This window comes from Notolepis coatsorum (assembly GCF_963971535.1).
Source record: "Notolepis coatsorum genome assembly, chromosome: 6".
Classification (NCBI taxonomy): Eukaryota; Metazoa; Chordata; class Actinopteri; order Aulopiformes; family Paralepididae; genus Notolepis; species Notolepis coatsorum.
This window is the reverse complement of record NC_140170.1, coordinates 135721209-135864856: the sequence shown is the minus strand read 5'-3', so window position 1 is coordinate 135864856 and position 143648 is coordinate 135721209. Positions and strand designations below refer to the sequence as shown.

General features: G+C 43.9%; 2 protein-coding genes across 2 annotated transcripts; both read right to left on the bottom strand.

Moving 5' to 3' along the window:
• Window positions 1-11666: 11666 nt before the first annotated feature.
• LOC311230569 (prostacyclin synthase-like) lies at window positions 11667-35260 on the bottom strand. The gene is made up of 10 exons (XM_084316886.1): window positions 35155-35260; window positions 34083-34206; window positions 33513-33688; window positions 26052-26195; window positions 21158-21285; window positions 19041-19222; window positions 15794-15935; window positions 12796-12977; window positions 12184-12335; window positions 11667-11981 (listed from the first exon to the last, which is right to left on the bottom strand). The coding sequence occupies exons 1-10, from the start codon at window positions 35220-35222 to the stop codon at window positions 11816-11818; spliced, it is 1464 nt and encodes a 487-aa protein (XP_084173012.1). The 5' UTR covers window positions 35223-35260; the 3' UTR covers window positions 11667-11815.
• A 7999-nt stretch (window positions 35261-43259) lies between these two features.
• Window positions 43260-103034, bottom strand: thumpd3 (THUMP domain containing 3). Its single transcript, XM_084317793.1, has 10 exons — window positions 102794-103034; window positions 101161-101472; window positions 97540-97617; window positions 96943-97377; window positions 79407-79537; window positions 78691-78760; window positions 78183-78298; window positions 53847-53951; window positions 48980-49103; window positions 43260-43909 (listed from the first exon to the last, which is right to left on the bottom strand). Exons 2-10 carry the CDS (start codon window positions 101407-101409, stop codon window positions 43727-43729), a joined length of 1491 nt encoding a protein of 496 aa, XP_084173919.1. The 5' UTR covers window positions 101410-101472; window positions 102794-103034; the 3' UTR covers window positions 43260-43726.
• Window positions 103035-143648: the final 40614 nt, after the last annotated feature.

The window sequence follows — 143648 nt, the reverse complement described above, 5'->3', positions numbered from 1 at the left end:
GAGAGAGAGAGAACCATCCATCCTACAGTACCACTTGGAGGTGAGAATGATATCAGCATTGAGCCTGTGAAGCGACACCTCCCCCGGCCCTGCTGTGCTCGATGTGAGGCTACAGCAGAGGTGTCTGTGGGCAGCGGCCCTGGGGGACACACCCCTCCCACTCTAATGGACTATCTAGGGTGTGGACCAGCCTGCCTTACATATTAATGTCTTCATGATCAATTTCCTACCAGTCCTAAAACAACGCAGCTGTGAGCCCATACTGGCTGTATCTGGATATGGAGTTTGCATGTTCTCCCCGTGCTTGCAAGGGTTTCCCCTCCCGATAAGATAAACCCAATGGAAAAACATGCACAACAGTTCTCTAATGCTGTCGCGTTCCTTGACGAAGATGGACAGAAGCACTTGGATTGGTCCCCGGGGCGTGGCCCCACACCGCAGCCCCTATCTGCTCCTAGCTGCCCTTGGGGGGGAAGGACGATGGGATGGGTCAAGTGCAGAGACTCGATTACATTGGCGACCCAAAAAAAGATTTGCATGTGTGTGTTCCTGTGTGTGCCATCCGCACTTCAGCCATCCAGACTTTACACAGAGCAACGAGAAGTGCTTACAGTTATGGCATATCTGAATTGTAAAAATATTTTTTTTATAATAATAAAAAGATCTATTAAAATAATTAATTACAGCTCACTGAGAGAAGAGGTTGCCATAGTGTGGCCCAACCCTGTCAAGGCAAGAGAACTAAGCATCAGTTTTCCATAGCAACAACTCCAACAGAGGCCTTGCAGGAATGTGTGCAGTTCTCTTTCTTCCAACATGGCTGCCTGTAACCACCGGTAACCACTTTCAAAAGACATTTCTGACAGCGTGTCCTTGTTTCATTTTCAGCCTCCAGCTCATCTTAAGAGTACTGGCTCAGAGAGTTCAATCACACTGCAGCATAATGTGATACACACAGCTTTGTATTACAGTATGTGTTTCAGTGTAATGGGATGTTTCTTCAGCGTGTCCGACATGCTAGTGGTGGTGAGCTCTGATACTCTACGTTTGGTCTCCTTAGAAAAAGTCTCAATGCCTATTGCCTTCACATAATTATGTTTCGTCATTACATTTTCCCTTTTAATTTTAAATCAACTCAAAACGTTCTCTTCATGAGGAAAAATAATTCAAGTTGTATACTTGCTATTTCCTCATCTATTCTGGTCATGCATTATGATAACTTGTGGGCACAGTGATGCCAGTTCTCATTCCAGCTCATAATGAGGCTGACAAATAGGCTGTCTGTGATCCCTTTGAGAGTGATCTGTGTGCAAAGACATGGGGCTGGGACATGCTGGGACAGGCAGTAGTTCACAGCAGGGTTTCCTTCTCCCTTCACAACAGGTATTCTACAAACTACATACATCCATTTTGTAATGCTAGCAAGAGGTCATATTCTATGGATGATTTGATAATCTTGCATGTTTTCCTTGTGTTTCCAGGAGTATGTGTTGTTATTAGTACTGCCCCCTCTTAGTTGAACAGTCAATTAATCTGTCAGTTTGCTCTTAGTCGACCAATAATTTCTTGGCCCCTTTTTATGATATTTTTTTCATACTGAATGAGTTATTTCCTGAAAACTGATAAGCATATCTCTCGTAGTTACTTAAAGAGGTCTTTCTGGATGAATGCATGTGGGAAACACAATTCTTACAGATTTATGATTAAAGCAACTAATCAATTAGTAAAATAAATCCTATCCTATTGGTCAACCAAGAATGGCTTTAGTCATGGACAGCCCTAATTGATTAATGGGGCAGACTCAATTGGGTATACAACTGCTAGCCAGCACATCATAAATACAACATTCCCATGCATGGAAGACCCCACTGTCAAGAGCTGGACGCACAGTGTCTTTCACTTTGCTGCTTTGAGTATGAGAAATGGCTTGTCTCTGAGCCCTGGTGCCTGTGTGTGTATTTCGGGGAGGTCATAACTCCTAAGGGTCCAGTGCAACGTGAAATCTGGCGCTATAGATATTCTGGATTGCACCTTCCCTTTCCGGCACAAAGTCAATGTGCAATTAAAAATGCACATTAGCTCTGAAAAATAAATAAGGTGGAATCTGTGTTTGGGAACAGCCCCAGTTCAATTAAGTTTCAGAAAACAAGGCTGTGTTTAGTTGTTGCCATTAAACCTCACTGTGAGATTTTGTAGCACTCTCTCTCTCTCCATTAAACCAGGGAAACAGTATGGGACAAGGTCATTATTTGTAAAAAAAAAATTAATTATAAAAATAAAAAAGAATTAAATTAAATTAATTAATAAAACAACATATGGCCCAATCTGCTCTTCCACCAGCCAGCCTCCATTCAGAAGATTCTGAGCCTCTTAAAAGATGTCCTCAGATAACACTAATTCAACAAGATCCACAGCACAAGGCTTTTAAATGAATGTACACTAGACAGAGGGAAGAAGAGTCATTAAGAGGGCACACATTATGACACTGCACAACATTATATCCTAGAGAGCCTAATACTACAGTATGACATAACACACACACACACACACACACACACACACACACACACACACACACACACACACACACACACACACACACACACACACACACACACACACACACACACACACACACACACACACACACACACACACACACACACACACACACACACACACACACACACACACACACACACACACACACACACACACACACACACACACACACACACACACACACACACACACACACACACGTCATTGGACCTGATGTTACTACATTGTGTATCACACCAAAGCCACAAGGCATACTGTTACACACTATTAAAAGTAATGTCTTGAAACCCAAACTGTGGCAGTAATTGAGCTGGCTACAGTACTTAAAGCAGAAGAGTTGAAACTCCTACTGTACATTGTACAGCATAGTCCTATACGTGTTTACAGACAGCATAATATACTATGACACTCTAACTTAGTGTAGCTAACTCTTTCTTAATGACCCATTTGGAATCCTCTTTATCACAAACAAAACATTCATGCGTTATCTCAGAGGATTGTAATAATAATAATAATAATAATAATAATAAACATTATTTGTATAGCACCTTTCATACAGAAACTGCAGCTCAAAGTGCTTCACAACAGAAAAAAGACAGGCATAAAATGAGCACATAAAGTGCAGACATATAAAATCACAGTTTTTCACATTAGGATCTAACATCCCAACAGGCCACCTTGTTTATGGTTTGATTCAGTTTTAAATAGACAATAATAAAAAGAGTAAGATAAAATAGACAGAGTAAAATAGTGCAATAGTGCAGTGAAATACAATTGTAGAATAGAATAGAAAATATATATTTTACAGTGCAATAAAATTGTTCTGGATTACTGTTCAACAGTTCAAAGTCGTCTTTACCTTCTCTGTTTGGTATCCACAGTTTAAAAATTGACAGTCTTCCCTCCTGTTTTATACCCACTTTGACCCTTTGAACCTCCCACCCAGGGCAAACCTCCCTCTCAGGGCGCAGTTCCCTCTCTCATGGTGCAGTTCTAGGCCTGGGTCCTACACAGTTTTAAAGCCTGACAGTCTCTTGTTTGATACCCACACGATTTAATACCTGACAGTTTTGAACCTGTAATAAAAAGCAATAGACAGAGTCAAATAATACAGTGCAATAAAATAGTAGAATAGAATAGATAGTAAAATGATGCAATAGAATTGACAGAGTAAAATAGTGCGACTGTATAATCAACAGCGGAGTGTATTAGAAGACTATGGTGAAGAGGTACGTTTTTAGCTTATTTTTTTAAGAGATCTAGCTTCCCTAATGTCCATAGGTAGTGTGTTCCATAACTTTGGTGCATAGTTTGCAAAGGCTGCATCCCCGATTTTCCTTAGACTGTGGCTTGGAACCTTCAATAGACCAGTAGTAGATGATCGCAATGTTCTAGGAGGCACATAGTTGACTAGAGAATTTGCAATGTAGCTTGGTCCCGTTTCATTTAGTGCTTTGTATATAAGGAGGAGGACCTTGAAATAAATTCTAAGTGTTACCGGAAGCCAGTGTAGGTTAGCTCATACTGGACTGATGTGGTCTCTCCTATTGGTTCTAGTTAGTAGCCTAGCTGCCGAGTTTTGAATGAGTTGGAGTCGTTCTGTGTTTTTTTTGGGAGGCCAGTGAGGAGTGCATTACAGTAGTCAAGTCGGCTTGAGATAAAGGCATGGATCAGTTTTTCAGCATCTTTTTGATTTATAAACGGCCGTACCTTAGCTATGTTTCTAAGGTGGAAAAATGATGTTTTTGTCACCTTGTTGATGTGTGATTTAAAGCTTAGGTCTGAGTCTATTATAACACCAAGACTTGTAACTTCGGGTTTGATCCAAGGAGTAAGTTGCCCCATATTTCTCTGTAACATTTCTCTTTTTGTTATAGGACCGACTATAGTAGGATTTCAGTTTTGCCCTCATTTAATTTTAGGAAGTTGTTCGTCATCCATTTGTTTATTGCTAAGAGACAGGCGGTTTGTATGGGTTAGCTAATGACTTATGGAACAAATCGAATCTAAAAGAGTTGATACTAAAGTAAAATTATTTAAATGAATAACTACACATTTGACTTTAGTGAGCACTACTAAGCAAACATCATTTTTATATTTCATTGTCCTTTAGCTGAACCAAGAATATTTTTTATAATAATTTTCCAAACCAAGTTCAAGTTTAATAGGCTTTTCTGTTGACAGATAAGAGGACTTAAATGGTTACTAATAGAGGACTTAAATGAGTACTTTCAAGTCACATTCCCTGCATCAACACATAAACTGTAACTGTGTTAACTTGTTTAAAATGTTTTTTCTTACAGTGGATTCGATACCCTCTTCTAATAAGAGTTCGTATACATCATACTATATTACTGTAGTAGTACATAAATACTGACACAAAGGAAAGCCCTGTCCGTGTTTGTCCATGTGATCTCTCTTCCCAGTCCTGTAACTAAGCTCTGTAAATGTCACCTGAGCCCACTGTTGCAAGTTCAATATATCCGCCTGCATGTCATGTGGCAGGGAGGTCCTCCTCTCTAATATACTAATATACTAATATACCAATATACTAATATACTTTTGTGCATGATGTCTTCATGCATCCTAAACTGTCGTGTGTCAATGACAACAAGTCCAATGTAAGACATGATATTGGACTCTCCCCAATTTCCTTAGCAAGTGGAGTGTGACTTTGTGACAGGAGGCCAATATCTCTTCCTGCTAAAAGAGTTGTTGTATTAGCAACATGGCACACGGTAGTTATTAATCATGTACATTTTATATTGACCTATAGGCAAACACTTGTGAAAACACTGCATGCTGTTAACACGACCGTGCCCATTGATCCGGCCCAGGAAAGTGCCCCTGCTGCAGGAGGAGCCTGACCCAATAAATGAGAGGGGTGATGAAATACATCAGTGGATATGAGGAAAGAGGAAGAGAGAGAAAGACAGAGAGACAATGAGAGAGAGAGAGAGAGAGAGAGAGAGAGAGAGAGAGAGAGAGAGAGAGAGAGAGAGAGAGAGAGAGAGAGAGAGAGAAAGAAAGAGAGAGAGAAAGAGAGAGAGAAAGAGAAAGAGAGGGAAGCAGGGAGAGAGGGAAGCAGAGAGAGAGTGAATGAGAGCGAGGTAGAGAGGGTGGGGTTAATGAAGTGTGGGTGATCTGTGTGGTAATCTAAGAAATAAACAAATCATGATAAATTTAAGGAACCAAACAATGAGAAGAATTGGCAAGACGGGAAAAAAGATGTAAGCATGACAGTTTCTTTCTGCAGTTCTTTTGAGTCGACCACAACCCTCTCCCTCCCTCTCTCTACTTATGCCCACGAACAACAAACCTTAAACATATTTTATTTTATTTATATTGATCACCCCTAGAGAAACCTGCATACCATGTTCATGTAACTGAGGTCTGGGGGACTACCAGAGGGAGATAATGAGGGTTGTTCTTGCTCTCCTCTAAAAAAGGTGCCAACTACAAACTGGCTTTAATGTACTTCCCAGCAGGCGAGCATGCAACACGATTTTTCACGAAATTGCCAAAGTCGTTAATATAAATAATTAAAATGGAATAACACAATCGGTTTTCAAACTAATACCTTTAATTTTGCATTAACTAGCAGTATTATGCAAAGGCTCTGTAAAATAAATAATGGATGGGCTTTGATGTTGGCTTCTGAGTGAAACCCAGTCATGCCCCCCGTCTCTGTCTCCATAGCTCTTTATGTCCAGCTGCTAAGAGTGACAGATTATAAAAGCACTGCCTCGGGTTAAAACAAAGTCCAGCATCAGATCAATGTGGTGTCAGAGAAAGATAACAAATTATAATTACACCTGGGTAAAATAGAGTCCATTCTCTTCGGATCAAATAACAAACTCAGCAAGACCAACGGCTTCTCTGTTACAGTGGGTGACAATATTGTCACAAGGAAAGATGAAATTACCTACCTGGGTTCCATCCTAGAGGCAAATCTTTCCTGTGACAAGATGGCATCCAATGAAATAAAAAATAGTCAACCAACGAACAAGATTCTTGTACAGGATCTCCTCTCTGGTAAACAAAAATACCCTGAAGACTCTAACAGGAGCACTCATTCAAGGGTACTATGCTTGCATCTCATGGTACCAAAGCACCTCAAAGGCACTAAAACAAGATTACAAACATCACAAAACAAACTGGTCAGACTACTGCTTGACCTTACTCCTAGAACCCACCTCAACCCTGCCCATTTTGACAACCTAGGATGGCTTAGAGTAGATGACAGAGTACAGCAACTTGCAATGGGCCTGGTCTACAAGATACACTACTCCACAGGTACATGTCGAAATACTTCCCAAAGGTCAGTGAATACCACGACCACAACACCCGAGGGAGTTCCACAAATCATGTCCAACCCAGATTCGGCTCAAACAAGGGACTAAACACGTTCCGTAATTATGCCACATCAATGTGCCGTATACCCACAGCCGTAAAAAAATGTGAATCACTACCCACCTTCAAAACCGCTCTCAAAGAGCACCTACGGGAGGCTGTAATTTTGAAACTGGCCCCCGTAAATGTCTGAACCCCCCTCCCACCCCCTCCTAATGTGTTCCCTCCCTCTCGTATGTATATATTTACTGTTAGGATTAGTTAGGATCTGTTTAACAGTATATGTTCATATCTTGTATGTCACAAATGTAACAGTACTGTATATCTGTATGTCATGTATGTCATAAATGTCATGATTAGATTAGATTAGATGATTAGATTATTATATCTGTATATCTGTATGTTGTGTATGTCATAAATGTCATTATGAATTGAAAATGTATGTAAACCCTGATGTAAACAAGACGAAAGTATTTCTCTGGTCTGCATCCCCTTAACAATTGTGTGTATTGACCTGTACTGTACTGTACCCATTCTGCAATATGTTAATTCAAGTTTTCAATCAATCAATCAATCAGACATAACTGTTGGGAAGGAACATGTTAAAAACAGGCCTGGATACAATTCTCTAATTCTCTAGGGCCTTTTGGTAAAGGATGTCTGACTGGGTATCTGTACTCTAAACAGCATTGCTATGGGGCCCCTTTCGATTAAAATTATGCTTACAGGCACATGTTCTAATTTAACTTGAGGTAATGTAATTAAACAAAAAACACACAAAACATGTGGCTCTCGTGGTTGGTAATCCAGGTGAGTGTAATCTACTACTGAAGATGGGTATTTATGTATACTCCCCATGCCCTCTTGGCTATACCACTGTCCCCATCACAACAGAGTTCTAATTTACATAACTTTCAACTTGTTCAAAGTTATCATCGAAGTAGACCTAGTATTGTAGTATGACTTGAGGCCATTGCTCCTCTTGTTTAGGTTACCTGCTACTGTACTTTCACTCCACTATTAAAAATCCTGTATAATAATTACCTTGGCAGCGAATGAAGAACCTGGCTTCTCCAAGAGATCCCAAAGTTTCTTTCTCTTTTCGGAACAACATGTGACGTCAAAATCCTCGCCTTCCACGCCTCTCAATGACTCGGCCTCTCTTTTGAGTTCTTCGTTCATCTGTTCCTTTTTCTGGTGATACCTTGCCTGGCAGCACGATTCGAGGTAGATCTCGTCGATCCCCCAGAAGTCCAGCTCTTGACTAAATGATAGGGCGCACATCTCCTCCATCATGTGTAGCTTCCCTGTGCGATAGAAGTTCAGAATGGACGTGAACGCGCCAGGGTGTCTGTCAAAAAAATATTCATTCTCATCCATGCTGTAATCATCGCATATCTCCATGATATCGTCGTGAGTGTTACAGTCTCTCAGTTTTCCCAGTCTCGTGCGGGGTAACCTGTCGAGCGTTCTCCATAGAACTTCGTGGAGAAGGCCCCCAACATTGAGTTTCACCCTACGGGAGTGCGACTTGCTCCGAATGATTTCCACCGGTTCCGGAGGAAGCGACTGCGAGCCCCCGTTATCCATCTTCACTCAAGATGTCTCGCCACTTGAGAAGACCGATAGATCGGAGTCTGTTAGGTCAAGAAGACATTGTCCAGTAGGTGACCGCATCAGGACCCTTCCTCCTTCCCTGTTGAGACAATATTAAGCGTTATCTTTGGCTATAAAACGGACAGTGCATGCGTCCTACAACACAGGCAATGGTGAACGGTCCACTTGCAGTGTCAGGTGGTTTATCCACTCATCAAAGAACGAAATAGATATTTTAATCAGTGTCAAGACGCACAGCCGCTTTCCTCGCTGACAATGGTGGGGGGAAGCCAACGCAATGATAAACTCGACACCACTTGCGAACGCTGTCCATGGTGCTGAAACGCCTATCTGTCAGTCAACGATTAGGCTACATTTCGTCGCTGTCCATCTCATTTGGTGCTGAAATATTTCAACTTCAGCTGGACCACGACCAGCCGCAATTTCAAGAGAGCAACTAAACAGCGCGGCTTTGAATCTGGCATTTGAATGTGTTTTTGGACTGTTCTCCTTGAAGAGATAATATTATAGTCCTATTAACACCCAGGTTGGATTCAGAGCTCATATGGAGTGACCACAAACCCCAACAGTATAGGCTACGATTAGCTAATGCTGATAGTGCTATAGGACTATATGACTTACACAAACAGAATAGTATACCATTTAGCCTATATATGACTAGACTATCAATAGTTTCAATATGCAGATATTCAGACCAGTCAATTCCAGCGTCTAAATTACTTCAGGAATTGTCTGAAAAGATGTCCACTCAACAAAACTGCAATTTATGTGGGAAAATCTGAAAATGCCAACTATTTTGATAGACTGGGTTATACAACCACTTTGAATATGACATGGTATTTGACAGGAAACAGGAATAAGAAATATAACAGCTTATACTCAGACCAAGTATGGCCCTAGATGTCAACTACAGCAAACCTAAAGACGGATATGATTAAGAGGTGATACTTACTTAATATGTCCCCAGCGTATCCAGATTCAATATAGGAACAATATCCCCCAACATTTTAAGGGAAAATGCGCCGAAATTGACCACTGTCCTGTTCCCCGCGGTTGTATTGGAGGCTTTTCTTTGAGACATCATCATAACCCGAGCAGGGGCATGTTTAATGACCGACAGCTAATATGACGTCCAATCAGCCCTGTTCTCCCTTACCGAAGCGAATCAACAAGTAGTCTTTGAGTAGCCGTTGGATGCTCTCGATTCCTCTCTCGTCTACCTGGTCATAGTCTCCGCTGGGCTGGGCGACGCTCCAGCGGGATTCTGCAGGGGCTGGTTTCGCTGAGACTCCTTCAGCGGCAGCCGACAAGTTTAACCCTTGCCAGGCGGAAAAGGGATCCCGCAGACAACACAGATAGCATATCTGCAGCAGTCCAGCATATAGTCCACGTAAAAGCTAGCTTGTACTGTGTACATAATGTCACTCTGATATAAGTGAGGGGTGTGCGCGGGTATTAAAGCCTACAGAATTCAAAGGATGGCTGCTTTCCTCATTCTTTGTGGCATGATAAAAGGAGAACTATACGCCCAATTTCAGAATTCATGTTATCCCTGTGGTCTAAGACAATCTGAAAATGTTAGTGGACATGAACAACTCTCCCAAATCCAAAAACTAGAGTGCTAAAACGGATAAAACTCAAATGTGTGATATAATCAGGTATAAAGTCTGAAGCTGCCCAGCCCCATAGACAGTGAATTTGGAAATATAATATGTGTGCATGTTTCAGAACTGAGAATAAAGCTAATGTAGTTATACAGTATGTTACAAATAAAATAAATAATAATAATAATTCATTTTATTTGTATAGCGCTTCTCAATAACCCGAAGTCGCTGACAGTAGGCAGAGAAACAAAGAAACAAAAAGGAACATAAGACCACGGGGGAAACAGCATGAGATACACAGAAACATAAAGCCACAGTAACAAACAAATAAAAACATTAGAGCCCACAAAACCGGTCTCCCATTCATCGTCAATGAGCAGCTTCAGACTTTATACCTCGTGGCTCACCCTCATACCATATGAACTCTGAACCCCATTGTCTACTATAATCAATGTATACCTGCCTACTGCCTTCACTGTCTACAACTGCATTGCATAGTAATCATAACTACCTACCTCAAACTATAGTCTACCCATATAACTCTGTATGATAGCATCATGCTGTACTGTATATACCATGTATATATATGTATCCACATCTGTCTGAATATACCTGCATATATACATACCTGTATATACTATATGTACATATCCCTTGCTTACTCTTATACCACTGGCCAGTATAACTCACTATCAGTGTCTTTATACCTGTATCACTGTACATAATACTATAACACTGTACATACATCTGATTAGCATTATTACTCAGTAGTACTCATTTATGTACTCAAAAGCAGCCATATATCCAGTTGAACCACCTATACATTGTATATGGCACTTTACTGTTACATATGCACTCTGGTTAGAAGCCAAACTTATTTTTGTTGTACTGTACTTGTGCTGCTGTATGATGCAAATACATTTGAATGGAATCTAATCTAATCTAATGCCACTACAAGATTGAGTCTTACTTCTCTGGTTTATGGCTTTGGAAACCCGAGCCATATTTATTTTTATGTTCACAAATATTGATTGAACTTTCATAGGCCATGGAAATAACATTAATTTGGGTGGCGTTTCCTTTTAGGTAGTCTACACAACCGTATTTACACATCTTATTAGTAAGATATTTTACAATAACAAAGAAAGTCCTTCCCCAATGAACACGTTTGCTGCCAGTGGTGGGGGTGGAACATATGCTGGAAAAGTACATAACCATGTGCTAGTAAGTGATCAGCTGTCCACAACAACTTGTAAATTGGAACTTTCCACTCAACTTCATCCTGCACCTGGCAGTCATGTGTCGTCCGTGAGACAGTTGTGTGCTTGGCTCTGTTTACAGCACAGCCAGGTCCCAAAGTCTGCTTCACTGTGGCTCACATTTCTACTATATCAGTATTTTGTTAGACTCATAGAAATGTTGTGGGTATGACGTGAACTTAGATGTACAGGGTCAAAATAACATTTACACCAAACACCCCAAGAAAAACTGACAACCAAAGTTTAAATACAATACATAATTTATATTTTAAGTTAAATAACAAAATAATACTCGACTGTACAGTACATTTATGGAATACAAAAATATAAAGGTCATATTAACGGTTCATATAAACATTTTGAAATGTGCATAAAATGTGTGTGTCTGTGTTTGTGAGTGTGTGTTTGTTTGTTTTGATTTCAAAGTCCCCTGTTCTGGTGTGAGTAATTAGGCTTATATCGGATGAATACTTCTCCTTCGGGCTGCATCATTCCAAATCCATAGCGACTGGTGTTCATCTCAGGCAACTGAGCATTTGGGTCACAAAGCTCAATATCGTAATGAGAAAGCACCAAGTAGACAAACCTGAACACACACACACACCACACACACACAAACACACAAAGGAGAAAATAGGAGTCATACTGTATGTGATGCAAACAAACAAAACAAATCTGTAATCCATTGAATGAGCAGAGTCTGAAACTATGAGTACAACATGACAGTTTAACCTAACAGTTCAACACTACACCAGGCTCTAAACCTGGGAGACACTGCAGACACTCACTGTTGGATGGTGTTGATGGCGAACTGCTTGCCCACACAGCCGTTGGTCCCTGCACCCCATGGCATGGTGTAATATTTTAGCCGCCTCCCTCTTTTAAAAAAATCCCTTTTCTTTGATCCATCGTCATTCAGGAAGCGATCATACTTGTATTTCTGGGAGTGGAAACAGAGAATACTCTATTATCCCGATAGTTGCTTTACACATTTTTTACATTTTACACACAATATGACAACAATGTGGTGAAGAAAAACAGCCAACTGAAATTCAAAATCTCAACGTGGTGGTGTGTGTGAACTTAATTGCTGTTGGGAGGACAGAATGGTAATGCACCACGCCTATTAGCGGTGTTCCTGTTCCCATGCTGAGGGATAATCTCATAGTAGTCCACTGTAGTGGCGTCAGCCTCTCCTTGGCTAATCCAGGGTCAGTTTATACTGCATTGGTGTGAATTCCTCCTTACACAAACAACCGTGCACACGCTAATTCTCGGCACACTTAAACTCTGCCTCCGCTTTGTGTTACCAAAACTATCAGTGCTGTTACTGGCAACAGCGTGGTGGCGTAGGGGCGGTGCCGGGTAAAGTAATGAGTCATAGAGACAGGACAGCTAACCTGTGGCTCCTGGTGAATCTCAGGGTCCATTTGTGGGCTGTTGAAGGGAAACAAACACACTCTGTCCCCTCTCCTTAGTAAGTATTCCTGGCCATCAGCCATACGTAGGGTTTTTTCCTGCACTACCTCTCTGGTGATGAAGGGGGCAGCAGTGAGTCTCAGTGTCTCTTCTAGGGCACTGTCTGGGAGGGAGCGGGAGGAAGAACAACACAATGAATACGTCATGAATAACCATAAAATGACCAGCATGAATGACCACAAAATTAATGTCATGAATGACCACAAAATGACCAGCATGAATGACCACAGAAGAGCTCCCAGGAAACAATAACATCCTATTTTTTTTTTTCATCTAATTTTAAAGTACCTGAAGAAATGGCATTGAAAACAGGTTTCAAGTCTGTGATTTGAAGGGGACATGTTATGGAAAATGGGGTTTTGCCCAGTCTTGATTTGGCAGCTTGAAATGTTATTTCGATGCTAGGGAAATTACATATACTTCTTGCTGTTTGGCCAGGGTTTGACGATGAACAAATCTACACAAGCTGTTCAAGAATAGCCTTCTCTTCGATGATGTCACAACAGGATGAATTCACTTTGATTAATCAATTACCTGTGCTTTTTAGAGCCTGGAACACTGCTTATCTAATGTACTGCCCTGTTTGTAAATTTGTTTTATCTTGGGGGTGGGGTAGCCAGACATGGAAGGAAATAACACATTTAAAATCCGGTGTGTGCCACACCCAGGCTAAATAAACTGTGTTCAATACAAGGTACGTTGAAAATAAATAATTTAAATTAGAGACTAGTTTCTTTGAAAAAAATAACTTTCAAGTGTGTGCACTTATGGCGGCTGGGTGGCGCAGCGGACATTGCGCTCGTCACCAACACAAGAGACACCAGGTTCGAATCCGGCTGTCGGCGTTGCCTCCGGCTTGGGCCGGCCGTCATACTAACTCAATTGGCAGAGTTAGCGGGTGGGAAGTCGAAGGGTGGTAGTCTGGTCGTTGTGAACAGCGACTCCTACAGGTCGGTTGGGGCGCCTGCACAGCAAAGTCAGGAAAATGGCGGGGGCAGTGTGAGCCTCCTACGTTACTCCTCGCCAAATGAGAGTCCGCGCTGGCAGGTGAAAAGATGTGACAGGCTGCCTCCACATGTATCAGAGGGGACATGTGATGCAAGGCTTCTATCCTCCCTACAACCGGCCAGTGGGGGGCATATGCGAGCAACGATCAGGACAGGGGAGGGAGAATTGGCACGAGAGGTAAATTGGGATGGGGAGAAAAATCACAGAAAAAAGGAGAAAAAAAAGTAGATCCAAAAAAATTAAAAAAGATGTGACAGGCTGCCTCCACATGTATCGGAGGGGACATGTGATGCAAGGCTTCTATCCTCCTTACAACCGGCCAGTGGGGGGCATATGCGAGCAACGATCAGGACAGGGGAGGGAGAATTCGCACGAGAGGTAAATTGGGATGGGGAGAAAAATCACAGAAAAAAGGAGGAGAAAAAGTAGATCCAAAAAAATAAAAAAGATGTGACAGGCTGCCTCCACATGTATCGGAGGGGACATGTGATGGAAGGCTTCTATCCTCCTTACAACCGGCCAGTGGGGGGCATATGCAAGCAACGATCAGGACAGAGGAGGGAGAATTGGCACGAGAGGTAAATTGGGATGGGGAGAAAAATCACAGAAAAAGCAAGAGAAAAAAGTAGATCAAAAAATGAAGTGTGTGCTATTAAATCACTCCTCAATCATTGTCTTATATGATGGAACAGAATTGTTTTAAAATCAATGATCAAAATGTATTGAATGGAATTTTTTATTTTGGTAACTTTGGCATGTGTTGGTACATAGCTGTATAAAACATCCAGGAACATCCAAAGAAAATGTTCACTTCATGGGCACACAACAATGTGCCACAATACAATATCTAAGATTACATATTAGATTAGATTTAGATTATTGGATTATTAGATTATATATTGTAACTATTTATTGTAGGGCAAATATAACTGAGAGGGCATACATACCCTCATCTCGCATCTTGTTGCCCATATGCACATGTCCAGAGTTAATTATATTGATTTGTTATATTGTTTACACTGCTTTTTTACTACCTGTACCTCCCCTCCCCCCTCCCCCATGCTGCTATGATGCCTGAATTTCCCCAAGGGGATCAATAAAGGAATATCATATCTTAAAAGTAATTGCCTCCACTACTGCAAATCCAAACTGGTGGCAATATATCCTGATGTGGAAGATAGATGTGACCGATGCGCTCTTTCTCCAGCCAATCTTACGCATATGTTCTGGTCGTGTCCTAAACTGCATATTTTTTGGGGGTGCTGGAGACATGATCCAATAGACTTTTATATGCGTGAGTCTCCTGAACACGGAGAGACCAATCTCAAGTTGGTTGGCACTTTCTCGGCCAAGCTATAGTCACTTTTTTGCACCTACTCCCCAACTCCGCATGCGCAGATTGATGAACCTAGATCTCTGGACAATCCAGAGACTCCCTGAGCAATCTGTGCATGGGGAGTTGGGGAGTTGGGGAGTAGGTGCGAAAAAGTGACTATAGCTTGGCCGGAAAAGTGCCGATCGACTTGGGATTGGTCTCTCCGTGTTCAGGAGACTCAGGCGTATACAAGTATATTGGATCATGTCTCCAGCTCCCCCACAGCCGTAGCTACAACCACTCAATGTCAAGGGTCTCATCCACATTCATAAATGTTCTCCCCCCGCTCTCTCTCCCATGATTTCAGAATACCGGAAGTGTTGCGGAATGCTTATGCTGGAAGTGTTGCGGAATTCTTATGTTCCAAGCATACTGGCAGACATGTTTAGGGGGGACGGGAGGGTGGGAGGGAGAACATTAAAAATTGTATAAACTATATTGTATTTGCAACTTGTATATTTGAATAAAAACATTAAACATCTAAAAACAAATTAAAATAAGTTATTGCCTTCATTTAAACAGGTTAAAGCACTCACCGAACACAGGGGTATGCACTAGCCCCTCCGGTAAAGGACTGTGTGTGGTGTATGTGTTGTATTCACTTCTCACAGCCCTCATGGCCTCAGGGTTCTTCAACAAGTAAACCAAGAGCCAAAACGCAGCTGGTCCAACATTACCCTGGCAACAAATGAAGAATGGCATTAAGTCAATGATATGATATATTTTTTCTCTCTCTCTCTCTCTCTCTCTCTCTCTCTCTCGCAATAGGCCCTTCTCACAGCAGACATTTTGACTTGTTATAGATGGGTAAACACAGGTGTAACCATTAGATAGTTCATTATTCTATATCCATGGTTACACCCATGTTCACCCATCAAATGTCCAGTCAAAATGTCTGCTGTGAAAAGGGCCTATTATGGAACAGGAGACGGGACCATGTGATGATATTGATTGATTGATTGATTGATTGATTGAAAACTTTATTAACAGATTGCAGAATGGGTACAATACAGTACAGCTCAATACAAACAATTGCTAAGAGGATGAAGACCAGAAAAATACTTTCGTCTTGTTTACATAAGGGTCCTCCATTTTCAATTCATCAAGACATTTATGACATACAAGACATACAAATATACGGTACTGTGTAAGAAAGAGAGAACATCATAAAAATAAATTATCCAAAGGGGAAGAAACTGTACATTAAAGAGGGTTGGGTGGGGTGGGGGGGGATTTTTACATTTACAGGGGCCAGTTTCGAATTGCAGCCACCTGTAGGCCAACCGTAGCGGTTTTGAAGGAGGGTAGGGATTCACATTACTTTACGGCTGTGGGTAGGGCGTTCCACATTATTGTGGTATAATTGCGAAACGTGTTTAGTTTAGTTTAGGTACATGGGTATCTTTGTGGTGTAGTGTATCTTGTAGACCAGGCCCATTGCAAGTTGCTGTACTCTGTCGTCTACTCCAAGCCATCCTAGATTGTCAAAATGGGCAGGTCATACCCAATCATATCCAGATTCTGTTATACTTCAGACAAATGGCAATTTTCCCCTCACGTTCAGTTAAATCACAAAGCCTGATGAATTATTCAGACTACAGCCCTGAAAAGGTACAAACAGAATGTATCTGTGATGAAGAGTCATGCTCTGGATGTTCTCAGTGACTGAGTGTGGTGCTGTAATGGTTTATTTAAAAAGGAAAGCCACAGGAAACCTAAGTAGGACTCTGTGTGGAAACGCAGCATATACTGAGTTGTCCCCTGTCTGTATGTGTCTGAAGCAGGCGGAGGACGCTGACATTAGGATCACTTGGAACAATGTGGAACTCTGAAATAATGAAGAACTTAATATCAAACTTTCAACAATTGAACCATTGCACTGAAGAACCATATAAATCCATTTTGAAATTGTTTGGACAGCCCATGTATTTGCAATTGTAAAATCAATGTGATACATCACCAGAAAGTACTCAGCCACTACTGTCTTGAACTATGAATGAACAGAATACTCTAACTTAACGGTACTATTTTTTGAATGTTGAAAACAACATTTTAAAACATTGTTCCTCTGAAAACGTCAAACAGATTTATATGGTCTAGATTAGAACAATGGCCCCTTATAGTAATCTGGGAAGATGTTCATATTATAACCCACCCCAAAACATGCATCATACAGCTATAATGACATTACTGTATCCATTTGTTGTATTGTATGTCATTATTTAGGAGTCCTTGCACAGACACTACATAGGATTAAGAGTTTATTTTAAGTTTGTGTAAATACTAAATAGAATACATTATTCAGTGACATTTAGTTAAACAGTCTACCTCTAATGATACTTGGTATACTTAAGTACATTATGTTAAAATACCTTCAAATCCTTTCCTCACCAAGGCAGCCACACATTTTAAATGTAAACAGATCCTTGTGAAAAGTGTAAATAAGGTTGTAAGCAGTCCTCATGCAGGGGGACGCCATACGTTAATGTAATTGTATGAACAGAAAAGACATTGGATGGAGTGTACCTTTAAAAGTCCAACATATTTACGTTTCAGAATCCTGTTCATATGTTAGCTGCAGGATGGACACTAAAAGGGGAGCAGCAGCGCACCCATGTGGTGAAAAAGGAGAGCCGCACTTCTCTCTTCCTAATCAGAATCAAGCTCCCATGCAGTTAGGGTTGAGGTTTTGGACGTGTTTGATCGAATCTGAATTGTGTATCTAATCTGCTTATTGAATTGAAATCCTTTTAAATCCTTTATTGAATCTTGTTTTAGTTTTTTTGTTATTTGGAGAAACATGAAAATGTTCTTAAGTAAATAATGTCTATTGCTTGCATTGCATTCAGTGCAATAACAAAACATTTAGTAAAGTAATACAACAAAATCATAAATAGCTTATATCGAAAGATTTGATAAAGAGGCTCAGAGATTACTCAGAGCGTAACGAATCAGGACATTTTACTACCTTGGAACCAGTTCCAGAACGGGACCCAACCCAACCCCGACACGCAGCGAACGGGTCAGACACAGTACAACCATTAGGAACACAAAGTGCTCGGGACAGCAGACCCGCTGTGGTTTGGAGTCCCACTAGGACTCTAAAAAAAGCCCATCTATGGGACACGGTGGCATACTTGTCCAAATGCCAGCTAAATGATATTCTGTGGGTTTATCCTTCATGTCAGAAGTTAAAAGGGGCTTATTCTACTGAGAATAGTGTGGCACAATTAGGTGTTTTTTAAGTACAGTGTTTAGTGACCTGCATATCAAATTGCCTATCTCAAAAGTTGGTTGATTGGAGGATCAAGAAAAGAGGGCAAGGTTTGAGATAGGCCAATTGGTGTAATCTGACCCAGTCTGGTGTCAGTCTGTCCTTTTGTCCCTGGTGTGTTTCACGTTTTAGACACTCACTATCCAAACATCTTATGTGAGAAACACAAGCTGCCCCCTGACAAAACCCCAAAGATGAAGACAGCAGTATTTCTATGGGTATTACAGCTACGAGGTGCTTTCTTAAAATCTCTAATCTCTAGATCTGGTTGATTGATTGATTGGAAACTTTATTAACAGATTGCAGAATGGGTACAATACAGTACAGCTCAATACTAACAACTGCTAAGAGGATGAAGACCAGAAAAAGACTTTCGTCTTGTTTACATAAGGGTCCTCCATTTTCAATTAATCAAGATGGCAAGAAGGTGGCAACCGGATAATAGATAATAATAGAAAGCTGTCCCCTGCTTTGTAACCGGGCCCTTGCGTATCCGGGGGTTGACTCACCTGCGTGGCCCAGAGCTGCAACAGCACGGCCTTCCGCTGTGTCTCCTCATCAGTCCCCTCCTCCCGCAGGAGGCGTCTGTAGCTGCGAAGCCAGGGGCTGGACCCCGAGTCCTCGGTCCGTCCGGCAGGAGCCAACAGCGCCCACAGTCTCGACCGTGCATCGTGGGCTGTCCTCTTCTCCTCTGGTGCACACGCAAAACACACACACACACACACACACACACACACACACACAGACAGACAGACAGACAGACAGACAGACAGACAGACAGACAGACAGACAGACAGACACACACACACAGAGACGGAGAAGATCCAATATAAATAGATGAGGTCAATGATAGATAGTTCCAGGCCATCAGGGAAAACCCCTCCCACCCACTATACACAGACTTGGCTGACAGGAGGAGCATGTTCAGTGCTAGGCTGAGGCTCACACTACCTAAATGCAGCACTGAACGGCACAGGAAGTCCTTCATTCCAACAGCCATCAGACTATACAATGCATCACTGTGCCTTACTGTATCACTGAGCACAGAGTGACAGTTACCATCTTCCTGGACTCTTACTTTTGAAACAGCACTGTGCAATATTACACCTACTGTAGACCTCAGTATATTTTTATATTTTATTCCATTTTTATTCTACTCTTATCTTAGGCAATTTGATTTGTTTTGTTATTCTTATTCGTGACCTGTTCTGTCTAAATGTTTAATGTTGAGCGATTTGCAGTGTCAAATTTCACTCTGGATAATAAAAGTATTTATAATTATTCTATTCTAGTCGTCATGCTGTAGATAAATCAGAGATACACGCCTGCATGTGTTGTGCCAGGAATTAAAACATAAACAGAGACAGGCAGGGCTGAAGAGGCGTCTAAAAACACACAAGGTGACTCTCTAGAATGGGCTGCGATCAAAGGGAGATACAAGGTCCGTGTGTAATCTAAGTACAGGGGGATGGGTGGTAATGGGTGAAGCATGACAGGCAGGCACACCGAGAAGAATAGAGGAGACAGATACCAGATTCCATAGATGTGAGAAATGACATCGGAGACTCTGTGACCCTGCGATGACATGGTGACAATAAACATTGCACAAGTCTTCCTTGGCCAGGCCTTGAGACACTATATAGTAAGTACATAAAACTCACCATGGCAACCGTTGAAAGAAATAAACCCAAAAGCTCTTCCGCAAATGACGTCAGACCAGATTAGTGTATACAATGACATGGCAACTGGGAAACAAGACCTGAAGGTACACGGTCACTAATGGTGTCATACCAGACAGGCCAATACGATGACAAACATCATTACACAAAGATGACTGGTGACAAGTGATTCTCAATGTTTAATCATGATGATTTATGATGCAGGGGCCTCATTACAGAAAGATTTCCTAACTGCTTGTCGTGTCTTAACTATCCTAAACCCTATCTTCCTATTACAAAAGAAATTCCTAAACTCTTGGCTGTGTCCTATCCTATCTCAGACCTTGTATCTTATCTTAACTTTACTAACTCGTGGCTGTGTCCTATTCTATCTCAGACCTAGGGTCTTATCTTAACTTTACTAACTCATGGCTGTGTCCTATCCTATCTCAGACCTTGTATCTTATCTTAACTTTACTAACTCATGGCTATGTCCTATTCTATCTCAGACCTTGTATCTTATCTTAACTTTACTAACTCATGGCTATGTCCTATCCTATCTCAGACCTAGGGTCTATGCCATTCTAACTTAGGATTCCTAACTTAAGAAATTCTTCAGTTAGGACAGTTCCTTATAGCTAAACTCCTATCCTAAGATTTTAGGATGTTCCTTAAATACAGTTAGGAAACAGGCTTTTGTAATACCAAAATCCTAAATGTCATCCTAAACAGAGATAATATAATAATTTCAGACATAGAACGTTTCTGTAATGAGGCCCCTGAACTGTATCTTCATTTGAGTCGTACAGTGCTTGTAGACACTTGTCTTTCTATTTTTCTATTTTCTATCATGGAGTCTGATGTGAGTCTCTCATAAGAAACAACAGGGTATACTGTACACTAGACTACAGTACATCGGTAAGAATAAGGGTTTTTTCCACATTAGAGACCTCTGTGTGCTGTGTTACCTGGTTTTAATGTGCCTCTCGCCAGTTTGGTCAAGAGGCCATCAAACTTCCGGTACTCCTCATAGACACGTGTGGGGTCTGAGCTGTTGTTGTTCTGTTCTCCTCCGAAGAGAGTGAGGTATCCTGCCCTGAGAGGAGAGAACAGATGGAGAGAGTGAGGTATCCTGCCCTGAGAGGAGAGAACACATGGAGAGAGTGAGGTATCCTGCCCTGAGAGGAGAGAACAGATGGAGAGAGTGAGGTATCCTGCCGTGAGAGGAGAGAACACATGGAGAGAGTGAGGTATCCTGCCCTGAGAGGAGAGAACAGATGGAGAGAGTGAGGTATCCTGCCATGAGAGGAGAGAACACATGAAGAGAGTGAGGTATCCTGCCCTGAGAGGAGAGAACACATGGAGAGAGTGAGGTATAATGCCATGAGAGGAGAGAACACATGAAGAGAGTGAGGTATCCTGCCCTGAGAGGAGAGAACACATGGAGAGAGTGAGGTATCCTGCCCTGAGAGGAGAGAACACATGGAGAGAGTGAGGTATCCTGCCCTGAGAGGAGAGAACACATGAAGACAGTGAGGTATCCTGCCCTGAGAGGAGAGAACACATGAAGACAGTGAGGTATCCTGCCCTGAGAGGAGAGAACACATGAAGAGAGTGAGGTATCCTGCCCTGAGAGGAGAGAACACATGGAGAGAGTGAGGTATAATGCCATGAGAGGAGAGAACACATGAAGAGAGTGAGGTATCCTGCCCTGAGAGGAGAGAACACATGGAGAGAGTGAGGTATCCTGCCCTGAGAGGAGAGAACACATGAAGACAGTGAGGTATCCTGCCCTGAGAGAACACATGGAGAGAGTGAGGTATCCTGCCCTGAGAGGAGAGAACAGATGAAGAGAGTGAGGTATCCTGCCCTGAGAGGAGAGAACAGATGAAGAGAGTGAGGTATCCTGCCGTGAGAGGAGAGAACACATGAAGACAGTGAGGTATCCTGCCCTGAGAGGAGAGAACACATGAAGACAGTGAGGTATCCTGCCGTGAGAGGAGAGAACACATGGAGAGAGTGAGGTATCCTGCCGTGAGAGGAGAGAACAGATAAAGAGAGTGAGGTATCCTGCCCTGAGAGGAGAGAACACATGAAGAGAGTGAGGTATCCTGCCCTGAGAGGAGAGAACACATGAAGACAGTGAGGTATCCTGCCCTGAGAGGAGAGAACAGATGAAGAGAGTGAGGTATCCTGCCGTGAGAGGAGAGAACACATGAAGAGAGTGAGGTATCCTGCCCTGAGAGGAGAGAACACATGAAGAGAGTGAGGTATCCTGCCGTGAGAGGAGAGAACACATGGAGAGTGAGGTATCCTGCCGTGAGAGGAGAGAACACATGAAGAGAGTGAGGTATCCTGCCCTGAGAGGAGAGAACACATGGAGAGAGTGAGGTATCCTGCCGTGAGAGGAGAGAACACATGAAGAGAGTGAGGTATCCTGCCCTGAGAGGAGAGAACACATGAAGAGAGTGAGGTATCCTGCCGTGAGAGGAGAGAACAGATGAAGAGAGTGAGCAGTGAGGTATCCTGCCGTGAGAGGAGAGAACACATGAAGACAGTGAGGTATCCTGCCCTGAGAGGAGAGAACACATGAAGACAGTGAGGTATCCTGCCGTGAGAGGAGAGAACACATGGAGAGAGTGAGGTATCCTGCCGTGAGAGGAGAGAACAGATAAAGAGAGTGAGGTATCCTGCCCTGAGAGGAGAGAACACATGAAGAGAGTGAGGTATCCTGCCCTGAGAGGAGAGAACACATGAAGACAGTGAGGTATCCTGCCCTGAGAGGAGAGAACAGATGAAGAGAGTGAGGTATCCTGCCGTGAGAGGAGAGAACACATGAAGAGAGTGAGGTATCCTGCCCTGAGAGGAGAGAACACATGAAGAGTGAGGTATCCTGCCGTGAGAGGAGAGAACACATGAAGAGAGTGAGGTATCCTGCCGTGAGAGGAGAGAACACATGAAGAGAGTGAGGTATCCTGCCCTGAGAGGAGAGAACACATGGAGAGAGTGAGGTATCCTGCCGTGAGAGGAGAGAACACATGAAGAGAGTGAGGTATCCTGCCCTGAGAGGAGAGAACACATGGAGAGAGTGAGGTATCCTGCCCTGAGAGGAGAGAACAGATGAAGAGAGTGAGGTATCCTGCCCTGAGAGGAGAGAACACATGGAGAGAGTGAGGTATCCTGCCCTGAGAGGAGAGAACACATGGAGAGAGTGAGGTATCCTGCCCTGAGAGGAGAGAACAGATGAAGAGAGTGAGGTATCCTGCCCTGAGAGGAGAGAACAGATGAAGAGAGTGAGGTATCCTGCCCTGAGAGGAGAGAACAGATGAAGAGAGTGAGGTATCCTGCCCTGAGAGGAGAGAACACATGGAGAGAGTGAGGTATCCTGCCGTGAGAGGAGAGAACACATGGAGAGAGTGAGGTATCCTGCCCTGAGAGGAGAGAACACATGGAGAGAGTGAGGTATAATGCCCTGAGGCACTCAGCTTAAATCAACTGGTCATTCATCTCTGGCCCACCCAACTTGCGGCATCCCCTAATGGTAAATGTCACAAAGTTAAAACTATAAATATTACTATAATTTTTTTTTTTATATCTACTTTTTCTCCCCATTTTCTATTTTTTCTCCCATCCCAATTTTGTATTATCCAATTCTACCCTCCCCTGTCTCGAACGTTGTTAGACCATGCCTCCCACTGGTCGGCTGCAATGTGGACCAAGCCTTGCATCACGTGTCCCCTCCGGTACACTAGGAGGCAGCTGTCGCATCTTTTCACCTGTACAGCGCGATCTCTCAGCGGCGAGGCGTAACGTGTGGGAGGCTCACGCTGCCCCTGTTGCTTCCTGATTCTGCTGTACAGGCGCACCAACCGACCTGTAGGAGTCGCTGTCCACAACGTCCGATCCCCACCCACCGGCTTTCCGACCCCCTAACACTGCCAATTGTATTAGTATGAACGACCAGCCAAGCCGGAAGCAACGCCGAGAGCTGGGCGCGAACCCAGCATATCCTGCGTTAGTGGCGAGCGCCTTGCCCACTGCGCCACTTAGCCGCCCCATATTACTATAATTTTCGACTTAACATTTCCCAATCTATGTACTAACGACAAATGATGACTCACATTATAATAAAAAAAAAAAGAGTAATAAAACCAGACAAATCCTTTGCTTTGCATCAGACCCATAAAACTACGATGGGACTTGTAAACAGGAAGGCTGAACTTTAATAGTTGTCTGAAGCTGAAGTGGGGGGGGGGGGGGGGGGGGGGGCTTTTAAGACACTCATTACACTTTGACGTGTCCCTGCTGTATTTACAAACACAGGAACATGGAAAGAGCTGGTGCGTAAACTGTTTAGCTGGGGCTTTTGGCATGAAACTGCCAGCTCAAGACAGCAGAGGGGAGGGAGTGTTTCCATACCTAAAGAGTAGGCTGTCAGAGGTCAAGACGGCAGAGGGGGGGGGGGGTTCCATACCTACAGTAAAGAGTAGGCTGTAAGAGGTCAAGACGGCAGAGGGGGGGGGGGGGGGGGGGGGTTCCATACCTACAGTAAAGAGTAGGCTGTAAGAGGTCAAGACGGCAGAGGGGGGGGGGGGGTTCCATACCTACAGTAAAGAGTAGGCTGTAAGAGGTCAAGACGGCAGAGGGGGGGGGGGGGGGGGGGTTCCATACCTACAGTAAAGAGTAGGCTGTCAGAGGTCAAGACGGCAGAGGGGGGGGGGGGTTCCATACCTACAGTAAAGAGTAGGCTGTAAGAGGTGAAGACAGCAGAGGGGGGGGGGGGGGGGGGGTTCCATACCTACAGTAAAGAGTAGGCTGTAAGAGGTGAAGACAGCAGAGGGGGGGGGGGGGGGGGGGTTCCATACCTACAGTAAAGAGTAGGCTGTAAGAGGTGAAGACAGCAGAGGGGGGGGGGGGGGGGGGGGTTCCATACCTACAGTAAAGAGTAGGCTGTCAGAGGTCAAGACGGCAGAGGGGGGGGGGGGGTTCCATACCTACAGTAAAGAGTAGGCTGTCAGAGGTCAAGACGGCAGAGGGGGGGGGGGGGTTCCATACCTACAGTAAAGAGTAGGCTGTCAGAGGTCAAGACGGCAGAGGGGGGGGGGGGTTCCATACCTACAGTAAAGAGTAGGCTGTAAGAGGTGAAGACAGCAGAGGGGGGGGGGGGGGGGGGGTTCCATACCTACAGTAAAGAGTAGGCTGTAAGAGGTGAAGACAGCAGAGGGGGGGGGGGGGGGGGGGTTCCATACCTACAGTAAAGAGTAGGCTGTAAGAGGCCAAGACAGCAGAGGGGGGGGGGGGGGGGTTCCATACCTACAGTAAAGAGTAGGCTGTAAGAGGTCAAGACAGCAGAGGGGGGGGGGGGGGGGGGGGTTCTATACCTACAGTAAAGAGTAGGCTGTAAGAGGCCAAGACAGCAGAGGGGGGGGGGGGGGTTCCATACCTACAGTAAAGAGTAGGCTGTAAGAGGCCAAGACAGCAGAGGGGGGGGGGGGTTCCATACCTACAGTAAAGAGTAGGCTGTAAGAGGTCAAGACAGCAGAGGGGGGGGGGGGTTCCATACCTACAGTAAAGAGTAGGCTGTAAGAGGTCAAGACAGCAGAGGGGGGGGGGGGGTTCCATACCTACAGTAAAGAGTAGGCTGTAAGAGGTGAAGACAGCAGAGGGGGGGGGGGGGGGTTCCATACCTACAGTAAAGAGTAGGCTGTAAGAGGCCAAGACAGCAGAGGGGGGGGGGGGGTTCCATACCTACAGTAAAGAGTAGGCTGTAAGAGGCCAAGACAGCAGAGGGGGGGGGGGGGGGGGGGGGTTCTATACCTACAGTAAAGAGTAGGCTGTAAGAGGTGAAGACAGTTTCCATACCTAAAGAGTAGGCTGTAAGAGAAGCCAAACAGCTCCTCCTCTTTCCAGTCCGTCTGGTTCTGAGGCGTCTCGGCTTTCATCAAGGCTTCCAGGTGCCGGTGTGTGGTGCTGCTGAGGAAGGCTAAATTAGCCCCCTGGAAGTGCCTGGTTAACACAAAGGTTAAAAGACCATGAAGGATGGAAGGTTTGACAGCTGGATAATAAGAGGAAATCCAGTGGTTCACGCCACAGTGACTGATGGTCTTAGGAGAATGAACTGTGACATTAACACATTGGACGCCAAAAACGAGTATACTCGTTATTGCCCGCCATGCGTTGTGCGCCAGAAACGAGTTAACTCGTTTTTGGGATCAATATTTAATTTTTTCGCCTTGGCATTCATAATTCATCCAGCCTCCCTCCGGGACTGCAGCTGGACCCTTTCTGATATTGCAACGCCTCAATACCGCCACCTGGTGGATGTCGGGCGAGTTACACTCCAAGCCAAACCGGAAGTGGCGCTCGGTGCATCGAGGAAATTCCTCCGGCAGTAATATCTTGTAGCGTGGATCTAGATACACACTCGAGTGCATTGGGATCGCTTTCGAAGCGCAATAATCAATATGATTTCGGCGTTTATTGCGTCATACAAACGGGGAATGGATCGACGTCAAATAATTGGAATATTTTTCCTCCAGTCTCATCGGCGAACGGTAAAAGGAAACTAACGTTATTTTCAGCCCGATTGTTTATTCATTTCACGGCAATCCATCTGATCAACGTATCAACCCATAGTAAAAAAAAGACGCTACTGACGATCAAGGAATTATAACCTCCCCCCTTTCCTTCACGCATGATGAAGCATAATGTATACCGATCATATACATTCGAATTTTTTAATATAGCGTGTATAGGAAAGAAATGCCAATCGATAATCTATCATATGCGTCAGGGCCTATAACTCGCGTTTTAGGAATTACTGCAGAAAACCTTAAAAACATACTTATATTCACGACGGTATTAACACGACAATGTATGAATGAAAAAAATATAACGTTCCCACATCCGGAACGATAGATACCCGATGTTGAATGGGCCATAGTAATGTCGATATAGCTATAATATTTAAAAAGTTATAGCCCTGCAAAGAAGGTAAACATCTCCATAGGGTTACAGCACTGGCAGACTGGGCCCAAGGATGGGTACAATGCATGGCGGACAATGTGTTAACAAGGCTTTACCCGTTGACTCACATCAGAAACAACGTCTCCCTCATAATATAACACATTCATAAGATAACTTGACATATCAATATTCAGTTATTTTTGCTGTAACAAAAAGCCTAAAATCTGTAGATAACAACTGCTCCACAAAGTACTCAAGTATCAAGTATACTCAAGTATCAACTAACAACATATTGCCCTATACAGAGTCACAGCGAGGAGTAATCTGAGCATAATCCCTTTGCAGAGAGATGAAATGTCAGTCTCATCAGGCAAACAAAACTGTCATGAGAAATGGACGGATTTCCACGGAATGTATGCTCTTCCAAATTCAAACAAGATGACATTGGTGATTGAAGAGTAAACAATCTAATTAAACATTGGTTTCAGAATGTTTGCCTTGTTTAAATCTCTTAAATTAACTTGTTTATCCATAGCATTTCGTATTTGCATCAATTGAAATATGCGCACAGTTCCAGTGCACACAGTGTTACAATTCAGCAATAACATAGGAAAGGGAGCACTGGTGTGCTGCTGTCACACGGATGAGGCCATAGGATGAGTTCCATAGATCAACACACTGGTGCCAAGTATCACAATATAGTACAACCTCAAATATGTAATTGCTTTTATACAACACTTCTATAAAAGTGTTACATTAAAAAGAGACAGAGGCTTTGAGGTTTCATCATAATACATACAAAAAAAAACATCAATCTCGTGTTGCTGTTAGAAAAAAAACTTAAGTAACTTTATTTTCAGTTGTTACAGTAATAAGCATACTCCTGACAAAAAAGGCATAAAAGGCCGATCAAATACTTGGTTTTCATCTGAACCCTTTTCAAGGAAAGACTCCAAACTCCAAAGCCTCATTATGAATAAAAAATGGGGGACCCTGATGTAAACAAGACGCAAGTCTTTCTCTGGTCTGCATCCCCTTAACAATTGTGTGTATTGAGCTGTATTGTACTGTACCCATTCTGCGATCTGTTCATTAAAGTTTCCAAAGGGAGGGGGGAATTGGCATAACGAAAAAAAATTGGGATGGGAGAAAAATACAGAAAAATAGGAGGAGAAAAAGTGGATAAAAAAAATTTGAATTATGATGTGAGGATGCTAACAGTAGTGTAGGAGTGCCCCCTGCACGTCGTATAAAGATAATTAGTACCGGTACGTTTTAACGCGGCTGCGATGGACAGTGCAGCCAACCGTGGTAAGATTGTACCGGCACGATGCGGTACAGATGTTTAGTATGTTTTAATTAACGGGGCTGATGACGAGACAGCCAGCGCCCATGGTTTGACCATTAACAAGGACAGTAGTGGTCTGTTTAGTACGTTTAAGTAAGAGGAATGCTGGTAACCAAAGAGACTGAATTTTTTCCAGTGTATGGTTGGGGGGAAATCATACGTTAACAGACAGTTTAGCGATTGAGTGATACATCTCAATCAAGGGTCTGTTATAGTTAGGTGTTCATACAGGAAGGTGGGGGTGTGAAGTTTTTGACTGAGGAAGGGACGCCTTCTTCGGTGCATTGAAGTCAGAACTTCCTTTTTTTTTATCTACTTTATCTCCCCATTTTCTATTTTTCTCCCATCCCAATTTCGTATTATCCAATTCTCCCCTCCCCTGTCTCGAACGTTGTTAGACCATGTCTCCCACTGGCCGGCTGCAATGTGGATGAAGCCTTGCATCACGTGTCCCCTCCAGTACACGAGGAGGCAGCTGTCGCATCTTTTCACCTGCACAGCGCGATCTCTCAGCGGCGAGGGTCTGCGTGGGAGGCTCACGCTGCCCCCCGATACTTCCTGATTCTGCTGTACAGGCGCACCAACCGACCTGTAGGAGTCGCTGTCCACAACGTCCGATCCCCACCCACCGGCTTTCCGACCCCCTAACACTGCCAATTGTATTAGTATGAACGACCAGCCAAGCCGGAAGCAACGCCGAGAGCTGGGCTCGAACCCAGCATCTCCTGCGTTAGTGGCGAGTGCCTTGCCCACTGCGCCACTGAGCCGCCCTTGAAGTCAGAACTTCCATGTTTAAATTCCATCTACAGGGAATGAGTCTCTGGCGGCACCGAGAGGTGGTATAAGGCAGGGGTTCCCAAAGTTTTCAGGCCGTGACCCCCGAAATAACAGTGTCAGAGAGCCGCGACCCCCACTATTATAGGAGGTATACAAAAAAAATTAAATATTTTTTTTTTATTATAAATTTTTTTGTATTTTTATAAATGGAAATGTATGGTTGAAACATGCAAACGTTCAAACGCACACACACTAATAAGCATTGGAGGCTTTTAACCAGGGCCAGACTGGGGAAATCATTCAGGCCAGGAAATATAGTGCGAAATATAGCCCCAGTCGGGCCACTTTTTAAGCGGGAGGTCCCCCACCAGTAAATTTTGTGTTACAAAGACTTAATTTCCTGCATTCTGGTGCAGGAATTGTTTTATTTGTACCCTTTAAATGCCAGTGTTTGTGATGACGTGACTGCATAAAAAAATGTAATAAATAAAATAAAAAATATTGGAATTTTATTCAATTTCTTTTTAATCATCTGGCGACCCCCCCGCGTGTATGCTTTTACCAACGCATTCGTGTTTCCGGGTTCCCGTTTTGCGCTCTGATTGGCCGCTGACCTACACTAGCACGCCCCCCTCGCTACGCCCGCAGCAGCGGACGCTAAATCGAACAGCTGTTTCCACGCGTACGCCCCCCTCGCTATGAGTGACGCACGAACAGCTGTTTCCGCGTGCTACACGCGTACAGTACGCGTACAGTACAGCTCAATACATACAATTGTTAAGGGGATGCAGACCAGAGAAAGACTTTCGTCTTGTTTACATCAGGGTCCCCCATTTTCAATTCATCATAATAAGCGTGACTCGCTATGAGTGACGCACGAACAGCTGTTTCCGCGTGCTACACGCGTACAGTACAGTACGCGTCGCGTACAGTACAGCTCAATACATACAATTGTTAAGGGGATGCAGACCAGAGAAAGACTTTCGTCTTGTTTACATCAGGGTCCCCCATTTTCAATTCATCATAATAAGCGTGACTTTATATGTGCGCTAAAGTTCGCGTTTAAAGTGCTTAGAAATGCCGGTAAATGCCGGTTCATTCATGCTTTGAGGCACGCTTCCTGACAGGATTTTATAATATTGTATTTTATAATATTGTAGCTTGACAACGCTCTCAGCTGAGAGTCAAGAAACGACGCTCTCAGCAGTCCCCTTATGCAGCATCACTTTTCACATCAAAACAAAAGTAGAACTGTAATGTGGAGTGGACTTAAACATATTTACAATTAGCATTTTATAAAGTAGAACTGTAATGTTTACTTTCTCAGTCAGTGCTAAGTGCAGCATCCCTTTTCACATCAAAACAAAAGTAGAACTGGAATGTGGACTCTCATATTATGTCACAGTGTGTGTAAATGTGCCCTGTGGATTATACGCCCCCCATGTAAAATATTTAAACAACCATTAAGCAGTGTTGGGCAAGTTACTCAGGAAGTATAGGAGTTGCGGAAAGCAGGATGAGAGAGCGTAGATTTCAGTGTATATCATTTAATCATTTATCATTTAACATTTGAAAGACATACACACATTGGGGGATATCTTCGATGACTATGGTCTCCGCAGTCTTCGAGATATAGCACGCGGAAACAGCTGTTCGTGCGTCACTCATAGCGAGGGGGGCGTACGCGTGGAAACAGCTGTTCGAATTAGCGTCCGCTGCTGCGGGTGTAGCGAGGGGGGCGTGCTAGCGTAGGTCAGCGGCCAATCAGAGCGCAAAACGGGAACCCGGAAACACGAATGCGTTGGTAAAAGCATACACGCGAACCCCCCCCCACAGTGGCTCGCAACCCCCCACTTTGGGAACCCCTGAAGGAATAGTAAGGATAGGTTAAATATTTGGCTCCTTCTGGTGGTGAGGAGAGGAAATGGCCAGGAATATTAATTACAGGTCTCTGGCACACTCCAGTGGCAAACTGTGGTAGTGCAGGGGGATACAGAAGATATCATTTAACAGGTAACTAAATACATTTTAATTCTAGCACTGTACAAAACAGTGGCTGTTCCAACAACAGTGTCAATATTCTGGCATCATTTGAATTATTCATGAGAAATAAGTTGTAGGTGAGTTCAGATGAAGTATCTTCTCAGATGTCATTGGACATTTAGGTTCTGATGAAGAGGGATGGAGCAAGGGGCTTCTGATGAAGAGGGATGGAGCAAGGGGCTTCTGATGAAGAGGGATGGAGCAAGGGGCTTGTTCTGATGACACCTCAATATGTAGGGCTTGGTTAGTGAAAACACACCAGGCAGAAGAACTGGCACGCGTGCACTGGGGGCTGCAATCAGTTTCGCGGATGAAATTAATCAATGACACCTAGAGGGAGTTAAAGGTGTTGGAGAGGGGGAGCGGGAGAGCGATAGAGCAGTGCAGGGAGTGCACGTAGACGATAAAACGGCGTTGACACAGCGTTGACGACATGGGAATAAGGAAATACTTGCAGAAAAAAAAACTACGAGAAAACGCTGGAGAAGCTAGTATGATGAGACGTAACTGTAAGGCATGCCCTAGTGAGACAATGAATGCTAATAAAAATTAACAGAGATAGAAAAATGCTAAAGGACAAGAACTAGGGTCTAGACCACTGAAACGAAGTTGCTTGGACAGAGACTCCCGGTTTCGTGAATTGTTTTCTCAGAACAGCTGGAGGAAAGACGACTTCCAGATGGACCAACCGGAAGCTGGAAGGGGCGGAGTCAAGTGAACCAGGAGCTGAAAGGGGCGGAGTCAAACCAACCAGGAGCTGGAAGGGGCGGAGTCAATCAAACCAGGAGCTGGAAGGGGCGGAGTCAAGCGAACCAGGAGCAGTGCCGCTCAGAAGAAGGACGGAGACGGAAGGAGGCGGTGCTTTTGCCTAGAATACATACCTAAGTAAATGGAAGATTGCTCCACTTCTGCAAGGTCCATTTGCATGTTATTGGTATCTAGGGACATCTATGGCTCTCAGGGAATGAATTCCCAGTGTCATAAATATTGTGTCTGTTACTATGCTTGAGTAAATTGTAATGAACCAAAGGAGAATATACATTTTCTTAATTTTTTATCTTTGACGGTGAATAACACCATGCTAACATTGACCAGATATGAAAAATGTAAGCAAATGAATAAAGGGCAGATGATTTACAGGGTTTTTTGTAGATACAGTACATGCAATTTGAAATAAGAATATAGAATATAGAATATCAGGCATATAAATTACCTATGGATCTGGCCAAATCTTCTCTTTTCAATGGCAGAGTTCAATCTGGATTTAGTACCACCAGGCGCCCCTGACAGGGCAGCAAAGACTGTGAATGAAATCTAAGTAAGTAGTTACTTTTTTGTAATCATCTTTTGTTTCATCAGATTGAGATTTTTTCCTAGACGTTCACAGAAAGGTAAAGAAACAAACTCTGTTCTATTTTATGGCAATAACGTTCAGGTTTGTTCGACCCGTGAGATATGATCCCAAAAATAACGTAAAAAATAAAATAATTCACGCTGGAAGATGATTGACAGGGGCTGGCGTGAGCTAGGAAGTGTAGTTTTATGAAATTCGAAAGCCCTGGGTCTCCTCATAGGAGGACTACAAACAAAATGGTGGCATAATTTCCTTGCGTCTAATTCATCTCATTCATCATTTCTGTCGGGATGTGCCGAAATATTTATACACTCATATTTCGCTAATAACACTTAAAACATTAAAACAACTTATAACAAAAATATACACTTTGACTGCTGTTTTGATAGGGTTATGGTCTTTACTCTTGGCTACATTTGATAAAGAAACGCAACATTAATTAATAAGTTCTGTATTGATCGATTTATGGTGTGATATGAATCTCGGCCCTGTACCAGGCCCATCGGGCTTAATAAAGATAGGGTTTCAGCCAGTAAGCATGTGGGAGGGAGAATTCCACGAACGATTGCCTCCAAAATATAAAAACAATACATAATGCAGAGATGGCCGGGAGAGGAAATGGAGGCTGATAACGATCAACGACCAGGCTGAAACACCGTAATCTTTCACGGTGCATGAGATACCAAGATTTGAGTTAGTCCTGCTGAGTGATACCAGATACCAATGAAGTTGTAAGGTACCAAATCCTATATTACGGTTATAAGCACTCATGGAATGCCTCTTGTCCAATCACAACACATGGCCAGAAATAAACGTTGTATATATAGAGACATACTGTTTCAGCATGGCTTTAGCTTTGGCTGGCTTGTGATGGGGAAGCTGCAAGTTGAAGATCCTTTCCATGAGAACCTGTGCATAGCGTGTGAAGTCCAGGGACACAGGGTCCTCGATGACTGCGTCATATGAACTGGGGTCCAGCAGAACGGTCACGTAACGCCCAGCAACACGTACCTGTAGGGCACACGTTCACAAAGATGAAAATGCCTGATAGAGAAATAGAGTAAAGATTGTGTGTGCGCTGCACCATGCACTAAGTAATATGTACGAATCAGGTATAAAGTGGAGCTGCTTAATTGGAGACTGATTTTGCAGACCTGCAGGATGTTTGAGTTTTTATAAGCCAAATTAGCTTTATTCTACAATAGTGTTCTCAGTTCTGAAACTGAAAAATATATCCATATGTTCCTCTGGGTGCTCTCTGTGATCGTGTATACGTAGATGGTTTCAACTTGACAACAGAAACGTTCTAAATGGAATGCTAATACAATAGTTGACATGAAATAAACTAGGGTCCAAACTGTACCCAGAATTCCAGTGAAACCATCTATATTTTCCTTGTTCTTACCGTGAAAATGTCACCATGTTTCCTCTTCATTCGATTTAAGAACTTGGCAGCATCCTTTCCAAATTCAAGAGCATGACCCAACCATGGAATGAATCCTTTGTCTAAAGGTGGCTCACTCTTGGCCCTATTGATAGAAAAAAAAGAAGAAATAAAGTGTTTTGATTTAAAAGAAACTGATCAGCATCTGGGATTAAAACACTCAACATTACCCTGCCATGGCAATATGAAACATGTGGGCCCATGTCAACTGTTGTCTGCAAATTATTAAAATAATACATGTATGCTATAGCTATGGTTCATGTGGGAAAACTGTGATTTTGCACATTCCCGTCAGGTTAGTAAATGTGATATTTGTTAGGCCAATGGTCTGTTAGTAATGCTCTCCATGATGGTTTATATCCAAATCTGATTCAATTCTCCAGATCTTTGTGCACATTTGATTTGATAGTAAACCCATATAAATCTCACTGGAGATGTCACGCCCCAACATAAAACAGATCACTAATCGGTAGCGTTAGCCTACAAATTTACATTTGAGGTATAGTCATTCAAAAGGAAAAACTCTTAATTAGGGTTTAAGCTTCACATTTTCAAAACAGGTAGTTCAACCACATTCCCAACACAGCGTTGAGTGGGAGGTTAAATTGCTCACTAAAGTGACTAAACGAACAATAACCTATACAATTTGCCTGGGTGGGGTGAAGTACAAGCAAGCCCCACGTTATTGTCAGAATGAACCTAAACACCATCATAAGAACTAGCATATTTCGGACATGTTAAGTTAATATTATTTGTTAATACTATTTTGGTTTGCTTTTAATGTTTTCACGTGTTCGAAATATAGTTCATTCAGCTATGCAAGGTACAGTGTCGACCAATGCGATCAAGACAACACAACTAAAGATTTTTTTTAAAGGAAACTAAATTCCCAACGAAGTTAATTACTAGTGAGCTTAATTGTGATGCTACGTGTTCTCCTACATTGCATTAGGTAAGCATTGTATTTGAAATTATATTAACATAAACAAGTTAAATGCAAATAAAGGTAGAAACGGTAGTATCGAATACTCACCTCGAACGTTTGGAGATAATAAAGTAGAGAAGTACAGCTTGAACAAGGAGAAAGAGTGTCCAAATCATACTCAGCGTGTTGATGTGTGGCGTCTAGTCTCCCGGAGGCAGCAGCAGCAGGGATGTAAACTCTAACCATGCTGTTGGTTATAATGTGTCGTGGGGCTATTGCTTCATACTGGAGCTACAAATTACGTCATGCTTAGACGGTGTCAACTTAACATAAACATTTTAAATGGACGCAAGTTTACTTCCTGTTGCAGTGTTTACTAATATTTATGATCCTTATACTCAACAAATAAAAATGTTGACAGTTATTGACATTAGCAAAGAGGCTCTATAAGCCAATAAGATATTGGAGGACAATTAGGCATCAATACTTTTGAAAAATTGACCCGTTATTTGATAATTTTCTGTTATGTATTTCATAAAAACAGGTATTAAACCATCAAATAATTGGATTCGTCTAGCTCAGGCATCAAAGGTACACTTTTTATGATATGTTTTATTTGTTGTGTGCTATGTTTGCCACAACCCTGTTACAAATACTCAGGAAGCTGAAAAAAAATCAATAAAACGTTTACAATTAAGAAGTAAAGAAAGTCACATGCTTACTGAATACTGATTTAATTTCATATAAGACTTCACTTATATTAATTTAAGCAACTTGGAAATCGATATTGCCCAACTTTTCAAGTCACATCTTTCTTTTTACTAATTTAAGTATTTAATTTCAAATATTTGTTCAAATACATTATGCATTTAATCATGCAAACTATTAAATTTACAATAGGTTAAACCACTGTGAGCTGAGAAAATCATGTACGATTATTTGAATAAAAATGATATGGTAACAGCCTTCAAATTAGAGTAACAGGGTTGCGCTAAGTAACAGCTAGTTGAAGGGATACATTACTTTTGATTGTAGATCATGAAGTGACAAATACATACTCAGGACCACAGGAATGTTGTTTAATATTATTTTATATTGGGACTCAACAGGATGAGTAGGAATGATACAAAAGAAACATGTCAACAAAACCACAAACTGGATCAGAACAGGCACACAACCTGGCATTCTTGCTGCATTCCTCACCTGAATGAGCATATCAAAAATAGTAATGAACTGATCAATCTTTTAGAAAGCTGATTTTATGTTCAGATTTCATTTTTCGTGACTGGCCAAAGTATCCCATACCTCTCTTGCTATAGCCATGTGGCGCGAGGTAACGTTCTCTGGGGGAGGAATGAGGGTCAGCCTATCCTCTGAGGGATACCAGTGGAGATCATCCCTCAATGACCAGAAAAAAAACGGTTTGCCCCCACTCTATGCATACATTTCACCTGGCAGTGGGTCTCATTCACGTCCTGGATGATCCCAGGGTACATGGTGTGGTCGTACAGCAGGGCACACCATTTCCCCACAACGCCTGGACTGAGCCACTGCACTTCTTCACATACACGTGTGCTGTGTATGGGGTCTTCTGTGTGGTCATCTGTGGGATTAAAGCTGAAGCTCTTGGTTTTTTGGCAATCACACTCCAGATTCCCTGTTGCAGAACATATGCAGCTGACATCGCGGTAGAGCATTTTCCCAGGTGAAAGAGTGACCACCTGGTGGAGCCTCATAGTGGACGGTACGGCTGGAAGGTCAGCTGGCATTTCTTTCACTGCATTATCCACAGCTTGCTCCTGAATGTAAAACAATTTCACTTTTGATTGTTCCTTACTCAGAGCTTGGTACAGGGACAGTGCCGTGGGGATATCAACTCCTTGGGCGACAAGCCTGTCGGCCCTCCTCTTCAATGTGCCACCCACACCATCTGGGGCACATTTTCCATGGCTGGCTTCAAAGTAGTTCCATGATCCTCTTATAAACCCCCTTTTGAAGATTTCAGTACAAAACAGGTAAAAATTACCACGCTGCTTGTACTGTGTGCAGGGTCCGTCGCTAAGAAAATGGATGGTTTTCACATCTGGGAGTTTCTCTCTGATTTCCCTCAGGATGGGCTGCAGGTGTTGCCATATGGCAGGTGGTCCCTTCAGTCTGGATGCTGATACAGTGCAGAAGGAGGTAGGGGCAGATGCCTCCCCCACATAGTAAACCCCAGTGTGCAAAGTGGCCTGTTGGTGTGATGCACCAAAATGGACAGCCTGTACTTCAGTGCTGTACTTGCAGCTGTAGTTCTCAGAGAAGTCGATATGGACTGCACATTCATTTGCAGGGAGGTTCAGCTTCAGGGCCCGTGAGAAAGCATATTGCATATTGCTTGAGAAAGCATGTTGTAGAGATGGCGCCTGAACTTCTGGAGCAAAATCTGAAAAGTTTCCACCAGCTCTTCTTGGGAGCATTCAAATAATTTTTTCAAAGTGACCTTTGAGGCTGCTCCAGGATAATTTTTGTGCTCTTTATCCACAGTGGCCCACTGAAGGTAGGAGACACGATTGGTGGCTCTGTAGTGGCTTGTGAGTGTAATAGGTATTGTTGCTGCAGTTCTCACATTCCCCATACTTTTTTCCAGTTGTGATCCTGCTGACATCGTCACGTGAAAAGAACAATCTCACTGTTGACCTGTAGCAGCTTTACCCTTGTGTTTCTTCCTCTGGTACTTGCAGACATTTGCCAGTTTTGTCCACCTCCTCCTTGAAAAACCATAAACCTCCTGTGCCAATCTCTGCAGCCTGTACTTCTTCAGGACTTTGTTGGTGACTATTCCTGCAATGACCTGTTTGTCACTCTCTCTCCTTGAATGTACATACTTGTCACGTACTTCCTCAGCTATAGCTGTGTGAAACAACAGGGTTCTCCTTAGGGTTGTGCCCGAGATGTGCCAAATCAACTTGTTGACTTTGGATCTTGAAGATGGATTGTTCTTTCTCAAACGTTTGAGTCGCTTTCTGTATTTTGCTGCCCTCTGATATTTCATGGGTGGGACTGAAAATGTCCTCCAATTCTGGAATGTCCCTTATTCATTAACCTCTCTCTCTCTCTAGTTCGTTTCTAACCACACAGGAATGAAGATAAGAGTCAGCAAGGTATCGCTTGATCTAACGACCTTCCTGTCCCAGAACTTCTCGGCCCGAGGTCATAGATACAGTAGGTCACTAGATCTCTGGAGCACGAGCATAACCGCCATAATATCATATGTGTATCATCTAGCTGACACAAATGTGGACAGCTCATATCTCACATATCAGTATGTGAGATATGAGCAGAAACGCATAATAAGATATGAGCAGAAACACATATCATTGATATCAGAAACAGGAACTGCTTATCAGTATGTGAGATATGAGCAGAGACAGGAACTGCTCTCAGGTCGTAGGGTCACAAAGAGCCTATGACAGGCGGCTAGGTGGTGTAGTGGGCAAGGCGCTCGCCACCAATGCAGGAGACGCTGGGTTCGAGCCCAGCTCTCCACATTGCTATCAGCTTGGCTGGTCGTTCATACTAACACAATTGGCAGTGTTAGGGGTGGGAAAGCTGATGGGTGGGTCCTGGTCGTTGTAAACAGCGACTCCTACAGTTCGGTCGGGGCGCCTGCTCAGCGAGGATAGGATCTAAGGGGGGTAGTGTGATCCTTCCACACGTTACACCCTCTCAGTGAGAGTCCGCGCTGCCAGGTGAAAAGAAGCGGTTGATTGGCTACACGTGTGTCGGAGGAAGGACGTGATAGCCTCTACTCTAGGTAGGTGCGCAGCGACCAGGAAGGGGATTGGGAATTGGCATAACGACTAACATTGGGATGGGAGAAAAACGGAGGAAAAAGGAGGGGGAAAAAGATTAAAAAAAAAAAAAAAAAAAAAAAAGAGCCTATGACATGGGCCTCGGCTGACAGATAAGCGAGCTAGCAACTCACATGTTCCATACGTTGATGACCGCACCCCAACAGAACATGCCTGCTATCAATCATCACCCATCATCTCTGATACGTAATTACCCAAAAAGTATAAAGCCTTTGTAAATGCGGGCGGCTACGTGGCGTAGTGGGCAAGGTGCTCGCCACGAATGACGGAGACGCTGGGCTTGCCTGTTCGAGCCCAGCGCTCCACATTGCTTTCAGTTTAGCTGGCCGTCCATACTAATACACATTGGCCGTATTAGGGGGTGGGAAACTGATGGGTGGGGATCGGGCGATGTGGACAGCGACTCCTACAGGTCGGTTGGTGCGCCTGCGCAGTAGAATCAGGAAGTGTCGGGGGCAGCGTGAGCCTCCCACGCGTTACTCCTCGCCACTGAGAGATCGAGCTGCGCAGGTGAAAAGATGCGACTGCTGTTACCTCAAGTACCGGAGGGGACTTGTGCTATGTATGACTTAGTCCACATTGCAGCCGGCTTGTGGGAGGCAAGAAACAGCGTTCGTGACAGGGGAGGGTTGAATTGGATGATACGAAATTGGGATGGGAGAAAATATAGAAAATGGGAGAAAAAGTGGATAAAAAAAAAAGCCTTTGTAAATGCCATTTGTCTGGTACTCACTCTGCAATGGGGGCGCTCCTGTGCGAGGCTCCATGCGGGCTGGGTCCAGATCGATCTGTATTACTTTTGCGTGTGGTTCAGAAGTAAACATCCTTTTTATTTACCAACTGAATTCCAAACCCGACTCCGACTCAACATCTCTGTTCAGCTGTCATTTGCAGCCATAACTTATATCTTACACCGAGCTAACCTAGCTTGACTGCTAGCACTACGCCAACTAACTATTGTTCCAGGAGGACTGATAATGACTGTACTTTCTGGAACTCCCTGTTTAACTTTGCTTTGGTAGCCCTCAATTATCTTCTCCCAGCATCACGTTGCTTAAAAGAAAGATATAAACATAAATACATTGTCACATAATCATTTCACTTGCATGGACTTTTTCCCAATTGTAGTTTTGCACCAAACAAAGTAATTACCAGGATTAGATGGGCCTAATAATTACTGAGTACATATATCAAGTAAATAAAATTGTAAATGGTGCATTTACTGTATAGCACTTTTATCCAAAGCACTTTACAATGTTTTGTAAAAAATGTAATGACAATTTCTTTCACTATGTCACTGTTCATTCTACAGATAAAGTTAATTCACCTTTCTTTACTTAAATATATATCCTCAATGACCTAAACTTATGTCCTGACCTTGACGTCCCAATTTGAGAGCTGACTGGGGATTCTGGCCTGACTGGAACGTCTGGACTGACTGGGGCATCAGGGCTGACTGGAGGGGTGTTCAATCCTTCAAGTACACTTTTCCTGGCATCACTCCTCTTATGAGCCTCCTTCCATTTTTCATGCTGGGCACGCTGCTCTCTCATACTGCATTCTTTTTGCCTTTTCTTCTTCCCCGTTTCTACATATTTTCTCCACTTCTTTCTCTTTTTCTAAGTACTGCTGTCTCCTCTGTTCATCAGCATCACGCCTGGCATGGTAGCGCCTCTGCTTTTCAGCAGTGCTCAATGGTGTGGAAGAACTCTGTAGAAATCAATTACATTTAGAACAAAATGTCTATTAACCTTTGATAAAATAATGATTTGGGTAACACCTTACATTAACTCTGCATTCACTACTATAAGGCACCAATAACATAGTTGTTACTAGTACACGTAAGTACAGTTAGTTACAGATGGAACAAGACATCTAATAATTACACATGTTCATGTTCTACTTGTGTAAAGACATACTGCTGAACTGAAGGAGATGCAACCCTGTTACTGTAGTCCAACCCTGTTACTCTAATTATAGTAACAGGGTTGCAAATCAATGCTAATGTTAGCTTTTACCTCAAGAAAATATGCTAGCTGAGGAATGTAAGTTACCGTCAATGTCAAGGTTAAACATAGTTATATGAATAACTGATAATATGAGTAACAGGGTTGCGTTGGCTAGAGTGACAGTCAATCAAGGCTGAAAATATTAGAAATATATAAAAAGTAGAAGAGAGGACTTACCTTTGGTCTAGCCATTTTGTTAGCAGATGGCTTGATGCTGTCATTTCCTTGTGTCATGTGACTCACTGTTTTTTCCTCTATCAGGTGAAATAGGTTTCGGTAACAGGGTTGCACACATGTTGTGGGACACAACTTCAGTTCATAATTACTATTATTTAAAATATGTTGATGAATAAACAAATTGTATTTATAATTACAAAAGACATATCAACAATCTAATACCAAAAAAGTAGATTTAAAGCATATATTTAAATGTTATATTGGACATGCAAGTTGGTCATCAAGAAGGTGGGACAAGAGAAAAGTGCCATTTAGGGGGTGTTCAAGAGCTATTTGGTATTTTAAATAATATTTTGGAACCACTTTTTCTACAACCATATTTACATTTGGTCTCAGGACAAGTACAATTTTCATAACAAGTGCATGTTTTAGTATTTTGTGCATGGATTGTTTGGAATTTCATGGGTGGGACTGAAAATGGCCACCAATTCTGGAATGTCCCTTGTATATCTTGTATGTCATAAATGTCAGGATGAAGCAGTACTGGAATTTCATGGGTGGGACTGAAAATGGCCTCCAATTCTGGAATGTCCCTTGTATATCTTGTATGTCATAAATGTCAGGATGAAGCAGTACTGTATCTGTACGTCATAAATGTCTTGATGAATTGAAAATTGGGGACCCTGATGTAAACAAGACGAAAGTCTTTTCTGGTCTGCATCCCCTTAACAATTGTTTGTATTGAGCCGTACTGTATTGTACCCATTCTGCAATCTGGTAATAAAGTTTTCAATCAATCAATCAGCTCTTTGCTAATATCAATAACTGACGGGAGAAAACTTGGGTCCAAGCGGTTCCCTATACTGTAGCAACACATTACATGTAGGCTACTTCCACACCTCTATTCATGGTAAGAATATGTAATTAGGCCATTATATATTAATATATTTTCTTGTGTGGGTACTTTGTTGAGAGCCGAGATTGATAAAAAATAAATGGTTTTAATAGCACTGCAATGCTATTAAAGCCTATTCAGACACACCATGGTATTCAGACACACCATGCTCTTAACACAATGGCGCCCGACCACGGAGCTCTCCGTGTTTCGATTCCACCAGTTGTGGACAGAAGCACGGATATAGCCGTGGCAAGTTGTTGTTGCTTTTATTCCATTTTAATAACCTATTCAAGGTCGCCAAGCGGCACTGCAGATGTACCCTACTCTTTGAATTCGAGAAAGTGCAATACCGGCCAGATCCTCTTAGGGGCGCTATCGCGATAATGCAGTGTGCCCTGTGGCTGAACGGAGCATTATTTTTTTTGACTTTCAATGGAGTTTTCAGTTAGCTGGATTCTGGATGTGCAGCATGTAGCTTGGATTACGGATTTCACTATGCAATAAGGGGATTTATCATCAGCCAATGGACATATCGATCTACCAGATGGCGACCGATAACGGGGAAATCCCACTGGCCCACGGTAAGATATTTTTCACGTAAAGTACATCACGATCGGGCCTTGTTTTGATAGCCATCCATCCGATCAATGAATGAGGCTAACGCAGTTATTGGTAATCAATAATCAGAAACGACGTCCGCCGCCCCCCCCCCCCCTTTCATGCATACATGCTTGAGGATCGTGCCGATCATATGAAGTTTGAGTTATTTCTGTATCATATGTATAACGGAAATGCCATTGGATATAACAGTAGTAGCCATTAGCCCTTTATCTCGCCTTCCAGGAAATATCCTAGCCGAAATCCCGTATAACGCTTATATTCACGGCGCTATAAAATGAGAACATATTGATGCATTTTTTTTCTTTAAGCCATTTTGAAGGGACGGTTTATGGTCTCAATTGACAATGAGAATGGACAGATAGCAATACTATAAGGTATAGATTTAGCTCTACAAACAGCCCCACGTCTGTTTACATTTGCCGGTCCTCTAGAGATTTATTAGACGCATCCCAATGGCCCCCGAATGTGTTAGGATTGAAAAATTATTTTTATGAAATAAACCATTAAACAATTCCCTCTTCACATAGACAAAGTTGAATTGATTTCCGGCATATTGTATAGGTAATGACAATATTTAATATACAATAGGTTAAGGATATGTGAACTGTGTATATTTGTGATAAACTGTGTGTTGCAATATCAACATCAACAACAACATTTTGGAAATGTTTATTCGTCATAATACAGAGTAACTGTACACTTCCTGTTTAAACAAAACAAAACTAAACCTGCAATGGCTCCGACAGGTCTGGTTGAACAGCAAGAGATTCCTGAATAACAATAGGACTATTAAATGAAAAGCCTTACTCAAACCAAAGGTGTATGTCAATTATGAATTGTTAACTACTATTATTGATAGTATTCTGATGTCCTAATCCTCAAGTTCCATAAAACAATGGTTACAAAATAAAACATTACAGAATTGTTGAAGACTGGGGTTTCAGGGGATCAACCAGAACGATTTGGCACAATACCCTTCAAACCTAACTTAAGTGAGGTTTCAGTTTGGAAAAAACAAACCTGTAAAGTAGGTATGTCAAAATAAATAATGTTAATCCTATAACAACCACTTATCTCCCAGCTTCAATAACCCTTGCATTGATTGGTGAAGATTAAGAAAGCTACTTGTCCTCTTTCTCATTCTTCACTGGCTTCCCAGTCCCCTGGGATTCATAGACATCCTCAGGCGTTTGGCCGAACTCCCCCTCAGTCCGTTTGAGGAGGTACACCCCAGCGTGGAGCCCTCCCACGTTGACCCAGACGGTGTGGGTCTTCCTCCACAGGCCTCCCATCCTCGATATGGCCTGTACACAAACACATCTCGTCAGAACACTGCAGCAAGTGAGACCGACATTTGTTTAGTGTAAAACAAGAGCTTTGTTTGGAGCAAGGCCACTTGGTTAAAGGCTCTCCAGTGTTGCAACAGCAGGACTGATTCAGTCATTATGACTTCAACGTCAGAGGTAATCATTTTGAATGTGTGTACAGTACAAGCATACTGTATAAGCAGAAGAGCCCGGCTTGGGAAATTCCATAGATGACTACAACAATATCACAATCATTTCAACTTAAAATATATATATATTATTTTTACAATTGCTTTAGAAATTTATTAATCAATTGATTCTTCTTACAGGCTTCTTTTTTTTAATCCACTTTTTCTCCTCTTTTTTCCCCCTCCCATCCCAATTCCACTGTGCTTGAACGTTGCTTGCATATGCCCCCCACTGGCCGGTTGTAGGGAGGATAGAAGCCTTGCATCACGTGTCCCCTCCGATACACAAGGAGGCAGCCTGTCACATCTTTTCACCTGCCAGCGCGGACTCTCATTGGCGAGGTGTAACGTGTGGGAGGCTCACACTACCCCCGCCATTTCCTGTCTCTGCTGTGCAGGCATCCCCAACCGACCTGTAGGAGTAGCTGTCCACAACGTCCAGATTACCACCCATCGACTTCCACCCGCTAACTCTGCCAATTGAGTTAGTATGACGACCGGCACAAGCCGGAGGCAACGCCGACAGCCGGAGTCAAACCCGGTGTCTCTTGCGTTGGTGACGAGCGCAATGTCCGCTGCGCCTCCCAGCCGGCTTTCTTCCAGGCTTCTTGAAGTTAAAGTAAGTTGTCCCTTCCTTTTTTTTTTTTTATCTTTTTCCCCCTCCATTTTCCTCCGATTTTCTCCCATCCCAATGTTAGTCGTATGCCAATTCCCAATCCCCTTCCTGGTCGCTGCGCACTTACCCCCCACAGTCAGATCATCTGGGAGAGTGGAGGCTATCACGTCCTTCCTCCGACACACGTCCAGCCAATCAACCGCTTCTTTTCACCTGGCAGCGCGGATCCTCCCTGAGAGGGCGTAGCGTGTGGAAGGATCACACTATCCCACTCAGGTCCTATCCGCGCTTAGCAGGCGCCCCGACCGAACTGTAGGAGTCGCTGTTTACAACGACCCGGACCCACCCCGCCAGCTTCTCCCACCCTCTAATACAGCCAATTGTATGAGTGTGAACGGCCAGCCAAGCTGGTGACAACCCCGGAGCTGTGAGCTGGATTCGAATCCAGCTCACAGCTCCGGGGTTGGTGACGAACGCAATCTCCGCTACGCCACCTAACCGCCCTATAAGTTGTCCCTTCCCAAGTACAGGATGAGCCTCTTCAAAATCTGAATCTGCAAGCAATTGATTTGATAGTTATAAGGGTTGCATTAATGATTCCAGTGGCTCAGGAGCTAGAGTGGTCGTCTGGCAATCAGAAGGTTCCCGGTCCGATTCTGGCTCCCCCTGGGCAGTGTGTCGAAGTGTCCTTGAGCAAGTGTCGGTGTGTGAATGTGTGAGTGAATGTGAGGCATAAGTTGTAAAGTGCTTTGGATAAAAGTGCTATATAAATGTAACCCATATAACTATCAAAGCAACACTATCACACATTTAGCCACTTTACTGGTAGGTAGGTCATAAGAGCAGGCTGTGTACTACCAGTAAGCTCTCAGAGTAAGCAAAAAGTTGACATACGCTGTCCTTTTACGCACAACACTTGCTTACTAAGTACGGGTATTATAAACTTAAAGTCCTTGTAGCAGAGTTCTTGAGAGTGAATCAGTGTGTGGGTGGGGGAGTGCACATCCATGCTCTGATTGGAAGAAGGCGAGTGAGAGGGAGAGAGAAAGAAAGTGTGTGCGAGAGAGAGCCTGTCCAGTGATGGAGATGGCCTTGCACACGCAACGTTATTATATTTATTGCGTTTGATATCTTAGAATGGCTAATTATCTTGTAACTGAGTACATGTATATTTTGGCATGGTCAATGTATACATTGGTACAATTAAAATATTTGGGGGACAATGGTGAAAAGTTAGTTTGGAGGCTTGGTACCACCGGGCCTGAAGATAATTCTAGTGGAAACACTACACATCAAATGCCAAAAACAAACACATTTTTTACTCAGAATTATCAGCTTTATTGAAATCTTCACAGCAGTAGTATGTTTATACTTCAGAAGTATGATATTTAGACTAGGTGTCCAAAATGTGGAAGTGAATGAGGAGCCTGACACCTGGGAGGAATGGTGGTGTTGACAGCATCCGGCAGGGACAGCAGTGGTCGCTAGTTTACTTAGTAGATAAAGTACTTAAATAGATAACTTTAGATAGAGGTAAGACTGCTGATTTTTTAAGTTCTACTGAAGTGAAATATCCCTTTAACACATTGGACGCCAGACCCGAGATAAGTCGGGTTAACTCGCCATCGCTTGAGCGTCAAACCCGAGAAAAGTCTGGTTTTGGTTGTTATTTCTTTTATTTGCTATTTCCATTCATAATCCATGGAGGGAGCCTGATGTTATCATTGGGAATGGGTCTGAGATCGCAAACGTCCAATACCGCCGCCTAACGCCTTGCGGCCGGTATTGCACATCCTTGGAATCTCTCTGGCTCAGCCTGTACGTCGATCTAAAAAGTCCGGTCCGAGTTTTCCTAGTAGTAACGTTAGTAACACATGGATTTGGGAGAATCAAGCACCGCCGATTCATGTTGTTTGGTGGATTATGTTGCAATACTTGGAATGGCCATCAGATAATTGGAATATTCTTTTTGCAGTACATCCTAGTCAAGGTAAGGGTTATATGGTATCAATCTTTGATCCGAGCGTTGATCCAATAATTCCTTCCCCGCGATCAGAGCGTGTGTAATGTACTGTGGACCGTATTCCGTTGGTGACGATCGAAGCATAGAACCCCCCCCCCCCCATACATGCATGATGAAGCATAATACCGATAATATAGCGTTGATTTCAGATTGATTGTTGATCCAGACGAGGAATGGCACAGTTTCTAGTGAATGCACTAAACGCTGCTTAGCGGCGTTTCCTGGGATTACACAGAATTACTCTAAAACTATACTCATATTCACCACGGTATAAAACGGGAATGTATGGATGAATTTTTTTTTCTTTTTCACAAATTGAACAATAGATACTCGATGTCCATAAATGTGCACATATTTAATAGGGAAGTGCCTCATTTGCATATATAAACATAAAATTAAGAAAACTTGCAATATTTTTTTCTTAGTTTATATGTCCATAACAAACTGGGAAAGTTTCATAGTGATATCTATTCAAATATTTGTTTGCCTATTAGGGGGTACTACACTACTACACTGTTACTACACTGTTTGTAGCCTGTGTGTAGTTCTGTTCAGTTCAATAACATCATTATTATTATTCAGTTATCAGGCATGTGTTTAGGTTGTCTATTACTAATGGTTTGATTAGGCATTGTGTTTGTAAATAGCTGTTTCAAAGAAAATTTTATGGAATTTTACCATACAAATCTTTAAAGGCCGTTTTCTCAAAATGAGTTTTTCCTCATACTCTGAGCCAGAAATCTCCACTTCAGTAGCACTCACATACACCAAACCTTCCAGTTCTATTCATATCTATGTTATGAAGGTATTTACAGAAGGGTTTGTTGATATCGCATTCATACCCTGATTTATATCACATTTTATTCCTAAAAACATGGCGAAATATGGAATTTTACCATACAAATGGACTGTTGACAGTATTTTCTGATTTATGGAGTGATAAAAAGAGATATCCAAAATCGCCTCTGTAATAACCTTTGGCTCTAATATGTCAACAAAATGAAACTATAATTTTGAAAATGGCTTTATCCAATGTTCAGATTTCTGTCCTGGAATTATATGCAAATTAGTGCATATTTAAGTAGATCATGCTCCATTTGCATATTTAAACATAGAATTTCAGAAAACTTGTAATACAAAAAAGTCTTGTCTTAATATAAGTAATCAACTGGGGAAGTTTCATTGTGATATCTATTAGTTAAATTTCTTACCCTATTCACCTGGGGTGCATGGTTTTCATGGTGCACTGCAGTCCAAAGTTTGGAGCTGTTGGCAGCAGTTCATTCGAAAATGACAGATATTATTGGTCATGTTACATTTGAGTTTTCAAGGGACTATATTTTCATAATAAGGGATGCCATGGTTAGTATGGCCTGCATTCAATTAAAGCCCTAGGTGTAATGACCAACAGGGACCGATAGGGAGCGCAGTGATTGCTGGACGCACCAGGCATGTCACAAAAGCAGTAGAAGAAGAAGCCATTTTGCCAAGGCTCGCTCTGTGAGTACCACTCGTTTTATAAAAATGATTTAAAATGTGTATTAGCAACTACGAGCTTTCAGACCCTGCCGCGGGTGTGTGTGAACCCCTAATTGAACGCTGGGTACCTTTGAAATTTATATCCGATATATTTCGGACCCACCCCGAGCTTTTAAGCAGTGCTTGGTGGTCCAAATTAGCCTGGCTGCTATGGAGCTGCGAGTGACTGCGGATTCAAAAGCCCCTGGCTTGCACATCGCAGTCACGGAAGGGGCTAACCTTACCTTAGCCAGAAGGTACTCCAAAAAGAATAATTCCAATGATCCCATCGGCGATCGCAATTACTAGTTAATATGTAATTACTCGTGTTTACGGAAAACTATAGGTTGAGGCGAGCAGATCTCCTAGCGATTGCTCTGCAAGAGCTCCTCCCCCTCAGAGCGAGTCTTAACAGTCCAGTTCAGACAGTCTCTACTGATCCCTTTCTATCAGAGTTTAAAAGGTAGGCGATACTGCCACCTGGTGAGATTCGATCGGCATTGCAATTCCAACGTAGGCAAACGAGCCAGGGACACCTAGAGTGATCCGGATCAACGTTTAGAAAGGGGATCAAAGGAAAAATATCAAAGGATCTAAAAACGTGTTTGGCCGTCAAAGAGTTAAGAGGTTAACTCCTCATTAGCCAATCTGCCTCTAGTGGCGGCTCACAGGAAATGCACTTCGTATTTGGGTGTTGTTGTTCATATGGGATCTCTTGTTACCTTGGAAAAGCATTTCTTGTCCTGAGTCAACAGTACAGCCTTGCCTGAGCCTGGTCTGACCACACGAGCCATCTCTCTCAGACAGGAGGGGTAGAGGTCCCAGTTCTTCTTCCTTGAGCCCATTCTTCAAGAATCCACAAAGACAGATGCATTTATCTTTAGGTGTCATCTCTATTAGTATGTTTTTAAAACATTTTTATCATGCCATTATCTCATTCGGGGCCAGCCACATAATATTACTTTTTTCCCCCGATATTAATATCCTATTCACTGTCACAGAGCTGTTTTTTGGCTGGAAAAGGCATATTGGGACTCCAAAAGTGCAGTACCAGCCAGATCCTGGTAGTGGCGCTGTCTCGAGAATGCAGTAACCCCTGTTGCAGACCTGGTGTCACACTGTTTACGCTCCGGGCGGACTTTTTTGTTAGTCTGAAGCGAGGGCTTCACCAGATCGCATGGAATACTTCTTGGGATGCCGAATTCATTATGCAGTAAAGGATTATGGCATGGGCCAATGGACATATGATCTACCAGATGGCGATCAAATAATTGGAAAATTCTTTTTGGAATCCAACCGGCCAAAGGTAAGAGCAATTTGACGTCAATTTCAGCTTGATCGTGCAAGGATTTAATAGCCATCCCCCAGATCAGCCTATGTTGTGGTAGTAAGGAATGCCGTTATTGGCAATCAATTAATCCGAAACGACTTCCCCCGCCCCCCCCTTTCATGCATTCATGATGGAACATAATACCGATCATATGCATTTGGATTTTTAACCGTGTCATGTGTAGGGAAGAAACGCCAATGGATTTAACGTTATTAGCTTAGCGTCTTATAAAAAGCCTTGGAGGAATTATCCCAGATCATTCCGATATAACACTCATATTCACCACGGTATAAAACGGGAACGTATTGATGAATAAAATATTTCTTTTATGCATCTTGAATGGAAGGTTCTTACTGTCAATTGACAATGCTATTGGATACATAGCTATAATATGAAATATAGATTTAGCTCTACAAACAACGTGACGCACAGTGAAAAGTTGTAATGGAAAGCTGGCCTAACTACAGCATGGCCCAGTCTAATAGATGGCACTGATTGAGTTATTGATGAATGTAGATTCCAAGAGGTGTCTTCGAACACCCTGTAAATGCTTAATGCATAATGTATTAATATCACTGCAAACTGCATGCAGAGTACTATGCATGGCAGCTCACATGTAAATGGAGCAGACCTTATTGAGGAAAAAGATCATGTAGTATTGAGGCGTTATCCGCATGATGAAAAAGCGACTGGAATAACTATAGACCACTGCACTTCCGCGTTACATTGAGCTCATGGAGAGAGCGGGGGGAGAAAATGAATGAATATGGCTGAGAGCCTCGACATTAAGTGGTTGTTGCTATGGCTGTGCTGGAGACATGATCCAATAGATTTGTATACACCAGAGTCTCCTGAACACGGCGCGACCAATCCCAAGTCGATCGGCACTTTCTCGGCTGAGCTAGTCGCCTTTTCGCACCTATTCCCGAACTACGCAATTACGCGGGCGCAGATTGATAGACCTAGACTCCGCGGGCAATCTGCGCATGCGTAGTTCCGGAGTAGGTGCGAAAAAGCGACTATAGCGCAGTCGAGAAAGTGGCAATCGACTTGGGATTGGTCGCGCCATGTTCAGGAGACTCTGGCGTATAAAAATCTATTGGATCATGTCTCCAGCTCCCCCCACAGCCATAGCAACAACCACTTAATGTCGAGGCTCTCATCCACATTCATTCATTTTCTCCCCCCGCTCGCTCTCCCATGATTTCAGAATCCCGGAAGTGTTTTTGTTTTTTTGTTTGTTTATTAACACAGTTAAACAGAAGTAAAAACAATACATAATAAGTTATAACGATTGTGAAGGAGAAGTTAGAAGCCTAGAGGCTTATCAAGAACTTCCCCTGTTTTATAAAATCAAACATACAAAAATACAAAAATATGCATACCGTAATTCCTCTAATAGTAACCGGGTCTCAAATACAAGCCGGGTCTCTATTAATGGCCGGGTGTGCTCTTGAGCTAAGCAATTATAAGCCGGCCTCCTAATACAAGCCGGGTTACTAATATACTGAGCTGCATACTGAGCTAGTTACCGGTACTTGATTTCACTTTGAAAACGTTGAAATGACCAGTGACCACCTGTAATTGCACGGTTTACTATTTCATACAGTACTTGGTTTCAATAAATGAACCCAGTACATTTTACTGGGTTCAAACTGACACAAAATGTTGATTTATTCATTATGATCCGTTTGAAAATTTGAAATATAGGCCTCCCTCTTATACAGGCCTCCTCCTAATACAAGCCTGGTACCCGCTACAGTTGAAACAAATACAAGCCGGGGTTACTATTAGAGGAATTACGGTATTATAAAATACCAGAATACATTAAAAGGATTTGTGTTAATACAACCATACATACACACAGTACATACATGCATATACTGTGTACATAATAATATATAACAACCCACCCACATAACCAAATGCATACCTACATGTATGACCTATTATCTATCTACTACTTTTGGATGAGATTTTTTTTTGTAGTTTGCTTTAAAAATAAGCAGAGATGGAGATTTCCTCAGCATAGGTTCAGCTGCATTCCAAAGATTGGACCCTCTATACCTCACTGAGAACTGCCTAAGTGAAGTACCACAATAAGGTATATGCAGGTCCCTGGACTGACGTGTAGCATATGAATGAACATCTGAATTAAAAGAAAAAAAACTATTAAAACCATTTGGTAGATTGTGATCATGAATGCATTTGTACACAAATATACATATCTGTAAAGAATTAACCTCAGACAGTCAGAATGTTTAGTTTCTTGAAAAGAGGAGCAGATGGTTCAAATCGATCTGAGGGTTGCCAGTCTAACAAATCTTTTTTGAAGTAAAATAATTTTTTGAAGATGAGATGAATGAGTGCTAGCCCATATTATGTTACAATAAGATATGTAAGGAAAGATAAGACTATAATACAGGATTAAAAAACAACTTCTATTTATCAATGAACACACCTTCCTAATTATACCTACTGACTTCATTGCTTTTTTACAAACATGATCAATGTGTTTTTTCCAATTGAGTTTATCATCAACTAGGATCCCTAAAAACTGTTGAAGTTACTTGTTTGATTTCGGTGTTACTGATTAATAGCTTTGCCTCCTTTTTCAAATAACTTTGACCTTTATTACAAAATACAATAAAATTCAATTTTTCTACATTTAACGATAGCTTATTAGTCTGGAACCAATCTGAGACACAAGATAAACCATCATTTGCTTCCCTAATTAATACTGCAAAATTCTCATGCGACATTATAATGTTGGTGTCATCAGCAAACAAGATCGAGAATACTCTAGGAGATACCCAAGCAAAATCATTTATATAAATCAAAAATAAAAGGGGGCCAAGTATAGAGCCATGAGGAACCCCACAGACTAGCTTTGCCCTGTCAAGAGTCATCGCCATTTATGGAAACAAACTGTTTCCTATTATAAAGATAGTCACTGAGCCATTTAATCACGTCGCCAGCCAAACCATACCTCTGAAGCTTTGATATAAGTATTTTATGGTCCACAGTATCAAATGCTTTGGATAGATCCAGAAATATACCAATTGAAAATTGCTTATTCATGTCTAGTGCATCTGTGATTCTATCTATAAACTGTAAGAGAGCCATGTACGTAGAGTGTTTTTGTCTGAAACCGTATTGATGTTCATATAATATATTATTGTCATTAAGATGTTTCAAAATTATGGTATAAACCAGCTTCTCCAATATTTTAGATATGGACGGTAATAACGAAATAGGACGGTAATTGGAAAATAAGGATGAGTCACGAGATTTAAACAGAGGTATAACTTTTGCCACTTTCAAGTCTCCTGGAACAACACCCGTTTCCAGGGAGAGTGAAAAAACGTGGTTCAATGGCTCAATTATTGAAGGTAATACCTCTTTAAGCAGACTACTTTTAATATTATCATAACCTGCTGCTGAGTTTTTTTAAATTTAAAATAATATTTTGCATTTCTTCCGAGGTAGGTGGTTCAAATGTAGACATAGATGGGTACCTTGAATCTTGTCAAGTGGACAGTTATTTGTGCTCTTAATATTTCTAGCCAAGGAAATTCCAATGTTTACAAAATAATTATTGAAACCATTTGCAATCTCTGATGAGTTTGTGTATGTTCCATTTCCATCCACAAAAGTAGATGGAAATGAAACAGCATGCCTTTTTTTATTAAGTAATTGATTTATGACGTTCCATGTGGATTTTATGTTGCTGGCAGCTTCTTTAAATTTATCAGAATAATATGTCTTTTTTGCTGCACGAAGCAAGTATGTAAATTAATTTTTGAATTTTTTGTAAACATCTGAATTTAAAAGGGGTCGGGCTAGTCACAAACTTTTTGTATAATTTGTTTTTCTTCTTTGCAGATTTCAGCAAGCCAGAAGTAAACCATCAGATAGTTTTGGTATAATTGCCTCCAAAATCTAATAGGCAGAACAGGGAGTTACATCAAAATAAGTAATTTATTTAAGCTTAAGACTGCAATTTGAATAACATTAACGCAATTTATAATCATGATCAACCATAACTTCGTCTATGATCTCGATATAGAAATGCATTTCTTTCCCCCAATACATGCGTTATTGGAGTAATCCCATAAGTAATCCTTTTTAGAGTAATGTAATCTATAACGGTCTTTCGGTAACTGTAACTAATTACAATTGCAATGAGATTACTGTAATCAGATACCATGGTTTATGTTTACTAAATCATCTACATCCTTGTGACATGTCACACATACCTCTTTCCAAAGGGCATGTCTGTGATGATGATGTCGACAGAGCTGCTTTTCATTGGTAAATGACACAGGTCCCACTGCACAGTGTCGATAGGTAATCCGGGTGTGCTGTTGGAAGACAAATCACAACTGTCCAACAAGTCTCAGCATGTCCACGTCCAAGCAGAGTCTATGTAAGGTGTTGCGAGGAGTGTCTCCATTTATTCACTCACCTGCCCTAGTCATATTTACTCCTATATTTTATAGACAGTGTGGGTGTCTTATAGACATTAGTCACTAACCTGCCCTTGCTATGTCTTCTCTTTTTGAGACATTATTGACTATGGGTGACTCTATTCACTTTATGTTCCTAGGCAACAAGGACACCGCTTTCATACATCGTGTGTCACACTGTGTCTAGAAAGGGATGGATTAGCCTTCCAGGTTCCTCTATTCTGAATGGAAAACGCCAGAACTCTTGTTCTTTTCCTATACAGACATCTTTGTTAGGACTGTGAGCTAACGTTAGCCAAGACGTTTTGTGCATATTATAGATCCGATATTTATTTGGTTTGGGAATATTCTAGTGACATTACTGATAGAATACATATGTCGCACCTGTTCACTCACCCAGAGATCCAGTGTAGATCAGATCTTTATTTAAATGTTTTTATCTATATTTCAATTGTATTCTTATGATCCTGTTTGTTTGGATCCGTATTCATACCTGTATCTCCCCTCTCCTTCTCTCTTCACTGCCGTTGCTGCCATGACTTTCCCCACGGGGATGAAAAGGTTTATCTTTTCTTATTCTCACTAAAGAAGTCTCTTGTACCTTTCCATGGAAAGTCACATTTCTTTTGAAATTAATTTGTACAGCCCAATATCACAACCCATGTCTCAACAGGCTTTCACAAGCTTACATCACAATGGAAACACCACAAAAGTAGATTTGGAAATAAGAAAGAACTAAAAAAGGGGGAAACTCTGGTGAACAAACCCAAAACAAAGTTTTGCAACATACTTCAAAAGACCTCCATGGAGCTTCTTGTTGTGTCATTTTACACCACTGGGGGACGTAGTATTTTCACAAGGCAGCTATTACCAGAGTCAGACCCTCTTTGTTCCATGTAGGCTATCTGGAGGAGTACTCTTTCACTAAAACAGAGAAAGGATTTGGAGGTGTTCTGTTCATGGATTTAGCCATAGTCAATAAACAATAAAATATTTTAGATTGTATGTTTGTCTCGTCTCTTAGAGGTGTAATTTGAAATGCTGAGTGTCCATTTTGGTAAATTTGTGATTTTTAACCTACCTTTAAAAAAAGTATTCATAATCCCCAAATTGCAATAGAATCAGCGTGGCGCCGGCGCACACTGACTCCTTCTCAACTGTTTCCGCAAAGTAATTCCCCCCCCCCCCCCCCCCCCCATACGTCAAAATGTTGCGCCCCCTGCTAAAATCGCTTTTGTACCTCATTGTCTGCATTTCTACTTCATTCTACTTTCATTGTACTTAGGTTGTACTTTGTATATAGTCATGTTTGTATATTGTATTATAGTGTTGGGACTTATTACTATTTTAATATATGAAGCACATTCTCAGGGACTCATACAGAACCAAGCATTTCACTGTAATGTACATGTACTATATGTGACAAATAAAAGCAAACTTGAAACTTGAACTTGAACTCTAAACTAGCATTAGCTACAATGCTATGTTTTCAGCTGTAAGTGACCAACGTGAATGAATGAAAACTTTATTAACAGATTGCAGAATGGGTACAATACAGTACGGCTCAATACACACAATTGTTAACACTTTGGTTGCCTAAGGTTAAATTAATGATATACCATAGATTGCCAGCGCTATTTGTCTATGGAGAAAGTCCCCTTCTTTGCAGGGCTATAACTTTTTAAATTCTATTGCTACATTGCCATTATTAGGGCCCATTCAAAGTCCTATATGTATTGTTCATTGTGTAGCAACGTTAAACTTTTTCATTCACATATTCATAGTAAAGTATGGTCTAATGTATAAGTATGTTTTCATCTCTTTCTGCAGCTTTCTCCAGAACGTGATATATAGCCCCAAATGCATTATATTGATGATGAAATACAGTTTGATGGCAATCAGCGCGATATAAAAAATTCCAACTAGACGTACTTCTAGAAGTTACTACACGTCATTTGATGTTGACCGGATGGGCGAGGGGGCGTTTATAATTCCGTGGGCAGCGTTATACCAATCATCTAATGTGGGTCAAATGTTGATAATATCAGTTATTATCGAAGACGGTAACGTTACACGCTGAAACTCACCCCAGTCTCCGCGCGCCGTTGGGCGATCATCGTCGAGTAGAAATTTTATCATTATGGGATATATTATTACCCGGTCCATCTCCAGCTTGTATAATGGTATATACGTCCAAATCATGTTGTTTATCGAGTTATTGGCAATCGATCGCTATGTAGTGTGACGAGCTAGAGTCACGGGACATGTACCGAGTGGCCGGAAGCAATACGGACGTCTAGCAAAACCTCTACTGCGCTTCCTGTTAAGCGCTTGCGCCAATCGGCCACCAGATGGCGTTCCTGAACCGCCAGAGAGCTCAGTGGGTCCTGCTGGTGGATCTCAGGCCAGCGGAGGGACATTGTAACTGAGGGGTACAATTCCCTGACTGTATTACTAGATATGATACTTACTACCACTACCTTTGTACTTAATATTCGGCCACCCAGTACACGGCATAAATATATTATCATAAACACTCTCACGTAGATGAAACGGATCCAACACAAATGTACGAAGTCGAAGTATGCGTTTATTACTACACAGCAATGGTGTGTAGAGCAAGCACTTAATCACTTAATTACATTTATGAATTGAAATAGTATGCACTTTTATGGCAAAGAGTATTCGTCGGTATATCAATAGAGAACGTCCAATCTCTGATGGCGCAGGTGGTAAATATACGACCTGGAATAGTTAAGGAATAACAGCAATGATACTTTAATGATTATAAGACTGGATACACTAAGGGGGGGTTAATCCGGTCGCTTGTAAGCCGACAGGAGTAGGAAGGGGGGGGGGGGGGTAGAATCCGGCTGCCTCGTCCGGCCAAGGGTATCCCAGGTGAACCCACTGTAGTGCCGTTCAATGCGCCGGCGATCCTTGGACCACAGATGAAAGCAGGTGGACTCTTTGTGGGCCGGCTCTCTCCGGTCCACGGGGGAGAGACGTGAAGCGACCTCGTCTTGCAGAGCGTCTCCTCACCTTGCGTCCTCTCCAGGGGGGGGGGGTTCCAACACACGGCAGTGTCGGGGGTCTTTATCCATGGAATAATCAAAGTATACAAAGCATAATCCGTGCCTGGGAAGGCGGGCTGTCGTCGGTAGAATAATCCGGTATACAGGTCCACTCGCTCGTCGGCTCTGGGGCTCCTCGGGTGCAGCTTCACATGGGGTCAACCACCCTGGGTAAGCAGCCAGTTCTCTGCCCGAAACGATGGGGTACTGACTACGGTAGTATTCTCACCGCACGAAGCACTATATATTAACAGACTATTATTAGCTTAATAGACTACGTCCAACTCGACGATATAGTGCCAAATATGACTATTCAAATATTAATATACACGATGTCTCAATACCGATGGTAGGCGAACTTGGCCTTACTCCCACACGTGGCGTCGCGGGGAGGCTTTACGTCTGTGACTCTATTGGAGGGTAAGAAACTGGACTGAAAAGAAAGTCCTACTTTAGTAGCGCAGTATATATACGCACTATGAACAAATAGTCCCATTAGTGGTGCGGTAGCCAGATTCCTACGCGGAACTAGGACTTGTTCGTACATGTGGAGCGGTACGTTTGAACTGGGTCTGAGGGGTATGGCAGCCTGGCACCAAGGTCTCGACCAATAGTAGAATGGAGACTATTATGGGATGTTCAGTAGGCTAGAATGGATATTCAATGCATATTGTACAAGGAATATACAAGGGATATCAGGGAATATTAGAGAATATACAAATACAATTAAATATATATATATAAATAAATATATATATTCGGTTTAATCTGGCCCTTCACAACAGCCACCCCCTGAATAGGTCCCAGACCTAATCAGTTAGACAGAGACAGATTAATCGCGTTGTCTATTTACACATAAGGGTTTGCTGTAGGGGTCAGTCAACTTCACAAAGTCATAGGGTTGTAGGGTCATGGTCATCATCGATTGTGTCTGGGAGTCGAGGCAGTTCTATGAGCCTCGCCACGGGACGGGTGTAAGTGCGACCCTGGACGAGCACTTCAGCTGCTCGGACCTTGCCGTCGGCACCGGTGATCACTTTGCTTACGCGGCCGGCCGGCCACATAGCTCTGGGCAGTGATTGATCAATAATCATGACGACTGTTCCTTCTGTCAAATTGTCTCTCTCCTTTACCCACTTCTGGCGGGTCTGTAGAGACGGTAGGTAGTGCAGTAGGAAACTGTTCCAAAACTTGTCGGCTAATACTTGGCTGTACCTCCACATTCGTCGGCCGTTCGCTTCTTCAGGCCGGTACATTGTCTGGGGTAATGCAGGATCTAGCCGCCCCATCAGGAGTGTGTTGGGGGTAACTGGGTCGATATCCGCCACATCACTGGAGACATATCCGAGGGGCTTGCACTCCGGGTGGTACCGCAGGAATGTTCTTTGTTGTGCACTCTCTATGGACGTGCAATCGTCTATGTTAGGGTCGGTGGAGGCTACGGTGCTCAATCCACAGAACACAGACTTCTTATTTTCCACCTCCTCTGGACTTGCTTCCCTCGGGATAGGCATGGGCCACTGTCCTTCCGGGAGTCTTAGGAATGCGGGGCCGTCACTGTAGACATTGCGACGGGTGAGGTCATCCAGGGGCATCCCCCGGGTGATGACGTCAGCTGGGTTCTGTTTTGTATCAACGTAGCGCCACTCTGTTTCTCCGGTTAACTCTTCGGTTAAGTCTTGAATCTCGGTGACTCTGACTCCCACGAAGACTTTGTACTTGCATGAGTCCGATTTGATCCAGGCGAGTACCGTCGTGGAATCTGACCACAGGATTGTTCTAGACACCGGTATGATGAGCTCACGTTGGATGAGCGTGGCTAGGTGCGCTCCGGCTAGGGCTGCGCAGAGCTCTAGACGTGGGATAGATTGTTGCTTGCGTGGGGCTATTCTCGAGCGGGCGAGGACAAATGCTGTGTAGATCTCTCCCCCCTGGTCTTGGGCCCGCAAGTAGGCTACTGATCCGTATGCGACCTCTGAGGCGTCACTGAAGACGTGTAAGTCCATTTTACATGTCTCTGGCCTCACCGTGGGTGGGAAGTAGCTTCGGCGCATATTAACGCCTGGGAGTGAGTGGAGCTCCATCTCCCACTCTCTCCAGGTGGATGCAAGGTGTGCGGGAATGGGGTCGTCCCAGCCCTGGTCCTTGTCCCACAATGCTCGTACAATCATTTTTGCCCTGGTGGTGTACGGTAGAATACATCCTAGCGGGTCATATTGTCGGGCGAGTGTTGTGTACACACTCCGTCTGGTGGTCGGCGCCGCCGCCGGCCTTCCCTGCTCCGTAGTCAGGGGCTTGTGTCTGTAGTGAAGCGAATCTGTTTTGAATCGCCACACCAATCCCAGGGTCATCTCCTGGGCTTCTCCCGGGATTGTAGCCATCCAGGTCTCGCTGCTGGCTGCCTTGTCCTCGGAGGAGAGGCTGCGCAGTACTTGCGGATCGCTGCTGGCCCACTGCCTGAGATCAAAGCCGCCTTTGATCAATGAGGCGCGGAGTTTAATCAGGAGAGCCTCGGCTTCTTCCTGGGTTGAAAGGCTTTGTAGACAGTTGTCTACGTAGAAGCTGTTCTTTACGCTGTGTCGGACCTCTTCGTCCGCTGCTGGGTCCTCTGCTACATGTTTCTGTAGTGCAAATGTAGCACAGCAGGGGCTGCACGTCGTTCCGAAGGGGAGGACTTCCCATTGGTAGATGGCTGGGTGCTCATCTCCTGGCTTCTCTCTCCATAGGAACCGTAACAGGGGCTTGTCCGCCTCTACTAATCTCACCTGCAGGAACATTCCTTTAATGTCCCCGCTGATGGCCACCTTTTCCTGGCGGAAGCGGAGTAGAACGCCGAGTAGGGAGGGGCCGAGTGTGGGACCGGGCAGTAACTCTTTATTTAGATTTTGGGATCCGATCTGGTAGCTGCAGTTAAATACTATGCGGTCTTTACCGTTGTGATGGACCTTGTGGTGGGGCACGTACCACGATTCAGTGGTCTGGTCAGCCTCTTTAATGTCCATCTTTGTGACGTGTCCCGCTGTGATGAGCTTCTCAATCTCAGCGCGGTATACACTCTCTTGGGCGGGGTTCTTGGCTAAGCGCCGCTCCGTGTTCAGCAGGTATCGTTCTGTGGCGTCTGTCTTGGCGTGGAAAGTAGGCATTCCTTCTCGCCGCAGGAGTGGCGTGGCGTGTCTCAACACGCCGTTGACCGGGACTCTCTTGGTCCCTGTCTCGAGGAGGTGAATGGCGTAAATGTCATCTTTAGAGCGAATTTCTTTCTTTCCGTTCTTAAAGGGCATTTGTTCCAAGGTCCATAGCCGCTCTACGTGTTGCAGGAGTGCGGTTTCTCCCTCTGTGACTCGGGAGTGGAGACATCTAGTGGCTGTACTTCGGTTGAGAGATTTGGCGAGCGGGCCTTGGAGAGTCCATCCCAAACGGGTCTCGACTGCTGCAGGACAGCCTCGGGGTCCGGTATGAACCCGGTCTATCGGGACAATGAGGTCTGCATGGTCGGAGCCTATCAACAGGGTCGGCATAGCATTGTCTATGAGCGGGATCGGTAACTTGCGCAGATGTGCATATTTCTCCATCAGCTTGGCGACGGGGTATGTGTACCGCGACAGTCCTATTTCTTGGCTGGTGAAAGCGTCTGTAATCTGGTACCGTCGCTCAGGCTGGCCGCTTGCTGCGATAGAGAATGAGACATTCTCGCCCTTTATCGTCTTCAAATCTCGTCTTATTGTCCGAATTGTCATTTGGGTTTCGCTTCCCCGCAGCCCTAGCTGGGCCGCAGCGGAGGCGAGCAGCAGGGTCTTCTCTGACCCGTCATCGAGGACGGCGTAAGTGTCCAGGACTTTATTCTGGTAGCTTAGTGTCACACGCACTACTTTTAGGAGTACTCGGGCTCCACTGCTGCTGGCGGGATCGATGTACATGACGCTCGCTTTGCGGCTGGATGGTGCGGGTGAAGGGCGCCGTCTGTTACTGTCGTGAAGTATGTCCAGATGGGCTCCATCGCACTTGGTGCACCTTTTCTTTAAGCGGCATTCGGCTGCCATGTGTGAGCGCGCACAGCGAAAACAGCGCTTGTTGGACTTTATCCATTGACCTGCTTCCTCCGCGTTCAGCTTGGGGAAGGAGTCACATTGCGCTAGCCAGTGTTCTTTCTCACAGTAGGGGCACACTATCTTCCACTTCTCCGTTCTGGAGGGGGTACTGTGGCTCCTGCTGCTCGGTACTGACTCCGATTGGTGCATCACAGTCACCGATCTTCTTCCATCATTTAGTCGTCTGGTTCCTTCTCTGGAGCCAGGGGTGCTCCGTCCGAATGTATCTAGCCGTAGGCTGCTGACTTCTCTCGCCAGGAAGTCTGCTAGATCGAGGAGGTTCGGTTCGGGGCCATTCGGGTCTCTGTGGTCCCTCTGCCGCCTAAAGCGCTCCTGACGAGCGGGCGGCAGCTTCTCCAGAATCCTTTCCACATTTGAGTTGGCGTAAAGTTCATGCCTCCCCTTCTCTCTTTGCGCTCCCAACATCCCTACCAGGGACTGCACTCTGATGGACAGGTCGTCCAGTGCTCGATTGTCTATTGCTGGGGGTAAGCGGTCGATGTGTCGGATCTCCTGGATCACGTAATCCCATATGCGCCCATACCTCTGGTCCAATGCTACCAGCGCTGCTGTGTATGGGGTGGTGGAAGTCGCGTAGGCGAGCGCTATATTATGTGCGCGGGGCACCTTTAAGTGCTTCAGTAGGATGGCGTATTTGTGGCGTTCATCCAATACATCCACCAACATGGTCTCCAGACACATGCGGAGTTCTGTATACTGGGCCCGGTTCTCTTGGGTGAAGTCGGGTACCATAGGCGTGCCAATGTATGACGCTGACTGTGGATACATCGGCGAGCGTTGGGGGAGAGGCCTCCTAGGCGAGTCTCCTCCCGCTCCTTGGTATGGGCTGGTACCGGCAGTGTACCATGGCCCGCTTGTCCAGGTGCTGTTCCTCGGTGCGGGTCGTGCGTCGTGCTCACCCGTGTATAGAGTCGGGGGTCTGTAGCGCAGCTCCGCGGGAGTATAGCCTGGGCTGTACCGGACCTCCTGGTCCGGTAGAGTACTGTGCTGTCTTCGGGCGTGGTTCTCCTCCTCTTCCTCTTCGTCTTCAGTTAGGTCATCCAGTGCTTGTAGTCTCTGGTTTAGCCTCTCCACAGGATATGCTGCTCCTTCCCGGTTGCTAGGTCTCGCTTGGACCGGTGGGGGGAGGTGGTCTGTGGGGGGTATAGACCTCGTCTGTTGGTCAAGTTCAGGGTTGTTTACTCGGCTAGGGGATGCCGCCCTGGAGGTGTGTCTAGACGAGTTCCTGGAGCCTCTGGCGGAGGGAGAGGGTGTTGTCCGTCTGATCAGCTGTTCTATTAGTTGCGACTGCTGTCTGTCGCGCGCTGCGTCCCGTTGAGCACCGGCTCGTTCTCGGGCCACATTCTCTTCCATCTGAATGCGTCTTATTTCTAGACGTATCTGCTCGTGTTCGCTTCGCTGCTGGATCTGCAGTCGGTCGCGTTCAGCAGCGGCGTTCAGGCTGATGAGGAAGGCCTGCTGTAGGGTCCTCTCTGCCTCGCTGGGAGAAGGCGGTTGTATAGGGGAGCCTTCCCTCGGGGTACTCCTTGCGGAGCCTTGGAGCTCTATCTCCACGGTGCTCTCCCCGTCTTCTTCCGTGCCGAGTTCTCTCTCGGTAGCGTTGTATTCCTCCCGGGACTCATCGGGGACTACTTCTTCAGTACTGGCGGGGTGTGAAGTCATGTCTGGTTCCCACTGGTCCCCACCGTGAACTTGGTCAGTTACATTAGAGCCCGTAGGGGCCTCTATGGTCGGGGTAGTCTGGGCGTTGGGGTTAGACATACTTTTACTTTCTAGTTTTACCGCGTTTACTGTTAGTAGAAGACTAGGTTGTTGACTGACAGCGTAAGCCTCTAAGTACTGAGGGAGCCGTCGTTCGCGCTGCGGGCGTTGGTTAGGAGGATCGTTTCGTGGAGTGTTCATCATAGGCCATTTCAATATTAATAACACTATATTAATATTACACTAATTACCATCCGGCTCGAAGGACCAATTGTAACTGAGGGGTACAATTCCCTGACTGTATTACTAGATATGATACTTACTACCACTACCTTTGTACTTAATATTCGGCCACCCAGTACACGGCATAAATATATTATCATAAACACTCTCACGTAGATGAAACGGATCCAACACAAATGTACGAAGTCGAAGTATGCGTTTATTACTACACAGCAATGGTGTGTAGAGCAAGCACTTAATCACTTAATTACATTTATGAATTGAAATAGTATGCACTTTTATGGCAAAGAGTATTCGTCGGTATATCAATAGAGAACGTCCAATCTCTGATGGCGCAGGTGGTAAATATACGACCTGGAATAGTTAAGGAATAACAGCAATGATACTTTAATGATTATAAGACTGGATACACTAAGGGGGGGTTAATCCGGTCGCTTGTAAGCCGACAGGAGTAGGAAGGGGGGGGGGGTAGAATCCGGCTGCCTCGTCCGGCCAAGGGTATCCCAGGTAAACCCACTGTAGTGCCGTTCAATGCGCCGGCGATCCTTGGACCACAGATGAAAGCAGGTGGACTCTTTGTGGGCCGGCTCTCTCCGGTCCACGGGGGAGAGACGTGAAGCGACCTCGTCTTGCAGAGCGTCTCCTCACCTTGCGTCCTCTCCAGGGGGGGGGGGTTCCAACACACGGCAGTGTCGGGGGTCTTTATCCATGGAATAATCAAAGTATACAAAGCATAATCCGTGCCTGGGAAGGCGGGCTGTCGTCGGTAGAATAATCCGGTATACAGGTCCACTCGCTCGTCGGCTCTGGGGCTCCTCGGGTGCAGCTTCACATGGGGTCAACCACCCTGGGTAAGCAGCCAGTTCTCTGCCCGAAACGATGGGGTACTGACTACGGTAGTATTCTCACCGCACGAAGCACTATATATTAACAGACTATTATTAGCTTAATAGACTACGTCCAACTCGACGATATAGTGCCAAATATGACTATTCAAATATTAATATACACGATGTCTCAATACCGATGGTAGGCGAACTTGGCCTTACTCCCACACGTGGCGTCGCGGGGAGGCTTTACGTCTGTGACTCTATTGGAGGGTAAGAAACTGGACTGAAAAGAAAGTCATACTTTAGTAGCGCAGTATATATACGCACTATGAACAAATAGTCCCATTAGTGGTGCGGTAGCCAGATTCCTACGCGGAACTAGGACTTGTTCGTACATGTGGAGCGGTACGTTTGAACTGGGTCTGAGGGGTATGGCAGCCTGGCACCAAGGTCTCGACCAATAGTAGAATGGAGACTATTATGGGATGTTCAGTAGGCTAGAATGGATATTCAATGCATATTGTACAAGGAATATACAAGGGATATCAGGGAATATTAGAGAATATACAAATACAATTAAATATATATATATAAATAAATATATATATTCGGTTTAATCTGGCCCTTCACAACAGACATTATGAATCCGATCGCAGATTTTTGAAATATTGATATAAGGACGACGTACAGCGTCCCCCGGCAACTTTAGCATGGCCAGCAAAGACGTCTAAAGACGGCTCCCGGCAGTCAAAGTGTTAAGGGGATGCAGACCAGAGAAAGACGTTTGTCTTGTTTACATCAGGGTCCACCATTTTCAATTCATAGTGACATTTATGCAGGGATTAAAGCAAAAAAAATCTCCTGACTGAATTCAGGCCAAGTCATATTCTTATTTTAACCTCCACTGTATTTTCTTTTATAGCGTTAGCGTTTTAAGGGAGCCTACTTGTTTCAGTTTCGTCGATAATCCAATGTACAGTTACCCCCCCCTCCCACCCAACCATCTCCAATGTACAGTCCCCCCCCCCCTCCACCCAACCTACCCAACCTCCTCCAATGTACAGTTTCTTCATCAAATGTATATACTCTTTTTTAGACTCTTATTGTATCACAAACAGTACTGTATTTGTAAATCTGGTATGTCATAAATGTATCAGATGTAGCAGTATCGTCTATCTTTATGTCATGTATGTCATATATGTTATGATGAATTGAAAATGGGGGACCCTGATGTAAACAAGACGAAAGTCTTTCTCTAGTCTGCATCCCCTTAACAATTGTGTGTATTGAGCTGTACTGTATTGTACACATTCTGCAATCTGTTAATAACAATCAATCAATCAATCAATATTTAACAGATTGCAGAATGGGTACAATACAGTACAGCTCAATACACACAATTGTTAAGGGGATGCAGACCAGAGAAAGACGTTAGTCTTGTTTACATCAGGGTCCCCCATTTTCAATTCATAGTGACATACATGACATACTACAGGTATATAGTAATGTTACATTTGTGACATATACGATATGCAAATATACAGTACTGTTACCCATAGATCCTAACAGAGATTATACATATGATGGGGAGGAGACTGTACAGGGATCCAGACTAACTTTTTTCACCACCGTCCCAGAACCGTCCCGAAATACAGTTTTAACCGTCCCAAGGTGAATGTAAACCGTCCCAAAAAAAAATTATATATATAATCTATCAACGTCGATTTGATCATATGGAGACATATTTTGTGCTGATAATGGCACAGAGGGTGAGACCAACTGTGTACCATACCTTTAGATTATTGTAAGCACAAAGATAATAAGCAGCTATAACTAGAATGTGTCGATAACATACAGTTCCAATAGACTAACATTACACTTCTGTGATTTAAATGGGTCCTTACCTTAGACTCAGGGGTTGTATTGTTGGATGCAGTTCCCTGTTGGTAATTTTTTTTTATTATAAATATATATATTATATAATTATACTTGTAGTTGTATTATCTGCGAGACATCGCCACCACGCAACAAGTCAAAATGCTCGCTATCTGCAAACAGCTCCACTGTCTGTGTATACTCGAGTAGCCTCCAGCTGCAGCCAGGATTCTCCGGCGCTGCAGCTGGACCCTATTGGTCAAATCACATTCAACATTGCCATCTTCGCAGTGTTATGGAGCATGATAGCTAATTAGCCAATGTTCAGCTGCAAAAAAACGAATAATGTAAATTATGTTATAAGACATTGATATCAGGAGCTATCTGTAGCTACTGCTAGCCGGCTAGAAGACGTTAGACAATGCATCATGTATTAAATAAAGTGAACTATTTAGTAACGGAGGTCTCATGCTGGCCGATCGATCGGCACGGGGCATCCCTATCATTCTTAAACTGAAATGCGCATTTGTTGATATCAGTAGCTAGCCAGTTAGACAACGCCTCATGTATTAAACTAAAAATAGTTGACTGTGTAGTTAAGTAACGTTAGCTCGGTAGCTAACGTTAGCTCATGAGCGATAGCTAGTTAGCCAATGCTAGCCAGCACTTGCGGAAATGAATGCCAGTGATGATATCAGGAGCTATCTGTAGCTAGATAACATTAGACAACGCCTCATGTATTAAACAAAAGTGAATAGATGACTGGGCCATTTTGTTTAATGCTTGTTATGTTGAAAGAGGAGCTCTGCGGTGCTCATGCTCTCGACACTTGCCGTGGTTTGTTGACATGACGGGTCTGGGAGGGGGAGGAGGAGGGGCAAGCCGTGCAGCAGCAGTGTGGCTGTGAGAGATGACTGCTTGGCACGGCCGCGGTAAAAAAAAAAATCCCTTTTTCATGATATTTGACGCCTCCGATTGGCTCAGGTTAAAATCCGTCACAACTCCGAATCAAATGACGGAACTTCCAAATCAAATGGACGGATATCCGTCTCAAGACAGAACACTTTAATGCCTGCATTTATGACATACATGACATTTATGGCATAGGGACATACATGACATACAGGTATATAGTACTGTTACATTTGTGACATATACGATATGCAAATGTACAGTGCTGTTACCCATAGATCCTAACAGAGAATATATACATACGATGGGGAGGAGACTGTACATTAGGAGGGGGTGGGTGGGTGGTAGAGAAATATACATACGGTGGGGAGAGAATATATACATACAGTGGGGAGGAGTGTGTCTATTAGGAGGGGGTGGGGGGGTTTGGACATTTATCAGGGCTCTACGCTAACCTTTTTCCCAAGGAGCACAATGAAAAAATGTAGGAGCACACAAAGAAATTTAGGAGCACCCAAAAATATTTAGGAGCACAGTGAAAATATTTCAAGTAACAGAGTTTATAGGGGCGGCTAGGTGGTGCAGTGGGCAAGGCGCTCACCACCAATGCAGGAGACGCTGAGTTCGAGCCCAGCTCTCCACATTGCTATCAGCTTGGCTGGTCGTTCATACTAATACAATTGGCAGTATTAGGGGGTGGGAAGCTGATGGGTGGGGATCGGACGGTGTGGACAGCGACTCCTACAGGTCGGTTGGTGCGCCTGCACAGCAGAATCAGGAAGCGACGGGGGTGGCGTGTCCCTCCCACGCAGACCCCCGCCACTGAGAGATTGCGCTGTGCAGGTGAAAAGATGCGACGGCTGCTTCCTCGAGTACCGGAGGGGACACGTGATGTAAGGCTTCGTCCACATTGCAGCCGGCTTGTGGGAGGCATGGCCTAACACTAACAGCGTTCGAGACAGGGGAGGGTAGAATTGGACGATACGAAATTGGGATGGGAGAAAAAAATTGAAAATGGGAGAAAAAGTAGATAAAAAAAAAAGAAGATAGATACCAATTACCCGTGTTCAGTAGAAAGCTATCCGGCTGCAAGCTAGCCTAGCTTAGCATAAATGAATGGAAGCAGATATGGATCAGCTAGCCTAGCTGTTGGCCAAAAACACCTCTCCCCGAGTTTTAAACTAGGTTAGTGGTCCGTATCCGCTTCCATTTATGGTGCTAGCCAGATAGTTTTCTACTGAACGCAGAGAGGAAATTGGTATCCATCTTCTTGTCCGACTCTGGAGAAGACAGTAAGCGCATTTCCCATAATGTTGTTGTGTTCCTTTAACTCTCCATGCAGAGAAGAAAAAGCCACAAAAGGGAAGAAATCTCAGAAGGGCAGAGAGATCAACAAGGACAACCAGCAGTGGTGGCCGGCAGATAGAGGGTGCTGGGGTGCCGCGCCCCTGGTTGAGAGAGAAGGAGAAGAAGAAATTGTGTTTTTTGATTTTAGATTTTGAACCCCTAAAAATAAACTAAACATGTTTAAAATGAATAATAATTACTATTAAAATGCACAATAACGTTAATATAGCAAATATAAATCATTGTTTTGTGCGTGCTATTCTCCCCCCGCGTTTGTGATTGACTTCACTCATAGAAATCTACCTACCTCCAAACTTGGGCGCTTGACTTAACGCACACTGACAAGCGGCCAATGTAAATGGATCAAGCAAATACATTTTGCCTATCAAGGGTCATAAATATAATCTGTGGGGGCGCGGCTTTCTAGCGCTCAAACAAAGCAAGCCGTCACGCACTAGTGCGCCACTCTGTGTTGTCACTCGTCACCACCAGTCGTCAAACAGAAAATACTTGCCGTTTCAAGGAGTATTTTCATTTTCGATTTCTAGCTAGCTACCATGGATAATTCTGTTAAATCCCTCAAAGCAACACTATTTGAAAGAGGAACACTGCAAGAAAAACTGAGAGTTTGGACCTCATGAGCCTGAGATCAGCATTCAGAAACCAGCAACAGACAGAGGAAGGCAATATATTCGGTAGTTTTCAACACTGAAGAGAATCAAGACCTTCCTCAGGAACACAATGTCACAGGATCGTCTCAATGCACTGGCCATGCTCTCCATGGAGAAGAAACTGATCAAAGACATCCCTGACTTTAACAATAGTCATTGAGAAATGTGCATCTCTCAAAGAGAGAAGGGCAAAATGTATGTACAAATAGTAAAGCCACAAGGTGGCATGGCTTTGAGCCACTTCACTGAGTTTTTTGTTTTATGTGATGGCACTGGCTATTTCTAATGTAAGATTTTTGTAAGACAAATTGTGTTATGTTCTATTAGGTCTCACTGCTCAGCTTCTTCCCCCAGGCCATCAGAACATTGAACACTGATCTCTCCACAGGTCACTTTAAACACATAAGAAAAGGTCACTTTAAAGGAAGGCGAAAAGGGTCACTTTAAGGAAAAAAAAAACGTGTTGTGGTTCTTGTATAGTTAGTATAGCATAGGTACATAGAGTAAACTGTATATTGTATAGTAGTGTAGTGTACATAGGAGTAGGACCGAGTACCTTTTAATTCGTAAGCTTAACATTGTATTGCATTTTATCTCAGGACTTGTATCAGGTCTATTTTATTATCTTCTATTTTGTTCTAATTACTTTTGCACAATCGAATGTAAGACCATATTTAGGTATTATTTTTGATGGCACACTTTCTAATATAAGACCATATTTTTTTCTTACATTTATTTTCTACTAGGTATTACTGTGTTCATAATTGCTAATTGAAGCACCATATAATAAATGTTCTTTCACCATAAGTTTCAAGTTTGTTTATTATTTGTCACAACAAAATACAGAATACTTTATGATGAAATGCTCGTTTCTGTATGAGCCCCTGAGATTGTGCTACATACAGTAAAAATAAAGTAAGTAAAAAAAGTAATTAAGTAGTAAGTAAAGGAATGTTCAGTCAATATACATACATACGGGGCGGCTAAGTGGCGCAGTGGGCAAGGCGCTCACCACCAATGCAGGAGACGCTGAGTTCGAGCCCAGCTCTCCACATTGCTATCAGCTTGGCTGGTCGTTCATACTAATACAATTGGCAGTATTAGGGGGTGGGAAGCTGATGGGTGGGGATCGGACGGTGTGGACAGCGACTCCTACAGGTCGGTTGGTGCGCCTGCACAGCAGAATCAGGAAGCGACGGGGGTGGCGTGTCCCTCCCACGCAGACCCCCGCCACTGAGAGATTGCGCTGTGCAGGTGAAAAGATGCGACGGCTGCTTCCTCGAGTACCGGAGGGGACACGTGATGTAAGGCTTCGTCCACATTGCAGCCGGCTTGTGGGAGGCATGGCCTAACAGCGTTCGAGACAGGGGAGGGTAGAATTGGACGATACGAAATTGGGATGGGAGAAAAAAATTGAAAATGGGAGAAAAAGTAGATAAAAAAAAAGAAGATAGATACCAATTACCCGTGTTCAGTAGAAAGCTATCCGGCTGCAAGCTAGCCTAGCTTAGCATAAATGAATGGAAGCAGATATGGATCAGCTAGCCTAGCTGTTGGCCAAAAACACCTCTCCCCGAGTTTTAAACTAGGTTAGTGGTCCGTATCCGCTTCCATTTATGGTGCTAGCCAGATAGTTTTCTACTGAACGCAGAGAGGAAATTGGTATCCATCTTCTTGTCCGACTCTGGAGAAGACAGTAAGCGCATTTCCCATAATGTTGTTGTGTTCCTTTAACTCTCCATGCAGAGAAGAAAAAGCCACAAAAGGGAAGAAATCTCAGAAGGGCAGAGAGATCAACAAGGACAACCAGCAGTGGTGGCCGGCAGATAGAGGGTGCTGGGGTGCCGCGCCCCTGGTTGAGAGAGAAGGAGAAGAAGAAATTGTGTTTTTTGATTTTAGATTTTGAACCCCTAAAAATAAACTAAACATGTTTAAAATGAATAATAATTACTATTAAAATGCACAATAACGTTAAGTAACAGAGTTTATAGGGGTGGCTAGGTGGTGCAGTGGGCAAGGCGCTCACCACCAATGCAGGAGACGCTGAGTTCGAGCCCAGCTCTCCACATTGCTATCAGCTTGGCTGGTCGTTCATACTAATACAATTGGCAGTATTAGGGGGTGGGAAGCTGATGGGTGGGGATCGGACGGTGTGGACAGCGACTCCTACAGGTCGGTTGGTGCGCCTGCACAGCAGAATCAGGAAGCGACGGGGGTGGCGTGTCCCTCCCACGCAGACCCCCGCCACTGAGAGATTGCGCTGTGCAGGTGAAAAGATGCGACGGCTGCTTCCTCGAGTACCGGAGGGGACACGTGATGTAAGGCTTCGTCCACATTGCAGCCGGCTTGTGGGAGGCATGGCCTAACAGCGTTCGAGACAGGGGAGGGTAGAATTGGACGATACGAAATTGGGATGGGAGAAAAAAATTGAAAATGGGAGAAAAAGTAGATAAAAAAAAAGAAGATAGATACCAATTACCCGTGTTCAGTAGAAAGCTATTACTGTGTTCATAATTGCTAATTGAAGCACCATATAATAAATGTTCTTTCACCATAAGTTTCAAGTTTGTTTATTATTTGTCACAACAAAATACAGAATACTTTATGATGAAATGCTCGTTTCTGTATGAGCCCCTGAGATTGTGCTACATACAGTAAAAATAAAGTAAGTAAAAAAAGTAATTAAGCAGTAAGTAAAGGAATGTTCAGTCAATATACATACATACGGGGCGGCTAAGTGGCGCAGTGGGCAAGGCGCTCGCCACTAACGCAGGAGATGCTGGGTTCGAGCCCAGCTCTCGGCGTTGCTACCGGCTTGGCTGGTCGTTCATACTAACACAATTGGCAGTGCTAGGGGTGGGAAAGCTGGTGGGTGGGGATTGGACGTTGTGGACAGCGACTCCTACAGGTCGGTTGGTGCGCCTGTACAGCAGAATCAGGAAGTAACAGGGGCAGCGTGAGCCTCCCACGCGTTACTCCTCACCACAGAGATTGCGCTGTACAGGTGAAAAGATGCGACAGCTGCCTCCTCGTGTACCGGAGGGGACACGTGATGCAAGGCTTGGTCCTCACTGCAGCCGACCAGTGGGAGGCATAGTCTAGCAAAGTTCGAGACAGGGGAGGGGTGAATTGAAGGGAGAATTGGCGAGGCAAAATTGGGATGGGAGAAAAATAGAAAAATAAGGAGAAAAAGTGGATCAAAATAAATATATACATGTATATAAAAATATACATACATAGTAGAATGAGTTACCTTCTTTGCAGGGCTATAACTTTTTTAATTTTATTGCTATATTGACATTACTATGGCCCATTCAACATCGATTATCTATCGTTCCGGATGTGGGAACGTTATATTTTTTTCATTCATACATTGTTGTGTTAATACCAGTGCATGTGAGCGGATCGGAGCGTGAGCGGCGCGGGGAGCGGAGCGGCCGGTTTTGACGTGAGCGAGGAGTGGGTTTTAAAATGAGTCGGCGCGACGTCCGGAGCGAGAGTTCTCCTCCGCTCCAATCCACTCCAGGCCGCTCACAGTGGTTTAACACTGATGTAATATATACATGCAGTACAATGCCAAAGCAACAGATGGCGATGTACAAACATGAAGGCCATTTTCAACCAATGAGAAGGGTGAACCTGTGATAGGCTGTTCGTTCAGGCTTTGTCACTGTAGAGACGCCCACACTCACTCCAGTTAGAAAAAGTATATCGACGCCATTGTTGTTGACGTTAGCTTACATGCTAACGTTAATGGCAGCGACCATAGCATTGTGGCTCGGCTAGCCTATCATCGCTTAATAGAGATAGTGAATGGATAAACAACGTTATTTAACATTGCAGAATGGCTACAATTACAATGCGGCTCAATACAAACAATTGTTAAGGGGCCCAGGGGGTGTAGACTGTTGTAGTTTGAGCTCATTTACACCATGCTCCAAAAAAAGAAGAAAAAAAACTGCCGAGCGATCTGGCGCGGGGAGCGGGGAGCGCTCGATTCAAGGTGAGCGGGGAGCGAGCGGAGAGCGACTTGGGGGCGGGGTCAACATGAGTGATTAGCGGAGCGGACCAAGCTTTAAAGAGCGAAGAGCGGATTTCTCGGCCGCGCCGATCCGCTCACGTGGACTGGTTAATACCTTCGAGAATAGGTATGTTTTTAAGCTTTTCTGCTGTAATTCCAAAAACGCTAGTTATAGGCCCCGACGCATAATGATAGATTATCGATTGGCATTTCTTTCCTATACACGCTATATTAAAAAATTCAAATGTATATGATCGGTATACATTATGCTTCATCATGCGTGAAGGAAAGGGGGGGAGGGGGGGGGGGGGGGGTCGTTTATAATTCCTTGATCGTCAGTAACGGCTTTATTTAGTATGGGTTGATATATTGATCAGACTGATTGCAAACAAGGAAATGGACAATCGGGCTGAAAATAACATTAGTGTCCTCTTACCGTTCGCCGATGAGACTGGAGGAAAAAGATCCCAATTATTTGACGCCGATCTCCTAGATCCATTTCCGGTTTGTATGGCGCAATAAATGCCGAAATCATATCGATTATTGCGTTTCGAAAAGCGATCCCATGCACTCGAGTGTTTGTCTGGAGTCCTGTAACAAGATATGACTGCCGGAGGGATTTCCTCGATGCACCGACCGCCACTTCCGGTTTGACGTGAGTGTAACTCGCCCGACCATCCACCAGGTGGCGGTATTGAGGCATTGCAATCTCAGACAGGGTGCCGCTGCAGTCCGGAGGGAGGCTGGATGAATTATGAATGCCATGGCAAAAAAAATTTATATTGATCCAAAAAACGATTTACGCCGTTGTTGCTGTTCAACGCATGGCGGGCAATAACGACTTACGCCGGACAAAGTGTTAACACATTCCCGCCCAACAACGTATATATCCGTGTTTCGAATCCACCGGTTGAGGACCACCCACGGATATGTCCGTGGCAAGGTTGTTTTGGCTTTTATTCCATTTTAATAACCTATTCAAGGTCGCTGAGTGGCACTGCAGATGTACCCTACTCTTTGAATTAGAAAAAGTGCATTACCGGCCAGATCCTCTTAGGGACGCTGTATCGATAATGCAGTGTTCCCTGTGGCAGAAGTTGTCTTTTTTTTTCTTCTGGATTTCCAATGTAGTTTTCTACTCACCTGAAGTGATCCCTATAGCCTGTTGCACGGAATACCTTTTGGATCGCGGATTTCAGTGTGCAGTAAGGGAATATATCATCAGCCAATGGACATATCGATCTACCAGATGGCGATCGATAACTGGGAAATGGTCTGGGGGATCCAACCGGCTCATGGTAAGATCTTTTTCACGTAAATTACATGCTGATCAGGGCTTGTTATGATACTCAACCAGCCGATCAGCGTATGTGGCTACTGAGACGAACACGGTTATTGGTAATCAATAATAAGAAACGACGTCCCCCCCCCCCTTTCATGCATTCATGCTTGAGGATTGTACCGATCATATGCAGTTTGAGTTTTAACTGTAGCTTCTGTATAACCGAAATGCCATTGGATATAACGTTAGTAGCTATTAGCCCTTTATCCAGCCTTCCAGGAAATATACTAGACCAAATCCCGTATAACGCTTATATTCAAGACGCTATAAAATGAGAACGTATTGATGAAAAAATTATTTCTTTAAGCCATTTTGAAGGGACGGTTTATGGTCTCAATTGACAATGAGAATGGACAGATAGCAATACTATCAAGTATAGATTTAGCTCTACAAACAGCCCCACGGACTGTGCAAGTCTGTTTACATATGCTGGCCGTCTACAGTGATTTTAGACGCATCCAAATGGCCATCAATGTGTTAACACTTTGAGGACCGGCCGGCACCGTCTAATATGTGTCTGGAGGACAAAGCTTTGTAAACAAACCGATGTCCTTTTGGAGAGCTATATCTATACTTTATAGTATTGCTATCTGTCCATTCTCATTGTCACTTGAGTGCATAAACCGTGCCTTCATAATGGCTTAAAGAAAAAAAAATCCATCGGTTGGTTGTCATTTTATAGCGCTGTGAATATAAGGTTTATCGCACTTTTCGTCTCATATTTTCTGGGAAGCTAGATATGAGGCTAAAGGCTACTAACGTTATATCGAACGGCATTTCTGTTGTATATATTCGAATGAAATAAAACAAAATGCTTATCATCCGGACTATTCCAGAGCATCTATGGATGAAATGGGGGCGGCGGGGGACGCCGATTAGTATTATTGATTAGCAATAGAGTGTCCGTGCAAGTAGCCACATTCACTGATCGATTGCTTGCGTTTTACAACAAGCTCCAATCCGGCTATAATTTAGGTTAATAATGTCTTACCGTCAGCCCATGTGATAGCCGGCAGCATTTCGCCCTTATCGATCGGCATCTGGTAGATCTATATGTCCATTGGCCGATCATAAATCCCATTATTCCAGGCTGAAATCTGCAAATCGAAACGTGAACAGCGGTGCGGGCCCTTCGTTTGGGATCAGGCTAATATGAAACGCCCATAGACAGTAAAATAAATGTTTTCCCCATTCGCCCTCAATGATACTGCAGTGGAGCGATGGCGCCCCTAAGAGGATCTGGCCGGTATTGCATGTTGCCGAAATCACAGATACGGGTAGATCTGCAGAGTCGATGGGGGATGTTGATACGGTGATTAATATGGAATAAAACAATAACAACTTGCCACGAGTTAACTCGTGGCTCTGGTCCTCAACGCATGGCACCGAAACCCGAGTTAACTCGTGGTTGGGCGGCAAAGTGTTAAGAGCATATACATCCCACACCAGTGCAGTGCGACAGTGTGTTCTCTGTCGTTTACATGGAGAAATGGCGCCACCGTCTGGGAAAATGCAGTATTGCACAACAGATATGATAAATAAATTAAAAACGCTAACCCCCCCCTCCCAGTCCACGTGTCACCAGCCACCACTCAGGGTTCGAAATTAACAGGGGCTTGGGGCATTAATGCCCTTGAAAATGGACAAAATGCCCTCGAAAATCAGTTAAGGGGGGCACAAAATGCCCCCGACAGTTTACTAATTATATATATTTATCCGGTAATTACCGTTTTATCCTGTGAAAATAATTCCCTCGCGACTATGTGGTTTGCTGATGAGAATGGCGGGCGGGAGCTTGGTGCCACTGCTGGATTAGCGAGATGAGAAGCATGCAACTGCAGAGCCGCAGAGCTCACAGTTGTGCCCGCACTACTGCACAACAGTGCAACTGTGCAATACTCCAAATCAGCCATTGGGTGGGTGGCGCTGCTGAGCGGTCCCCAGACCGGACCTGACGAAGGCCGGGAGGTTGCGACCCCCTCTGCGTGCCCCCCTGTCTCCGGAGGTCTCGTAGTGGTGACCGGAGTGCCGGATGTCCCGCGATGATGTCGGGGAGTTCGCGACCCTCTCTGCGCCGCCCCTATCTCCCTGTCTCCGGCTGTCGCTGAGCAACGACCGGAGTGTTAAATGTCCCTTGACTAAGATGGGGAGGACGTGACCCTCTTTGCGCCGCCCCTGTGCCTCAAATAGATTCGCTATCAGCTCTATCTTTAATCTTTCAAAATGTTCAGTTGCTATCGCTATTAGCTCTATCTTTAATTTTTCAAAATGTACAGTTGCTATTGCATGCACTCATCTGTGTTCCACTACACACATGAGTGCATGCTTACCAACTGTCCGTCTGCAACACTACTATCACCAACATCTAAGAAGGGAGATCCCCCCTTGAATGGCCCTTCTAAGGTTTCTCTCCTCCACACTGCCTGTGGAGCTTTTTTCCCTATTGTTAGGTTTTAGTGAGTTTTTCCTTACCTTCGCGTGGGGTATGTCTGGGAGTGCTTGCATTCTTTCATTTATTTTGCATTCATCTAAAAATGTTTGGACCTTATGGTGTTCTTGTTCTGTTCTTGACTTGTTATGTTTTCTTCTTGACTTGTTTAAAGAAGATCTGTACGGCCCATGGGGACATTAACGTGTGTTGTCGGGCCCTATAAATAAATTTGATTTGATTTGATTTGATTTGAGAGCGCCGCTGGCCCTGCAGTTGCATACTATTGGGATGAGTTTATCGCTTCGTTGGGAGGCGGAGGTTGTCGTTGGTTTCAGCGATCACGCAACGTTGAACCCCACGATAATGTTGCCGTCTCTCTCTGCCAAATTTCTCAGTTCTTCGCTTGATATAATTAATACAAATGTCCAATATAACGGAATTCTTTAGCTCATAAAAATGTGATTATAACAGACTGCTGTTAATGTCGGGCCGGAATTTCTCACATTTGAGATTGAAATCTTCCAGGACACGGAGACCGGCCCCAGTATTTTCTAACGGAAACCCTGATGGAGACATTAACATTACGTTTTGTTTCATTTATGTGAATAGTTTATTTACAAGTGAACCAAACTTCTCCTCCATTGCAAACACCGCAACGCTCCCAGCTGTGACACACAATTTCACCCCTGTGCGCACACTCAGCTATGCGTTCTCGGCTTCCCTCATGTTAAGGGGGGCCGGGGGGGACAAAAAGCCCCAGACAGTTTACTAATGATTGATATATATATATATGGAGACATTATTAATGTCATTAACATTACGTTATCAAACATAGTATAAAAATTAATATTACTATTTATTTAACTGACGAGTGAAAGACGTGATTTATTAAATCGGTTTTGATCAGACGCCGATGTCAACGTCACTCTCCCCACCCTCTCACATTAGCAGGTGAGCAGCTCACCAGCATTTGATGGCATTTTGAAGACAGACAAGATGGAGCGTTTTTTATCAAACTATAAAAACACGAAGGAAAAAGAGTGAGAAGCAGATTCCCCAGGTCCTCAAATAAAAAAATATAAAGCGGAGTACGATGGAGTCGTGGGGATTAGACTGGGTAGGGGTTGAGGAGGATGCTACCGGTCAACATATAATTTATTGCAAAGCTTGTCCTGAGACTCCGGCTGCAAACACGGCTAGTGTTCGAGGAGCTTGTGTGGATCTTTTTGTCCGCGGGACGAAGACTGTCAAAACATTTGGATGTAAGGATGTTTAATAACCGTTTATCATAAAAATTCAGTGCCCCCGAAATACAAAAAAAAGCCCCCGAAAATCAATTAAGGGGGGCAAAAAAAGCCCTTGAAAAGAAATGTTAATTTCTAACCCTGCCACCACTGATGGCCAGGCATGCAATAGGTGTTGAAAGTAGGCAACTGGCTGATGAAACAACAAAACAAAAGAAAGAAAGAAAAAAGTAAAATAAATAGTTACCAGGGCAAGGCCTTTCCAGGAAGTTCAGCTATTGGGAATACAAAGGGTGTGTAAGGGGGAGAAAACACGAGTCACTCACATGCCCTTTTCATGTCTTCTCTTCTGGATGTGACGTATATTATTGACAGTGCGATTTACTGCCATGTCATTGTTGTCGCCGGCCATGTAGAATGAATTCTGAAATTCGATGGCCCCCTGAAAACGGAAACCATGACAGAATGGGTAATGATTATTGATTCTTGCAATGCATCTCAAATAAGGATTTGATCCCATTCGATACATTGTGAATTTAATTATTTTCACACTAGTTCACTGCATAAACCCACTATGTATTATTGTTATGTTGTTAAAAAAAACTGCCAGTAGAATTTACTTCAGTTAATAACTATTAGAGGGTTTAAATTAACACATAATGCCAGGAATTCCTTTTATACAAAATATTAAAATAATACAATCAAAACCCAGAAAACAGGAATAAAAAACATGTTATTGAATGTTGTGCATCGATGCAGAATCACAATTATTACATTAAATAATTTCCCCACCCCTGATGTGGCCATGTATGGATATTTCTTTCTTTGTCTTACCTCCAGTGGTATCGCTCCAGTCCCACACATTGGATCAAGTATTACATCCGACACCTCTGGTTTACACAGCCTGCGTTGACAGAAAGAGATGCACACCATTTACCAAAAGTTATCATCTTATTATTATCTATCATGTTCAAAGATGGAATTTTAACTTGTCCATTCAGCGTTTAGGGTTCACGTCAGGTCTGCGTGTCTTTATGCTAATCACTACCACTTCCTTCCTTTCCCTCCCTCACAACCACTTGTCTCCCACCAGGAAGTAACTTGGGGGAGACAGGAGAAGAGACAAGAGAAGAGAGGGTGGGAAAATCTGGACAGTTTCAGTGACTTAGAATCATAAATGAGACGTCAACTGATGATGACCTCATACCAATAGATGTCCTCTAAAAGCAGCTTTTAAGTCAATAGCGTACTGATGATGACCCCATTTATTTTTATTTTTCATTTTTTGTGTGTTTAGTGTTTCCAAAATGCAACCTCAACATTATAGAGTATCACTCTCACAAAAAGGTTATGGTACACTAAATTACCGCTGACCATTTATAAATGTATAACTCTTGATTGATATGCACTGTCCCTGATCAAATAAACTGAGTAAACAAAAAAACAAAACCATTAATGTTGAAATTCAAAGCCTAGGTTTAACCTATATCAAACCCCTTGCTTTACAGAGTGTTTAGCCTGGATGTGGTGTAGTGCCGCTGCCTAGTGACCTGAGCATGCCGTAACACAAGGTGGAGCGCAGAGTAGTGGGCCCAAAGTGACTGATGTTCCTCCTGTGGAGACTCTCCTCTGTCAGGGCAACACCAATCACAACCTCGACACCATGGATGTTGAGAAGGACCTGCAGGGGAAACATAGAAGACAGGGATAGATTATATAACCTATGGGAAAGGTCTACAGTACCATACATTGGAGAGTTGATGTACGTGGGATTGCATGCAAGCAGTGTTGCTTTCCACTGTAAACAGAGAGACATCATGATGTGGCCTATCGATTCCCCCAAAGCTTAAGGCCTCTTCTTAGTCTCAGTTTCCTAATAGTAGGACTGGTCTATCAATTCCCATAGATCTCTCTCTCATACAATTTGTCTCCACTAGCCAGGGTTTAGCCATGCTGTGGCCTGTCTGGCACACAGCGAGTGTCTCCATTGTCTTTAGAACCTGGCCAAACCTGGCTGGACCCACGGCAGAGACAGACACCTTTCTCAACCTGGCCAAAGCAGGCTGGAAGTGTTGTAACATCATGGTTTAACTTGTGCACCACAGTTGGTGGTGTGAATTCTGAAAGGTTGCCTAGCAACCAGAGAGTTTACAAGAAACGCAATGGAGAAACCAATGATTGCCTCAATAATACAAAACAATACACAGCGCGGAGATGGCCAGGAGAGGAGATGGAGGCTGATAACGATCGACGACCAGGCTGGGACACTGATATCTTTCAAAATACCCATGTACAATACTTCCCAAAGGTCAGTGAATACCACGACCACTAGGGATGGGTACCTTTCACATTTGAACCGATACCGGTACCTGTGAATCGATACCGGTACCCAACGGTACCTTTTTTCTGTACTTTAGTCTAAAAAGTTTTTATCTACCTACCTCAGTTGTAAAAAAAAAATCAAAACTTAATATTTAATAAATTAATAATGTATTATTATTACTTTATTATTATTTACATCTTACTGATGTAAAGTATTTTACAACTGATTAAACAAACAAACAATCTAGCAGCAATGAACTACGCTGCTGCTGATTGAGTATTCTAGCAGTTCTTTTTGCTCCACCCCCGCTTGGAGAAGACTCTGCGGTGTGTGTGTGGCTTGTTTACCGACGTCACATCCTCTACTCTTCTGTCCCGAGTTGTGCCGGGGAGCTAACGTTATGTCAGACGGTTAGCTTAGCTAACGTCAACTTAAGAACGTTAAACGGGTTACAAATATGTGAAACTATGGAAGGAGTAAGCCGACCGCTAAAAATAAAACCCACGTCAGCGAGAGCACATAGCAAAAGAACGTTTCGAGAGGAGTGGAAGTTTGGAGATAGTAGTGTTTCAAGAGACTGGCTACAGTAATATGATGCTGGGCTGTAGTGATCAGTTGTTCCGTGTGGCGCAAATATGTAAAAAAGAAAAACAGAAACAACCCGTTTGTCATCTGTAGTAAATAAATGAAGCTGGAATCCATTCATGACCATGAACAGAGCCAGTGTCCCATTGTGTCCCGGATTCAATCTCCTCTCCTCTAAAGATGCTCCGTGGCTAGGCTAACAGCCATGTCAGACAGAGCAGATGTGGAAACTGAGCTACACTTTCTAACAACCTGCCCACTACCAAGATAGATATCAGAGACATATACTCCCCAGTCCCCATGAATTGCAAACACCAAAGAGAGTTTGAAAACATGTATTGTGCCTTAACGTGCGGTTTCGTTTTTGCGGTCGACAAAACGTGCCGTCATCTGACTTTTTTTTTGTGCACATTGTACCGAAAGTTGGCACCGGCGGATCTCACGTGAATCGATACTCGGTAGTACCGACGTGTTTCGGTAGGTACCTTTAACCCTTTCTCTGCCACGCTTATACCCATCCTTGTAGCCAGTCTGCCAGCTCTATTTGTCTATGGAGATGTTCACCTACTTTGCAGGGCTATAACTTTTTAAATTGTATTGCTAAATTGACATTACTATGGCCCATTCAACATCGATTAGCTATCGTTCAGGGTGTAGGAATGTTTTACTTTTTCATTCACACATTCATACAAAAATACGGTCTAGAGTATAAATATGTTTTTATCGTTTTCTGTAGTATTTCATAGAACGTGAGTTATAGCCATTTATGCATATATTAGATCATCAAATGCAGTTTGATAGCGATTGACGCCAGATAAAAAATTTCAATTGTACAAGGTCCTAAACGTCATGACTCATCATCTGCTGGTGACCGGAGGGGGGGGGGGGTCGTTTATAATGCAATGACCGACGTTAAATGTTTCATGTAGTATGGGTGATATATTGATCATAGCAGTTTGTATGGATAATAATAATCAAAAATGCTGAAACTCACCGCAGCTTCCTCGTAGCGATGGGGGATGATACTGGAGCAAAAAGATCGCTATTATGGGATGTTGATCTAGGTGAACCATTTCCGGGTTGTATAATACTATATACGTCCAAATAATGTTGTTTATCGAGTTATGGCAACGGATCGATTATCCAGTGTGTCCAGATGGAGTGCCGGACCGAATAGGGAGCCACACCGGCATCACAATTATCGACATCCGGTTGCAACTCGCCGATCGGCCACCAGGTGGCGGTGTTGAAGCGTTGGAGAGTTGAGAGGAGTCCTACAGCACCCGTCAAGGATCCGTGGGTAAAATATGAATACCATGACAGAAATTTGAAATATTGATCTCAAAGACGCTGTAAAACGTCATTGGCAGATTGCGCATGGCGAGGAATGACGTGGTAACACGTCATTGGCGAGAAAAGGGTTAAAAGTACCGAAGTACCGAGTTTCCTCCCCCTCAAATGTATATATTCTCTTTTAGAAACTCTGTAAATAAACAGTACTGTATCTTTGTATATCTTGTATGTCATAAATGTCTGGATGTAACAGTACTGTATATCTGTATGTCATGTATGTCATAAATGTTATGAATTGAAAATGGGGGACGCTGATGTAAACAAGACGAAAGTCTTTCTCTGGTCTGCATCCCCTTAACTCATTAGGCGCCATTGACGAGAAAAGTCGGGTTAACTCGCCATCACAGGGCTCTACGCTAACCTTTTTCCCAAGGAGCACATGTGCTCCTAAATGAACAAATTTAGGAGCACAACGAAATTTAGGAGCACACAAAAATATTTAAGAGCACAGTGAAAAGATTTCAAGTACGAGTTTTATTTTAATTTTTTATATATATATAAATGTATATTTGTACTGTGCGTGCATGTGCAAACAGGAACGGGACACACATAAGTCACTGGCCCACTCTGTGTGTGTGTGTGTGTCAGGGTTTCCGTTAGAAAAAATTGTTGCCGGTCTCCGTGACCTGCAAGATTTCAATCTACCGGACAAATGAGATTAATTCCGGTCATAGTTTATTGAGCTTTAAAACAATTGAATAAAGAATGTCATCCTCAAGGCATGTAGATTTATAATATTATTACTTAAAACTATAGGCTACTTTTGCGTATACAGTCATTAATATATTCCAAATAAAATAAGTCCCTCGATACTCCGTGCTGCTGCTGACTTGAAATAAAATAGACCGCGTATGTGGGCAGTCGGTCCGACACTAAACAGCAGTCTGTTATAATCACATTTTTATGAGCTAACGAATTCCGTTATATTGGACATTTGTATTAATTATATCAAGCGAAGAACTGAGAAATTTTGCAGAGAGAGACGGCAACATTATCGTGGGTTTGCGTGATGTATATCTCCACCTCCCAACGATTTGGTGCTGGTCATAATGTCCGGTGAAAACAACTCCCTCCAAGCACAACTTGACCACCCGAACCGTACCAAAACAGGCCAAAATTAAATAGCCCATGCGACGAACGATTCATTACATTCGTTTCATCGTTGCTCCACCAAGCAGCCGGTCCAACAATGAAAGCTGTTATCAGCGCGAGCCGGCCGCAGTTAGTTTGCAAGAAGCATCCAGCTGCAGACCCGCAGAGCAGCTTTCCATGTCTGGGGACCACACTGTGCCAGCAAAGCTGGTGGGTTCTGTGGGTCTGCAGCTGCATGCCTTCCGCAAATCCAGCAGCAAGCTCTCGCTGAGCGAAGCAACGACAACAAACGCAATGATTGTTTCGTTCATCGCATAGGCCACCCAACTCCAGCCCATCCAAATACAATTCAAATAATCAAACTGTGCCCAGAGGGAACTATTTTCACCGGACACTATGACCGGAGAGATTAAATATGTCGGACTTCAACAGATTTTGCCGGTCAAATACCGGTAATTACCGGCTAACGGAAACGCTGGTGTGTGTGTGTGTGTGTGTATCTGCGTGTGCAAACGGGAATGGGACAGACATTTGAACTATTAAGTGATTAATAGGGATGGGTACCGAATTCGGTACTTTTGAGGCACCGAACCGAAACACGTCGTCGGTACTACCGAGTATCGAATCAAGTGAGAAACCGTTTTATTTTTTATTTTTTTTTACTTTTTTTTTTTCATGTCAACGTTCACACGCACAATATATGCTTACCTAGGATTTTACTTGATTCAACAACAAAGCAGTCGGAGCAATGACAAGCCGAAAACTGTCGAAATTGTAGTTATTTGAAGTTTGGATTTCTTTTTTTACGACTGAGGTAGGTAAATTAAATTTCTTGAGACTAAAGTACCGAAAAAAGGTACCGTTGCGTACCGGTATAGATTCACAGGTACCGGTACCGGTTCAAATGTGAAAGGTACCCATCCCTAGTGATTAATGCCTACTGTGGCAAAGTTGTAGCCAACAACTAGGCCTAATAGAAAAGGCAGGGACATTAAACAAAAAGGAGACACTGGCATTACCACCAGGGCCATCAGTAGAGGGGACTGTAAGGTGCCTTTTCGGTATACTACCTTTGCTAAAACTGTGTTCTCTGTTAACACAATGGGGACGAACAACGGAGATCTCCGTGTTTCGATTCCACCCGTTGTGGACAGAAGCACGGATAAATCCGTGGCAAGTTGTTATTGCTTTTATTCCATATTAATAACCTATTCAAGGTCGCCGAGCGGCACTGCAGATTTACCCTACTCTATGAATTCGAGAAGGTGCAATATAGAGCCATATGAAATCCGCATTCACGGAATCGCGGACGGAATCGCGGAATTAACCAATAAAAATGGAATCAACTGCAAAACGTGGAATATTGCAGAATTTGGCCTAATCTGGACTGAAATTCCGTTTTTGGGTGGAACGTTTGGTGCACACGCGACCGGGGAGGCGGGGACGCTAGAGCGGGTTACACACAACACAGCAGTGCTCAAGCGTCTCGCTGCTTCAGTCTTAACGTTGTCAAGAAGCTAAGAAATTCCTCACACACAGAGCAGAGCAGTATCCTAATGACCGGCGATAAGGTGTTTTGCTAATTCTGTCAACGTTCCGTGGACTGGACCCGCAAAAACACTTGCGACACTATTGTGATTAATTGGCTGGACATGATAGCTTCTAGCTAAATCTAGTGCACCCATCCATTTGTTTAATGCAAACGATTGTCATTACACACTGTCCTTTATAAACTAAATAAACTTAAATAGCTGTGTAACGTTATAGGACTATAGATGGAAATGATAGCTTCTAGCTAAATCTAGTGCACCCATCCATTTGTTTAATGCAAACGATTGTCATTATACACTGCCCTTTATAATCGAAATAAACTTAAATAGCTATGTAACGTTACAGTACATAGGACTATAGATGGAAATTATAGCTTCTAGCTAAATCTAGTGCACCCATCCATTTGTTTAATGCAAACGATTGTCATTATACACCGTCCTTTATAAACGAAATAAACTAAAGGTGCCTAAATTATGCATTACTATATTTCATCACAATATAATAGATATAGCTAGGCTACTGACATTGTCATTGTGATAATGTCAGTAGTAGCTAGCTGTATCTATTGTTTACACTTGAAATGTGTATTTTTATTTTGTCACAATATTATTTGAAAAATATTGTGTAAAATTGAACTGTATTTCTGAGTTGCAGCACTTAAAAACATTAAATGGACTGTTATATCTTATTCAATTGTGGACATTTATTCATTCCCACTTATTAGACACTATTTCTGATGGTAAAATGAGCATAAAAAGCAAAATACAGAATTCTGAAATATTAAAACAGAAAAAACGGAATTTGGGAATAAAATGGAATTTGGAAAATAATAAAAACGGATTTCATATGGCTCTAGTGCAATACCGGCCAGATCCTCTTAGGGGCACTATCACGATAATGCAGTGTGCCCTGTGGCTGAACGGATCATTTTTTTTTTTTTTTTTTTTTTTTACTTTCAATGGAGATTTCAGTTAGCAGGATTCTAGATGTGCAGCATGTAGCTTGGATTACGTTTTGCATCGCAGATTTCACCATGCAATAAGGGGATTTATCATCAGCCAATGGACATATCGATCTACCAGATGGCGATCAATAACGGGGAAATGCTCAGGGGGATCCCACCGGACCACGGTAAGATCTTTTTCACGTAAAGTACATCCCGATCGGGCCTTGTTTTGATAGCCATCCAGGCGTTCGGCCTATGAGGCTAATGAGGCTAACGCGGTTATTGGTAATCAATAATCAGAGACGACGTCCCCCGCCCCCCCCCCCCTTTCATGCATACATGCGTGAGGATCATGCCGATCATATGCAGTTTGAGTTTTAACTGGAGCGTATCTATAACCGAAATGCCATTGGATTTAACGTTATTAGCTATTAGCCCATTATCTCGGCTTCCAGGAAATATACTAGACCAAATCCGGTATAATGCTTATATTCACGGCGCTATAAAATTAGAACGCATTGATGAAAAAAATTATTCTTTAAGCCATTTTGAAGGGACGGTTTATGGTCTCAATTCACAATTAGAATGGACAGATAGCAATAAAGTATAGATTTAGCTCTACAAACAGCCCCACGTCTGTTTACATTTCACGGTCCTCTTGAGATTAATTAGACTCATCCCAGTGGCCGCGAAAGTGTTAAAGGTGGTAACTACTGGAATAGCTTACCAGTTGTGATTAGAGAGTGCCCCACATACTCCATGTTCAAGACCCATCTTAAACTGCATCTTAAGGCAAACCAGAACTGTGATCATTTTTAACCTGATTTAGTTTATGTAACTTGTTTCTTGTTTTTATTGTTGTTTTTATCATGGATTGTCACAATGCTTTTACCCTAAGCAGGCTATTTATTTATTGAAAGAGTTTTGCTGTCTCCTGGTGTAAATTAGCTCTTGCTACAACCCTGCATGTTTACATTTTGTATTTTGTACTTGATGTTCATAACATGTGCTGAGCCTGTCCCTATCAAATAAACGATCAAATCAAACTACTGCTACAAAAGTAACAGTCACTTAACTTTAGCCCCTTTTATGCATACAATGCCTATGTTTTGGCTAGTGTTGCTCTTCTAGAAAAATAATCCTTTCAGGGTTGCCTATTGAAATACTGTACACCTCCAGTACAGAAACATTGTTTATGAGTTTGCGTGTCAGGTAGACCATTGATTGACGGTCGATTACAGCCAACACAACAACATATGCTACTGCATCAACGTTATGATTAACACTTTAATCGCCGAAGACGCTGTTCAGAGTCTTTCCCCGCCATGCTCATTCTGCCGAAGACGCTGGACAGCGTCTTTGATATCAATATTTCAAAAATCTGTGATCGAAATCATATTTCTCCCCCGGAGACATTATATGTACTGGTGAGCCCCTCTCAACTCTCGAACGGTTCAAGAGCGCCATCTGGTGGCCGATCGGCCGCTCGCCCAAACAGGAAATGATGCGGATGAAGTGACGCTCACCCATATTTCGTCCGGGCACTCGCTATCATTAGCAGGACTCCATCTTGACACAATGGATGTCGATCGGTTGCAAATAACTCGATAAACAACATGATTTGGACGTATATACTATTATACAACCTGGAAATGGATCGGATATTTCGACATCCCATAATAGAAAGATTTCTGTTCCACGCTCATCTCCCAACGGCGCCAGGAAGCTACGGTGAGTTTCAGCGTTATTTTTTAATGTCTTCGATACTAACTGCTCTAATGATCATATCACCCACACTAGATGAATGATATAACGTTGCCCACGGAATTATAAACGACCCCCCCCCCCCCCCATCCGGTCAACATCAGATGATCAGTAGTAACTTCTAGAACCACGTCCAGTTGACATTTTTTATCTCGCACAGATTCCTACCAAACTGTATTTGATCATCAATATAATGCATTTAGGGCTATAAATCAAGTTCTGGAGAAAGCTGCAGAAAACGATAAAAACAAACTTATACTTTAGACCGTATTTTATAGGGATGCACCGATATGAAAATTGGCCGCCGATACCGATACCGATTGTTCAACTAACACTATCGGCCGATACCGATACCGATATTTGTATATAAGTATTTGTAATTTTTTTTTTTTTTTTTTTTTTTAATGAAACTACTGTATATTTGTATGTGTATGTTTGTATTTGTAGGCCTCTTTACTTACTTAAAAAAAGGAAACATCAAGAAATATGTTTATGGTATCACTAGCTCTCTCCCAGTATCGTCTTGCGGCCTGCAGAGGGATACTATTTTCTCAACCAGAGCTTTCAACCAATGCAATGGAACAATTCTTGCGGCCTGCAGCGGGATACTATTCTCTCAACCAGAGCTTTCAACCAATGCAATGGAACCATTTTGATTGACAGTCGATTCTGCCAATTACGCCACACCGCTAGCACCCACCTCCTGCTGTCCTTACCACCAATCGGCAAAGGGTTTATACATTTTTCTACTTCCGGGCATGCCGCCATTGTTCTGTTTGCGAGAGCAGAAGAACACACTTAACGTAGCTACGTTAGCTGCCCGGCCCGGCGCCCGCCGACCGGCGCTCCACGCATGACCAAATGAGACATAATGATTTTACTGCAACAAATGTTATAATAAAACAAAGCCTTTCTATACATTTGTCTGGTTGAAAACTTTATTAACAGATTGCAGAATGTGTAGTTGGGTACGGAATGAGCAACGGAATGGAACCGAGCTATGAACGGACTAACGGAGTAATGCCTTGTTTACTGCTATCTTCGGGTAAATAATATGCTTGTTATTGAACGTGTAACACTTCATTTTAACAGCAGATACTTTCTTAAATGCCATCTTCCAGAGAGAGGGTGTTGACGGGGAGTTGTTTTATTAATAGCATTGAACAGCTAACCGAAAGCTAGCGTTAACTATTGTTAAAGGTTTAGCCATAACGTTACCTTGGCTAAAGTTGGGACTATTCATAATGCTGGCTGCAGACCTGCAAGCAAAGTACAGCAAGTTGACAAAGGAGTATTCCAACGCAAATCACATTTTCACCAGTAACGTTAGTCTTGCATCTCCCGGTAGCTAATGAACGGACTCGGAGTAATGCCTTGCTGCTATGGGTAATAATAATATGCTGATGTTATTGTCCGTGTAACACTAACTATATAACGCTACTGCCACAAAACGAATGCCTTGTTAATCATAAGTACTAGTTACTTTGATGCAGTAGCTTGTGTGTGTGTGTGGGACGGCGGGCGTTGTGCAGGTAGGTCGCGAGTGAACTTTTATTTTTTTGCCTTTTGACGCTACACAAATTGATGGGTATTTATCGGCGACTGCTATCGGCACATTTGAGCTTATCGGCCGATAGGCCGATAGCAGTCAACAAGGCACTTATCGGCCGATACCGATACCCGACCGATATATCGGTGCACCCCTAGTATTTTAGTATGAATATGTGAATGAAAAAGTATAACGTTGCTACACCCTGAACAATAGATATAAGACGTTGAATGGGCCATAGTAATGTCAATTTAGCAATACAATTTAAAAAGTTATAGCCCTGCAAAGAAGGGGAACTTCTCCATGTTAAATAGGGCTGGCGAGGGATGGTAAATTATGAATTTAACCCCGGCGATCAAAGTGTTAGCAAAGCAAGGCATTCGTTTTGTTGCATTAACGTTATATTACTATTGCTATCGATAAATCTAGGTGTTCTAAAATCTATTGCTATTGGTAAGACTAGAATAAGTTCATTTAATGTTACTGTCTCGGGAAAGTCTCGCATATCGCAATGGCGGACTTTCAGGAAGTAAAAAAGCAAATGAGAGATTCCGATTGGTCATTTCCTTTCTTTCCCTTGAAACCAGTCACGTCACTCTACTGTGATTGGACCGTTGGCTTGAGTGCAATGTGGGACTTGTAGTTTAACGATTTATCATCGGAAAAAAACGCACGACTGAGGCTGTAATCTTCACTCGCACACAGTAATTGATTTTTCCGGTTCGCACACACATATTTCTAGGGGCATATGCGAGCAATATGGTTGCACTGTAGAGCCCTGCATCACTTGAGCGCCAATCACGAGAAAAGTCAGGTTTTAATCGTTATTTCTTTTATTCACTATTGCCATTCATAATTCATCGGGGCAGGCTGTGCATACTGTTCTGAATGTGTCTGAGCTGGCAGACGGTCAATACCGCGCTCTAACGCCTTCGGCCGCTATTGCACTCCATTTGAAACAATGTCGTTTGTTTTCTGGGCCGAGCTGAGCCGTGCTGACGGGGTTTAAATACTCCGGCAGGACAAGCGTTTACAACGATGCATCAACTAGCCCCCCCCCCCCCCCCCCTCGTTTATATGCAATGCCGGAAAACGTGGGACGTTCCTCCACAAGCAGTACTTGGAATGGCGATCAGGTAATTGGATTCTTTTTTTTGCATTACATCAGAGACAAGGTAAGGACACTATATATACAATCTTGCATTGATCTTTTTTTTATCCACTTTCTCCTCCTGTTTTCTGTATTTTTCCTCACATCCCAATTTTAGTCGTTATGCCAATTCCCCCCCTCCCCTTCCTGGTCGTTGCGTGCATGTGCCCCCCACTGGTTGGTCTAGGGAGCCCTGAAGTCTATCACATGCTTCCTCCGATACATAGGAGACAGCCAGCAGCCTCTTTTCACCTGGCAGCGAGGACTCTCATTGGTGAAGTGTAACGCGTGGGAGGTCACACTACCTTCACCATTTCCCTCCCTCACTGTGCAGGCGCCCTGACCCTTACAACGACCAGATTACCACCCACCGGCTTCCCTCCCGCTGACACTGCCAATTGTTCCAGTATGACGACCGGCCAGGCCGGAGGCACCGCTGACAGCCGAATTCGATACCAGTGTCTCTGCGGTGGTAGACAGACGCTTAGTCCGCTGTGCTACCCGGCCGCCAATCTTGCATTGATCTGATATTTTTTTCTCCCGCGAGCGAAGCTGCCTGTGTGTGTGTGTGTACCATTGGTGGCAGTGGGGGGCGGGGGAGCGCCCCGCTACAAGCCCCATTTCATGCGTGCATGAGGAAGGATAATAACGATAATCTAGCGTTGATTTCAGGAAGATTCGATAATCAGGTGAAAAATTACAACGCGATAACTGGTTTTCACTAAAGGGCTATTATCGCGTCTTTTCCTGGGATTACTAAGAATCACCCTAGGGCTGGGCGATATAACGATAACGATAAATATCGCGATATATTTTAATAATCGATATCGAATATCGAAATTAAAAATAAAATCGAAAAAGTTTTTTTTATATATATATATATATATATATATATATATATATATATATATATATATTATTATTATTTTTTTGTGACCTGCAACAGGGCAGTTTTAAAACCAGAGACAGTGGACAGACTTGTCTTTCTTGCCTGCAACTTAAAGTAATGGCTTTGCTTGTCCAAATGACAATACTGACCAAATTGAGATTTATTTTTCTCTTGTCCATTTATTTTGTTTGCTTTCTAATTTAAAATTCAGTTTGAAACCGTCTGCTAGCAGAACTAGACTCCAGTCACGAGTCACGGTGCACATGTGCGGTGGTTTGTCCACCAAAAAAGCGCCAAAAGATCGAAAATAAACTAGCAGAGCCAGAACTGTTCAACTCCCCTGGAGCCACAGCCAGCAGAGAAGCCGGTTTACTTTCGCTTTTAAACCAGCTGCAGCCTGAGAACTGGAGTGTGAGGGGATGTAACACTAAAGATGGCGGCAATGACAAAGAATTGCTGCAAAATAAACATACATCTGTTGTTAAAAAAAAAGAAATTATACTTATAACAATTAGATAATTATCGATATCGAGAAATATGATAACATTATCATATCGTTATCGCGATATGATTTTTTTCCATATCGCCCAGCCCTAACCCAAACTATACTCATATTCAAAACGGTATAAAACTAAAATGTACGGATGAAAAAACAATCTGTTTTTTGCATGTTGACCAGAAGCAACTCACTGACAATCTACAGTGTTATTATATTATTAGCTATAATATTTCATAAATTTTAAGCACTCGCAAGTTTGGCTTTCTCCCCATTGAACAGAGTGCTGGCCTTCTACCCAGAAGGTAAACAACGACCCCTAGTGCTGAATGAGTTAACAATTGTGTGTATTGAGCCGTACTGTATTGTATTGTTGAACCGTTTCTGCAATCGGTTGATAACATTTTCAATCAATCAATCAAACTCGTTCACTCCCTGGACGCCCGAATACTTTTACCAACGGATTTCCAGTTCCGGGTTCGCGTTCTGCGCTCTGATTGGCCACTGACATTTCTGGTCGCGCCAATCGTGTGACGGCAAGTTCTGCCACCGGTTAAGCTTAGGCACTCTTTCGAAGTTGGTTAAGGTTAGAATTTGTCTTAGAGCAGGGCGAGAACACCAGCCCTGATTCCAAACTCTAACCTTAACCAACTTCGAAAGAGTCGTCTAAGCTTAACCAGTGATAAACTAGGCTTTAGGTAGTTTGCTGCTGTTCGAGGCGGAAATGGGCGCGTCATGCGATTGGGCGCACATGTCACATGACCAGAAACGTCAGTGGCCAATCAGATCGCACCAGAAACGTCAGTGGCCAATCAGATCGCGGACGCGGAACTGGAAATCCGTTGGTAAAAGAATAGACGCTCCCTGGACTGCCTAGAGACCTGGTTTCCGTATTCTTCTTTCTTTTTTTTATCCACTTTTTCTCCCCATTTTCTATTTTTCTCCCATCCCAATTTCGTATTATCCAATTCTTCCCTCCCCTGTCTTGAACGTTGCTAGACTATGCCTCCCACTGGTCAGCTGTAGTGAGGACAGAAGCCTTGCATCACGTGTCCCCTCCGGTACACGAGGAGGCAGCCTGTCGCATCTTTTCACCGCAGCAGCTCGAACTCTGTGGCGAGGAGTAATGTGTGGGAGGCTCACGTTGCCCCTGCTACTTCCTGCCGGTAGCAACGCCGAGAGCTGGGCTCGAACCCAGCGTCTCCTGCGTTAGTGGTGAGCGCCTTGCCGACTGCGCCAATCAGCCGCCCGTATTATTCTTTTCTAATTAAATACGTCATTTGGGTTTTCTCCGATTCCACATCGTCTCTGCCTGTTTGTGTCTGCATCTGTGTTCTGGCTTAGTTAGTTATTACATTTTCCTCCCCACTCCTCATCGCTGTACTCCATAGGCAATTAATGGAAACCTGTCTCTTTTTGTGACTATTGGTGAAAAGAATTTTTTGAAATCATGACGACATGATTCATGAATTCAAAAAGGTCAACCTATAAAATGTACAACTAGCTCCTATCACCAACTTGTTCCATACCGTGCAAATTATTATTTTGATGGAAAATATTTATATGGTTTATCTTTTTTTATTGGAAGAATTTATGCAGATTTATACATTTCAGTTATCCAAATTATACAACTTCCATTTCCTTCCCCATTCCTATCCCCTAACCCCACCCCATCCCACCCAGTGCGGGCAACGACAAACATACATATAATTCACTAGGGATGCACCGATATGAAAATTGGCCACCGATTGTTCAACTAACACAATCGGCCGATACCGATACCGATACTTGTGGCAAAAAATAAGTATTTGTAAAAAAAAATTTATAATTTTTTAATGAAACTACTGTATATTTGTATGTGTATGTTTGTATTTGTAGGCCTCTTTACTTACTTAAAAAAAGGAAACATCAAGAAATGTGTTTATGGTATCACTGTCCCTCTCCCAGTATCGTCTGGCGGCCTGCAGCGGGATACTATTTTCTCAACCAGAGCTTTCAACCAATGCAATGGAACCATTCTGGCGGCCTGCAGCGGGATACTATTCTCTCAACCAGAGCTTTCAACCAATGCAATGGAACCATTTTGATTGACAGTCGATTCGGCCAATTACGCCACACCGCTAGCACCCACCTCCTGCTGTTCTTACCACCAATCGGCAAGCGTTTATTCATTTTCTACTTCAGGGCATGCCGCCATTGATCTGCTTGCGAGTCAAACTCAGAACCACAACAAGCTAATACGTTAGCTGCCCGGCAGTGCCCGCCGACCAGCGCGCTCCACAGGATGGCCAAACGAGACACAATGATTTTACTGCAACAAATGTTATAATAAAACAAAGCCTTTCTATACATTTGTCTGGTTGAAAACTTTATTAACAGATTGCAGAATGTGTAGTTGGGTACGGAATGAGCAACGGAATGGAACCGAGCTATGAACGGCTTGCTTGCTATCTTCGGGTAAATACTATGCTGATGTAATTGAACGTGTAACTAACTATATAACGTTAATGCCACAAAACGAATGTTTGTGTCATTTTAACAGCAGATACTTTCTTAAATACCATCCTCCCGACAGAGCGGTGTTGATGGGGAGCTCTGATGGGTTCGCTTGGTTGTGTTATTAGCATTGAACAGCTAACCGAAAGCTAGCGTTAACTAATGTTAATAATAATATGCTGATGTTATTGTCCGTGTAACACTAACTATATAACGTTAATGCCACAAAACGAATGCCTTGTTAATCATAAGTAGTAACTTTGATGCAGTAGCTTGTGTGTGTGTGTGTGGGGGGGACGGCGGGCGTTGTGCAGGTAGGTCGCGAGTGAACTTTTTTTTCTTTTTGCCTTTTGACGCTACACAAATTGATGGTTATTTATCGGCGACTGCTATCGGCACATTTGAGCTTATCGGACGATTTCAACAAGGCACTTATCGGCCGATACCGATACCCGACCGATATATCGGTGCACCCCTATAATTCACATAAATAAAAAATAAAAATAAAAGAAAATTTTAATAATTAAACATAAATACAGATGTGACAGACAAAACTACGCAAAAAGAAATGAAGTAAAATTAAAAGAAAATAAGACAAAATATAAATAGGAAAGACTAATAATAAGTAATAATAATATATAATATAAGTAATACTCTCCATTTTAGTAGCATAATTTCCAGATGGTAAAACAAATAAAATGGAAAGTAAATTGAACACCCTCAGCAGACCACCACAATGCCATCTCCCCAGCCATACGTGGGCTAGCAGTGTCAGGAAGGTAGATGGGGGAAGGATGGGGTCCAAAGTTTGGAAGGAGTCATATGGGTTTTGAAATGAAGTAGGAAGGGCTGCCATGTTTTGTGGAAGGTATCTGTGTGGCCTTGTGTTGTAAATCTGATTTTCTCTATATGTATAAGAGACATAACATCCCTCATCCAGTGTAAATGTGAAGGGGGAGTGGCTGCCTTTCAGTTGATTAGGATGAGGCATCTGGCAATGAGTGAGGCAAAGGCCATGGCATTGGATTGCCCAATAGATATTGCAGCGTTCTCCGGTGTCAGACCAAATAATGCAATAAGAGGGCATGTGTAATTGCTTTTTTATCGGTTCATTTCCGTTTTATAGCATTTTGAAAAGCCCTCGTTTTCACGGAAAAAATAAGAGATTCCATGATAATCGCCCTGTTCTGTAATATTCTAGAACGGTCATTTTTCTGCCTATTTATGAATAGTTTTCAAATAAACGCTAGATTATCGATAGTATATGTGTACGTGTGCACGCTGGTGCCGCTCGCTGAAAATCGATTCTCTCAGTTCCTGATCGCTCTTACAGTCAAACAGCCATATCACATTATAGGGGAAAAGCTTATATCTCCGTGAAAACGGGTCTGATTATCCTAAGACTGGTAAAATAGATTCCTTACCTGAGATCAGATGGTATCCAAATGGATTATTCCAATTCCTGATAGCCATTCCAAAAATCGATAATTTTATTGATCCCACGCGTATACTGTAAAACACAGTAACCACGCTGTGCTGAGGGTCCAGCATGAAGCTGATCGGCTCCAGTTACATGCGTGAGAAGTCAAATGTGGAGTCTGGTTTTTTTTTTCTCATGCATTTTCATTGAGTCCAATCCAAAAGGGTGAATTACCATCTGGGAGACGATAGGGGGCGCTTTTTTCACATCTGAGCGCCTGGGGTGGCTGATTTACCAACGGTAAACTCGGTTGATGAAATATGAATTCAGATTGCTAATTTAAAAAAAAACGTATCTGTAAATATCTAAAAAATATTGTTTTTGGTAAGTTAAACTTTAGGGGCAAATTGTGTGAAAGACCTAAATGAACTGTCTTGGTACAAATCATAAATGCTCATAATGCCATTCTTAAACCAGTTGCTGAAGGCTTCATCCACCATAGAGTGAGGGAAAAGGAAGTTTTTGTGGACAGGCGAGGATGGTGACATGGCGTGGAGACCAAAGTGTTTTCTGAACTGGGTCCAGATCCGGAGGGAGTGTTGTACTAAGGGGTTGTTGGTGTACTGGGCGGTTGTGACTGGGAGCGAAGAGCAAATTAAGGATTGCAAAGATGTTCTAGAACAAGATGCCCTTTCCATGTCCACCCATGCCGGCACCCACTGACAATGTCCGTAATGGGAATGACTCAAATAGAGAATACTGTGAATATTTGCAGCCCAATAGTAGGCCAAGAAATTGGGTAATGCAAAGCCTCCCTGCGATTTAGGCTTCTGGAGAGCCGTTTTATTTATTCGGACTGGGCGTTTATTCCAGATAAAATCTGATATTGCCCTGTCGAGGGCTTTGAAAAATGACTTTGGAATGAAGGTTGGAATATTTTGAAATAAATACAGAAATTTCGGTAATGTGTTCATTTTCAAAGTATTCACTCTGCCAACAAGTGATAAAGGGAGTGACGACCATCTGATAAAATCCTGCTTAGTGCGCTCCAGTAGAGGGGTGAAGTTGGACGCTATGAGATTAGAATGTTTACGTGTTATCATTATGCCAAGGTAACGGAAGCAGCTTGGGGAAAGCTTGAAGGGGAACATAGAGGGGGGGAGATTTCTAGCCAATGAGTTTATGGGGAAAAGTTCACTAGTTTAAATTTAATTTATAACCAGAAGAGACACCAAACTCGTGTAGTATGTGAAGGACACGTGGAAGTGTGGCCACTGGATCCGCGATATACAGCAGGTGGAAAATATTTAAATCCAGAGCCGTTATTCTTTCTTAGTTTTCTCCTATAATTAATCACAGAGGCACGCCTTCCAAAAATTTTCTTGACAAGCACACAGACAATGGAGTTTATTTTGGCTGGTGAGAAGGTATTCAGCGTGTACCCTTCTGGTTGTAACGAGCGTGCTGCTTACCTCAATATCAAACTTCGTCATGTCCGCTTTCCATTGGAAGAACTCCTGTACAGCTCCGCCAAAGTCCCTGGCCGCCTCGCTGGAGGAAAAGCTGTGTTTGTCACCGGCCCTGTTGCACGTCACGCGGAACTTGATAAGCTTGGCTTCTGGAACCGTCTCCTCCGAGTCCTGGCTCTCCACATCCGGTGTGCCTTCCTCCTCCTTAGCCGGGGCTTCAGAGGGCAAGTCCGGTTCCAATTCTAGCCGCTCCGTGTCGGCTGTGAGCGCTTCCACTGTGTTTTTGTTCCCCTCGCCCTTAGGTTTCCCCTTGGTGACATTTCCTCCTCTCCGGCGACCTCTTCTCTTCTTCAGGGAGTTGTTCAGTCGCCAGACCTCCAGTGCGTTGGTCCAGGGGAGTTTGGAGGCAAGCTGCTCCAAGTCCTTCAATGTCTCCTCCTTTACAGTAGGAAACAGATTCGATTTGACATTTTTGGCCCTTAGCAACAGATGCTCTTGTGCCAAAAAACTTACAAGTTTAACAGTTTTTATTTATATATTTCTATGACAACATAATAAGTGAGTAATTGTGTGTGGCGCTGTATGTCATGTAATGTCTACCTTAGATTCTTTGAACTGGTAGCTGTCATACTCTTCAACCACAACAAACAGGTTATCCACAGATTTGAGATGATGGACCTATGATGGAAAAACATTTTATAAATAAAAGGTATTACACTATAATATATTAAGGATAGTGGAATGAAAACACTTGAAATCAAAGGGAGAATTAAAAACAGAAACAGTGAGCATTAGCTACTTCTAATTGTAGCCAGTGATGCAGTGGTGGTCCCACTCGGATGTGCACGCGCGCACACAAAAATGAGTTCACAATTTTCACTGGACTCGTCGCGCCGTGGGCCAAGTACCCGGCACTTATCTATCACCTAGACTTTGCATAATAATAGGATACCGATAGTATAACAAAGAACGAGAAGAGCCAAACCAAAATACAAGCCCTGTGGGGGTTTGCGTGATCTGTGGAACCTCTCACTATGTGACAAATGGTCCCGACTGGAAGGATGAGGCATTAAGTTGTGCTTCAGAAGGAAACTGTCCTTCTGTAAACTAAGTTACATTGTTAATTTAGTTTGTATTTACTTTTCTAGTTTAAGTTAATTCAATTAAAGAAATTGTAACTACAATTACATTTAAAACATTGTTTGTTTTTCAACCATATCTGTTGACAATATAATTTCTTTATATATTGAAGGCTACATGCTGCTACCTTTTTCAGCTTCTCTATTTCAAGGCAATATATACAAAAACTAAACTAAAACTAGTAATTTCCTATACAAACACGTTTCCTACTATTTATGCATAATAATCATCTGTTCTGTGCGCAAACGAGGGAACATGTATGCGCGTGCGCGTACAAGCGCATGCACGTGGCGTCCAGGCAGTTCTGATATTACGACTGCACCCCTGATTGGTGATAACCATCCACCAATGACATTACCAATGTGCATAATGATGTAACTATCCTTTAAAAGGGGAATGCCACCCATTTTAAGAATTCACATGTTCTTCCTGTGACCAAGGACAATTCAGTCAGTATTTGTGAGCACACACGACCTTCTCCTAAAGATAGATATCAGACAGAACCATTCAATTGGTGATGTAACTGGGATGTCAAATCTGGGGCTTGTCCAGACAATAAATGGGACTCTATCCATAAAATGTTTGTGAACGTGGCACAGTGGGCAAGGCGCTCGCAACGAATGCTGGAGACTGGGCTCGAACAGGATGCCTCCTGTTCGAGCCCCGCTCTCCACATTGCTTTCAGTTTAGCTGGTCGTCCACAGTAATACACATTGGCCGTATTACGGGGAGGGAAACTGAAGGGTGGGGATCGGGCGTTGTGGACAGCGACTCCTACAGGTCGGTTGGTGCGCCTGCGCAGTATAATCAAGAAGCGACGGGGGCGGGGCCCCTCCAAAGCCCAGACCCCTGACGCTGAAAGATCGAGCCGCGCAGGTGAAAAGATGCGACGGCTGTTACCTCGAGTATCGGAGGGGACTCGTGCTATGTATGACTTAGTCCACATTGCAGCCGGCTTGTGGGAGGCAAGAAACAACGTTCGAAGACAGGGGAGGGTTGAATTGGACGATATGAAAATTGGGATGGGAGAAAAATAGAAAATGGGATAAAAAGTTAATCAAAAAAAAATTAAATGTTTGTGAGCTCTTACACCCAAATTAGGTTTATACTCTAACAGTGCTAGTAGGTCTGAACCTGAATTAAAAACCTAAGAGCTCATACAAACATTGTATGGCCTCATAAAGACAGAGCCCCATTAATTGTCTATGGAGCAGACCCAGTTACACCTATTCTGGAGGGTTCTCTCTGACAAATACTGACTGAATTATCACGGGGCAGAAGATACACGGACAAGAGTCTTTCATTAAGGATAGTTTACTGACAGAATGACATGTTGCAAAATGGCTTGCCCTGTAGCCTAGATCTCTAAAGAATGGCGAGCTAACAGTACAGCTAATGGAGTAGACTAAACTAAGTGGACATATTAGTATGAACGATAGATAGTTGATGTCAAATGGGCCATAGTATTGTATCCATAGCTATAATATAGAATATAGATATAGCCCTGCAAACACTGCCACTTATTCCTATCTCTTAGAGTGTTGGCGTGGTAGGAACAAAAGATGCTCAAGTCCGTGGCGTCCAAAGAGTTAAGGGACCAAAAGTAAGATAAAGAAGTGGAATGTTATGTAATGGCCAAGTCAATCATCTAACCTGAATCCAATTCTGAGCATGCATTTCACTTGCTGAAGACAAAACTGAAGGGAAATGCCCCAAGAACAAGCAGGAACTGAAGGCAGTTGCAGTAGAGGCCTGACAAGAGCATCACCAGGGACGCAACCCAGTGTCTGGTGAGGTCTATGGCTTCCAGACTTCTTGCTGTCATCGACTAAGTATTAAAAGTTATTCATGGGTTGTTAGTTTGTCCAATTACTTTTGGTCCCTTAAAAACGTACACCGTTGACCTGATTGGGATGTAAATACTCTAAAAATTAAAGCTGAATGTCTGCACTTAAAGCACATCTTGATTGTTTAATTTAAAATCCATTGTGGTGTAGAGCCAAAATGATAAAAACTAAAGTGTGTTGAAGTCCAAATATTTATGGACCTACTGTATATGTGATCTGGAATTATAGATATGATGTACAGAGGCTTCATATCTGGATATACATATGAGAGGGCTGTGTGTGCATATGTACAAGTTGAAGGTTATGTGTAGAGAGAGAGCGAGGCCCCCCCTAGTAGTAGTAGTGTGTATAGATATGTCTGGGAGTGAATAAGAAGTCATAGTGAAACATCTGTAATTTTAAAGAACTCAAAGGGACATTTTAAGAATTACTTTATGTTCTTCCTGTGCCCCATGACAATTCTGTCAGTATTTGGGAACACTATCTCCTTAAAGCTAGACATCATAGAGAATCACTCTTGCTCATTTCTCCAAAGTTGCTAGCCCCTTTTGTGACTGTGATGCACGCCAACAAGGTTTGGCCGAGTGAATCCACAGTCCCTTGCTCCTCAATAGGAAACCAACCTAGATTTACCATGAAGAACTGGTCATTATAAAAGTATCACAGAGAAATTTCAAAGGTACTCACAGTTGCACAAGGGTCTTGGACAGATAATCGCAATGGTTTGAAAGCTTGGCGTTGCTAATAAACATTTTAAATAATTTTTATAAACTGGTCAACACTGCTCAAAACGGCTTTAGCTGCCTGATAAGCCTGCGCTGTGATCACAGTTCATGCGCATCAGGCACCCAATGCCGGAAATAAAGCTTTGTTGACCAGTTTATAAAAATTATTTTAAATGTTTATTAGCAACGCCGATCTTTCAAACCATTGCGATTATCTGTCCAAGACCCTCGTGCAACTGTGAGTACCTTTGACATTTCTCTGCGATAGTTGTATAACGAACAGTTCGGGGAGGACCAGGTCTTCATGGTAAATCTAGGTTAGTTTCCTATTGAGGAGCAAGGGACTATGGATTCACTTGGCCAAACCTTGTTGGCGTGCATCAGTCACAAAATGGGCTACAAAGTTGCCTACTGCAGTTTTAACTTGACAATGGAAACACATGATATTACATATTAAGCCAACAATGAAAGAAGCATTTATTGTATATGATACCGGAGTCACATCTCACCTGGAAAAGGTTATCAGTAGTTATTTGAAAGTATATGCGACCACGATCTTTGCTGATCCGTGCATCAACCCCCATTTTCTCCTTAACCTCTTCAGCAGCAGTGTGTTCAAAGCCAGTGGGCACTGTCGCTCCCAGGGTCACTGTGATTATGCCCCCACTACTGGCTTCCATCTCGTCAGAGGACTTCAGATGGATTTCCTCTGCCATGGGGCTCTGTTGTCCACCCCCATCTCCCAGTGGTGATGCCATAGTTGTAGGCTGCCCCTCGCTGGACCAAAATGGCAATGCAACTTCGGCGCGGAAGAGGGAGAACTTCGGTTGAGACAGAGCACACACATTGCAATTTAATATTTTACTTGATTTCTGACAAGGCCACAACATTACTCAAGCAACATCTTGCCTGTAATTTTGACGTGACCATCTAATGTTAGCTAGCGTGATGAATTGAAAATGGGGGATTGATTGATTGATTGAAAAGTTTATTAACAGATTGCAGAATGGGTTTGATTGATTGATTGATTGAAAACTTTATTAACAGATTGCAGAATGGGTACAATACAGTACAGCTCAATACACACAATTGTTAAGGGGATGCAGACCAGAGAAAGACTTTCGTCTTGTTTACATCAGGGTCCCCCATTTTCAATTCATCAGGACATATATGACATACATGACATACAGATAGTCAGTACTGCTACATCTATACATTTATGACATACCAGATTTGCAAATACAGTACTGTTTGTGATACAGAAGGAGTCAAGAAAAGGGAGTATATACATTTGACGTAGAAACTGTACATTGGAGGAGGTTGGGTGGGGGGGGTTGGGTACTGGGTAATTTACATTGGGGGCACACTGTATAAACAAGCAAAACTGTACATTGAGGGGGGGGGGGAGACACTGTACAAACAAACAAAATTGTACATTGGACTATTGACAAAACCATACTAGGTAAATGACTGTACATTGGAGGGGGTTGGGTTAGGATATTTACAGGGGCCAGTGTTGAATTGCAGTCTCCCGTAGGTGTCCCTTGAGAGAGGTTTTGAAAGTGGGTAGTGATCCACATTCCTTTACAGCTTTGGGTAGGGCGTTCCACATTGATGTGGCATAATTGCGAAACGTGTTTAGTCCCTTGTTTGAGCAGAATCTGGGTTTAACATGATTTGTGGAGCTCCCTCTGGTGTTGTGATTGTGGTATTCACTGACCTTTGTGAAGTATTTTGACATGTACATGGGTACCCTGGTCGTGTAGTTTATCTTGTAGACCAGGCCCATTGCAAGTTGCTGTACTCTGTCGTCTACTCTAAGCCATCCTAGGTTGGCAAAGTGGGCAGGGGTGAGGTGGGTTCTAGGAGTCAGGTCAAGCAGTAGTCTGACTAGTTTGATTGTACCCATTCTGCAATCTGTTAATAAAGTTTTCAATCAATCAATCAATCAATCAATCAAGCGTAAAAGTATTCCACACAACATAAACCTGATGCTCAATAGCTAACGTTATGTGGGTAGCTTACACGTTAGCTATTTATAAGGAGTTAATATTCGTTTTTAAAAGTCGAGGTCAGTAGCTGTAGAAAAACAAAACATCTGAAAACGGCTGAGTTCTCGAAATAAACGACAATGAAGCTTACCGGCGTCCGTTTGATCCTGTTTGAGTTTCGGCACAGTCACCTGTCAACACGAGGCGACGCTCCTGCACACTACTTCCGGGTGCATGTTGTTTACAATACGAGGTCGGCAGAGGGCGTCAAAGTGCTGAAAGACAACATATGCGAGAGAGAAAGATATATCATTTAGGGCTACAACATTCTAGTGTTTCATATTTTATCTTTCTTGGGCCAAGGTTATGCTGCCAATCCTGCCATTGCAAGCAGGGGGTATGGGATCTGCAGCGTGCTTACGAAACCAAGCCGCATTTCTCGGAGACGCTCTCTGATTGGCACTGACTGACGCTCTCTGATTGGCCACTGACTGACGCTCTCTGATTGGCCACTGACATGTTTGCCCAATCGCGTGACGAGCTGTGTCTTTGCCCATTTCCGCGTCGAACAGCCTGCAAACCATAGATATATATGCTGCAAACTACCTGGCGTTCTATCGCCATGCTCTAAGACAAACTCTAACCTTAACCAACTTCGAAAGAGTGCCTAAGCTTAACCGTCGAAAGAACTTGCCGTCACGCTCTAAGACAAACTCTAACCTTAACCAACTTCGAAGATTGCCTAAGCTTTTAACCAGTGTAGAAACAGGCGTCGGCCAATCAGAGAGCGTCTCCGAGAAATGCGGCTACGGAATAAAATCACGCTGATCTGCAAGTAAGTAAGTCCACTTCCTGTCTGTTGTTGCTACGCAACTACGGCGTGGGCGAAGTTCACCCGGGGTACACTGTGTACGCTTCATTTTAGTGCAGAAAACGGATCGGAAAGCGGCCAATTAAACACAACCAAGGGTCATTTTCTTCAGTGCGTCAAAATGCCAAAGAGCTGCTGTGTGGTGTGTTGTACCACTAACAAAATGAAAAATCATTTCAAAATCATACTGGACATCCTCATTAAAGCCATACTGTGCTAAATCCAACAGCACAGCAAGTCAATATTCCTATGCCAGAGCCTGTTGTCAAACCAAAGGTTACACATCACCTCTTCCACAGGCCACCACAAGGTGGAGCTGCTGCACAACCACCCCTCTTTCAAATGCCACCACAAGGTGGAGGTGCTGCACAACCAACCCTCTTTCACATTGATTGATTGATTGAAAAGTTTATTAACAGATTGCAGAATGGGTACAGTACAGTACATCTCAATACATACAATTGTTAAGGGGATGCAGACCAGAGAAAGACTTTCGTCTTGTTTCCACCAGGGTCCCCCATTTTCAATTCATCATAACATATATGACATACATGACATACAGATAGACAGTACTGCTACATCTATACATTTATGACATATCAGATTTGCAAATACAGTACTGTTTGTGATACAAAAGTGTCCAGAAAAGGAGTGTATATACATTTGGCGTAGAAACTGTACATTGGAGGAGGTTGGTGGGGTGGGGTTGGGTGAGGGCTGTACATTGGAGGTGGGGGGGGGGGGGGGGGGGTTGGGTAGGGGACACACACACATTTTACACTGTACATTGGAATATTGACAAAGCCTTACTTGGTCATTTACTGTACAACTAGGTTAGGACATTTGTAGGGGCCAGTTTCGAATTGCAGTCTCACGTAGGTGTTTTTTGAGAGTGTTTTTGAAGGTGGGTAGTGATTCACATTCCTTTACAGCTTTAGGCAGGGCGTTCCACATTGATGTGGCATAATTGCGAAACGTGTTTAGTCCCTTGTTTGAGCCGAATCTGGGTTTTACATGATTTGTGGAGCTCCCTCTGGTGTTGTGATCGTGGTATTCACTGACCTTTGGGAAGTATTTTGACATGTACATGGGTACCTTGGTCGCGTAGTGTATCTTGTAGACCAGGCCCATTGCAAGTTGCTGTACTCTGTCGTCTACTCTAAGCCATCCTAGGTTGTCAAAGTGGGCAGGGGTGAGGTGGGTTCTAGGAGTCAGGTCAAGTAGTAGTCTGACTAGCTTGTTTTGAGATGTTTGTAATTTGTTTTTTAGTGCCTTTGAGGTGCTTTGGTACCATGAGGTGCAAGCATAGTCGTAGTACCCTTGAATGAGTGCTCCTGCTAGAGTCTTCAGGGTATTCTTGTTTACCAGAGAGGAGATCCGGTACAAGAATCGCGTCCGTTGGTTGACTTTTTTTATTACATTGGATGCCATTTTGTCACAGGAAAGATTAGCCTCTAGGATGGAACCCAGGTAGGTAATTTCATCTTTCCTTGTGATAATATTGTCACCCACTGTAACCGAGAAGCCGTCGGTCTTGCTGAGTTTGTTATTTGAACCGAAGAGAATGGACTCTGTTTTGCCCATGTGTAATGATAGTTTGTTGTCGGCGAGCCATATGCAGATTTTGCCTAGTTCCGAGCTGAGGGCTTTTTCAACCTGTAACTTGTTCTTGTCAGAGACCAGCAGGGCTGAGTCGTCCGCAAACAGGAACAAGTTGCAGTCACAAGCTGACGACATGTCATTTGCATAAATTAGGAATAGTAGCGGTCCTAGTATGCTTCCTTGTGGAACATGCCACCACAAAGTGGAGCTGCTGCACAACCACCCCTCTTTCACATGCCACCACAAAGTAGAGCTGCTGCACAACCACCCCTCTTTCACATGCCACCACAATTGTATCAATCTTTTCAAATACCACTTCAAGGAGACTTGAGTACAGTCCTGCAACGGCAGAATGAAATCACTAATGCTCTTGTGCAACAACAGCTCACAATGTCTCTACCATCCAGATTGATTGATTGATTGAAAACTTTATTAACAGATTGCAGAATGGGTACAATACAGTACAGCTCAATACACACAATTGTTAAGGGGATGCAGACCAGAGAAAGACTTTCGTCTTGTTTACATCAGGGTCCCCCATTTTCAATTCATCAGAGACATCCCTGCCTTTGATGGTGACCCGCTTCACTACAGGAGCTTTATAAGATCCTTTGAGCATAATATTGAAGCAAAGGCCAACAAAGCAGATTGTTTATATTTTTTGGTACAGTTCACAAAAGGACAACCACGTGAGTTGATCCTGACATCCAGGATCAACCAACCATAAAGGATGGATTGAGTAGCAGGAGCAAGTTCCAGCCTCAGTCCAAGTTTGGCAGAGTTGAAGGCAACAGCTTTGCTACAACTGTCACACGTCTGGACTCCAAGGAGCCAAACTCAGGCTCTGTCCATAGGGGGCAAGATTTTAACCCAGACTCAGGCTCTGTCCATAGGGGACAGAATAGCGGAGCATATTCAGGCTCTGTCCGATGATATTGAGCGCCAATGGACAAGATGGCGGGAGATTTTATTGGCATTTTCAACACTGCAGCTCCTCGGCAGAGTTTTAGGGGCCTTCCCAGACGAGAACGGCTTGGGGTGCTCGGTGCTTAAAGGCCAAGACATTGATCTTGGAATGACCAGTGACCGGGCTTGGTCCTAAGTTTTGTTTTGTTATGCACGAGGCAATAGTCTCAAATATTTGATTTGTTTTGTGGTTATGGCACACTTTGGCTCTTTTTGTTTTTAATTTTATGTTATAATTGTTATGTTATGACATTTAACAATTAGAGGCCGACGTGTAAGAGCCAATTTACATGGTTATAGTGCCATGTGTTATATTTTATGCATTTGTTTTGTTTTTTATGTATTTATGAATTCTGCCTGTATACATTGTGCCTGCCAGCCTGCCAAAATGAGTTTGTGGCATCAGTACCCATTGCTCACCAGTAGTTGACATACTCAGCTACTTAATGAGTAACAGGACTGATGAGAGCCAGGTGCGTTTGGTTACTGGCAGAGCCTAACAGTTTTTGACCGTCACGTTGTCACGTTGACATGGCACGTTGTTTTGTTATCGTTTTGTTTGTATCCAAGCTCCGGGAGGGTCATCAAAGAGAAGTCGCCTATTCTCAGTCCTTGCCCCACAATGGTGGAATGAACTACCCACCCCAGTTAGGACAGCCGAAACACGTTCAATCTTTCGCCGTCGACTAAAGACGCACTTCTTCAACCATTATCTGAATTAAAAAAAAAATCTAACCCTAACTAACCATACTGTCATGCACTTGTCCTAATAAACTAACCTACACTGTAGCACTCAACACTTTGATGAACATTGTTACTCAGCTGATAGAGTTGTGCTCTTCCTGATGGCTTGTCGTACAGAACTTGTAAGTCGCGTTGGATAAAAGCGTCAGCTAAATGACTAAATGTAAATGTAAATGTAGTGTATAGTGTTTGTTTGTTCTTTTGAAGGTACCTGTTGTGAAGGATCAGATTGAACCGAATATATATATTTATTTATGGATATATATTTAATAGTATTTGTATATCGTTTGATATCCCTTGTATATTCCTTGTATATATACACGGAATATCCCTTTATTCTACTACAGCCCATAATAGTTCATTCTCTTATTGGACAAAAGGACCAGGCGCCAGGGACAAGCCCCTGGCGTTCAAGTTCAAAGGTACCGACGAGACATGCCCTTACTAGCCTCAGCTCCGCGCAGGAATACGGCTACCGAAAGCAGAGCGGCACTACTTGTCCACTGTGCATATAAATATGGCGCAAGAAATGTAGAATTCCTCTTAGTCCTTTACCCTTCTACCCAACTAAGTAACAAGACGTGAAGCCTCACCCCACGATACCGCGTGCGGTGTAGTACGGCCTGTTTGGCCTTAGAATAGCAGTGAGACCTCGTGCGAATTAATAGCTGAATTGCCAGAGTTTGGCACCGTATTTCTATTAAGTAATAATAGTCTATTATGTATGGTGCATCGTTCGGTTAGAGTTTTAAAGTGAGCAGCACCCCCATCGTTTCCTCGCGTTATCTAGAGTCTTAACCAGGTTGGGCAGACCACGCGTGGTGCTTTCATCCGAGGAGTTCTGGGCGAGGACGAGTGGACCTGCACATTGGATTACCTACCCCGACGACTGCTGAGCCCTATACGGCATGGAATATCTATTTGCTTTGGTGCTTTGATTTGTGGAGCGGATAATCGCCAACACCGGTGAGTGTTGGATTTACCCCGAGAGGAGCCAAGGTGAGACGGCGCTCAGACCAGACTGAGGTCGCCTCGCTTCTTCTTCGTTGTGGACCTAAAGCTACAGCTACAGCTATCGTCTACAAGAGAGCCCAAGTGTATTAATCTGCGGATCAAGATTCTACGGGCACTGTGTTCTGTACCTGAATTCTCCCTAGAAATCGTTGACCAGACGGGATACAGCCGACGGCTCTCCTACCCCCCCTACTGGCTTACAACCGGCGGGACCCCTTCAGTATATTATCCAGCTATAATCATTAAGTGACCATCGCTATAATTCCCTAAAAGCCAGGTTGTATACTTGCTTCCTGTGTAACCAGAGATTGGACATTCAGTGTTGATTTGCCTACGAGTACTCATTTGCCTTACAAGAGCATTCAATTCAAATCATAAATGTAATAAGTAACTATTATATGTACCCTTTGCTATATATTAAATATTTGACTATTACCTTTGTGTGGACCTGATTTCATATGTGGGAAAGTGTTCATCATACTTAGATATCGTGTACTGTATGGCCAGTAATTAAAGTACATAAAGCGGTAGTGGTTTAATGATACCATACTTATCAATACAGTCAGGGAATTGTACCCCTCAGTTACAGTACCTTTGGCATTTGCTTCGTATCACATGCAATTGGTGCATGCAGTAATTATGTGGTAAATAAACCCATTTGGGGTATTATTGGAACGGACCTTGTGGACATTCAATCCTTTCACCAGACGATATACAGCAGCAGCCACAGACGCGTCACCTATATGTTTTAGCCGGTATCAACCTCCTCAAAGGGCTTTATAGATTTATTGTTTTGTTAAGTCAAGTTAGGCCCTTATATGATCAATATTCTTCAGTTTTTAACAGCTATTTACTGGTTAGCTAAAAAAATAAAACATCATTCTAGAGACAGAAGCAAATTTAACAATACCTAACTCTAGCCAGTCTAGGCCTTACTGCCACCCTTGTGGGGAAAGTCTGTCTCTTACTAGCTTACTAGATTCTAAGACCAAGAGCTCCTGATATAAAATACAATATATATAATGTTCTGTTGTGCTTTTTGTTTTCTTTGTGGCCCAAGAAAAGTAGCTGATGTTCTGTGCCAGCTAATGGGGCTCCTAATAAAATCCCAAGTCCTGCATAGCTACATAACTAATAGAGAAATTGTGTGTGTTTTTCAGAGAAATTGTGTGTGTTTTTCAGAGAAACCGGCCCATGAAATGTATGAAACTCACCCAGACTGGGCACCTTCTGTAGACCTCGGGCACACAGGTTCCTGCTTGTTCGAGGCGAACATGACACTGAGGAAAGAGCTCTCCCAGGCGAAGATGAATGAGGAGTCCTTGAAACATGATGATGTGAAGGTCAGATTCTACACCGGCCTTCCATATTGGACCTTGCTGCAGGCTTTGCACACATTGGTTATTCCATGCCTAACAAAGGCAGGTCGAAAACTGTCTCCTTTCCAGATGCTTCTCCTAACTCTGATGCGGCTGAGGCTGAATCTGCCGCAACAGCACCTTGCACACCTCTTCTGCGTAAGCCGAACAACAGTGGCCACCATGTTTAGAGAGACCATATGTGTACTACATCATCACCTCTCAGATTTGGTACACTGGCCAACTAGACAATGCCTGCAATTAACCATGCCACATCAGTTTGTAGAGGCTTTTGGCAATCGTGTTGCGGTTATTGTGGACTGCTTTGAAATTGGCACTGAGAGACTATCAAATCTGAAAGCGCAGACACAGACATATTCCCACTACAAGCAAAAGCACACTGTTAAGTACCTGGTTGCGTGTATCACTTCCGCAACAGATTTAGTTGGATTTCGGTTTCCGGGTTCGCCTGATTGGCCGCGACGGCCACGTGACACGCCGTGGCACGCCCCCGCGGCAGAGGCGGCAGCGGCAAGGCGCCGCTACACGCTGCTGTGTTTCACTGCCGCTTTCCCACTTCAACGCCAGAGCAATATTGTCGCGCCATCTTCTAAGTGCAGACGCGCTGCTGTTTATGAGAGAGTGTAGATTTCAGTGTGTATCATTTAATCATTTATCATTTAACATTTGAAAGGCATACATTGTTGTCATACAGAAGTACAGAATACTTTTATCCAAAATGCTTCTTACTGTTACTGTTAGAGACTGTGCTAGACAAGATAAGTATGAAATAACATAGTATAGAGACATATGTACAATGTTCGATGCAGAATAGAAGTAACTGAGTTACCATACAATATACAATATACTATGCAATGTACTAATATACAATACGGCTCACTTTTCCCACTTCAATGACAGAGCTGCTGTTTAATAATATTGTCGCGTTGTGGAAAGCAGGATGAGAGAGCGTAGATTTCAGTGTGTATCATTTAATCATTTATCATTTAACATTTGAAAGGCATACATTGTTGTCATACAGAAGTACAGAATACTTTTATCCAAAATGCTTCTTACTGTTACTGTTAGAGACTGTGCTAGACAAGATAAGTATGAAATAAAATAGTATAGAGACATATGTACAATGTTCGATGCAGAATAGAAGTAACTGAGTTACCATACAATATACTATGCAATGTAGCAATATACAATACGCTATAGTGCAACGCAGCAATGGGATGAGGTACAATTTACAGTAAGGTGTACGAGTTGCAGTGCAAATGCTTCTTACTGGCACGCTCCAGAGACTGTTACCATACAATATACAATATACTATGCAATGTACTAATATACAATACGCTATAGTGCAAAGCAGACGCGGGACAAGGTACAATTTACAGTAAGGTGTACGAGTTGCAGTGCAAATGCTTCTTACTGTTGCGCTCCAGAGACTGTTACTGTACCATACAATATACTATGCAATGTTATGTAGCAATATACAATACGCTATAGTGCAACGCAGCAATGGGATGAGGTACAATTTACAGTAAGGTGTACAAGTTTCAGTGCAAATGCTTCTTACTGGCGCGCTCCAGAGACTGTTACCATACAAGTGATTCTTGACAAAAGGGACACGCCAATATTATTAGATGACTGATGACTGCACAGCAGCGTGGCGCGATATTATTAGATGACTGATGAATGCACCGATGTGAAAGGGGAAGTGAACTCCAGCCTCGCGGTCAAGTCCACTCCGCCGCGAGCGTCAACACAGCAGCGCGCTGCCGCGGGGGCGTGTCACGTGGCTGTCGCGGCCAATCAGGCGAACCCGGAAACCGAAATCCAACTAAATCCGTTGCGGAAGTGATACACGCTACCTGGTTGGCATTACACCACAGGGGTCTATCTCTTTCATTTCCAAAGGGTGGGGAGGGCATGTAAGTGACAAGCATCTGACCGAGAACAGTGGCCTCCTCAATAAACTGTTGCCTGGAGACTTGGTTTTACAGTAGCAGACCGTGGATTTGACATCGGGGACGGTGTGTTACCAGCAGGGGCGGTTCTAGCATCAGACCTTTAGGGGGCTCAGCCCCTAGAGCAGTATCATCATTTCACAAAATGCCAAGGTATGGCAAGCAAGGGAGGGTGGATTTTTTTGTCAAATCGGTTGTGCAATAGTACATTTTGGTGAGTTGTTTCTATACAATTCACTTATGACATTTAGGTAACATTAATGAACAAAGGAGACAACTACAGTATGTAAGTTGTAAACGTATATTTCTTTTTATTCCAGTCGATCATAATGATCATGATCATATTACGGAGCACTCACTGCGTTCGAGAGAGAGGGAGAGAGAGAGACTCACATTTTCGTATATACATCTATGGGAAAAAGACATTTCCAGTGAGTGAAGGTTTGTTCAAATCATAAGGGCACAAAATGCTACTTTGAGGCCTCAAATTTATTAATCTGAGGGGGAAAAAAATACTCGAGGTAACTATTTTGATAGTTTTCTATTTTGAAGCCACAAAATATTATTTTGAGGCCACAAATTGATTAATTTGAGATAACTAAATACATTTTGAGGTAACAAAATACTATTTTGAGTCCACGACATATTCTTTTCATAAATGTTTGCGTGGCAGAAATAAGCCTTTGTAACAAGCAGATTAGCTGGGCTAGCTAGCTAACATTAGCTGAACTGACATTAGCTTGATAGCTAACTAGCGAATAGCATCAGCTAGCTAACATTAGCTTACTTATTATTACACCAACATCATGGAACTAATGACCAATTTGACAACGTTCTCTGTCAGAATAGTGAGTAATTCTATATAGTGCTAGCTAACGTTTCAACATACTTGTCTTGTTGCTCATCAGCCCTGGCAAATGCACTATTACTAAACTAGTTACAGTAGGTAGCTAGCTAGTAGCTACATCTGCTTCCACGTCTTGTGTTGAATGTCGGACTGGGACTTGACATGATGTTACTGTAACTGCCCCCCGGCTTGGTGTTGAAATAAAGATGCGGTTATGTTTCGTACAGATGCTTTTATTTATTTTCTCTTTTTTCTCTTGCATTTCAGCTCAGCAGTACTGTAGCTTTTCTTTGTTAGTTGCACCGTGTTTGTACAGGTAGTGACGGTTGCATCATTTGCTCCGTTTGCACCCCGTTTGCACCGTGAAAACTGCATAGGACAGTCAAACACAAACATACAATTAGTTATATATTTCACATTTCAATATTGTTCACATGTTGTTCATTATTATACCAAAGTGTTCAAACAAACAATTGCATTCAAAGATATTTAAAAGGTGAACTCGTCTTCCATAACAAAGGCACTCAGGGAAAAACAATGATATATAATAACGTTACTTGTCCGGCAGCAGGTGCCTTTGATTAGAATCTACTTCGTGAGTGCACCACTTTATATGTTTATAAATGTTTGGCGGTTACACACATAAATATACAACAACATATCTTCAACAACAGTAATAATAATAATACATTTGAGTGTTCGACATACCTTATTCCGCTTTACCAAGGGTAGTTAATTTAACTGGAGTAAGGTCCTTCTATCATACATATTCGCTGCCTGCTCTGTCGTTATCTCTGAATTACTTCCGCCTTGGTCACACAGGAAGCTGTGACTTTATACTAAAGGAAGACGAGCTCTGCCCCCATGTGGACACTAAATGAAAGTGCACAAGTGGCTCCGAAATATTATTTTCTTAAATAGATAAATAGAGGGCTCAGTATTCTGAGCCAATACAGAGAAATTGATCATCTAGACCAACGCAAATCAAAGCTTACTGACAGTAAAGATGATAGGCATCTTTACCCTTGGCGGTCAGTTACACTCCCACCAAATCCTGCTATGACGGATAAGCACAAAACAATTAATTTAGTCATACAGGATTTCCTTTTAGATTTCACATAGCATCAAAATAATACAATTCAAGCGTTTCTATACTAATTACTCTCGAGGAGGAGTACCAATTTCTGGATCGGTCGCTCGAGGACTGAAGGTCTGGCAGAGTGATCTTTTCGCTCCCCAGTCTGTATTTCTACTCGACGTACTAGACCGTCGCTCTCTGGAATGGCTTCGACGACCCGACATAGTTGCCACTGGCTTCTTGGCAGGTTACTGTCCTTGAGGATGACTATGTCGTTCACCTTGAGGTTACGCCGTGGTACGTGCCACTTCTGGCGTGTAGAAATGTTCAGGAGGTATTCCTTCCAGCGGCTCCAGAATTGTTCGATTAGGTACTGGACTCTGCGCCATCTCTTGGTTGCATACATGTCCTCTTTAACAAATCTCCCAGGGGGTGGAAGAGCGATTTTAGACTTCATCATGACTAGATGGTTTGGTGTTAAGGGTTCTAGCGCCATAGGATCGTTGATACCATCTACTGTCAGTGGTCGGCTGTTTACAATAGCTGTAGCTTCATAGAAGAGTGTTCTAAGAGAGGCGTCATCAAGTCTGCCTGGACACAGAGCGATAGTGGCGTTCAGCACATTTCTTACTGTCCTGATTTGACGTTCCCAGACACCACCTGCATGGCTGGCGGATGGAGCGTTGAAGACAAATTCACACTGTTTCTCTGCTAGAAAGATCTCCAGTAAACTGGCGTCACATTGTTTGAGTGCTTCTTTAAACTGGTTTCTAGCTCCCACGAAGTTAGTACCGTGGTCGCAATGAAGTTGCCGAACAGCTCCTCTGAGGCTGATGAAGCATCTCAAGGCGTTAATGAATGAGTCTGTTGATAAGTCTTCAAGCATCTCGATGTGGACAGCTCGTGAAGCTAGGCAAGTTAGTATCAGGCCATACCTTTTGTACTCCTTTCGAGCCTTTTTAATCAGGAAGGGGCCGAAGCAGTCCATGCCACTGTATGAGAAAGGCGGTGAGTCTTCCACACGCTCTTTAGGGAGTTCAGCCATTTGCTGCTCTTCAGTAGGTCGTCGGAGTTTCCTGCATCGTACACAGTTGTGAATCAGCTTGGCTACTAATTTGCTCCCACCAATGACCCAGAATCCATTTGCTCTCAGTTCCATTTGGGTTTGACTTCGGCCTTGGTGACAAACTTGAGCGTGGTGATGAGCCGTAATTAGCTTGGTGATAGGGCTGTCTTTTGGCAAAATTATGGGATGTTTCATTTCTTGACTGAGGGATGAGCGTCTCAATCTTCCACCCACACAGAGAAGTTCTTGATGCAGAATTGGATCAAGGGAATGGAGAGCACTTGAACTTGGGAGAGCATCTCCTTCCTGGTATCTCTTAATTTCCTGAGAGAAGGCTTGCTGCTGGACAAGCTTGATCACTATTTTGGCAGCTCTTTCTCGTTCTTCGACTGTCACCAGTTCGGTGTTGTGTACTTTTCCTGATCCCAGCCTCTTGATTCTTGCGACTACTTTCAGGATCTTTGACCATGAAGAGATCTGATTTAGGCGACTTAGAATGTCTGTACAACTGTTAACTTTGGTTGTGAAAGCTTGGACAGCCTTAACCTCAGGATCGCCTACGAGTAGGTCTGCGAAGGGATTCAGTTTGGGATGTACTTCTTGCTCCCAGAGAAATGTAGGACCTGACATCCAGTTTGTTGAAGGAATGTGAGATGCCTGAAGGCCTCTGGAGGCATGATCTGCCGGGTTCTCTGCTGTTTCGATATAGTGCCATTTGCTTGGGTCAGTGTTTTCTCTTATCAGTTGGACTCTGTTCGCGACGAACACATGGAACCTTCTTGCCTCATTATTGATGTAGCCCAGAACTACTTGTGAATCTGTCCAGAAGAATTCTTCATCGATCTTCATCTGCAGTTCTCTTTTCAGCAACACACTTAATTTGGTTGCGACCACTGCCGCTGAGAGCTCTAGTCGTGGGATGCTTGAGACCTTTGTGGGTGCTACTCTTGCTTTGGCCATCACAAGACTGGAGTGTACTGTATTTGTCATTTTTGTACCTGAGGTAGGAACAAGCGCCATACCCCATGCTGCTGGCATCGGCAAAGTGATGCAGTTCCGTCTTGATGATGTTGCCGAAGTCATGTGGGTGATAGCATCTAGGGATTGTGAATTCCTTTAAGTTATGTAGCCCGATCTTCCATTCCTCCCACCGTGGCTTTAAGTCATCTGGCAGTGGATCGTCCCATCTTATGCCTCTGCGGCATAGTTCTTGGAGTATGCGTTTTCCGCTTAGGGTGAATGGGGCAACAAACCCGAGTGGGTCATAAAGAGAGGCGACGATGGAGAGGATTCCTCGACGGGTTGAAGGCTGGTCTTTCATGTTGACATTGAAGCTGAAGGTGTCGTTGTCTATAGACCACTGAAGGCCAAGTGCATGCTCAGTTGGGGTTGCTTCCAGCTTAAGTTCGAGAGGGTCAGTGATTGTTGCTCTTTCTGAGGGTTTCACACAGTCGAGGACGTCTTTGTGGTTAGAGTTGAATTTGTGGAGGCGTAGGCCTCCTCGTTTGCACAATTTTTGTGCCTCGATGATCAGTTTCTTGGCCTCTTCGACTGATGAAACGCTGGCTAACCCATCATCAACGTAGAAGTTCTTCTCAATGAAGGCTGAGGCTGCTGGGTAGTCTTCTCTATGTTGGTGTGCCATGTACCTTAGGCCAAAATTGGCACATCCAGGAGACGAAGCAGCTCCAAAGAGGTGAACTGCCATCCTGTATTCCTGTGGTTCCGTTTCCAAATCACCTTCTCTCCACCACAGGAACTTGAGGTATTTTCGAGAGTCAGGGTGGATGAAGAACTGGTGGAACATTCTTTCCACGTCGCAGATTATGGCCACGTCTTCCTTTCTGAAGCGGCATAGAACTCCTATTAGGGAGTTGATTAAGTCGGGACCGGTCAATAGACAGTCATTTAGGGAAACTGCACAGAATTTAGCTGAGCAGTCAAACACGACCCGTAGCCTGCCAGGCTTTTGAGGGTGGTAAATGCCGTGATGAGGAAGGTACCAAGCGGTCTCTCCATATGAAGTGGTATGGTCAAGTTCTGCGTCACCTTTCTCGATGATGTCTTTCATGAAAGCCTTATAGCGTTCGTGATACTCTTTATCCGTCTTTAGCTTCTTCTTTAGAGACTGGAGGCGGACTGTAGCTAGTCTCTTGTTGTTTGGTAGGGATGGTGGGCTGCTACCCTTGAAAGGTAGAGGCATCTCGTAGTGTCCATCTTCTTTCTGTCTGATGTTCTCGCTGAGGAATTGTATGAAGTGAACATCTTCTTGAGACACGTACTTGTCCTCGTAGTTCCTTTCAGAGAAGTCCGACTCAAGTACTTTAAGGACATCTGTTGTAGACGGGGCTGGTATTTCTTTTACTGACACTCTATGTACAAAGCTCTGGCTCCCTTGTCGGTCCAGATGAGGGTTAGATGAGCCTATTATGCTCCAGCCAAGCTCTGTCCTCTGTGCAAAAGGTTCGTTTTCACAGCCTGTGATGACTTCGAGTGGAGCTAGCGCTGAGGGACAATCGCATCCTATTAACATACCCACTTCACAGTCTAGAAGTGATGGTAACTTGTTTACGAGATGCTTGAGGTGAGGCCACTGTAGCGCTGTTTTACCAGTAGGAATGTAGGATTTGTCTACTGGGATGAAGCTACGAGTGTAGGCTTGTGGCACTCTGATGTTGTTTGCAGAATGGAGTCCTCTGATTTGTAGGCCGCTGACACTCTTGCTGGTTATAACTGTATTTACAGCAGTCATTGTACTGAGTCTCAGCTTCACAGGTTGACTTTCCACACTTAACTCCTTAAGCAGGTCCTCTAAGATAAACGTTGTATCACTCTGTGTGTCGAGTAGTGCGTAAGTGAGCACCGTTATCTGTGGCTCTTGAACTGAAGACACAAGGACTGGGACAATGCTTGAGGTCGCAGAAGCACATCGGGTTGTAGTGTGAGACACGACTCTGCGGACTTCTTGGCCCCGGTAGTTTGCAGTAGATGTGCCACTCTGGGTTGTCTCTGGTGCTTGTGACCTCTCTTCGTGCAGACACGTTGGATGACGACGGTTGCAGGTGTTGCAGGTATGTCGCCGTTTACAGTCCTTGCTGGAGTGTCCCTTCTTTAGACATCCAAAGCAGAGGTGATTTTGGTAGATGTACGTTCTCTTATCCTCTATAGACCTTGATGCGAAGTTAGTGCATGTAGCAATGCCATGATTCTCATTCTTGCAGATTGGGCAAGGTGGTCTGGCTCTATAGGGTGAATACTGTGTCTCCACGATGTTGCTCTTTATGTGAGTGCTTGTATTCAACGCTCTGGCTCTCTTGGAAAACCTCTCGTCTGAGGCTCTGGAGTTCAACAGTAGTGGGGTAGCGATGGGGTTACAAGCTATTCGTGCCTCTTTGTTCAGAAACTTTGAAAAGTGTGCAAGACTTGGATAGCTTCCAGATTTATCTAGCTCTTCTACGATGATCCTGCTCCATCTTCGCACAATCCACTCAGGTAGTTTCTTGAGCAGTTTGTGGTTCTCTTCACAGTCGTTCAAGATGTCCAGTCCTCGGACATGTGGAATTGCCTCTGTGCATCCCTGTAGGAAGTCTGCAAACTCTCGGAGCGCCAGAGGATCGTTTGTGTTTATCTTAGGCCATCTCATTAGCTTGTCTCTGAACGCCCTTTGTATAATGAAGGGGTTTCCATACCTCTCTTCCAACACTCTCCAGGCACCTTTATATGCTTCTTCGGAGTCTCTGTAAAAGAATCCTTCCACAGACTTACGAGCTTCTCCAGTAAGGTACATTTTCAGATAAAACATCTTATCACTTGTTGGGAGAGGCTTTCGGTGTATCAGGGTCATGAAGGTCATCTTCCAATCAACAAATTTCATAGGGTCACCGTTGAATATTGTTGGTTCTGGTGTAGGTAGGCGATTCATGCTTAATGCACTTGTGATTGCTTCGGCTAGACTGAAGGCCTCTTGGTTTGCCGTCGCGCTGGGAGATGCTTGACGTTGGAATGCTGTAGGATGTAGCGGAGCACTATATTCAGGATTTTGGTGAGCAGTATTTATTTCATGGTCAGTGACTTCTTCTTCTTCGTTGTCTAGATCACTTCCCGAACTGTATGCCCTCACTCGGGCTGCTGCTACCTGGACTTCCTTCTCTGCTTGTAGCTGCTGTAACTTCATCCTCTCCTCCTCCAGCTTACGTCGACTCTGTACCTTCACCTTCTCCATTTCCATCAGCATGGCTGCCTCTTCCCCCTCTAGTTGGAGGAGACTGGTTTGCTGAGCCTGGATCACTTGAATGGCTTTTACCTCTTCTACTTTAGCCGCGAGTTCAGCTTCCCTCCGCCTGTTTGATGCCTTGGAACGTTGAGAGTGAATTGTTTCAGTATTTGTGTGACCATATACAGATCTGTACTCTTCTTTGTTCAGAGCTATTCTCACCCTCTCCTTCTCAAGTCTTTCATTAAAATCTTCCTCTTTTGTTTCCAGCTGCTTACACACAAGCTCTTGGGTGTCTGTCGTCAGCTGAATACAGGCGTCCATTTTATTTGCGATCTCAGGAGTTGTGGCATGGTTACGTAAAATGGACTCATATAAACTTCTTACTAAGTCACAACTTGCTTGAATGTCTTGTTTAAGTCTTTCAAGTTCTTCTGCTGGACAGAAGGTTCTTAGCTTCCCTCTTGCTTCCTTGGCTATCTTTTTCCACTTCTGATAAGCTATGTTAAAAGCTTTCTCATTCCTCTTATCCTCCACTTCACGGTTTTCTTTTCCTTTCTCGGTTAGAGTTCTTTGGCGAGCACCCGTTCTGTTCTGTTCCAACTCCAAGAGGTTGCCAGCTTTGTCTTCTTGGGCCGACATTGTGCTTGATCACATACACTCAAAATATCAAATAACTAGATGGTATTTAAGAGTTCCACTTGCTGGGATGGATATCAGACAGCATAATATTCATTAAACATACAGGAGTTGCCACACGTCCGTGGTATTGCTGGGATGGATACCAGACAGCATGAGGGTAATTAGATATACAGGAGTTGCCACACATCCGTGGGTTTGCTGGGATGGATACCAGACAGCATAGGGTTAATTAGATATACAGGAGTTGCCACACATCTGTGGTATTGCTGGGATGGATACCAGACAGCATGAGGTTAATTAGATATACAGGAGTTGCCACACGTCCGTGGGTTTGCTGGGATGGATACCAGACAGCATAGGGTTAATTAGATATACAGGAGTTTCCACACGTCCGTGGGTTGGCTGGGATGGATACCAGACAGCATAAGGTTAACTCAGTAGGCTCATTCTTCCTTCTCTTCGTACATGTATTTTCTTTAGTAGGGTCCTCAACATACATGTGTTCTCTTCAGAGTATGGTCTTCATTGTACATGTATTTTCTTCAGAGTGAGGTCTTCATTGTACATGCATTTTCTTTGGAGTATGGTCTTCATTGTACATTTATCCACTTCAGAATAAAGTCTTCATAATACATCCATCTTCTTCAGAGTAAGGTCTATTTCACATTTATCCACTTCAGAATGAGGTTTCATAATACATTTATCCTCTTCAGAGTATGGGTTTTTACTCACTGTTTATCATCTTCAGAGTATGGGTTTACTCACTGTTTATCATCTTCAGAGTATGGGTTTTACTCACTGTTGATCATCTTCAGAGTACGGGTAAGTCCTCGCTCACCACTGGTCGGTAAGTTTTCACTGTAACTGCCCCCCGGCTTGGTGTTGAAATAAAGATGCGGTTATGTTTCGTACAGATGCTTTTATTTATTTTCTCTTTTTTCTCTTGCATTTCAGCTTAGCAGTACTGTAGCCTTTCTTTGGTAGTTGCACCGTGTTTGTACAGGTAGTGACGGTTGCATCATTTGCTCCGTTTGCACCCCGTTTGCACCGTGAAAACTGCATAGGACAGTCAAACACAAACATACAATTAGTTATATATTTCACATTTCAATATTGTTCACATGTTGTTCATTATTATACCAAAGTGTTCAAACAAACAATTGCATTCAAAGATATTTAAAAGGTGAACTCGTCTTCCATAACAAAGGCACTCAGGGAAAAACAATGATATATAATAACGTTACTTGTCCGGCAGCAGGTGCCTTTGATTAGAATCTACTTCGTGAGTGCACCACTTTATATGTTTATAAATGTTTGGCGGTTACACACATAAATATACAACAACATATCTTCAACAACAGTAATAATAATAATACATTTGAGTGTTCGACATACCTTATTCCGCTTTACCAAGGGTAGTTAATTTAACTGGAGTAAGGTCCTTCTATCATACATATTCGCTGCCTGCTCCGTCGTTATCTCTGAATTACTTCCGCCTTGGTCACACAGGAAGCTGTGACTTTATACTAAAGGAAGACGAGCTCTGCCCCCATGTGGACACTAAATGAAAGTGCACAAGTGGCTCCGAAATATTATTTTCTTAAATAGATAAATAGAGGGCTCAGTATTCTGAGCCAATACAGAGAAATTGATCATCTAGACCAGGGATGGGCAACTGGCGGCCCGCGGGCCGCATGCGGCCCTCACCGACGTTCCATGCGGCCCCAGGCCAATATTTATAAAAAAAAAAAAAAAAAAAAAATTGTACTTTTTTTTTTTTTTTTTTTTTTTTTCTAAGAAGAGTTGGCAGTCGACTATGGCTCCTTTCGATCGATTAGTCGACTATTTGACTAATAGGGGTCAGCCCTAGTGTGGACATATTCAACGCTGTTGAAAGTGCCATGCAGCAATATGGGGGTTTTGATAAACTGTTGTTACCGATGGAGCACCGGCAATGAAAGGAAAACGCACAGGATTCGCCGGGCTTCTAAGGCAGAGTGGCGTTGAGTGTCCAATGCTGCACTGCATTATACATCAGGTAAGTTCGCTAACATAATTTCCATCTATTGTGGGTCACTAATAATGACCAATGCGAGTCGATTGTAGTCAAATTATATGCGAGGGTCGTTAAATAGTTTTTATTTTTTTTTATCTGATATAGGAGGCTCTCTGTGCCAAGAAGCTTGACTACAGCCATGATATGGATTTGGTTACCAAGGTTACCAATCTAATTCGTGGAGGCCAGGTCACTAAACCATAGAAAGTTTGTCTCTTTTTTGAAAGAGATGGACACTGATTATGGCGACTTGCAGCTACACACAGAAATCCGATGGCTGAGCCGTGGGAAGTGCTTGGAGAGGTTTTTTGCGCTGCGTAAAGAAATCCCCACATTCTTGGATGAGCAACTGACGAGCGACACAAGCGCATACTGCACTAAACTCAGATACAGCGTTTCTCTGTGACATGGCCTTCCTCACGGATATCACTTCGCACCTTAATCGCCTCAATTTGCAATTGCAGGGAAGAAATCAAACGGTATCGGATCTCTATGCACACATGAACGCCTTTAAGATGAAACTTGCCCTTTTCAAACATTGCCTTTTATCTGACCACCCGGACTTGTCCACACACTTTTCTGCATGTGAAGAAATGCGCACAGAGATGCGCACAGCTGACCCCAAATATAAGGACACATTCGGAAAGTACAGGAGCGACATTGAAACACTGCAAATGCAATTCAATGATCGGTTTGAAGATTTCAACGGCATGCAGTCACAGATAGCGCTGTTTGCCGGCCCCCTCACCGCTACGGTGTCAGAGCAGCCCCCACCGTTGCAGCTTGAACTGTGCGAGCTACAGTCAGATCCTTTTTTTCAAGCAAAGAGAAATGAGAGGGGAATTTCGTTTTGGAAACTGCTACCTGAGCCCCGCTTCCCACTCCTCAGGGACTTTGCCCTCTCTATGGCCAGTATGTTTGGGAGCACATACATATGTGAGAGCAATTTCTCAAACATGAAGCACATCAAGTCAAAGGAGAGAAACAGGCTGTCAGATGAAACATTATTTCATCTGATGCAGATCGCATGCACAAACATTGACGTTGACATTCCTGCTATTGTGCGCCAACAAGAGAGACCACAAGTGTCTCATTAAAGACGGGGGGGAGGAGATGATGAAGAGGTGTAGAGGGGGGGAAGGAGATGATGAAGAGGTGTAGAGAGGTGGGGGGAGAGATGATGAAGAGGTGTAGAGAGGGGGGGATGATGGAGAGGTGTAGAGAGGGGGGGGGATGATGGAGAGGTGTAGAGAGGGGACCATTATTATTATTATTATTATTATTATTATAACCATTATTGACCCACTGTGTGGCGAGGGTGAATGTCATGCCAATTTGATGAAGGGTCAATGGGAGGCATGTAGTATTGCACTTTACTTTACTTGCACTTTACTTGTTTACTTTTGTAGTGTTCAGATAACACTAATAACACAAACACAAACCAGCATTCCTGCTGCATTTCACTACAACAGTAAATCAAAAGTGCAATAATAAATGATTTTGTTAAATGTATAAACTTTTATCCTGCTACTAAACAAAACATTCCTGAGTGCTTCATATCCATAACATGCATTTCAGTGTTATACTGTTTTGTTTAGTAGCAGGATACAAGTTTATACATTTAACAAAATCATTGCACTTTTGATTTACTGTTGTAGTGAAATGCAGCAGGAATGCTGCTTTGTGTTTGTTGAGCAGTGGGCTTTAAGTTCATACATTTATTTTATTAGAAGCCTTAATTATAATTGATTCAGCTGTTTATAAATTCATAAAGTTAAAATTGCATTACTAAATGCATTTGAAATGGAATAAAAATAAAGTTACAACAAATTATAATTGTTTATATACCTTATTTATCACATCTGTGACTATTATGGGCTATTTGAGTGATGGGGTACTACTGGCGGGACTGCCGATAAACAATGCGGCCCACCAGATTGATTGTGGAAATTGTGTGGCCCTCACCATATACAAAGTTGCCCACCCCTGATCTAGACCAACGCAAATCAAAGCTTACTGACAGTAAAGATGATAGGCATCTTTACCCTTGGCGGTCAGTTACAGTTACCATGACGTTTTTTTTTATGTAGTTAACCAATGAGGTAAACAGGCTACTACCGGCAATCCATGTCTTAATTAATAATAATAATAATAATAAAACAAGAATAAAAACAATACTGTTAACAGATTTGGCAATGGGGCGACAATAATGTATACAAGAGGCATGGTATTCTATCTTTGGCCTTGCTCTGCTGGCAGCGGTTTATTTATCATGTTGTCTCATAATACAGCAGCACATATGATCTCCTCTCCGGGAGGGGCAGAAGTGAGAAGAAGGAACAGTAGGAGGGAACCAAGGTTTATATAGTCCCAACATGGTGTAGACAGTAGACGCTCCGCCTACAGCGCCCTCCAGTGGACACAGATATACATGCAGTCATGAGGGCAGTAGAGAGCAATTACAGTCAGTTACAACCATACATACACCCTCTATATTCAACACTCTCACTTATGGTTGCTTAACATTCTGTATGGACTCTTCAAAACAATTTACAAAGGAAATAACACAGTCTTAGAACATCAAAAAGAGTATGGCATTCAATATTTACACACCAAACATAACCTCTGCAAATCTTTTCAATTTCAGTTTGGAAGCAGGTTTCGTCATAGCGTCTGCTACCATGTCATCTGTTGGACAATAAATCAGTGTCATTCTTTCTTCTCTGATGACAGATCTGATGAAGTGGTACTTTATGTCCATATGCTTACACCTCTGTCGGCACACAGGGTTTCTCGCAATGGCAATAGTACCTTGGTTGTCCTCATAAACAACAGTTTTCTTATATACATAGTTATCCATCCCTCCGAGCAGTTGTTCTAGGTAAATACACTCCTGTATCGTCATGGCCAGAGCCATGTACTCGGCTTCACAAGTTGACAGTGCTACTGTGGGCTGCTTCTTTGTTTTCCATGAAACCAGTGAGCTGTTTGTGTTTAAACTAACACAGTATCCAGTTGTACTCCTATCTGTGGTGTCAGCAGCCCAATCTGCATCACTGTAGGCTTTAAGCCCTAGGCCTTCGCTGCTCTTTCTGAAACAAAGTAGTTTATCTACTGTACCTTTTAGATAACGAAAAACATGTTTCACTGTGATCCAGTGTTCCTCTGTGGGATCAGCGAAATGCTGTGACAACTTACTCACTACAAAACACAGGTCAGGGCGGGTACATGTTGTTAAGTAGATGAGGCTACCCACGGCTTCCCTGTACATTTTTACATCTGTCAGTTTCTGAGTATCCTCTTGGTAATCAAGTTTCTGATCACATGGTGTTTCCCTTGTTCTACATTCCTGCATGTTAAAACGTTTCAGGATCTTTTCCACATATCTCTTCTGGGATACTGTTACACAATTTTCCGACTGCTCAAAGTCCATACCTAGGAAATGCTTTAACCTGCCAAGGTCTTTCATTTTGAATCTGGTGGAGAGCATACCTTTCACCTGATCTAGGTTCCTGGTGTTGTCTGCTGCGATGATCAAATCATCCACCCAAATGACGATTATCACTTTCCCTGACTCTTTTGACTCCCTTGAGTAAACACAGGGGTCTACTGTATTCTGTAGGAAGTGATCCTTGATGAGGCATGTGTGGAGCATCTCGTTCCAATTTCGGCCGTAAATGGATTTTTCTAGCCTGCACAGTCACACTAGCTTTTCCCCTTTCTTTTCATAACCTTCAGGTTGTTCCATATATATCTCCCTATCTATGGGTGCGTGCAGATAGGCTGTCTTCACATCCATCTGATGTAGAATCAGATTGTCCTCAGCTGCTTTCTGAACCACTACCCTTACACTGGTCAGGTTGGCGGTGGGGGAAAATGTTTCACCATAGTCTATCCCCTCCCTCTGGCTGAAACCTTTAGCTACAAATCTCGCTTTGTACTTTTCGTGGCCTTCGATCCCTTCCTTGATTGAGTACACCCATTTTCCTCCCACTGTCTGTCTGCCCTCTAGCAATTGTGTGAGAGTAAAAGTGTGGTTGTCCTCTAAGGACCTCATCTCCTCGTCCATCGCTCTCTCCCACTTACTCGACTCTGGGGACACTATGATTTCCTTAAAGGACTGAGGCACGCCACACACCACTCTGTAGCAGTAGTCAATATCGGCGAGTGTACTGTCATCCTCGTCACTCCCTCTCCGGGCATAATCTTTCAGATATTTTGGGGGTTTGTGTTCCCTTGAGGGATACCTCCCACTGCTTGGGGCACTTGACGTCACCCTCGGGTGCTCCTCGTCATCGCCCTCTGGGGGTGGCTGGCTGTCTGCTTGCACGCCTGTGCTCAGTACGCTAGGCGGGGGTGTCTCTGTCCCCCCATACCTTACCCCGGAGTCCAGCCATGGCTCCTCTGTCTGTGTCTCGATTTCGCACGTTGTCTTGGTGACAAATTTCACTAGTCTGTGCTTTTGCACCTTCCCTTTACCGGGATAGTAGACTTGGAGTGCTGGGCTCCCTCTGTCGTGTCCTACAAAGAACCCTTTTTCACATCTGGACTCAAGCTTGCCTCTGTCCTGCTGGTAAGTATAGCACACTGATCCGAATTTGTGCATTCTGGCTAGATTACATCTTTTCCCAGTCATTGCTGTATATGGGGTGGTGCCCGTGTGTTTATTAAAACACCTGTTTCTGGTGTAAGCAGCTTCTTGTACCGCATAATGTTACAGGCTCTTCGGTATGTTACTATCGTCTAGCTTACACCTGGCCATTTCAAAAAGGGTGCGCCATTCCCTCTCTGCTACCCCGTTCTGATGTGGGGAGTAGGGACATGACGTCTCGTGTCTGATCCTGTTCTTTCTTAGCAGTGATTGGAACTCTGTTCGTAAACTCGGTCCCGTTGTCTGATCTCAAACATTTTACTTCCCCATAGGGGGCTACATCGGCAAGGAACTTTTCCGTGGCTTGGAGCGCATCACTCTTTGCTTTGAGGAAATAGACGAACACTACGCCTGTACCCAGGGCCGCCTGGGAGAAATGCGAGGCCCTGTGTGAGATTTAAACGCGAGGCCCCCCCCCCCCCCCAAAAGGTAAAAAAATATATATATATATAAAAAAATTATTTTTAATTTTTAATTTTTTCATACAGTCAACATATTCGTAAATAATAGCGCTGCCCGAGGCTGGGCATGATACAGTCAACATATAGCAAGAGAGAGAGCGAGAGAGAGCTCCCGTTCTACAGTCAATATACAGTGTACAGAGAGAGAGACACATTGGAAATAAATTGAAATGCTATTTGGCCCTAAACAGAGAGTACACAGTGGCAGAATACCTGAGCACTGTGACTGAAGATCCTTGACTAGGTACAGACTCAGCGAGCACAGCCTAGCCATCGAGAAAGGCCGCCATAGGCAGACTGTGTGTGTTAGAAAGAGAGAGAGAGAGAGAGAGCATGTGTGTTTGTCGTGTGTGTGTGTTAGAGAGAGAGCATGTATGAGAGAGATAAGCAAAGATGACCCCCTAAAGGATATTCAACTTTTAATGAAAGAACAAAACAGAAGGAAAAGATAACTTCACAAAGGCAACATGAATATACATAGATCCAAAAGGACAAAGATCAACACTTAAATCCAAAGAGAAGAGGGTCTATCAGGGCTGTACGCTAAGCTTTTTCACTAGGGGCACACTTGCCCCTAAATGAGAAATTTAGGGGCAAAGAATATTTTTTAGGGGCACATTTTTAAATAACTATTTTACCATTATAGTAGGGCTGGGCGATATGGCCTCTAAATGATATCGCGATATTTTGACATGCATCAAAAATGCTTGATTTAACCCTTTGATGCATACAGTCACGCCAATATGATGATTATAATAAGTCCCTGCAACATATGTTTGCATTATTAAACCATGAAGATGCTTTAAAAAATAATTTTATGAAAATGTACTAAGAGTAGTCTACTGACACTAATAAAAAAAATTATTTACATCTAAGACAATTTATATAAAAACTCTTGGGTGCCTTTTTCTATCCACTTTAGCCAAACACACACACACACACACATATATATATATACACACACACACTACTGTGAGAAAATAATAATCACACAGACTTAATGATTTTAGAATATTTCAGATAATGAAATTAAATGTTTATATCATCAACTATCCAGTTAGTATTTATACTGTGTGTAACATTTGGCTACTTTAAATCATTGAATGTAGAGAGAGAGCGAGAGAGAGAGAGAGAGAGAGAGAGGGGGGGGGCGAGAACGAACAAGAGAGCCAGCCCCCCCCTTCGCGTTTTGATAGTCTAAGCTGCCGTAGGTGATGACGTCACACTCGAATGTAAACAGGAAGAGACGGAGACACACGGAGATGGAAATTCAATGATATACAGAAATGAATAACCAATAAATATGAAGTTATGTTTAAACTTCTGTTGTCAAGCGTTGTCAATATAACTCACCCCCTTTCCTCACGAATGGAACTAGTCTTGTGGAGTCCGCTTTGACCGTTTTCCAGGGTTAGCAGAGATCGCTAGTTAGCTTAGCATAATCCTAATGGTAGCTACCGTTAGCTCATTGCTCGTGTCAATTAAATTGCATGTTATTAAAGGTCCGCGCTGGTCTGTCTAATGAAATTACAACCGCAACATTATATTGCACTGTACAGCCCTGGTTGTAGGCTAATGTTTTACTACAATTTGTATGGATTAATTTAGGAGTGAAATGCGAATGAAGGGTTGAAATCACCACTCGCAAGCTTGCCCCCAGATATTATTTTAAACTCGCACGGACCAAATTAGGGGGCAATTTGCGATCATATCATCGCAGTGTACAGGCCTGTCTATACCAGAGAAAACAAAGCAGCAAGGAGCCAATGGCCGACAGCTAAAGGCTAGCCAGGTAGGCTACTGACACCAGGCCACACACAGCTTTGGCCAACGGCCCAACGCTACCCAAGCTACACAAACGACCAAGACAATGAATTCACACACAGCACATGTCGTATCTCCAAATGTTGTGAAGTAACATATGTTTTGCCTGGAAAAAAATATCGTTATTAACAAAACATTCGGGAGGGGAAGGAAGGAAGAGTGGGGTAATGTCATGACATTTTCATTAATCTTACCTGCACCAAGGAACGCAGGGCGAAAGGCCGCAACACAGGTCTCCACGTTGACGAAAGGCCTCTCGCTGGCGGGACAAAAATAAGCTATGGCCAGAGCCTTGTCATGGTGCAGGCCCGACTACATCTTCTGTCAAAGATGATGTCGTAGTCAGAGTGCCAGAACCCCCTGCTATTCTCACGGCTAATGTCAATGGTCGTAGCACAAGCTAACAGCTAACTAGTCTCTAGGCTAACTGATAGCATCAAACGAACATTCCCAGCCGAGCGCAGCCGGCAGCTAACGTCGTAGCTAAACAGCTAACTGGCTAACAGTTAGCTCAACCCGGCTATCGCTAACCATTAGCTAATGCAGAAGCAAGCTATGCGGCTACCACTGAAAAACTGTACAATGTGATAAAAGCAATACAGGTGCTGACACCAGGCCACACACCGTTAGCTACTAGTAGTACTACAACAGCTAGTCGGCCAGTTTAGCTCCAGAGAGAGAGAGAGAGAGAGAGAGAGAGAGAGAGAGAGAGAGAGAGAGAGAGAGAGAGATGTCCACGGCGGGAATAGAATAGAGTTAATAGAATAGGTTAAAAACTCACCAAACGTCCAAGAGGATGGAGACAACCGCGTGGAGTTGACGAAGTTCATCTGCCAAACGACCATCCTCTTCATCTTGGCTGCATGTGCTGTCTCTAGGTTAGCTAACGCTAGTTAGCCTTTAGCTAAGCTAGCTACTAGCCGACATCATCATGGCTATATCCCGACTGCACCATGACAAGGCTCCGGCCATTTGTCCCGCCAGCGAGAGTCCTTTCGTCAACGTTCCTTGGTGACCGACCGACTGATAATGACCGACCTCTTCGTCTTGGCTGGCATAACTAAGCATAATAGTCAAAAGCTGCACGCGCGAAATAGTCAAACGCAGCTGACGCACGCCGGCGTACTACACATGATGTAAGTAACCACTCCCTTCGTTGAAACCAATAGTATGTCTGCTGCAGAGCCCCAGAGCTCCAATAGTGAGTATGTCTGCAGACCCAGGAACAAGTCAGACACATTCTACAAACGTGTCTAATGTGAAATATATAAGCATATAAGCAAAACTAGATTTTAGGTCTGTGATGAAAAAGGGCCTCGCGGGAAGGGGGGCCTCGCAAAAAAAAAAAAATAATAATAATAATAATAATAATAAATAAAACATATTTTTTTTTAATTTTTATTTAATTTTTATTTTGCAAGGCCCCCCTTCCCGCGAGGCCCTGTGCGACCGCACTGCTCGCACACCCCCTGAGGCGGCCCTGCCTGTACCCACATCTGTAAAGGACTGTACGTAGTTAAAGCCACCTATGGACTCGTTCCTTACTGGATCGGCTAGGTCGGTGTTAACTAGCTCCAGCGGTCTCTTTACTTTCTCCGTGGGGCCCCTGTTCCTTGTTTGAGTAAACTTCCCTCTTATGCAAACTTCACATTCTTTGTCAGGTCTATGCCTCTCACCTTTAATGTGCATACCGTCTGTCACTGCTTGTAGCTTTAGCAAATCCTCGTGATTACAATGACCCATAATTTCATGCCACGTCTGGATGTCATGGCTAACAGTCACATTACACTTGTCATTATTATTGCACTCCGTTTGTAAGTAATACATTCTCCCATATATGTCGATATTAAACCGCGTACCATCTCGTTCTACAAGAACATCTTTACCTTCACTGAAGAACACTTCGGCGCCGTTAGCAGTAGCAGATTTGACTGAGAATAGTTCTTGTGGGAACGAGGGTATATATAAAGCATTCTTTAATGTCACTGTACACCGACGTCCCTTACTGTCTATAAGGCGTACCTGTGCGTCTCCTCTCCCTTGCGCCAACCCGTAGGTGCGCTTCCCGTCTGCCAGCTCCATGCTGTGTCCCTCCGGCTCGAAGGATTTATCGAAGTTCTTGAAACTGCTCCTGTTGTTGATGATGTGGGACGACGCACCTGTGTCTACGATCAACCCCCTCCTCGGGAGCTGCCGGTGCTGTGTTGGCCGGGTGACGCCTGTAGTCCGCGCCCCGAAAACGAAATCCTCTCGTCCCGCCGCTCTTCGTGCGTCATCTCGACCCGTCATGCGATCTCTGTTGTCTTGTCTGTAGTCGCCATCTCGTCCACAGTCGCCATCTTGGCCGCGGCCGCGATCTCGTCCATCGCCGCCATCTTGTTTGTAGTCGCGGTCTCGTCCGTCACCGCCATCTTGTCCATGTGTGCCACCTCGTCTCTGGCCGACATCTTGCCCATGTGCATATCGGGCGCTCTGGTGTCTCGTTTCTTTCTGCACTCTTTGTCTGTGTGCCCCGATGATCTGCAGAAGTTGCACCAGACTGTCTTGTTGCAGTTATCTCTCCGATGCCCGTTCTCTCCGCATCGCCAACACGTCAGCTTCGTCGTGGGCCTGGCCCTTTCCCTCTGTGTCGCTCGGGCTTTCAGTGCTATCCCCCCCGCTTCCGCGACGTCTGGGTGGATATCCTCTGAAGCTTCAAAGTTCCGCAGCTTGGCTTTGAACTGCCCCAATGTCATGTCCGTTGAACCGTGGGTAACCAGTAGCGCGAACGGCCTGTATAACTCCGGCAGTCCTCTCATCACCATTGCCATCATTAGCCCCTCCTGGTGCCTCTCCTGCACTCTTGAGCGCCGTCATGATCTGCTCAGCTCGGATGATGTATTCTGTCATCGTCTCTGTGTGCCCCTTCTTCAGGGCCGTTAACGTTACGTAGAGGGACACTACTCAGGGCCTTCCCCGTCCGATGTAATGCTCCCTCAACACTCCCAGGCTTTCTCGGCCTTTGTCCTTCGTGTCGCGGAATATTAGTCCCAAGCTCGTATCGTTGAGCAGCGGCGCCAACTCACAGTATGTGTCCGTGTTTAGTTTGTCGTCTTGTACTTGGTCCTCCGCCTTGAGTCCCGCGCTGTGCATGCAACATAGCATGCGCTCTTCCCAGAGCTCATATCCTTCCGCTTTCCCGTTAAATGTGGGCCACTTCCTTCTTCCCTTGGTCGCCATCCTCTTTCTTGGTGGTAGGTGGTTGGTGTAGCTTTAGCTCCGTTGGCCTAGTATCTAGCCACGCGGTACTCCCGGTGCTGCTCTGGCCTACACGTCAGCTAAGCTAACTACCTTTATTATTTCGCACCTGCGAGATCTGGGCCCATAACCTGTTAACAGATTTGGCAATGGGGCGACAATAATGTATACAAGAGGCATGGTATTCTATCTTTGGCCTTGCTCTGCTGGCAGCGGTTTATTTATCATGTTGTCTCATAATACAGCAGCACATAATAATAATAATAATGCAGGACCTGTTGCAGAGGTCTTTATTCGGCATGCAACAACACTCAATGTTTTAGCGGTACACACAGCGGTTAGTTTTTTAGCACACACACCGGAACACACACGCATGCATTGTCTCTTTAGAATCGCCGATGCGATTCGTCTCTGCGATTAACCCATCCCGTCGTCCTTCCCCCCCAAGGGCAGCTGGGAGCAGACGGGCGTCAACGTGAGCCGCGCCAGGGGACCAATCCAAGTGCTCCTGTCCGTCTTCGTCAAGGACGCCACAGCGTTAGCGATCTGTTGTTGTGCATGTTTTTCCATTGGGTTTATCTTATCGGGGGGGAAACCCTTGCGAGCACGGGGAGAACATGCAAACTCCACACAGAAAGGCCTGGGAGATACCCCACCTGGGTACCTGGCATCATGGAAACCTGGTCCCCAAGCGGGAATCGAACCCTGGACCTTCTTGCTGTGAGGCGACAGTGTTAACCACTACACCACCGTGCCGCCATATGATCTCCTCTCCGGGAGGGGCAGAAGTGAGAAGAAGGAACAGTAGGAGGGAACCAAGGTTTATATAGTCCCAACATGGTGTAGACAGTAGACGCTCCGCCTACAGCGCCCTCCAGTGGACACAGATATACATGCAGTCATGAGGGCAGTAGAGAGCAATTACAGTCAGTTACAACCATACATACACCCTCTATATTCAACAAATACAAATGTAAAAAATATATATATATATATATTAAAAAGAAATTTAAATTATTATTATTTTAATTTTTTTTAATCTTAGGGGGGCTAAATTATATTTAGGGGGGCTTCAGCCACTGGTTACCAGATAGTGAGGGAAAGATGGAGTGAGGTACTGAGGGTAATACATCTGTTATGCTAAAGCTAAAATGGAAAATCAAGGCCTCTTATTTTTACTCTTTCATATTATGTGGGTTTTGATGTGGATTATTTAAATTCAGTTTCTGTTATTGATTTTCTTAAATGCTTTGGCTTGTGTAGCATACCAAATGAGAATAATGATTTCCTGAAAATCTTTTGTTCCCCACTGAACAATATGAGTTTCCCTGGTATAAACTGACTCGGGTTACTTTGTCATGTTTTCAACATTATTTGATCAATGTTGTCATGTCTGTTTTGTAAATACATATTTCATTTAGATTTGGGGGGGGGGGGGGGGGGGGGGCTATTTACAAATGTGTTACATGTTACTGCTGTGAAATTCTGCGGCTTGTTCACTCTAATAAAGTCAAGTCAGTCATTCTCTTTTGCACATTTGTAGTACAATGCACCTGATAGCCACCCCCTTGATTCTAAGTGCTTCCCAATCCTACTCCTGGGGATCCAAAGCACTGCACATTTTCTGTCTCTCCCTTCTCTAACACACCTGATTCAACTCATCATCTAATTATCCACCCTTTGACTAGGTGAATCAGTGTGTGGTGGAGAATGGAGAGACAGAAAATGGGAAGCCCTGTTCTAACGGGAATAAAGTACAGCTCACTCTGAGGCACCAGTCAGTTGTTTTATAAAATCAGCAAGTACACCGTTTCGATAGACGAGCTGTCTTCACCTGACAAAAACAGCTGTCTGTCGAAACGACAGTGTACTTGATGATTTTATAAAGCTTCTGAATGGAGCCAGAGTGCGCCACTTTCTTCCTGTTTGGATAATGCTGTCTTGTACTAGTGTTCATTTTGGCAGATATTTTAGTCTTTAGACAAAAATGCATATTAGTTTGTCACATTTAGCAATTTTTATCCTTAGTTTTAGTCTAGTTTTTATTTTATTTTTAATAAAAAAGATTTCTATCTTTTTCCCCCTCCTTTTTCCGATTTTTCTCCCATCCCACTATTAGTCGTTATGCCAATTCCCAACCCCCTTCCTGGTTGTTGCGCACCCCCCCCTACTGTTGGTCCGGGAGGCCGGAGACTGTCACATGCTTTCCTCCGACACATGTGCAGCCAGCCGGCAGCCAGCCTGGCAGCGCAGATTCTCACCGGGAGAGTGTAACGTGTGGAAGGTCACACTACCTTTCTCCAGATCCTACCCTCGCTGTGCAGGGGCCCTGAACGAACTGTAGGGGTCGCTGTCCACAACGCCCAGGACCCACCCACGGCTTCCCTCCCCCTAACTCAGCCAAAGAGTAAAGTATAGCGATCAGCCCAAGCCAAGGCAATGCTGACTCTCTGGGAGTCGAGACCGCAGCCTCTTGCATTGGTGACGAGCACAATCTCCGCTACGCCACCTGACCGCCCCCTTTAGTCTAGTTTTCATCGACGGAAGAAGAAAAATAAATCTGATTTCAAACCATTCCAATTCTTAACATCTTTATTGTTGTAGCATAAGATTGGATTAGTGCACTTAACATAAATCAGGATAAAGAGGTAAAGTGTCATTGTAACATTTTTGCAGTGAAATGGAGATACAGCATTCAATACAAAAACATCACACAATAGCAGCTTTTCAGTAAATGTCTGGAGGTGAGGTAAAACTTGAATTAAAAATCCAGACTCCAGTAAAACAGATGTAACTATGAAACGTTCAGTATAAAAAACACAACTTAAATTACAATCATTCACTAATAAAATGAAGTCCCTCAATAATAGTGAATGTAACTAATAATAATAATAATAATAATAATAACAATACTGAATTTCAAGGTAGTGCTTTCAACTGCTTGAACGTTTTTGGAAAAGGTGTAGAAACGAAGGTTATCCTATAACCCTAGTTGTTCTGAAGGTCCAGATTAACACTGAAAGTCTGCGTTTATTAATTTGTATAACTTATATATTGTTTATATATATAAGATATATATTTTCACGTCATCTGTTTGCCTAACAGGATTCATCATTCGCTTATTTGTATGTCCCATTCTTAACGCCGTAGGCGCCAGAGCGCGCGCCCCTCTAGACATGTTCAGACATGCCCGGACAAGCCCCGAGAGAGCGTATTGATCTGTATGGGTGAACAGGCTCAGACCACAGGAAAACTAGCAGAGTGAGAGAGAAGACGTCTGGTGCAGTTGTACCCAGACCGAGAGCAGCGTATCGTTATAGAGAGCCGTACGGCTAATTAGATACAACTATAATATTGTCGAGCCATTATTGGCACAGTATAGTGACTTGTGTAAGCGAAGTAACGTGGAGAGACTTATAGTTGAACCCAGCGACGTTCTGGATATAACTACTCATATAACTACTACCTGCCATCGGGCGCTAGGAATACAAGGACCGGTCCGTACGAGACCCCTTCTCCCAGCGACGACAGGATTATCCCACCAGTCTACAGTTTCTCTGGAGCCGGAGCTCTAGGGAGACCCACCGTCTCCAGCCACCATCTTGCTTTTCCCTGTGCCGCTTCGCTCCGTCTCACTCCCTTCAGAGCTCCACCGGTCGGGTATCCGTAGTATAGGAACTATAGTTACCTCTGACTTTGTTGCACTGACATTCTATTATTAAAAGAGAACCGTGATATATAATATGTATGTTGCTATGACTATTAAAATGCTTGTTCAACTTGTATCACTGTCCCTGCGCCGTTAATAGAGTGTCCGCCATTTTGTGTACTTATACTGTCTGGCCATTAACATATTCTTTAGCAGTGGTTTAATCTAACATATCTCAATACAGTCAGGGTTGTGTAGCCCCTTAGCTACAATTGGTCCTTCGAGCCGGAGGGTATCAGTAATAATAATATTAGTGATAATATGGCCAGCGGCTGACACTCTCCAATCGGCTCTCCCCCATTAGAGCGCCCTAGGCGCCAGCGTCAGCCCCCTCACCACTTGGAGGGCTACGCCGTAGATTTACCTCCTAGCTTATCTACGAGGACGTTAAGCAAGGATAACATTGGTAGCTCAAGTATGCCCAACCTTATCGACCTGTCAACCCCAGATGTAGAGACCCAAGCTAGTTTAAGTGAAACTGACTTAGCTTACGGGGGGGACAAGCGGGGCATGACTTGACTATACCCATAGAACACTGCGCCCCCGAGGTGGACCTCGGAGTGCATGAACCCATAGAACACCGCGCCCCCGAGATGGACTCCGGAGCGCATGAAAGTAAAGAGTACCGCGCCCCCGAGATGGACCTCGGAGCGCGGGAGAAGACAGAGTACAGCGCCTCCGAGAGGGACCTCGGAGCGTGTGAGAAGACCAGGTCACCGCCAAGCCCTGCCAACTCCAAATCACCATCATCAGCGTCATCCCCAAGCGAGGCCGACCAGAGGCTAGCGCAAGTCCTGATCGCCACGATAACCGCTTCGGCGGAAAGGGATCGCCTCCAGGAGCAAAGAGAGAGTGAGCGTGACCGCCTCCAGGGTGAGCGTGACCGCCTCCAGGCGCAACGAGAGAGTGAGCGTGACCGCCTCCAGGGTGAGCGCGAACATCGCAGACTGGAAGAGAGGCGCCTCCAGGCTCAAGAAACCATGGAGCGAGACTGCGTCAATGCGCAGCGCGAGGCGGAGCGAGACCGTCTACAAGCACAAATGATGGCGCAAGCGCTCCAGAATGGGACCCCCCACTCTTCCACCCGGAGCTCCCGGAGATCATCACGCCAAGGGTCGAGGGCACCCTCCCCTCCCCGACGAAGCTACATGGGACCCCCCCTCAGGGAAGAACCTGCTTACGTTGCAGAGCAGCTAGCCGAGCGACTACAAAGCCTGACTGAGGACGAGGGAGGGCAGAGGGCCCGCCCGCACTACTCCATCTCAGACCAGGAGGCTCATCGCAGCCCCGGTCTCAGTCACGACACGCTGCGTCATGAACCCCCAACACACCCCAGTGGGGAGTTCGAGCAACAGACGGCACTGAGGACTAGTACCTGGCAACCCAGCCCCTGGTTCCCGCCCAGCACGAACCAAAGACCCAACGCACCGGGAGACTCGCCGAGAACGCCACTCCCCCCACGTGTGTCAGTGTCACAGCCCTCTATGACACCCTACATTGGGTCCCACACATTCCCAGACTTCACAAGAGAAGACCGAGCGCAGTATACCGAGCTGCATATGTGCCTAGAGACAATCATGTCAGGAGTACAGGACGAGCCATACAAGTATGCCATTCTCCTCAAGCACCTCAAGGTAACTAGAGCGCACAACATAGCGCTGGCATACTCCAATTCACCAACTCCCTATTCTGACGCCCTGGCTGCCCTCGACGCACATTACGGACGTACGTGGGATTATGTCATTCAGGAGATACGTGAGATCGAACGTCTCCCCCCGGCTAAAGACAACCGAGCTCTGGACGACTTATCCGTCAAAGTACAGTCCCTGGTAGGGATGCTCGGGTCCCAACGAGAGAAGGGGATGTACGAGTTGTACGCCAACTCCAACGTGGAGCGTATATTGGAGAAGCTCCCCCCATTCCGCCAAGAATGCTTTCGGCGGCAACGAAACTACCGTGACCCGAATGGCCCAGAACAGTCACTGTTGGATCTTGCTGACTTCCTAGCCAGGGAGGTTAGCAGCCTAAGAATTGACACCTTCGCATGGGGTGGCTCGAACATTAAAGAGGGACCGAGGAGGTTTAAAGACCAAAGCAGGCCCATCACCGTGATGCACCAGGCCGAGTCGGTGTCACGGCAGAAGAGTCTCAACCCCCCCGCCAAAGAGAAATGGAAGATCGCATGTCAATACTGCGACAGCGAACACACATTTTCTATTTTTCTCCCATCCCAATTTCGTATCGTCCAATTCTATCCTCCCCTGTCTCGAACGCTGTTAGGCCATGCCTCCCACAAGCCGGCTGCAATGTGGACGAAGCCTTACATCACGTGTCCCCTCCGGTACTCAAGGAAGCAGCCGTCGCATCTTTTCACCTGCACAGCGCGATCTCTCAGCGGCGGGGGTCTGCGTGGGAGGGACACGCCGCCCCCGTCGCTTCCTGATTCTGCTGCGCAGGCGCACCAACCGACCTGTAGGAGTCGCTGTCCACAACGTCCGATCCCCACCCATCAGCTTCCCACCCCCTAATACTGCCAATTGTATTAGTATGAACGACCAGCCAAGCTGATAGCAATGTGGAGAGCTGGGCTCGAACCCAGTGTCTCCTGCATTGGTGGCGAGCGCCTTGCCCACTACACCACCTAGTCGCCCATGGTAAATACTTTCAATGTATACAATATGTATAAACGAGCTAGTCCAATAGAGTGAGCAAGACACGTAGCCAGTATATGAAATATAACCCTGTCACACAAAACGCAGCTTCTTTATGAGAATGTGTCAGGATGTGAGAATGTGTCAGGATGTGAGGTCAAAGTTGTAAAGTTGTAACGCACTGCGGTTACCATGTAACGCACTGCGGTGCTACATGGTCGACCCGGGTTAGTTTCCCGAACCCGATGTACATTTGCAGCATGTCTTCCCCCCCCCCCCCCCCATATCTTCTCCGGACCTTCTGCTCTCTGTCGGTCATGTGTCATGTCTGTCTGACCTGTAAAAAAGCTGTAAAAATGCAAAAAATAAATCTTAAAAAAAGAAAGTTGTAAAGTTATAAACAAGTAAACATCTCAAACTGGCAGTGTGACCTCAGTGCAATTGAGATTGAGTTTTCCCCCCTCTTCATAACTTTTTTTTGGCATCTGCTACAGAGCCATGGCTCACTTGAGGCATGACTGTGAGTAAGCCCTGCCATGTCGTCTTGTTCTTCAGGCCCTCCGCACACACACCATCACAGGCCACCATGTTGTCTTGTTCTTCAGGCCCTCCGCACACACACCATCACAGGCCACCATGTTGTCTTGTTCTTCAGGCCCTCCGCACACACACCATCACAGGCCACCATGTCGTCTTGTTCTTCAGGCCCTCCGCACACACACCATCACAGGCCACCATGTCGTCTTGTTCTTCAGGCCCTCCGCACACACACCATCACAGGCCACCATGTTGTCTTGTTCTTCAGGCCCTCCGCACACACACCATCACAGGCCACCATGTCGTCTTGTTCTTCAGGCCCTCCGCACACACACCATCACAGGCCACCATGTTGTCTTGTTCTTCAGGCCCTCCGCACACACACCATCACAGGCCACCATGTCGTCTTGTTCTTCATGCCCTCCGCACACACACCATCACAGGCCACCATGTTGTCTTGTTCTTCAGGCCCTCCGCACACACACCATCACAGGCCACCATGTTGTCTTGTTCTTCAGGCCCTCCGCACACACACCATCACAGGCCACCATGTCGTCTTGTTCTTCAGGCCCTCCGCACACACACCATCACAGGCCACCATGTCGTCTTGTTCTTCAGGCCCTCCGCACACACACCATCACAGGCCACCATGTTGTCTTGTTCTTCAGGCCCTCCGCACACACACCATCACAGGCCACCATGTCGTCTTGTTCTTCAGGCCCTCCGCACACACACCATCACAGGCCACCATGTTGTCTTGTTCTTCAGGCCCTCCGCACACACACCATCACAGGCCACCATGTCGTCTTGTTCTTCATGCCCTCCGCACACACACCATCACAGGCCACCATGTTGTCTTGTTCTTCAGGCCCTCCGCCCTCTTTTGTGGCCTTTTTTCTGCGTCTTTTTGGGCCAGACTGCTCTACCTCTGCTAAAAATCTTACGATTAGGCTTAGCAGCAGGTGGATTTGGCAGTACAGGTGGATCTTTGGAGACTCCTCGGGTGTAGTGACAAGCTACAAGCTCAGGCAGTGCAACTTTATAGAAAAAATCCTGTGCCTTTGCCAGTAGTGTCGTCCAGCAGTCCACACATCAAAGTCACAAAAGTTTGACATAGTCACAAAGATCTGAGTTTGTGTTTGCCTGTAGAATTTGTGTGCCCGCTTCAAGCAAAACTTCCCGTCTGTAAAGTCAAGGCAAAAGTTTTAATCTAGCCTGCAGGATAGTGTTGTTGCGGTGCTTGGATGGGCATTTCACTTCCAGACAGCCTTTCCCACAACATGTACAGTGAGTGAGCCCATCAGGGGATGCACCAACTTCCGGAAATGAGTGAGTTATTACAAACCCACATTGTTCCACTGTCAGGTTCTCGTGCTTGGGTGCTGTCATTGTGATGAAGGTCTGCCTTGCTTTTTCCTCATTTTCTATCCCCCATTTCATGCCCTCCGGAACGTTCTCAAGTTTTGTTTTCTTTGGGTAGCACACAGCATTCACAGTGGAGATGGCTGGCTTGGCAACACTGGTGGACACCACGTCATGGATCTTCGAAGCTGTGATTCTTCCAGCTCTGAATGTATACCAGCCGTCGGATTTGTGTCACTGCCTCGTCTTTTTTCTACTGCTGCTGCCTGAGTCTCAGATACTGCTACTGCATGCCTGAGGCCCTCACAGTACTGGTGAAGGACGGACAGCGCACAACCATCCTTTCCTTGGTCACGAAGGAGCTGTAGGGACTTCGGCACTATATACATGGCTTTACAGGGTCTGCATAGTGCCGATGGTACTCTGATCCGATGTTGTAAGCAGCCTTGGCAGTGTGCAGAGCCTTTAAAAAGAGTGACCTGACCGCCGACACGAGTCCGTATCCCTGGCACTCCCCCCTCTCCACTGATGAGCTTGTCAAACTCCTTCTTTGCAGCAGCAGAAGAGTAGTCGATGTTGTGGGTTGCCGCCGCTTTGACCTTGTTCAAATTAGCAGGCAACATCCAGTAGGCTGCAACATCAGTGCACGTTTTAGATCCCCGTGCTTCACTGCTTTCCTTGCTAGGGCGAGAGTGGCAGCCTCTCGTCGTAGGCCAGCTGGTGCGATTCCTGCAAGGACTGGCAGCAGGAAGACGGGGGTAAGCTTCAGGCATCCAGTGATGATCCGGAGGGCGTTGTTACTAGTAGCCGCATCAACCTTTTTCACGTGTGAGCTTCTGCTCCAACACAGTCTCCCAGTGTGTAAAGAACAAAATATTTCTACATAGCATGGTACATTATACCATGCATTTCGTGAATGGGTAGGCAATAGCATGAAATATAACAGAAATATAAAGACGTCATCACATCAAAACAAGTACCACTGCACACACTACATCCGGATGGTGATTGTTGTATTGTAATTTAATTCCCGGTGTTTCTGCTGCTTCTTTGCACTACACTACACTAGTCTAGAGCTACACTGTCATTGTTTCATTGCCACGTTGCACACATTACGTCCATATTACTATCGTAATTGTCATTGTTTTATTGGGTTTCTACTGTTCTTTGTTCTCTGCTGCTATTTGTATTGTTGTTGTTGTTGTTGTTGTTGTTGTTGTCCTAGAACAACAGAGGAGCCAAGACACCAATAATGTCACACCTGTGGGCTATGCTGTAGTGTAGGAGGATGTGCCAATATAAATCTGAATCTGAAACCACTGCACCAACCCACATCCAGGCATGTTTTGGACTTTTGCCAATAGCTTACCAGTTGTATAGCCTATAGTTCTTACTTTATTTGATACAGTGCAGTCTGAGGCTCTGTCAAGTCTGAGGTTCAGCTGAACTTGCTATAGGCGAAGTTGTTCACAAAGGTCAGCCAGCCTACTTCTGTCAGATGTTTTCATGCAAGATCTTCCATCATGAGGTCTTGCGCATAGAATCTATCATCATCATCATCATCATCATCATCTTCATCTTCATCATCATCACTTGAAATAATTCATTCTCCATCTGGACTGACTATAACCAAAAACTGGAATTATAATGTATGGCACAATCATTCTCATCTTCACAATTTTGTTTTGTTCCTCAATAGAAATAGCATTAATCAAGACATGACAATTCATTCCATCACCTACTTGTTTAGTGTCTAACTAAGAAATGTTGTTGTTTTTCTCACTTCGGAACTTTCTTTCTACTGAGTGATTAGTCAGTGTGAAACACAGTGGGTTTGTTTGTTTCTATCAGGGAGTGAAAACTCCCACACAACAGGTGGCTACTGATGCATGAATCACAGTGAGTAACTGTATAGTCAGTCTCTCTAATGAACTTAAATCAGAAAACTTTTGCCGGTGCGGTGATCTTGGAAATGGAATAGATTCTTATGTATATATAGCCTGCATTTATATAGTGCTTTTATCCAAATATCTTAACAACTTATGCTTCACATTCACCCATTCACTCACACATGCACACCAACAGATGGCAGAGGACACCATTCAAGGTGCCAACCTGCTCATCGGGAACAGTTAGGGGTTAAGTGTCTTGCTCAAGGACACTTCCACCCACTGCCGGGAGGAGGGGGAATCAAACCGGGAACCTTCCGATTACCAAACGACGCTCTACCTCTAACGATATATATATGGGGCGACAGTGGCTCAGTAACCACTAGGTGTATAATATATTATATGAATAGTTTATTTTGAACAATATATATAAACAAGAAATAACAATGTAAAAAATACAAATAATTTGCTGTGCAAAGAAGAAAAATAATAAAGTAAGATCAAATATAATGCAATTCTTGGTAAGAATGAACCCCTCGGACTTCCGGTATGAGAGCAGACGGGTAACACACGTGCGATAGAGCTCCTGGTCAAATGAGCGAAAAAACGGATAAAAAAAGACCCGAAAAGTAATTAAAAATGAAAATGCACATGAGAAGTAAGGAAGAGACAACGATTGTGAAGGAAATAGAAATGGAGAACATACGAGAAGGAGAGAATCTGAAGAAACAGAGTCCCCGAAGCGAAGCCGAGAAAAGACAGGCGGAAGAAGGGGGAGGTACCGCTGAGGCAGACACGGGAATGCCAGGATGGGCCGTGGTCATGCAGGCCGGGATACTGGAGAACATAACAGCGGCGATAAAACTGAACACGGACACGATAAGGAATGATATTGGGAAGCTACGGGAGGAATTGAGGAAGGAACAGGAGGACTTCAGAGGAGAAATGAATACAGAACTCAAAAGGGTGGAGGAGAAGATGGCGGAACAGGACAGAAACGTGACCGAGTTACAGACTAGGACGGCACACGCGGAGGAATGGAACACGGAGATACACGAGGTATTAACATGTGTGATTCAGAAACAAGAACAGATGGAGACAAAGATGTCAGACATGGAGGGGAGGTCACGGAGAAATAACATCAGAATATGGGGACTGAAAGAAGGAGTCGAAGGGGAATCGGTGACCCTATATGTGGAAAAGCTTATCAAAGAACAACTGAAGGAAACGGGACTGGAAAAAATGGAGATACAGAGGGCCCACAGGGCGTTGGCTCCGAGACCACAACCGGACAGACCTCCGAGGGCGGTGATTATTAACTTTCTGAGATTCGAGGTTAAGGAATTGGTACTCAGAACCGCGTGGACCAAGAAGATTGAAATCGAAGGGAAAAGACTATCATTTGATCACGATTACTCGACAGCGGTAGCGATAACACGCAGGACCTACGCAGGACTGAAGAAAACTCTGAAAGAAAACGGAATGAGATTCCAGTCACCCATGACCTCGCTAAGGATTCACTGGGAGGAAGGGGCGGCGACGTACGCGACGGCACGAGAAGCGGAGCGAGAGATGAGACGACGAGGGATGCGGATGACGGAGGACGGAGAAGGAAGGAGGCGGGAGGACCAGACACGGAGCTTGCAGCAGAGATTGGAGGGAGCCCGCAGATGGATCAGAGCGGGAGACCGAAACCGGAGAGAGGAGAGAGGAGAAGGCCGAGGTGAAACGTGACGGAGCGAGGACGGAGACGGATGAGGAGGCCAGAGACGGAGAGGAGGCGGGAGGAGGCGAACGGATGAGTACACGCACAAGAGATTGAAAAAACTATTCAAATAGAGACAAAGTATAGAAACTGAAATAACATATGCATAAGCACACATTCCCAGGTAGAGGCAGGATATAGAAATGAACATAACGTATACATGGACACATAATACACAAGCTGATGGAGGAAATAAATGGAAATATAACTAGGTTTGATAGGCGAGACACAGAACATACTGAAACAGATACATAGATTGGGAGGGATTAAGGGGATAAATGGACATCACATAGAAAATAGTGGAGAGGAAAAGAAAGTAAAAAGGGGTACACGGGAGACACCGCACACGGATATGGGAGGAAGGAGGGACAATGAAACATATGAGTCACATTGAGAGGGACCAAGAAAAGAGGGTCTTTGATCAAAAGGAAGGACAGAGCGCTTTTGACCAGGAGCTCGAAAGCAAAAAAAAAACAGTAAGAAAGCTGGA

Excerpts from the sequence above, each read along its gene's own strand:
- LOC311230569 (XM_084316886.1), bottom strand. The coding sequence starts at position 35,222 with ATGATTTGGACACTCTTTCTCCTTGTTCAAGCTGTACTTCTCTACTTT. Across the intron at positions 34,207-35,154 it reads ATTATCTCCAAACGTTCGAG|GGCCAAGAGTGAGCCACCTT; the intron begins GTGAGTATTCGA and ends TTCTATCAATAG. Across the intron at positions 19,223-21,157 it reads GAGAGGCACATTAAAACCAG|AGGAGAAGAGGACAGCCCAC; the intron begins GTAACACAGCAC and ends CGTGTGCACCAG.
- thumpd3 (XM_084317793.1), bottom strand. The coding sequence starts at position 101,409 with ATGGCATCACCACTGGGAGATGGGGGTGGACAACAGAGCCCCATGGCA. Across the intron at positions 78,761-79,406 it reads TTGTGTTACGGCATGCTCAG|GCTGTGTAAACCAGAGGTGT; the intron begins GTCACTAGGCAG and ends CTGTCAACGCAG. Across the intron at positions 53,952-78,182 it reads AGAAGACATGAAAAGGGCAT|CACACCCGGATTACCTATCG; the intron begins GTGAGTGACTCG and ends GTCTTCCAACAG.